General features: G+C 41.4%; 1 long non-coding RNA gene across 2 annotated transcripts; it reads left to right on the forward strand.

Moving 5' to 3' along the window:
- Positions 1-24,283: 24,283 nt before the first annotated feature.
- Positions 24,284-98,441, forward strand: LOC141986417 (uncharacterized). 2 transcript variants are annotated; one of them, XR_012639279.1, is made up of 4 exons: positions 24,284-24,532; positions 60,506-61,241; positions 95,270-95,325; positions 98,310-98,360. It is a non-coding gene; the product is annotated as an uncharacterized LOC141986417 (long non-coding RNA). The 2 variants fall into 2 exon arrangements; XR_012639278.1 differs by lacking the exon at positions 95,270-95,325 and having other exon boundaries at positions 98,310-98,441.
- The last annotated feature ends 45,738 nt before the right edge of the window (positions 98,442-144,179 follow it).

Raw genomic sequence — 144,179 nt, forward strand, 5'->3', positions numbered from 1 at the left:
GGAGAATAACTTTTAATGTCTAATGCTGAGAAAACTAACATTTTACATTTTCCCATCTTTATTTTTTCTTAACTTCTCCACAGGAATGTTCTGCATCTCTAGAGATGTGCTGTTGAGAGAGCAGCACAGAGTATTTGAAAGGAACTACAAGGCTTAAAGTTTCATTTTAACACAGGTTTATGTGGTATCAGTTTCTAATCCTTGGAAGTTCTCTACCTCCATTATGGTAGCTTTTTACAGGCAAAAAAGATACATTATTATTTCGATTGCAGTAATGTCCAAACACAAGGGAGACACCATCCTTTCCCTAAGGAACATACCATCTAAAATTAAAAAATAAATTAAAAGATCTCATTGTGTTCCAACCGGGGGAAGCCTTGCAGGAAAGAACAGGCAGTTTTAGTTGCCAAAAATTTTCCTACGTACAAGTTTGAGCACAACAACTCTGTCTGTTATGCCATCGTAGTATAAATGTAGGGATCCCGTAGGTTCTCTTCCTCTACTGCCTGATATTTCATCAGAAGGTCTGTGAAGTCATGTACACACTCCTCTCAGCCTGTCTTGGATTTTCTCCTCAAACTGAGACAGACAGACTCCCTTGTAGCTGCTCTTCAATGTCTAAAGGACACATCTGAGTATTAAAGATAGGAAAACCAACACTGTACAAAATAAGGATTCCCATTTCCTTACTCTCTTCTCCCCCTTCCTTCCCCCACACCCCAGTCTACAACAGGCACAAGTCTCCTGCTTTGAAGTCTATCATGAGACTCTGGGCTGGTTGCCAATTTCAAATCTGGGCGAGTAGGTGGAAGCAGTGAATGGGAGCAGCAGTGAGCAGCCACTTTCTGATCCAGGCAGATTTCCACCAGGAAATCCCATTTAGTTAAGCCATCACTGTGTCTTCCTACATAAGTGCAATATACCCATATGAATGGGAAGGGAGGGAGGTGAGTGGTTCTGGAACAACAACTAGAAGGGCTAGTTTTGGAACATAGTTCTTAAGTGAGCTATGATGCCATAGAAGCAGGTAGAGTGCAGAAAGCACAATAATAGTGACGGTCCTAGGCTTTTGCAAGTGCTGCTGCCTCCTGTGAGTGTCCTGACAGCCATGATTCATGGTCCAATATCTACTGGACCATCCAGGGGTTCATTTCATGGGGTTGCACATAGGAAAAGTAGCCTCAAGGATCAGCTAACATGCTCTAAAAAAAATCACAGACAACCCAGTCACCTACAATTGACAGTGATGGTGGCAACATTTATGGTTTGGCACCATGACAGCCCCATCTCAGCAAGAGACAAACTTTGAGGACAGGAAAACTCTGAATATTTTGTAACAATCAAATTACAGTTAAATGAAAATTGAAAACAGTTCAAACAAGCCTACTGAAATTAAACACTACGACAAACCATACAAGGAAAATCACCTAGGATCATTATAAAATGTAGAAGTGGCCTAATTTGTTAAGTAGCTATGTGCAATGGCTATTTATCCATTAGCAGAATTGTTCATTGCTTTATCAGTGAGTTTTTTATTGATTTACTTTTACACTATATTATTTTAAGAACTGCTGTAAAACTACAACCAAGCAAACGCAGCTGGTTAAACATCTATGTCTATGCAGAAGCTAGGAGATAAAATAATTCAAACATTAATCTCTCTCTTCAGGCTCTTGCTGCAAAACACAGCAGTAAATTGCTGGCAGTTCACCATCAGGCTGTCTAAGGTATAATGCTATAAAAACTTTGATAAAACTTCAGTACCACATTTAAATCCAGTGATAATCTCTATCACAAGGTCTTCATGCTCTGGCAAGAAATGGGTTTTGTTTAAGAGCAGCAACAAATCAATTAGAAGTTCCAATCAATAGCACAGCATCTTCCAACCATCACTGTTCATAGTAAAAGTGTGGTAATACTTCATATTAGAGGTAGCAATATCATGTGTATGCTTTACATTGGACTTCCAATGCTCCAAGCTTTAACTGGAAGGTGAAACATACCTATACAATCATTATAGATTATTTGGGCTCAAATTCCCTGCCCCTTCCAGAAATACACACAGACTCTGAGCTCCCTGGAGTTGGGTTTGGTATAGGGCTTGAGTGGGGAAGAATCTTTCAGGCTATTGGATTGGCAGTGAAGCCATTCTCCAGGAGCAAACCTTCAGTGTTCCCTAACATGCTGCTACATGCATCCACCATCTACTATCCACAGAATGAGGTGGACTGGTTTTGCTTCTGCAACCCTGAGCCTGTTCTGAAGCAATACTTTTGCTGTTCCATGAGCTAGGTAATGCTGGAAAGAATATCTCCCTCCAGCTCCTCTGGAACCAGCTATATGCTACTTTCATCTACTGTGGCTTGGTCCTGAGCTGGAGAAGGGGATAGAATATGAAATCAGGTAGTCTGGATATATAGTCATGTTATCTTTCAAATGAAACTAGGAGATCTCCCAGGTCAGTATAAATGGCAAACATGAAAAAATTATGATGTTACTACAGCAGATATTCTCAAGACCCTGTGGTATTTAAATACATGAGATCTCGGAGCATTCAGCATTTTGCAGAATCAGATATTGAGTTAGTCAGTAGCACACAGCTCACCTCCTATAGCATGTGCAATAAAACTGACTTTCCAAGGCCCATACCAAACGAGTGCACAATTGGAAGGAACAGGGGTGGTGGTGGTGGTGGTGGTGGTTGTTTTTTAAAGGGTACAGTAAATATACCTTCATCTATGGTCCCAAACTGTAGTACCAAAATTAACCCATTAATCTTACTTGCAACAGGTGAAACCAGGTCACACAGGGTATGTCTACACTGCAATTATATACATGTGACTGGCCCATGTCAGCTGACTCAGGCTAAGGGCCTCAAGCTAAGGGGCTGTTTAACTGAGGTGTAGACATTCAAACTCAGGCTTCAGCCCGAACTCTGGGACCCTCCCAGGCTCCATCCTGAGCCCAAATGTCTGCATCGCAATTAAACAGCCCCTTAGTCTGAGCCTGAGTCAGCTGACCTGGGCTAGCCATGGGTTTTTAATTGCAGTGAATGAGCAAGTCAACTTTGAAGTGGATTATATGCTCTTTCTTCACCCAGATTATGAAAATCTGTCTCCTGACTCATTAGAATAATGTGTCACAGCCATGCCATTTAGTAGAAGGCTGTCCCTGTCTCTATCTCACAGAAATAAGGCAGGAACAATAATTGATCGAGGCAACAACCTTAACCCCCATAGTAATGTGTCTCAACCCATAATGCTTCCCTTCTCTCTTGCATTATATATTTTATTTAATATAAAAAGAGAATTGTGTGTGTGTGTGTGTGTGTAGTAGACAAGGGTGTCCCAGATAGGGCCAGATCCAAAATGCACTAAAGTCTGGGGCAGCACGTCCACTGATTTCAATGGGCTTTGGATCAGGCCTGTAAAGCACAAGAAACACTGACCATTATACCAAAGTAATAAAAAGGATTTTTCCTTCCCCTTCTTTCCCCCCCAACTGTGATTTGATAATTGTGCAAGTGTAGGAAAGAGAAAATATAGTTACATTGTAATTACCATAGTACATCAGACCCAAGGTCCACCTAGTCCAGTATCCTGTCTCTGACAATGGCCAGCACCACATGCTTCAGAGGAAGGTGTAAGAACCCAGCAGTAGGCAAATGTGGAATAATCTTTCCCATCCCATTCAGGAGACCCCATTAGGTTACATGCTGATCTCCAATAGTTAGAGACTGGCATAAGCCATGAAGTGTGGAGCTTAATAACCCCTCCAGATTTTTTTGTCATTAATTATTTCATCTCTGGATATTCTTGTTGTCCTATACATGTCTAGTCCCTGGCTGAACCTTGCTAAGGTTCTAGCCTCAACAGCTACCTGTGACAATGAGTTCACAGTCTTGCTATGTGAGAAAGTATTTCCCTTTATCAGTTTTGGATGTACCACCATTTCAATGAATGTCCCCTTCTTGTGTCATGAGGCAAGCAGAACAGAAGCTCTCAATCTACCTTCTTTATCTCATTCATTATTTTATATTCTTTTAATAATATCCCCTTTTATGTCTCCTTTTTAAGATAAACAATCCCAATCTTAAAGCAGACAATTTTTTTATGAATAAAATGTTACATATATTACTCAAAATATCTGACTTTTTTTGGTTAAATATAGAACACGGCTAGCATTTTCAAATGTTACAGAGCTTACTCTTGGCTTCCAAGAAAACCTGAGAGGCAGATGTGCACAAAATAAAATCTTGAACAGCAAAGGAAAAATATAGGATCATTTTAAAAACATATCACACATACACCTATCTATAACCTCAAAATAACATGCTTTCCTAAGGATCCTGCTAAATATTTGGCAGCTACTCATCTCCAATATTTAGTCCTATTGAATTAATGTTGATTTTAAATTTTATTTTGATAATAGATAGTTTAACACCTCCACCCACCCACCTCCACAAAATGCAAGCATTTCAGCAGTACCATACTTTTGTATATGTTTGTACAGCACTTAGGACAATGGAGTTCCATTCTTAATTGGGGCCTTTCTCTGCTACTGTAATAAACATATTAAATAATAGTACTATCTTCTTTAGATACATATAGCAAAAAAACAGGTTAAAGGGTTTAGCTGTTGCAAAATTACGCCTTCTGACTAGAAAGATACAGCTACCAAGGATACTCTCCAAAGGCACCATGTTGAAGATTAAGCCATCTTAAAGGATTTTAATATAGAGGGCTAATTCATTTAAAGTAAGATTAAAAGATTCTGGTCCCCAGGATAATTGTGGCTGGATAAGATGGGATAAGAGTATGCATCAATTCCACAAGGTCAGTATTGTATGCTTGCTTGTTTTTATACAATAGTAGTCTTGTATAATGTTTATGCAATAAAAAATGCTCCCTGGCGCATGGGAGAATCAAACAATGAAAAAATGAAAAGCAGGAAAGATTCAAGGCAGGAAGGAAAAAACAAGTAAGGGGCATGGGAGACTAACTTTTTTTAAAAAGAAAAGAATTGACAAGCTGGTTGGACATTCATATGTTCTGAGGAGCTTGTCATGTAATACAGGGACATGATGCACTAGGGACATCCAACCACGCTAGGCAAATAAGTTTGTCGGACACATTTTAATGGACTTATTTATAATCTTCAAGATGTCAGTCTCTTTAGTTGATTCCATTTCCCAAATGCTTGGCCTCTGTTTCTCCATGCAATGCTAAGGATTTGGGATATCCTTTTGTACTTTGTTGTTCAGCCTGAGCTTCAGCAGCATCTCTTCAGTAATAAAAGCAGCAATAAATATCTTTCTCCTTCATATAATGCTTTCCTTCTGAAGGCTTCTAACACATTTTACAAGCTACCGTACACACACACACAGATCCACTGAAATGCAGCCACCTATGGGACAAAGCACAGCAAAAAACAAGCACTGTACAACAATGAGGAGAAGAGGACATTTTTACTGAGGAAACTGGGACAAGCCCCTAGTTTGATGGAAAATGTCATGGTATATTTTGTATCCTGAAGGAGCAGAGAAGACTTCAATTTTTTTAAAAATTTATATTTAATTGAAAAATATGACAAGAATAAGGGGAGGACAAAAGAACAAAAAGGGTAAACGAATCAGAAGGGAGGGAAAGGAAAGGAAGCAACAGGGGCAGAGAGAGGAAAGGAGAGTGATATTCCATATGATAGGGATTAATCAAAGGTTTCTAAAAATTTAGACCAGATCTTTTCAAAATTGTCTGGGATCCCTTTTCTCTAAAATGTTACCTCTTTAGCTGCCATGTCAGCCAAATTACTGAGCCAAGTGTCTATACTTGGAGGTAGCCCGCTCTTCCATTTAAGCAATGTGAGTCGTTTGGCTACGATCACCACTCTAAAGGATCAAGCTTTCCGTGAGCTGGAGAATTTCCAAGATGATGAGATATATCCCAAAACAGAGTTCTGAGTAGAAATGTTTAAAGGGGTATCCATACCATTTTAATCCTCTTGCCTCTTTCTAGACAAAAATTGATATCCTAGGACAATCCCAAAACATATGAACCCGGGTGTCTCTGGGAGATCCACATCTCCAGCAGCAAAGCAAGGCCCAAGCACTGTAACTTATGCAGGGACCACTGTGAACATAATACAATTTTCTGCATGACCTCTATTTTTAAATTCCAATCCAAACTACTTTAAGTTGCCTGGAACTGAGTTTACCTGTTCTCTGTTTGAAGATGTTCCACAAACAGAAAAGGAAGCAAAATTATTTTAATAAATTTTGTTTTGAATTCTTTGTTCATCTCTTGGAGTCACAAGTTACTATGGGCAATTTGTAAAGCTCTATAAAATAGGTTAATTGAGCAATAGCGCACAGCACAGATAAAGCCCTATATTCTGTGTGCAAACAAGAATGTGCTTAGCAAATCAGGTAACTTTTGCACACACAAGTACTATTTCTACCTGCAATTACACAGTCTGGCAAGTTTACATGTGTATTATGATTGATTCCCTTTTGTTTGTTAATGTATATTGCAATTACTGTATTTGTGTGGCACAATGTAATACTACAAAGGACTTAATGTTTTTATGTACTTCAGTCTGAAACTAATTCAAATTTGTATAGTCAAGTGCTTTAATATGTTAGAACTTTTCACATCGTAAGAGTACCACAGAGGTCAAAAGAGATCAGAGACCTAGAGAGAAATCTGTTATGGTCATTTAAAATTATTAGGATACTAATTTTAGAATCTCTCCAAGCACTCAGAAATTCACTCCAAGGTTATCAAAAGCACACTGAGAAACAAAGCAATAGTCTCCTTTTTTCATCTGCAAATGCCAAATTGCTACCTTTCTAAAAGTTGCCCTGTTCAAAAAAATCAAGGTAAATGAGGAGAAATTCATGTGTCTCACAGTTTCATTATCAAAACTGGCTTCTTAAGTTTGATAATTTGTCAGTTAGTCCACTACATGGAGATAATATCAGGCATGCACAGTAAAAGATCTTGAACTTTAATGCATCTACAGTGTTTTACTTTGAAACTTCATATAGACATCAGCAGTTGTATAATTCATGCCGCAAGGCTAAAATTCATATCTTTGTTTTTATTGCTGAAGCAAACCACAGAGATGGAAATGGATGGATCTGTTTCCATCAACACATCCTAAAATAAAACAAATAGAATACATATTATATTCTCCATAGTATTCTAAAGAGTAGACCCAAATCCTTTCAACACTCACGTAGTTCCTGTCAGTGGGACTACTCATGGCCTTAAAATTAAGCATATGCGTGTTTGCAGGAGCAGATCTAAAGCAGTGGTGGTCAACCAGGGATATGTGTACCCTTGGGGGTATGCAGAGGTCTTCCAAGGAATACATCAACTCATCTAGATATTTGCCTAGTTTTACAAGAGGCTACATAAAAAGCACTAGCAAAGTCAGTACAAACTCAAATTTCAGACAATGACTTGTTTATATGGCTCTATATACTATAATCTGAAATGTAAGTACAATATTTATATTCCAGTTGATTTATTTTATAATTATATGGTAAAAATGAGAAAGTAAGCAATTTTTCAGTAATAGTGTGCTCTGACACTTTTGTATTTTTATGTCTGATTTTGTAAGCAAGTAGTTTTTAAGTGAACTTGAGGGTATGCAAGACAAATCAGACTCCTGAAAGGGGTACAGAAGTCTGGAAAAGTTGAGAGCTATTTGTCTAAAGCTCTAAAACCTGATATTTATTTTGCCAGCTTAATTTGTTTTAAGGTGATTCAGAACTATAATAACCCTATAAAATGGTTATTTAGAGCTGTTACGTTTTATTGATATTTCTGGGTTCTTTGGATTATACAGTTAAATAACTGGAGAAAGCAACAGAATATAACAAAGTCTCCAGGATGTCCACTAGGCATCCTGGAAGTTGTGAACCTAGCAGCCCCCAGATCTTTGGTTTATTTAGGAAACTGACCACTGACAAGATTTTCATCAACTGTTAGCAACTATCTGCAGACCCAGTACAAATACCTGTCCTCTTTCTCTACAAGAGAGGAGGTTGGTGGTAGCCCAAAAAGCCCATACTTCTGTTGGATCATATTAAGGAAGTTAAAAGAAAAAAGAAAAGGAGTACTTGTGGCACCTTAGAGACTAACCAATTTATTTGAGCATGAGCTTTCGTGAGCTACAGCTCACTTCATCGGATGCATAGCATATCGTGGAAACTGCAGAAGACATTATATACACACAGAGACCATGAAACAAAACTTCCTCCCACCCCACTCTCCTGCTGGTAACAGCTTATCTAAAGTGATCATCAAGGAGGGCCATTTCCAGCACAAATCCAGGTTTTCTCACCCTTCCCCCCCCCCCCCCACAGACACACATACAAACTCACTCTCCTGCTGGTAATAGCCCATCCCTCTTTGAAACCTCTCTTTATAATGCGCATGATAATCAAGGTGGGTCATTTCCAGCACTAATCCAGGTGTTCTCACCCCCCCACACACACACACCCCTCCAAAAACCACACACACAAACTCACTCTCCTGCTGGCAATAGCTCATCTTACAATGTGCACAGCAATAATCCAAGTTTAACCAGAACGTCTTGGGGGAGGTTTGTAGGAAAAAAACAAGGGGAGATAGGCTACCTTGCATAATGACTTAGCCACTCCCAGTCTCTATTCAAGCCCAAATTAATAGTATCCAATTTGCAAATGAATTCCAATTCAGCAGTTTCTCGCTGGAGTCTGGATTTGAAGTTTTTTTGCTTTAAGATAGCGACCCTCATGTCTGTGATTGCGTGACCAGAGAGATTGAAGTGTTCTCCGACTGGTTTATGAATGTTATAATTCTTAACATCTGATTTGTGTCCATTTATTCTTTTACGTAGAGACTGTCCAGTTTGACCAATGTACATGGCAGAGGGGCATTGCTGGCACATGATGGCATATATCACATTGGTGGATGTGCAGGTGAACGAGCCTCTGATAGTGTGGCTGATGTTGTTAGGCCCTGTGATGGTGTCCCCTGAATAGATATGTGGGCACAGTTGGCAACGGGCTTTGTTGCAAGGATAGGTTCCTGGGTTAGTGGTTCTGTTGTGTGGTATGTGGTTGTTGGTGAGTATTCGCTTCAGGTTGGGGGGCTGTCTGTAGGCAAGGACTGGCCTTTCTCCCAAGATTTGTGAGAGTGTTGGGTCATCCTTCAGGATAGGTTGTAGATCCTTAATAATGCGTTGGAGGGGTTTTAGTTGGGGGCTGAAGGTGACGGCTAGTGGCGTTCTGTTATTTTCTTTGTTAGGCCTGTCCTGTGGGGGGGGGGTGAGAACACCTGGATTAGTGCTGGAAATGACCCACCTTGATTATCATGCGCATTATAAAGAGAGGTTTCAAAGAGGGATGGGCTATTACCAGCAGGAGAGTGAGTTTGTATGTGTGTCTGTGGGGGGGGGGGAAGGGTGAGAAAACCTGGATTTGTGCTGGAAATGGCCCTCCTTGATGATCACTTTAGATAAGCTGTTACCAGCAGGAGAGTGGGGTGGGAGGAAGTTTTGTTTCATGGTCTCTGTGTGTATATAATGTCTTCTGCAGTTTCCACGATATGCTATGCATCCGATGAAGTGAGCTGTAGCTCACGAAAGCTCATGCTCAAATAAATTGGTTAGTCTCTAAGGTGCCACAAGTACTCCTTTTCTTCTTTTTACGAATACAGACTAACACGGCTGTTACTCTGAAACCTGTCATTAAGGAAGTTCTGTATTAAAATCACAAATGAGTTTGATTCCCCATAGTTTAAATTCCAGGATATTACTAATTAAGAGGTCTCTTTGGTTTTTGGTACTGTTTCTCTCCCTCTATGTGTGAAACTTGCAAGCTGCTAATTGCGTTAGTACATTCTAAGACAGAGTCTGTTCTCAAAGCAATTCACACAGAGAGAGACTCAAAGCAATACTCTGTAACAACAGAAACAGCACCCAGAGACTCCCGCCCTTTTGTTGTATTAACAATTGTGATTAAAATAGAGATGGAGGATGTATGTGGATGGATGCTTGGTGTGGATAATAACTGAATGATCAGGGAGGTGCCAGCCTAAGAATCCAGTGTCCATCGGCTGAAGAAGGCGTCAAGTGGAAATAATGAGAGGACCCCCCGGAGGGCAGACTGGAATCCACCCAACAGCCTCAAGAATGGGAGAACCAAAGAACAAGATAACATCTAGCAGCACGGAGCCGTCAGGAATGTGCCATCTGCTGATTGATTCAGCAACAGCATGATGAAGCAATTCCCACAGACTGGCCTTGGAAGAAATTCCTATAAAAAGAGACTCTAAAAAGTGAGAACTTTGGGGTCTGATTCTGCAAAGCAACTTCCAGGAGCATCAGATGAGCATCTGACAAGGCCCTGCTCCCTCCTCATGTCCAGACCACCTGGCCAGTGGCTTGGCATGAGCAACTCTAAGGCTGGTAACTATGATAACAACCTTGCAGAACCTCTGTGTGTGTGTGTGTGTGTGTGTGTGTGTGTGTGTGTGTGTGTGTGAATGAATGTGTGAATAAATATGAGATTGAATGGAATGTTATAGCTGTAACTAACTGCTTACTACGATTCTTTCTGTATTCACAATAAATGTGGTATTTTGCCTTTTTCCCTTTAATAAGATCCTGCTGGTTTTTAATTTATTGGTATAACATTTTGGTGGAGAAATGCGAAAGGGGGAATATTGGTAAAAAACCTCAGTTATTGTAAATATTGGTGTGCACACCGCCAGCTCTAGTGAGCTAGGCATTTCTATTAGGTTAACCAGACCAGATGGCCTCCGAGAAGGTAGCAGGGGACCTGCTGGCCTCCGAGAAGGTAGCAGGAAAAACAGATTAAACCAGACCTGCTGGCCTCCGAGAAGGTAGCAGGGGACCTGCTGGCCTCCGAGAAGGTAGCAGGGAAAACAGATTAAACCAGACCTGCTGGCCTCCGAGAAGGTAGCAGGGGACCTGCTGGCCTCCGAGAAGGCAGCAGGGAAAACAGATTAAACTAGACCTGCTGGCCTCCGAGAAGGTAGCAGGGACAAATAGGTTAACCAGACCTGCTGGCCTCCGAGAAGGTAGCAGGGGACCTGCTGGCCTCTGCGAAGGTAGCAGGGGAAAAACGCATAGATTAAGCTATGATTTCAGAATCTAGGCTGTGTCACTTGCTAAGTAATACCATCAGTGACAAAGAGATTGAAATATCCATGTTAAGACGTTTAAAAGAAAACAGGGTAAGCCAGTACCAGAGGGAGGAATGGAGTCAGAAGGAACTCCAACCTCACCTTTTGTTAAAGAAATTACACCTTTTAAACAAATCCTTCAAAAATTTGGGCACAGTCCTTGGACTAAACAATCCCTAGCTGATGTCTGCACTATTTCGGACCTAGAGGATAGATTGGCTCAGTATATCCTCATATACAAACCTTCTAGTGCTGCCAAAAGAGATGCAGCAGCAATTTGGTTGTTGTGGGAGGCATGTAAGGATTCTTCCCTCCGCTTGTCTTCATGTAAAGAGGAAAAGGCACAAACGGAAAAGGGAGCAGACAATTGGAAGGTGCTGGCTACAAATACCCAAAGCCAGCTGAAAATAGTGAAAGAGGCACTCCAGGAATACAAAAAGAGTGAAAAAGTTAACTCTGCAGAGGCTGGAGGGAGGCAGGTAAAGGGGGAGAAGGTCCTATTTACGGCACCCCCAGGCATAATTACAAAGAGAAAAGAGAGTAAAAAAAAAAGTTAACTCTGCAGAGGCTGGAGGGAATTAAGCAGCTAAACTTTGTGAAAATGTTAAAAAGGAAAAAAGTGTTAGAGAAAGAGCATTCTTGGTTTCTTTGCAGCCATTCTGAAAGAAAAATGGGCCCTTTTCCAAAGGAATGTCTGTAAATTAGCCAGGCAAAAATAAACTATCTGATTAAAATCATTTGACTGGACAATTTAGTCAAATTTGCTAAAAGAACATAAGGGGGTTCTATTGGAACTTAACTGCCTCAAATGTATAAAGGGAATGTAAGATGTAAAAAACAGAGCAGTGTGGAAGGGATGTTAAGGAAAATAAAATGTGTATGTATCTGTCTGTGTGTGTGTAAATATGTAAAGTTCTAAGGACCAGTTGGTTTTGTTTTTGTTTTAAATAATGCCACTAAAAATCCATTTGACTCTTTAATTCAAAGTTGCAAAACTGACAGACCTTTTTGCTAGACACAGGTAATTAGTGTTGTTTGGCTTTGGGATTTGGCATTTAACCCTTAAAAGGTAACTCAATGCTTTACAAAAAATGTTTTTAAGTTGTGGCTGCAGCAGGGCAGTCAAAATCAGGAGAATATAAAAAAAAATTCTGGATTCTTTTTGTTTGTTTGTTTTTTGTTTGTTTTTGTAACAAAATAGCAGATGAGAGTTGTAGAAAAAAAATTAAAAAAAGACAGTTCCTCTCTGAAGCAACAGCAGGGGTGAGGTGCACAAAACAAAAAGAAGCAATGTGAGAAACACTGAGTCTTAAAATGGCTCTGAGTAATCAGACTGTCACTTTGATAAAGGTACATGAAACCTCTGTAAGCAAAAAAAGAAATAGTGACACCTTATGTAAAAATGGATCTGGGTAATGTTATAGAAGTTAAACTATGGAAGGAATGTGCATTTGCCCCAGAACATGTGCAGGGTATATTGTAGAAGGGGCAAAAGAAATGCAAACATACCATGCTACTTAATTAAAATGCTATTAGGGCTCCAAAGGGAGCCACAATAGGTTGGGTTTTCTTTTTCAGATTGCTGTGTGTTTTGGAAGCAGAAGTTAAAAGTAATCAAAACTCTGGTGAAAGATGATTGTGTCCCTTTTAAGATAGAGTCTCTGAGCTGCTGATGGCTTTAAATCCAAAAGCAGGAAGCTTCTGTGAAAATGCAAATTACCTAAATGATAAAGGAAGGAAAGAACTAGCAGCACAAAGGAGCTTCAGATAAAGGACATACCTGGTCAGCAAATTGTCTAAATAAAAGGCATGGGATAACAAGATAATTTTAATAAATTTAATGATAATAAGTATCCCTGTAACAGCGTATAGTGTGTATGATTTTTGGAAAACCCCTTTAAGGTCGTGTGGTAATGATGCTTCTCAGTTATTACCTGTAAATAAAACTTAAAGCTTAACACAGCAGGAAAAACATTATAAACTTGGTCTGCTGTATAAGAAGGAAAACTCAGGGATTTAATGACTAAACAGTGGGATAATTTCCCCATAACCCTTAAAAGATAAAAGCCATTGAAACCTGGCCTGCCTATAGAACAAAAACAGGAAAATGTGGGGGCAATTCCTCTGTTTTGCCTGCAATCAGCAAGGGTATTTGTAAAAGAAATATTTTAAGCAATAATCTGCCACCCCAAAAGGGGTAGAAACATGTTCTTTTTGTCTTTCAGAAAAATCAGGAAAAGCTGATGGCAGCTGAAAAGCAACCCCCCCATGAATCTACTGTCACAATAGAAATTGTGTTTTGTGTTCTATGTTTTGTCTTGTGTTTTGTCTTGTTGCTCGCACTGTTGTGTGTTTAAAAAAAAAAAATACTGAAGACCTGCAGGAACTTAAAAATAAATTAAGCTCTCTGTCCCAGCTACAGGACAGCCTGATACAAAAACAAGTACATGCCAATGTAGACTTGGTCCAAATTGGTCTGGGTAACCTAAAAGGCCGATGGAATCTTTAGTAATGGCTTAATACTACCACATGGCTTATGCATAAGAAAAAAAATATATATTAGAAATAGGAAACTACACAGCCATAGCTATGGGATGCACTGAAATGCAGATACTTGCACTAGCTACTTTGGAACACGAAATGTTCTGGGTCATATTGGGAAATATTAAGGGTTTGATGCATTTGTTAAAACAAAGAAAGAGATCATTGTTTGATACTTATCAATATGAATGGATGCAATATGTTTCCAGTATTGTAAACCAGACTTGTTAATGGGAGAAATTGTTGTCAAAATTGCACACCAACAGTCCCTGGAGGCAAAGGTATTGAAGGTTAGCCCACTCCCCATATTACACATGGGATCCTTCTGGCTACCCTGGACCTTGAGCCAGTAGGCTGGGGAGGGAGGGAAGCTATTGGACACTAGAGGTTGTACCGAATGGACTCCTCAAAAGTGGGTGTGCCTCCCTTGCCTATTGCCCCAGAACCTTGTAGTAAAGATACATCACTAGGATCATGTATGTGGCATGAATTGGAATCACAAACTCAAATTGCCTCACAGTACTTTCTTTTGAATAGGCTACATAGAAAGTGACACTGACGATTATAAATCTTAGTGTCAAAAGGGGGATTATGTTGATCATATTAAAGAAGTTCTGTATTAAAATCACAAATGAGTTTGATTCCCCATAGTTTAAATTCCAGGGTATTACTAATTAAGAGGTCTCTTGGTTTTTGGTACTGTTTCTCTCCCTCTATGTGTGAAACTTGCAAGCTGCTAATTGCGTTAGTACATTCTAAGACAGAGTCTGTTCTCAAAGCAATTCACACAGAGAGAGAGACTCAAAGCAATACTCTGTAACAACAGAAACAGCACCCAGAGACTCCCCGCCCTTTTGTTGTATTAACAATTGTGATTAAAATAGAGATAGAGGATGGATGCTTGGTGTGGATAATAACTGAATGATCAGGGAGGTGCCAGCCTAAGAATCCAGTGTCCATCGGCTGAAGAAGGCATCAAGTGGAAATAACGAGAGGACCCCCGGAGGGCAGACTGGAATCCACCCAACAGCCTCAAGAATGGGAGAACCAAAGAACAAGATAACATCTAGCAGCACGGAGCCGTCAGGAATGTGCCATCTGCTGATTGATTCAGCAACAGCATGATGAAGCAATTCCCACAGACTGGCCTTGGAAGAAATTCCTATAAAAAGAGACTCTAAAAAGTGAGAACTTTGGGGTCTGATTCTGCAAAGCAACTTCCAGGAGCATGAGATGAACATCTGACAAGGCCCTGCTCCCTCCTCATGTCCAGGCCACCTGGCCAGTGGCTTGGCATGAGCAACTCTAAGGCTGGTAACTATGATAACAACCTTGCAGAACCTCTCTGTGTGTGTGTGTGTGTGTGTGTGTGTGTGTGTGTGAATAAATATGAGATTGAATGGAATGTTATAGCTATAACTAACTGCTTACTATGATAACAACCTTGCAGAACCTGTGTGTGTGTGTGTGTGTGTGTGTGTGTGTGTGTGTGTGTGAATAAATATGAGATTGAATGGAATGTTATAGCTATAACTAACTGCTTACTATGATAACAACCTTGCAGAACCTGTGTGTGTGTGTGTGTGTGTGTGTGTGAATAAATATGAGATTGAATGGAATGTTATAGCTGTAACTAACTGCTTACTACGATTCTTTCTGTATTCACAATAAATGTGGTATTTTGCCTTTTTCCCTTCAATAAGATCCTGCTGGTTTTTAATTTATTGGTATAACACTTCCCCATCATTTTATTTAAAAAAACGGTGAGGAACACTCAAATGTAAAAGACTCCCATTTAAACATAACATATCAAGGCAAGCAACTAAATATTGACAAAATGCAAAAGTTCTTATATACAAATGCTAGACGTCTAAACACTAAGATGGGTAAAGAGTCCCCGGCATTAAATGAAGATATTTATATGATAGGCATTGTGGAAACTTGGTGGAATAAGTATAATCAATGGGACATGGTAATATCAGGGTACAAAATATATAGGAATGACAGACTAGGTCAGAGGAGGGCAAACTACTGCCCAGGGGACCATCCTGCCCAGCCCTTGAGCTCCCGGCCAGGGATGCTAGCCCCCAGCCCCTCCCCTGCTGTCCCGACTCCTCTGCAGCCTCAGCTCACTGTGCTGCCAGCACCCAGGGCGGCAGGGCTGTGAGCTCCTGCCGGGCAGCACGGCTGCGAGAGCCGCTGGCCTGCCCCGGTGCTCTAGACTGTGCTGCGGCGTGGCTGGCTCCAGCTGGGCAGTGTGGCTGCCAGTCTTGGTGCTCTGAGTGGCATGGTAAGGGGTCGAGGAGCAGGAGGGGTTGGATAAGGTTCCGGGGGGCAGTCAGGGGACAGGGAGCAGGGGGCAGTTGGATAGGCGTGGGAGTCCCGGGGGGCCTGTCGGGGGCGGGGTGTGGTTAGGGGCCGGGGTAGTCAGGGGACAGGGAGCAAGGGGGTTGGATAGGGGGTGAGGTTCCAGGGGGGTGGTTGGGGCAGGGGGTCCCGGGAAGGGGCGGTCACAGGACAAGGAGCAGGGGGGGTTGGATGGGTTAGCGATTGTGAGGGGGGAAGTTGGGGGCGGGTAGTGGGAGGGGACAGATAGGGGGAAGGGGCCAGGCTGTTTGGGGAGGCACAGCCTTCCCTATCTGGCCCTCCATACAGTTTCGGAACCCCGATGTGGCCCTCATGCCAAAAATGTTTGTCCACCCCTGGACTAGGTCATGCTGGTGGCAGAATTGCACTATATTATAAAAGCATAGAGTCAAAGATGGTCAAAATCTTAAATACTTTAACTGTACAATAGAATCTTTACAGATAGAAATTCCATGCTTGAATAATAAAAGTATAAGAGTAGAAATATTCTATCAATCACCTGACCAGAATGGTGACAGTAATTGTGAAATGCTAAGGGAGGTTGGAAAGGCTACAAAACAAGAAAATGCACTACTAATAGATGATTTCAACTATTCTCATATTAACTGGGTAGAAGTCAAGTAAGGGAATGATGCAGAGCTAAAATTTCTAGACACCATAAATGACTGCATCTTGGAGCCCATAAGAGGAGAGGCAATTCTTTATTTAATCCTAAGTGGCTCACAGGATCTGATCCAAGAGGCTAATATAGCTGAATTACTCAGTAATAGCAACCATAATGTTATTAAATTTAACATCCTTGGGGGGAGGGGGGAAATACAAAAAAAACTCCACCGCAATAACATTTAACTTTGAAAAGGAGAATTACGCAAGATATAGTTAGATGGAAATTAAAAAGAGATGTCACAAGGGTAAAATGCCTGCAAGCAGCATGGAGACTACTTGAACTTACCATAACAGAGACTCAGATTAAATATATACCCCAAATCAAAAAAAGACAGTAAGAGGATGAAAAGAATGCCACCCTGACTAGACAGCAGAGTAATGGAGGCAGTTAGATGCAAAAAGGCATCCTTTAATATTTGGAAATCAAATCCTAATGAGGAAAATAGGAAGGAGCATAAACTCTGGCAACTAAAATGTAGAAGTATAACCAGGCAGGCTAAGAGAATTTAAGAAGCAACCTGCTAAAGACGCAAAAGCTAACAGCAATTTTTCTTCAGTGCATCAGAAGCAGGAAGCCTGCCAAATAGACAGAGGGGTCATAGATGACAAAGGTGTTAAAGGAGCAATCAAGGAAGACAAGCTCATTGCAGAGAATCTGAATGAATTCTTTGTATTGGTCTTCACTGCAGAAGATGAGGGGGCCGAAACACACATCACAGCTATTCTTTTGGGGCAACAAATCTGAAGTTGTGTCCCACATCCACATATTAATAAAAGAGTTTTGAGAATAAACTAAACCTTAATAAGGTGCCAGGATCAGATGGTATTCACCCAAGAGTTCTGAAGGAACTCAAATTTGAAACTGCAGGACTACTAACTGTGGTATATAAACGATCACCGATGACTGGAAGGTAGCTAATGGAACACTGATTTTTTTTAAATTGGCTCCAGAGGAGATCCCGGCAATTACAGGCCTGTAAGACTAACTTTGATATGAAGCAAACTGGAAAGCATAGTAAAGAATAGAATTATCAGGCACATAGATAAGATGATTTGTTGGGGAAGAGTCAACATGGCTTTCTGTAAAAAGAAGCCATGCCTCACCTATCTATTAGAATTTTTTGATGGAGACAACAAGCAGGTGGGTAAGGATGATCCAGTTGATATAGTTAGTTGGATTTTCAGAAAGCCCTTGACAAGGTCTTTCACCAAAGGCTCATAAAAAACACTAAGTAGTCATGGGATAAGACGGAAGGGAAGGAATAAACTGTCATTTTTCAAAATGGAAAGAGGAGAACAGTGGAGTCCCCCAGGGATCTATATTGGAACCTGTGCTATTCAACATATTCATTAATGATCTGGAAAAGGAGGTGAACAGTGAGGTGGCAAAATTTGCAGACAATACAAAATTATTCAGGATAGTTAAGTCCAAAACAGACTATGAGGAGTTACAGAGTGATCTCACAAAACTGGTTGACTGGGCAACAAAATGACAAATGAAATGTAATGCACATTGGAACAGTAATGCACATTGGAAAAAATAATCCCAACTATACATATACAATGATGGGTACAATGATGGATACAAAATTAGCTATGACTATCCAAAAATCTTGGAATCACCATGAATAGTTCTCTGAAAACTTCTTCTCACTGCACAGCAGTGGTAAAAAAGGCTAACAGTATATTAGGAACTCTTAGGAAATGGATAGAAAATAAGACAGAAAATATAATGCCACTACGTAAATCCATGTTGCACCAACACCTTGAATACTGTGTCCAGGATTTCCCCTCCCCCACATCTCAAAAAGGATATTGTGGAACTGGAAAAAGTTTCAGAGAAGGGCAACATCAAGGGTATGGAATGGCTTTTACCATGGACAGCATTACCACTGTCTTATTGGGTTTAAGTTTCAGCTTTCATCCACTTACTGATCTCAGTCAGTCAGATGGCAACTGGGTGATACTGCCATCATTCCCAGAAGTGAATGAGATTTAAAACTAGGCATTGTCTGCATATTGTTGACATTTGAAACTACAGCTGGTTGGAAAATGGGAAAACATTTTGTGATTTCTCTTCTTTTCCTGCTCTGACCCCTCATTCTTCTTCAACATTTGAGAGACTCCTACCTGTACTTTACCAACTTTTTCCCCATTCTCTATACTAGGATACAGAATCCCCCCTTTAATAAATTCATCCCTAAAGCCCCATTGTGTAACAGCGATGCCTCATTGTGCAACAAGGGTGCCCCTCCCAGCATCAGCTCTTGACGCAGCCACAGAGATCAACACTCTTGAAACAGCCTGCCCAGCTTCCTGCAACTAAATCTTTTTGGGCATGAGTAAACCAACATTAAAAACAACCTCTAATGTACAACAGCCTGCCACCTAAGCAACGCCTGCTGTCAAAAGCACACCACCATAGTGCTCTGCTCACGACATTGGCTATCCATAGGACATCCGGTTAATCTCCAGATAGCAGACTGCTTCATAGCCCTCCATGGCATTGGATCAAGTTACCTAAAAGAGAACCCTTGGCAGTTGCATTCCACAGGAGCAACTGTCATCCCTAAGGGTTAAACTCATAAAAGTGGGAGTTGGAGTTTTCTCAGCAACTGGCCAAAGACTCTGCAACTCATTTCCAGAAGAGTTATGATTGACCCCAGGTCTCACCAACTTCAAGGCAAAACACAAGGCTTTTTTTTCCTCCCCCAAAATAAGGAGAGGACAAAAGAAAAAGCTTTCCCACAGTGATGATACCTTAAAAAGAGATGACAGAAGAGAATATAAAGGAGAACTGTTCACTCGCGCTCTCTCTCTCTCTCTCTCTCTCTCACACACACACACACAAATTCTAGCCATCTCCTAGTGAAAGAGAAGAATATAATCTACTTGTTGGATCCTGTCTTGCGTTAGTCATTTTTCTGGTGGCACTAAGATACTATAGCAAAGGGCATCTGAAGGAGGGAGAAAGAGAAACATGTCATGTACCTTTAGAAAACTGAGGATCTGAGGCTGTTTAAAATTTTTTTTTTCCCAAACAACTAGTGCCTATTCACACATTACTATTGTTATGGTTCAAGTATTGAGCCACATTAAGAATTGACTTTAGGGTTCCTCCTCCTTGTTTGTTGCTGGTAGAAATCAATGTATATATATATTACACAAGTTAAATTGCACCCTCCATTTTGTGAGGAAAATGGCCAGTAGCAAATACCTTCTTAATCAATTTCATCTTGTCTTTACTTTTTCATTTGTTACAAAACAAGGGCAGTTGCACATACCAGCACCTGAGAACATTATGGTTCCACAAGGATATAAGAATCATGTACAAGCAGTTTGAATCCCTAGACAACCTGAGTCTCCTTTCTGCTCAAGGAAAGGACAAGGAACTGATAAAATAAAATTAAAGAACATTATCTGATGGCTGGAATGTGGAGTGAGTGAAATTCACAGACAGTGACAGAAGAGCACTTTGGAAATTCCTTGCTTTCGTCAGTTTCATCTGAACTTTAGGCTTGTTTGTTTATATGCTCAGTGCATGAGAATGACTCCATGAAAAGTGTCTTAAATATTTGCATGTTAATAATTTCATTTTCTTTTCTTTAGTAGCAGCAGACTTTGAGTTGGATTCTCTCAGGCATTTTGTTCTCAGTCCAGCAAAGCATTTGAGGAGGTTGGGATGACTCAATACTTAAAGTTAGGCATGAACTTAAGCATTTTGCTGTGTTGGGGATTTTAACAACTCCACATATGTTTATGAAAAAGAGCCATATAGTATTAATTATTATTGGATTTTTGTGAAGAATCCAGGAAGACTTGGCAGATCTTTCACAGTCAGCAATAATTCAACAGAAAACAAGACAGACAAAAGTAGTGACGTTTAAGAGCATATAACTCTGCTAGCAGCAGACGTTCAGCTGGTGAAGGAGATTTTATAGCACCTTTCTCATGAAACATGCAGCCTTGGGAATTATCACAATTGATAATCAGAGGGAAAATGTCCATGCTCAGCAGTGTCCTGTTGGATGCTCCCCGGGCACCAAAATTGCCAGGGCTTTCATTTTATTTCATTTAGCTTGTTGGGAGGCAAGGTGGACTTGTATTTAAAATTGTTAAGTGATCCTGATTTCAGGTGACACTGAAAGGTGCCAGAATGGCAGCCTGGGCGACTAAAATCCTCTATTTCTATACAGAATAGGTGTAGCACAGGGAGTGTCAGCTTCCCCACATTGGTTTCTACTAATCTGGCTCATCCATGGTCTCAAGCGAGAGAGGAGTTTATCTTCCATAACCATTCAGAGCTCAGCCCCTTGGTTAAGATGACCTCCGAAGGGTGTCAATTAGTACCAGTTGTAGTGGTGTATTTGTATCCTGGATGGATACCTGGCCAACAGAAATTTGACTGAAAACAAACATTCACACCACAGCTGGGCAAAAGATTTTGGGTGAATAGTTTATTCACTGAAAAAATGCATTTGTGGTCAACCCACAACCATTTGTGAATTTGACACAAAATTACCAAATAGTTTTTTTGGGGGAAAAAGATTTTTCAAGACTTAGATGCCATTCACAAAATGGGCAGAGGATGAGTTGGTAGTGCCAGTGCCCTCCTTATGACCTTTAGCCTAGGGATTAGAGGACTCACCTGGACTGTGGAAAGCCAGGTTCAATTCCGACCCCTGCCAGATATGGTGATTAGGGCCAGGAACAATGGAAGTGCCCTAAAAATGGGGTGGCCACCGGCACCCAAACTGTGGCCCTGCCCCCCACACCACTCCTTTCCCACAAGCCCCTCGCCCTCGTGCCTCCCCTTCCCAAGGCCCCACCCCATGCCACCCCTTTCCTGCCCTCACGCTGTTCCTTCCCCCCCAAAGCCCCACTCTCACACCACCTCTTCTCCCCAAGACCCTGCCCCCCCACCATCACTCACCCTTATAGCTGGTAAAAAGTGGGATAGTATAGCCCCCTCACCCCCTCTGTTCTGGCACCCCTGATTAGGGCACTCACCTGGGATTTGGGAGCCCCAAGTTCAAGCTACTGCTCCAATGACTATGTATTTATAAAAAGTGGAACAGCTTCAAAGCGGGAGACAGAGAGGCCTAGCCCAGAATATCCCAAAGCACAGTGGTCAGGGCATTCTCCAACAGCGTGGGAGATCTAAGTTCAAATACCTTCTGCACTTCAAGCACAGAGCAGAATTGAGCCAAGGTCTCCGTCACATCTCAAGAGAGTGTCCTAAACACAGAGCCAAAGCTACTAAGGTGGGGAGCTGCAGCAGCACCAGCTCCACTTCCTCTCTCCACATACACCTACATTTTGTACCTTTAGCCCTTTAAAAAATGCCTGAAACAAAACATTTCATTTGAACCTCAATTTTCAGATTTGGTTTAACCCAATGTATATATCCCCCAACCCCTTTTTTTTTTGGTAGATTTTTCTCAACTGCCAGAGAACCAAAGTAAGTTATTCTCCCAGCTCTAATTCACAGAAACCCCCAAGTATTCTTTGCCAGTGGAAGAGACCTTTGGTTACTACTTAGTGCTGACCCAGACTAGTGGTCTGCCTTTGAATCAGTGAGCTCTGGAATAGAGAGACAGAAGGCTGCCTATTCCATTACAAATCACATACACAACCCCATTCCTCCTCCGGACTTTTACTGGGTATCAATGCACTGGGTATGCTATTACTGCTATGGTATTGTAACTGAAGCAGTTATGAACTTCGATCAAAGCCTCTCCGACATCCAGCAGTTGCTAACGGACTGATGTCACTGAATAAAACCTGTTCTAAACAAAGCTTGTGAGTGATGCACTGAAAGAGACAGCAAATGCCTCTTGATTTTATAAATTTATTCCCTTGGTCAACATCACTCCCTTTTCCATGGTGTTCTCTTCCAACTAAGATCATTCAAGAGCACTTTAATTTTATTTTATTTTTTAAAACTTACCATCACCACTGTTAATTCACTAATTTTTAACCATATGTATCTGATATGTCTTCCACAGAAACCCCCTAGTTGATAATACTTAGTCCTGCCATGTGTGCAGAGGACTGGACTAGATGACCTCTCAAGGACTCTTCCAGTCCTACGATTCTGTGATTGTTGAGAGGTTTGTAACTTGTATCAGGTTAAACTTGGCATAGAATGGAAGAGGGAGAAATCATCTTGTGAGCAGTTCAGGACAAGGTTCATGTCTTCCTGTATTTTTAATTATTTGAGTTATTGTAGCACCTAGGAAGTACAAACATGGACCAGAACCCCACTGTGCTAGGCACTGTACAAAACACAGAATGAAATATGCATGGACAGCACATATTACATTGTGGTCGATACTAGAATACAAACAATAGATGAGACAACTTTTTTCTATTAAAAAAAGTAATGTTACCAATTTGTTAATTGTATAGCAAAAAAAATTGTTAGTAGCTTTAGACACTTTTGGCCTTAATAGGAGAATGGTTTAATTTTAAAAATTGAAGGGTCTTTTTCTTGAAATAGGAATAAACTGTGCAAATGACCCTGGTATTTTCCGTATAGGCAGCACCCAAATGGAGAAAGGACTCACATTTCAGCTAGTGAATGGCTTTTATCAAGATGTTAATTCTTACTGAGATTCAGTATTTAAAATACAGCATTCTGTCACCGAAAGATGTCCAGCTAGAGTTCGATGAAAAAATGTGTTTACATTTTTTGAACAAAAAATAGCTGTTTTGTTAAAATGGGTATTTATGTTTGAAATGTCCATTTTCATTTAACTTTTTTTTAAAGATTTTTCATTAACTGAAAAATTTAGCCAGTCAGGTGTAACTTTTCAGTAAAACAAAATATCTTTGCCCAACCAAAAGGCGGGGGGGGGGGACAACTTACTTTTAGTAATTACATAGAAAAATTTCAATACATTTTTTCATTCACTTTGAAATTTTCACAGGCAGACATTTTCAACTCGTGTGTTCTTCAAAGTCCCTGAATTTTTACTTTTTTGTGAGTTTTTGAGGGCAGAGAAGTGTTTCAAGAGATTGGCTCCCAAAACCCAATTGTTGCTTTAAAATGTCATACATTTAAAAATTCACATGAAATGGCTATGACAGTTATCACTGACAATTCTGAACTGAGGAGAGAATACAGAGAGGACTAGAGCTAAACATATCCAGATGGTGTAGCCAGACAGCCAGCCCCCCCTTCTCAGACCAGCATTGCTGGAAACACACGGGAGCCAAAAACCACAGGGCACTTAACATGAATTCCAGCACAGCCTTTGAAGCTGAGAGAAGCACAGGTGTGCTGCTACAATGTGCCACTGGGAACATATACAACAATTGGGCTCACAGCAGGCAGAGGCGCTGTGACAGACATGGCTCTTAGCCCCTACTAAATAGCGTGATGCACACACACCAACATCCTAGGTGGGAAAATATTTACCCTAATAAAAGGAATGTCCAGTAGTTGACACTTATTGTTTCTCTCCCTTGCAAGTGTAAACTACTCTTGCGAGAGCTGGCGTCACCCAGATAGACCAGCCCCAATTTGGTAAAGAAAGGAGAAAGAGAATAAAGGAGTACAGAGGTATAAGTAGGGGACCTACAGCACCATGATTTTTGAGTGCTTTTCACTATCTATCTGCTGGTCAGATAAGTGACAGCCTCCCAAGGCTTCTGCAGCTAAGAGGGTCCCTAAGCCTTGTCCCTTATTCGTCTTTCCGCGGAATTGAGTGACCGATCCTGGCTTGGCACCGCTGGAATCGAGAGATGCAAGGAGGGTAAGAAGCACCCACACCTGATCTCCTATCTTTAGTGTACACATATTTTGAAATAGAGCTCTATACTTTGTTTTCTTTCTTTGGGATTGTAGCTTCAGTTTTGTAACTTGTTTGTGTGTGTAACATCTCTACATTTAAATAAGTAGGCACTAGCAATTTTGTAACCACATGATTAGAATCTAGTTTAATAAATTTTGGTAACCATTTGTGCATAAGCCTGACTTGTTTCTCTGGTTTACTGTAAAGCAGCCAACACAATTAAAGAACCTCAGCCGTTTTGGCTATAAAGCCTGGCCATTAGGTGAGAGTACTAAGAGCCTAGCGTTGAGTTGTGCCGCCTCCACGGGGCAAACTCTTGGGGCACCTGTCAGTCAATCCTGACTGCCCGCTGCGAAGGAGCTCTGAGCTCTAGCAGTTAAAGTCACGGGTGTGGAGAGGCTCTTAGTGCTGCCATTGGGGCACCTGTCAGTCAGTGTTGACTGCCCGCTGCGAAGGAGCTCTGAGCTCTAGCAGTTAAAGTCACGGGTGGTTAGGACCTTGGGGCATCCGTCAGCCTAGCCCGGGCTGCCCGCCGCGAAGGGACAGTGCGTCCTAGCGGTTAAAGTCACGGATGGTATAAACGGGCATAGCTGGCACCTCACCAAACATCCCTGGCCATCGGCTAACAGATGGCCACAGAAGAAACTAGACAGTGACATACCATTCCACCAAACACATGGAAAAGGTTGGCGGGGAGGGGAAGGACTGACCACTGGAATAGTAACTGAAACTACTTTAACTTTTTATTAATTATTATTATTATTATTATTAACTAGATTTCAAGTTGATCATTTTTATTCCAGTACAAGATTCTGGCTTTTCTAGAGAATGTGCAGAGGGGACTCAGTATAAATGAGTCTCAGAGAGGCTGCCACACAATCAAAATTCCTTTGAGGTCTGCTGGGATTTGTTTCCTTCAGGGGCACCTTAGCAGCTGCTGTGCTACAGCGTACACTCCCCTTTGCACACAGATAGCTCTGCATGTTGTTGTGGGGCAGGGGTAGGAGCATGCTTGGCCCCACAGATTGAGTCCAGTTTTCTTGCCCCCCACTCCAAATGCTCTCAGCTTTCATCAGAACAATTCCTTATTCTGTTTACACTGTGTATTGGGAATACCTGCCAGATTATTTGAGTTAGACGAAAGCATCTCCTCTCCTATCTAGTTTACAGCCTGCCTAACAAGTTCTGCCAGTTTTCAATAGAGGAGGCTAGTACCCCTGCTGCTTAAGCAATCAAACCCAAAGGAGGTTTCATCACTGAAGTTGCTCCAGTATTCTGTACCGCCCACATTGCTCCTCACCCAGGCACTACAAAGTTCAGTCCAAAAAGAAAACATGTATGAAATGTTAAAAAGTGATACACGCTCCAAAAGTACAGCATATCCTTAATGGGGTATTGTGTTAGGTCAGGTATTTTGGTCCTGGGCAAACCACTAATGACAAATTACATAGAGGAACAAAGTTACAGAAAGTGACACACCCTAAAGGCAATTTTTTCTTTTAGATCAGTCCAGAAATGAAAAGCTCTATCAGCCAGAATTCACTCAGATCTTATCCCTTCTGAGGTCTGAGGATCTGGTGCTCATGAGAAAAATATGCTTCCATTTTGTAGACCCAAGCCAAGACAATAAGAGTCGAGGCATGAGGGAACATGTTACTTGTCCTGCAGTGCAGAAGAGTTGATTTTCAAATGCTCTAAGATTTAGGCATTAATGAATTCAAGGATCCAGCAAGCAGAATGGAAATAAGAATGAATTAAAAAACAAACAAAAAAATCTGCACAGTTATGAGCATTTTCATGTGATTTATGAAAAGCCATATAAATTTATAATTAAGTAGTAATATGTGAACATTTAATGGCTCTTTTTCATTTATTGCCCCTTGTAGGTCTCCCAGTAATGCCCTGTTCAATGTTAATGTGTCAACCCTAATGATTTTGTTGTTTAAGAGCAGCTCCATGGTGCCAACTACCTAGGAAAGCCCATTCTCTAAAGAAGAAAACATATTAATAACCAGTCTATTTTGATCTCCCTGTTATTGACATGCAGAAAAAAGCACCACTCACTTTTGATAATAGGACTTCCTTTCATGCAAGATAGTGGAAGATTTCAAAGAATAAATAATTCCTGGTCCTCCAAGCTCTGAGAATAAATTTGTTGCTTTTCTGTTTTGCTTTCCTTCAAGATATGACACGTTAGGAAGGAGGGAGTGGGGGAACTATTTTGTGCTTCTGTGGGTAGAAACATGCTCAGTGTTTTATTCTCCATTGCAAGAAAATTGTAAGATCAATAGACAAGAGCTGAAAAGCTTGTCCCTCCTGACAGACACTATGCCATCTAAATGTTCCTTCAACAGATATAATCTCACAAACAGTAACAACAAAGGAACATTCAGCTGGCCCCTTTCTGAGCATGCTCAGAGTAATCTCACAAGGGGATAAAACCACAACAAGATCTGACATCAAATTAATTGAACTTGATCAAATCTCTGGCTGGCGACGTATAGTTCTGACTCCATTCTTATAAAGTTTAGATTAGCCAACTCCAAAGGGGGAAAGGGAAGTTGTTTTGCTTGTTGTGACAGTTTCAGTAAACAAGAAAAGAAAGTTGTAGTCCATGCTGAATAAGAATGCAGCACACACCTTCTGTTAACTGGACTTGATTTACATGAGCCTAAAGAAGTGTAAAAATTGCCAGGTGCAGTCACCAGTTTTGGTCAATGCCTGAGAATAACATGAGACCAGACTTTTGTTCCCACAAATCAGGATGGCTCCTGGATCTCTTACAAGCTCAGTTCAGTTTAGATAAACATCCAAAAATCAGATTGGGAAGGATTCATCAGAAACCTTTTGTCTTCAAATTGTGTTAGAAATATTCTTAAATCAGGTTCTCTAATGAGATTTATCACAGAATTTAGAACAACAAAGTATCCTGTCCATCCTCCTGCCAGTGTAGGATTGTTTCCTACAGCATAGGTATTAACGCTTTGGCCAGTTATATTTTAAATAAATTAAGTAATAGCATTTTCAACAAGCTTCCACAGTCTGTTACAGATCACTGTCAACAATCACAGATTACACACAGCCCTGCACATCATGGAGTAATACCCTTCAACATTATATTTTAAACAAGATATCTTTTTTCAGCACGACAGGACTGCATTACAAATAATGAGCTTCAGGCTAAAGAGTGATTACTGGATAAGAGTAGTTTGAAACGTTTAGCTGACCTATAGCAGGGTAATTTTAAGGCTCAAGGAAAAAAACTTAACAGATGAAACTTTTTATAAGTGATATCGTCATTAATTTACACCACACTGCTGCAGATAAATGATTTTCAGGAATACTGACAACTGAAGCCAAAAGAAATCATTGCCAATAATTTTTTTAATGACTACTATTGTCAGTACTACTAATCCCTCTGAAGATTCCACTGAGATCATTGATCAAACAACTGTAAGATAATGCCACTACGAATACAGTCCACCATATAAAACAGCTTTCTCTTTTAAGGCTTACTAAATCAAAAAGTGTGCTGGTACTCATAAAAGAGTGTTAAACTGCAGCATCTACAAACATCACATTAGGAAAAGAGAAAGTGAATAAAATAAAATGCGTTAGGCACAAATATTTTGACCGAGCGGATGCATACAGTTCATTCTATGACTGGGAGCTGAAAGGAGAGGGAAGAACAAGGAGTCATGGTCTCGAGTTGCAGTGGGGGAGGTTTAGGTTGGATATTAGGAAAAACTTTTTCACTAGAAGGGTGGTGAAGAACTTCAATGCATTACCTAGGGAGGTGGTGGAATCTCCTTCCTTTGAGGTTTTTAAGGTCAGGCTTGACAAAGCCCTGGCTGGGATGAGTTAGTTGGGGATTGGTCCTGCTTTGAGCAGGGGGTTGGACTTGATGACCTCCTGAGGTCCCTTCCAACCCTGATATTCTATGATTCTATGATTCTATGAACACAGGTCAGACGACTTACAGCAGCAGCATTATTGCTGTGGAAATCATTTGATCAGCAATGAGCACAAATTCAGATACATTAAGGGAAGGGTACTGAAAACACATTTGTTTCTTGTTTGCGCAAGAATGGCAACTACATAACAAAATGGGTTTGCTTGTTTTAAGAAGGTAATGTCACATTCATGTGTGGGTTTGTGTTTGGTAAGGGGGAGAATGATGAATGTTTTTGTTTGTAGGTTTTGTTTGGTTGCCTCTTTATTTCTTGTCTCTTTGCTATTTTTGCTGTTGACTGACCCGTGAGGGGAAAAAGCCAGCAAACATAATATTGAGCTTTTTTGGCTGAGTGCACTATACACATTATTGATTTGGTATCACAGTGTGCAGTCAGCAAAATTTTCTTCAGTAACTTCTAGCTATAACAAAAATAAAAAGATGGAAAAGTGAAGAGAGAAATGTACAATGGTGATTTTTTTAAAAATCTTTTCCCATTTTTTCTTTATCTTTACATTGTGACTTTGTATCAAACAAAATTATATCCCATCTAGAATTATCTTGATCTGTTTCAAAGGTAGCAAGACACGTATTGCAAGTACAGCTATGCACCGTATCACTGAATCGGAGAGAAGGCAGAACCAGTGCGAACAGCACCACCACACTAAAAGCCTTTTCTATCCGCCTTGTACAAACTCAAGAGGAAAACTTAAAAAACTAACAAGAAGCTCAGCCTCGCCCTTTATTTATTAAAGGCCCTGATTGTGCTCCTAATAAGTCCTGTCAGGGGAGTAAGGAGAAATGACATATACAGAGCCCTGCACAACCAGATTAGGGATGCCCATGATGCTAGTTTGGGGCACTGGAAGAAAGACATGGGCTAAGCACCGATACTCCCTCCCCCAGTACGTGGGTGAGGAAGGGCAGGGCATGGGAGGAGTTTTGGATTTGTCCCTCCAAGTGGAACAGTTACAGAAAGAAAAACCAGTAAATTACTCTGTACAAGGAGCAAAGGAGTCACATTTCCTCCCCAGAGCAACTTCTGGGACAATGCACCCAATACTGGCCCATATTCCGAGTATTTTGTATGCCCAAGATGCTGCACCAAGCATGATGTGGCTCCATCCACAACAATCAAAGGTTGTGCTGAAACAGCATAATTTAACCTTTAATGGTTTCATTTTACCCAGGAAAGAAATGAAGAAACTAAAGCACTGCCTTCATGGTCAGTACTATATACACTTCAAAGCAATTTGATATCAAAAGGCAATAATTCATAGTGAGAAAATATTGTGAGTAAAATTAACATGAACATGCACAATCTGTCTTAGCACATCACTGGAATGTGTGTTATTCATTGAAAAATTAAATTGTAGCCTCTCAACCCAGCTTCACATACTGAATGAGAATATATATGCAAGTTTTTAATTTAAAGACTAATGGGGGAAGGAGGAAGAGAGAGAGGGAAAAACAGGCTGATTCACTAGTTCCAACAGGAATCCATAATTTAAGACTGAGCTGCATGACAAATCAAGTCAGTCATTGTTTTCCTACTTGGCTTCTGAGGCCAGGGCTACATTACGAATTACATAGCTCATAAGTTGGGGTATGATGAGATGAGATTTGTGACCAACATAGCTGTGCTGGCAAAAGTAAATGCAGTTATACTTGCAAATCTGTGCTTTTGCTGGTATGGCTGATTTTGCTCCAACAAAGGAGTTCAGGGGAGAATAAACTATGCCAGCGAAAGCGCAATTTTGCCAGGATAGCTGCGTCCACAGTATGAGTGCTTTGCTGGTATAATATAGTAGTACAGCTACACCAGCAAAGCCTTCCAAGTGTAGACATGGCCTGAGAGGTAAAGCATAACTGAAGAAGCCTTTTCCTTCTAAAAGGATTGGGGTTTGGTAGGGGACTGAGTTGAAGTCTTCATGTTCAGTTTGGTGAGCTGACTACAGTGGTTTCCTTCCCTCCTGCACTTGAGCTTTCCAAAACTTAGATCTGGGTAGAAGGAACTTTTCCAGGAACTTTTCCCTTTCAGATATGCAGCTTGATCCTTTTTCCTTGCTTCCCCCAAAATAAGTTTCCTGTTCTGAATTCTAAGTATTCCCTCAATTTAAACAGCAGTTAAGAATTCTCAAATGGAAGTGCTACATGAAAGTGGAAAAATAAAGTCTACAATGGTCAACACTGGAAACTCTCCAACTGTTAGTGGATAACCTACAGCAACTCCTAGAGAGTCATTTTCCCTGAGTACCCAGGGGACTTTTCCAGGATCCATGACAGGAGACTCCTCAGCATCCCTGGTAGGAAATTCCTGCTCTCCTTTCAAAACTCTGTTCAAATAAAATGGGATTCTTGCCTTCTTCCCCTTCTAAATGCCAGTAATTGTATATTAGATCTCCTGCTCCTGTTTTCAAGATAGACTGACATTCCCTTGGGAAAAAAATATTTCCCCAAGATCAGAAATTTTTTGCCTCTTAAATTCTCTGTCTTCCACGTTACCCAACCTTTTCTCAGGGGCAGACATTTTTGTTCTGAATGTATCCACTGATGACCACAGTAGACTTCAGTTCTCCAACTTCAGGTAGTACTTCCATTTAAGATGTCTTAATTTCTTTTTTAGTATCTTTTAGACTGGGCCTCCGCATGTTACTCTCATAGGAAGCTGTCTGCAGTAGCAGTCAGTGGCTAGGCTCCAACTATGGGTCCAAAGACATTCCAAAGACATTCCCATTCCTCAGGTCTTTTCTTGAGTAAAAAATCCGTTAAAGTCTCATTCATTCTAGTGGCTTCGTTTTAGGACTGCACTTTAAAAAGGCACGTACAGAAAGGGTTCTGAAGTGAGTGTCTGAGGACCAGCATCTCTACTTTCCTAATTGCTACCATAGCTTTGAAAATGCCACTCCCCTGCTCATTCATATTTCTAAATATACTGCTGCAGCCACAATGTTCATATCACTTCTGCCAACGTTCACGGGTTCAAGTTTATTAGCAGAAATGTTTGTGGAAAGCTAAGTTTGAGTTTGCGGACTACTCGGGCAAAGCAAGTCTTCAGTGCACCTTCTGCAAGCCTGATTATAAAAATTATGTTCACTAGCCAATGAATAGAATAACATCACATGAGTTACATGACCAATCACAGCTAAGCAACACTATTCAAATAGTAAGCCATATAATAAGCATTTCTGGAAAAATGGATGAATAATTTCAAACAACAAATATACATGAGAAAACCACAATGTATTCATAGGAAATCAATGAACAAGGAGAGACCAAATTCAAATACATTATTAGTTGCATGTTATTTACTCAGCTGTACAGATATTTCCTTGTTCACTAGAAGTTCCATCAAATGCAGTCAATAGCCATTTTCCTCTTTCATATGGTGGTGCAGTCCCTCAAGACTTCAGTTCCTATGGGATGATCAATATTAAGGTACATATCAAGTTAATGAAAATCAAGTAAGCTATCCAGTGTATTATCCATGGGCCACACTTTCAATGGTTTAGGTGCAGGGGACTACCATCTCCTCCATTTTATACTCACTGTTCTGCTGGACTTTTCTAGTCAGGCTCTGTGTAACTCAATAAGATATTTACACACTATAGCTTTTCTGCACCAACACGTGGATGTGGATTCTTGGCCTGATGAAGTCAGAGAAATACTGCCATTAACTTCAGTGGGCTCAGGATCAGTCTATGCATTGTGTCTCTATTAGCCTAACTGCTTCTAGTTCAAGTCAGGGCAGGAAGGTGTTTGGTTCTTCTGTGTTGGAATGATTAAATAAGAAAAAAAGGGGGGGGGAGGGTATTCTGAATAACCTAGGAGAAGTTAAAGACTTACAAAAACCACCTTTTTTCCCTGCAGCTATCTGAAAAATTAAAGGAATAGTGCTGGCAATTTACCAGAGTCAAAAAAGAAATCCAGAGGATTTCTCCTGAATGATCTAAAACTGTAAACAGGAGTTGGTAAATCTCTTCTTTAGATAAGAATTAGTAATAATTTAGGATATTTGTCTAAAAGTATTTTGAAGAATTTTTCCTTTATTTACACAGAAAAGATGCTTCAAAATACTTTTATGTTTTCTGTTATAATTTCCAGCTCACCTTGCTTTTTTATTGTTATTTTTCTAAAGGAGAGCTGAGTGGAGCTAAACTTTTCTCTTTATAAATTTCTCACCTCTAATTTCTATGAATTCCTTGGGGGAGGGTTGTATGCACTTAAATTGTAGCGTTTTATGTTAGATTTAAGAATAAACTTGTTTCATAATTTCTTCTCATGTTCAGACCAATCCTTTAACTTCAGTGCAAGTTCTGGATGTGCAAGGAATTCATGCCTGGTCCTCTGACGCCTGCTCATTATTACTATAAGAAACCTTAATTAAAGAAGGAGGGAAGCAGTCTGACATGAGCACCCTTGAAACATGCTATTACAACACTTTACAGAGACAACCCTTACCCTCAAGCAGAGTATACAAACAAATCAGGGGTTACTTATGGCAGCAGCATTAATAATTAAATGTTCCTTCTAGAAGTAGAACAGGGAGACTTAGAGTTGCAGTTGGCTGGTAGGTCAGTAGCACCTGGCTGTTAGATGTTACCCTCAGGCTCCTGGGAAATTTCCAATGTGTCCTTCAGTTGCATAAAATGTGGGTGTGTCCATTTATTCCTGCTGTATGAAATTAGAAAATGGATGAACTGATGAGGATGATGATAATAGTAAGAGGAGTCACTGATTATCAACACACCCATATTAGATGGTCTGACTGATACAGGGAATGTTTCACAGCTCTTGTCTCTGTACATACAAGCTCAGATTGTCCCTGCTCATTGTGTAGTCAGAGGAGGGCCATCAAGACCCCTTGCCCAGTTCAGAAAACAGCCAGGACATTTGTAGTCCATTTGTTTCAGCGATCACTCTCTGGGGTGCAAACCACCCCAAAAGGGACAGATAAAGGAGCAAGGCATTCAACAGAGCTGGCTGCATATGGAGTGAGTAACAGGCAAAGAGGATGGTGTAGCTTTGGCACTCCTACCTTATATACCCAAGAGTTGGTGGGAATTGTAACTCACTGAGATGCAATCTTTCCCCGCACTATAACTTGGGCAGTGCAATGCCATACTGCAACCAATGCAGGCCACTGTTTTTAAAGCAAAATCTGTTCTATAGCCACAGTATCTTACAAATATTTCCACTGTAAAAGTGATCACATGTGCTCATTAAAATATTCCTGTACTTTGGGGTGCCTCTCTCTGGTTTTAGTTGGAAGCGTACATCCGGTGCACATTCCCAAAGGAAAAAAATCTACTCAGTGGAGATAGTTTCCATTAAATTTCTTCATTCACGTATGTACTCCAGTATAATCCTCTTAATTATTCTAGTCAGGATTCTATGCTTCAAAGCATATTTTGGACGGCAGGTGGTAGGTGTAGAATAGTAAGTGCCAACTGATCACCTAAATATCACTTCTGCAGAAGAATATGTTGCTTAACATTTAAAGTGTGAGAATTGAGACAGGCAAGCCAACTGTCTAGATAACACAGTTCAAACACCTGTACCAAACAATCTCTGTGTTTTCCTCTGAGCAACAGTATTGGAAACAAGAAACCTGCCAACAATTTCTTTTGCTGAATTCTTTACCTGATTTAATTCATTTTTTTCCACCCACTGCTGAATGTTTCTAATCTGAAACAAATCTAAACGAAGACACAGGCATAATGAGAAAGCCTCTCCAGAGGCTGGAACAGTTGCCATAGCAAGAGATCATTGATAAACTCACTCCACTGTTTCTATGTTCATTACCAATGGGGTTTTATCAATTTAAACTCTGAATTGGAGGATCTTCGGTTTCAAGATGGAAGAGACACTGGAGGAGTGACACTCTTCTCAGTAAAGCTGTGAGTATAACTGATTTTATTTTTATTTTTTTAGTTCACTGGCAGTTCCAAAAACTCAACAACAACAAAAAAATCAGTGGTTTGGGTCAAACCAAAGCCAAATTTTTTTAGAATTTTCAGCAAATCAAAAAGTAAAAAAAAATGATTTTTTGGACAAACAAAATGTTTTGTTCAACCTGAAACAAATCATTCCATCTCAGGCATTTTTATACAAAGGCAAAGGAAATGAAGGGCTAGATTCATAAAAACAACGGACAAGGGAGAGGTGGGAGCGTACCCCTTATACTCAATAGTCCAGTTGTTAGGGTATTCAGTCAGAATGTGGGAAACCCAGGTTCAAATCCCCGCTCTGGAGCAGGCTCTTGAACCAGGTCTACTCATGCCTAGGTGAGTGCCCTAGCCGCTAGGAGGAGGGCTCTCTGAATCTCTCCTCTTGAAGCTGTTGTACTTCATATAATTAATTAATTATTCATTGGAGCAGGACTGGAAACTGGGTCTCCCCCTTCCCAGCTAGCTATTGGACTATGGAATCATTCTTGCTGGCCAATGGCTATTCAAATATTTTATAGAAAGTGGAACAGCTTCAACAGGAGAGACTGAGAGAGACCCATGTCAGACTGCCCTATAGCCTGCTGCTTAGGACACTCACCTGGGAATGGGTAGACCTGGGTTCAAAGTCTCTGCTCCTAGGATTTCAAACTGGGTTTCCCTTAACACAGATGAGTGCTGTGGCAGATGGGGACATCAGCTCCACCTTCTCCTCCGCAGATTTGCCTAAATCCCCTTGTGAATCTAGCCCTCAAAATAGAAACGTTTCGTTCTGGAAATGTCAAAACGTTTCATTTCGACAGTTCTGAAAACTTTTCTCTTTTCATTTCAACCAAAACAGTTACACCAAAATCTACACAAATCCCCAAAACTTTTCGGTCGACCCAAATATGCATTTTTTTGGTGAAAAAAAAGTTTTGGATAAAAAATTTTGCCCAGCTCTACTCCTCATTTCTCCAAAAAGAACAAAATTTATAAAATGAGAAGGTAACATTAAGTCTAAGTGTTCTGTTGTTTCATTAGAAACACAGTGTGCATCTGGTGGCAGAAATTTACATGTCTATGTAACATCTACAGTGTGGAAGTTTTCAGCTATAGGCCAGAGCCACTCCACTGAAGTCAAGATTGAACCCTTAAAGAGTGATGGTGAATGCTAAAACTATAACATATCTTGGACAAAATAAGTCCATACAGTTCTCATTCTTTCACTGTTGCTCTTGCCTTGTTTATTCTCTAAGGTGCTAAAACACCCTCAATTCCCAATCCCAGTAGTCTCAAACCTTTGACCCTGTAGCCATGGCACACTTAATGAGGCGATTATAACCTTAAAATCATTCCCAATACTATAGTTTAGGATATCAAACAAAGGATAAAGGTTTCATTGCAGGTTTAACAGAAGGTGACACTGGATTGTAAAGAAGAGTGCTCTTAGTCAAACACAATATACCCCAAAATTACAAAAAGAATTATGAAAAATTGCTAAGAAAGAAAAGTTTGAGGGTTTTTTGTTTACCCCATTATGAAAACCATTATTTAACACAAAAAGAAAGGGAAAAAAGAGTAATCAACAAGAAACTTTGAATTATTATTTAGAAGATAGAGATGGAGAAATCTCTAAAAAGTTTTATTCAGATTGGCACTAAAAAGTTTGGATGCTTACCCAAACCTTTTCCCAACTATGACCATGAACCTGAAAACAAACATTTGGGTAACATTCTGTATGTGACTAGACCCATTCAGTTCAAAGGACAAGAGAGAGACTATGATTTAGCTGTATAGACTACATTAGTCAAACTGGACAGTCTCTATGTAAAAGAATAAATGGACAAAAATCAGACGTCAAGAATTATAACATTCAAAAACCAGTCGGAGAACACTTCAATCTCTTTGGTCACTCGATTACAGACCTAAAAGTGGCAATTCTTCAACAAAAAAAAACTCCAACGAGAGACTGCTGAATTGGAATTAATTTGCAAACTGGATACAATTAACTTAGGCTTGAATAAAGACTGGGAGTGGATGGGTCATTACACAAGGTAAAACTATTTCCCCATGTTTATTTCCCCCACCTCCACCCCCACCCGCACCCCCCACTGTTCCTAATTCTTGTCAACTGCTGGAAATGGCCCACCTTGATTATCACTACAAAAGTCCCCGCCCCCCACTCTCCTGCTGGTAATAGCTCAGCTTAAGTGATCACTCTGGTTACAGTGTGTAACACCCATTGTTTCATGTTCTCTATGTATATAAATCTCCCCACTGTACTTTCCACTGAATGCATCCAATGAATTGAGCTGTAGCTCACGAAAGCTTATGCTCAAATACATGTGTTAGTCTCTAAGGTGCCACAAGTACTCCCATTCATATGGAGTTATATAGTTGAGTTAGGTGCTCAGAAGCCAGTGATGGGTATTGTATGATCAATAGAGATTCAGAATAAATTCAGAATATCAGCTCTAACTATGGATACATAGTACCTTAATAGTATTCACAGTCTATGCACTGCCAGCAATTTTAGTTTTCTAAGATGTAGATTTGTGAACACATACTATTATGTGAGCAAGTTTCCCGAAGTCTGTAGAGAACCTGTATTATGTATCCATATGGATTTGTGCATGTATATTACAATCACTCCCCAACCCTTTGGTCTATATGGTGGGAGTGCCCAAGCCACACCATCCCTTAGGCCTGCTAGCCACTCCATGCTCAGCCAGCTCTGTTGCATGGCTCACTCCTTTCTCTGCCCTCTTTATAAGGAATGTCAGATGACAGATTTGCTGTAATAATAGGCAGATTGAGGGTGGGAAGGGTTGGCTTGTTTTTCATTACTCTGCTATTAGATATGTATCTAATGAACATTAGTCTCCACAATAGTGACTTTCTGTATGATGCAAGAGCAAGACATGTTACATTAGACAATACACCACTACAGTAATTACTAGAACATGAGTTGCCTCTGAGAATAGAAAGCTCAGAAAAAGAGAATTATACCAGAGGGCGGAAGTACTCATCTGCAATCTTTCTCCTTAAGACTTCAGCATATGCTGTAATGGATACAGTGGCCAGCGTACAGATTTTCAGCATAATATGGTATTATATTTATCAGAACTACAGTATATATGACTGATCATTCATTCATTTCCTATGTGACAATAAATATTCAAAGGCTAAATGTAAGGCCCCCCACTAATTATGCAGGAAGATGAATTATTTCATGTGTTAGTTGTATACAAACCAGTTTCACTATCTGTCAGAGATTAATAGGGAAAAGATGAATTTGTCACACCTATTAATGAAAAATGACTCAGGTGATGACAATTATTTTCTAAGGAATATAAATAATAAATATGAATGTTACCTTTTGAACTAGACCCAAAAGTTCAATTTTGAAATGAGAAAAGTGGCAGGGGTATGAATTTAGAGCTAAGGCAGTTTTCTTCCTTGTTTGTTAGTTAAGGAAAACAGCATATTAAAGCAGCTCCTTCTTGGACCTATGTGCATAGCCCTACGTTTTCTAATTTGAATCTAAGCCTGTTTTGGGTCCTTTTCTATGGGGTTTCTCTCTGCTCAGTCAAATATAATTTGAAATCCAGCAAAAGCTAATAGGTCAATATGTAAGAAAATGCTAAATTAGAATCACAGCTGCTCTTTACCATTCTTAAAGGGCCAGTGCATTGTTCTGTTTTGGTTTACAAAGGTAGTTTATGTTTTTCAAATCAGAGCAATCGTACATGGATCCACAACATCAAAAAAATATCAAACACAAAACTATACTCTAGCCCTTTAAAAAGGAAGAGCAACTTCCATCCAGAAAGCAGAGATAGGTAATTCTGCACTGAATTGATACCAAGATGCTAACTCTACTCTTTCCAAACAAGTCAGTCCTAAGCATTCCATTAGCTTTTAGATTTAGCTAATTATAAGATTATAAATTATTATTATTATTTGTATTACCATAGCACCTAAGGGACTCTGATTTGATGTCAGCTTTTCAGCAGAACTTTTTAGATCAGGCCTGTCAACTTCAAGGATTTTTTTTTTTTTAGATTCACATGTATTACCCCAATATTAAACTTAACTCCCCACACTCTCTTCCTCATACATAACAAGTCACTGACCAAGAGCACTTGTTTTTCCAATCATTTAGTGTAAAGTTTTAAAGTACCAGTGACATCTCTAACTTTTGAATTTGTTGCCTTCTGACACTAGGCATTCCTAAACTCTAATCTAGGCTCTGATTTAAGGACCTAGCATAATATCATGGAGACACATTCACCAGATTCCCAGGCATGACTCTCAGACAACAGAAGAACAGACTTTCCTCAGGTTTACATTGAGGCAGATGCATGCTAGAACAGGACTTGGGGAATTTAGTCAGCATTGATACTGTTCTAAGCACCTTTGACCAAGTCTGAAATACAAAACCTAGCTACAACATGACTGGACACATACACTGTACATAGTATATTAAGATAGCCATCAGATTCGATTTACAAAACTTGATATTGATTCCAATAAGATTTCCACAGCAGATCTATATCTGTCTTCATTTAGAATCGGAAGAAGCTCAACCTGAGTTATAGGAGTGCTAATAGTTTTCACATCTACCCTCATCACACCTACCCTTTCACACCCACACCACACCTATCCTCATCACCAAATACCAATTTGTATATTTAAAGTACTCTCACAACAAGCTATATATATATATATACACACACAATTTTTCTTCATGATCTGAAGGCCTTTCCCTAATGATTCCATTTCTTCAGATTCCTTGTACCATACTGGCCTAGTTAAGTAAAAGTGGTGGCACCATAACACTACAAAAAGACAAACAATGTCTACTTCACTGTTAGAAGGGGCAATTACAATACATTTTTACTGCATTTTGAAAACAAATTGATTGCCATTCTGGGCATAAGTGCAGAAAATGTAACTATAAAGCAGTTATTTGTAGTGTTAAGCTGCCATAACACTACAAATATTATGGCTCAACATAACTAACTCTACCTTCAGCTAGGCAAATAGTTAAATGTTCTCTGGAGATTTCCAGCGTGGGGTAATTTACACCATCAAAGATGAGAGAGTTTATACTGTGCCATTCTCAAAAAAAACCCTAGTGATACAGGTTGTATTAAGTAACTCGCATTCCATGATGAGAAACTAGAAGTAAAAATCATGTCTTTCTCTTCAGCTCATCCAATTATTTGATTTGATTCCAAATGTGGTTTGTATATTCCACAAGAAAATTAACAAACATAAAAATAGAATTGGAAAATTGAAACTGAGAAAGCCCAGTCAGCTTCTCTTGTGGGATAGGGCTGAATGGCTGCTAAGAGAAACCATGTATATCGTTAAATAAAGTTCCTACTAAAATTCATCTGACTCCTGGGCTGTGGAGAGAGTAGGGAAATAGTTCTGTCTCCTATAACAAAGGATAAATTACAGTGGCCAAAACACAACCCAGAGCAATAAACTATGAGGAAGCCATACACTCCCTGTGACTTGCGGTATAATGTGAACTCTAACTATCCAGGTCAAACAGCAAATACCTTAAATGCAAGAAACTAACAGCCCTCATTGTTCTCCTGTAACTAAGAAATCTGTCCAGTGTGAAACAATATTTTGTATTTATATAGCTGCTTTTCATCCCAGAAAGCATTACAAATAAGAAAGCATCACTGAAAGGCAGCCACCTCTGGGGCAGAGAATGGAAAACAATGGACAAACAAAACACTGTATACCAACATGGGGAAAGGAAATACTTCTCAAAGAAACAAAAGAAAAACTCCTGCCCTTTCAAAAAGTGATTTGTGGCCTTTAATGTCAGCAGGGTCAGGGTCTCAGCTTTTGAGGTCCCATTTGGAAGACCCACATGCAGTAATGTGTATGGAGTACCTTGACAAGTGAATCAACCTTGTCAGGATGCTAAGTTGTGACTTCAGGAAGTGTAGGTATTTCAAAGTTGAAGTAAGTGCACTATCCTCTCTGTGGACTGTCTCTCTCATTCTGTTCTAATTTAATAGCAAAAACCAAGCAGTAATTCCAGCCAGCTCCTGCTGTTCCATTTAAATCAATTTTCATCAAATTATCACCCCTAGCAGTGATAAAAATATTAACAATTTCTTGAAGGGAGTATTGTATTTAAATATTTCAAACCTATTGGTTTGTTGTGTGCCAATGAGAGGGAAACATATCGACTTGGAGCTACAGCTAATGCTGGCTTTTATAAATATTCTGTCAGACAAAGAATGGCTCTCAATAGATTCCAATATGATGTACAGTTCTAAAGCAAACACTATACTGCTATACTGCTGAGAGGCCCAAAGGAAACTGCCATCACAATACCATAGACTGAATAATGGGATTTTTTTTAAAGTTTATCTTGCCTACCACAGAAGCTGAGCAACAGAGTAGATGGCTCAGCATGCCCCAAGTAGAATGTAGATTGATTCATCAGAGTCACTGAAATGCCAGCACCTCTAAGTAAGAGCCTCTGCTACACAGAAGGACAACGTTTGCTGGTGATTCCATTAGACAACAGAGCAACAGAGAAAATGCTTTTAAAGACTGATCTTGCTGACAGGTGGAAACATACGTCCATGTGGCTCATAACAATAGCTGCTTAGCCTACATATGCAAACACTGTACTGGAAACTATACATTACACAGCACTATGTATTTATGTCTTTAAGACCTAAATACATGAATATGCTCTTTTCTGTCTTGACCCTTTACACCGAAAAGGCCCCAGCTACAGTTGGAAATATAAATGTAAAAACAGATTAGCATACTTCTATCATCTTTAAACTACCTGGCAATTAGAGATGGTTAGAGAATTCACAACAAATAATTTATTTGGTTAATTTACCCCCTTTTTCCGTTCATTGATTGTTCACAGACTGATTTTTATGAATATGTTCCCTAGTTGTAACTTTTCAACGAATATCATGTGATTATGTGTGAAAAAAATTCAGCCTATGCATCACTTATTAATTTTACAGCTATTCCTTGGAGTATTTGCACTTCACAATTCAAGCTATGTGATTGGTCAGCTAAGTCATATGACATTGTTTCTATTTCCTGATAGGCTGACAAAGTTTATAAATAAATTATTAGGGCTAGGATTATCTCAGGAGCCCAGGAGAGACCATTTAGAGAACAACAAGGAGTCCGGTGGCACCTTAAAGACTAACAGATTTATTTGGGCATAAGCTTCGTGGGTAAAAAACCACTTCTTAACATTTAGAGAATGTGGCATCTTGTCACTGAAGACAATGCTGCTGCTGCCTATGAAATTGTGTTATTCGGCTGACAGGCCTTCAAAGCAATATTCATTTCCATTGGCACCTACACATGATGTTTGTGTGATATTGCAACACTACTAGGGCTGCTTTTTTTTGCCTCTATGACTTGTTCCCAAGTTCTAGTTTTGAATTTCTGGATCTTACTTCACGAAACAAAATTTCTCCATGGATTTTAAACATGAAACAAAAACTAAAGATGATAAGGCTGCTTGGGTTGTTAAAGATTTGGCCAGGTGGCACTATGCTTTTGTAATGGGAAAGGGGGTGCTGAAGTATTATTATGATCACTGTCACACTGTCCTCCTTCTGCAAGTCTGCTTACCCCTCTGCTGAAGCATAGGCCAGAATTATATCTTTTCAGGAGTTTTCAAAATGGTATTACTCAGAGTTAATTTTCAGAACTATGAGATGCAAAACCCTGAAAGTAGTCATTAATACAGTTCCTAGCCAGCTTCAGAGAGAGAGAATTTCTTAGTAAACAAAACCAACACTTAATACATACAAAATTATAGTAAATAGTTTTTGAACTACTTAGAAATAGCTTTTAAACAAAAGGTATTAGGCAGTAAATCTATTGGCTGTACAGCCAATCTATACAGATTTCCCCTTTTAGTTGCTGTTACATATCGTTTTTATAAATATATCCACTTTTATACTTTGGTACACGCATACAGACACATTGTCTTATGACCTCGCAGAGATGATTTCTCAGTCTCCATGGGCTGGCCTCAAAATTTTTCTTTGAGCCTGAGGAAAATGGCATCCTCTCAGTCCCCTCCCTACACTCCAGAATCTCTTCAGCAAAAACAGTCCAAAGATCTTTGCAGCCAGTAGCAATTACTGTCCCAGAGCCAACAGCATCCTCAAATTCCAGCACGACTGGGAATGTACAGCCTGTATCCAAAAGAAATCCTGGTATTGGGATGCTGCTTCCATAGTCACACATCCTTTGGCTCTGCATCAATGAATCACTGAGTCCACATGACTGTCCACCTCCCGTATTTATAACCTCTTCTCTTTGAGTGCCAACTAGCACAATTTTCAGAAGGTGAATATGTGGAATCTCCAAGACTGCTTGCCTTCAATGAAAACCTTTTGAACAGCTTCAGAAACAGCTACTGAGCATGCCTAGTAACTGCCACACTCTACTTCTGTGTGTTTCTGGGCTCTTTTATTAACTAAGTTGCCCTGCCCTGGTCTCTGCATACATTAAAGACTCAACTAACATCCATATCTCCTCCCTACTGCTTCTCTCCCTTTCTTTGGGCTTAAAAAAATCAAATACTGCAGTATAAGGATGAGGGTTATGCATTCCTTTGGAAAACTAGTACAATCACACATACACCGTACAAACACCAACAGCAAGGAAGAATTTTGGCATGTTGTATTCCAACAAATGACCTTTTTCTGGAATTTATTCACTATTCCAAAATGATTTGCTATCTTCTTCAGGAGCAGTTGCTTGTGTCAAATACTCAGAAGTCAAGTTGTTTTGACTGGACACTGGTAGCCTGGTAGATTTCTACACACTGATGGGGTAACTCAGCTTTCTTATGCGGATATTCACACTTACACATTCAAAACTTACTTTTCATCAATATTCTATAATATTCACTTAAAATTCACTAATTTGGTGAGCATTCCTGCCAGTAAAATATGCTAATATATTCACAGAAAGCAAACTCAAAGAGAGCATGCAAACATCGTCGAAGCACATTTGTACAAAGTTATTTTTTTAACTATCCACCCAGGTCCACAATGATTAACTTACTAGCAAATATAGAGAATTCAGAGATCCACTTTTATATACAGCTGTAGCTGTCTTTGTTGGGGTGGAGAGGTAGCAGTGTGGAAAGATGACTTGATGGCCAGCTTAAGTGCACATAGTGCAGCAACCCAGAAATCCCAGGCAGATAAGGAGTGAGCGTCCAGAAATCTCTACAGCTTTCTAACTAAAAATGAGACACAGAAAAATGTACCAGAAAAATAACTTGGCTCAGGTTTTAAGGAAGCATCATTTTTAAAAAGAAAATGCTCTGCACAGGTTTCTCACTAATGCTTTCAGCACAGTAGCTACTCAGCTATGAGGGCACTTTCTGCAGATTAAAAAACCTCAGCCTCAGTTAAGGGTGCCTGATTTCCTAATGTATGATTTATCATCAGTTTATCGGAAGTAGAGGAATTGCCTCTAGTCCTCTTTTATTCTCATCTCCAGTTTTCTTTTTTGCTGCCTGCCCCCTTCCCATCATGCTGATGTCAGAAAAATGGCATTTTCTTTTAGCTAGAGCAGTATTTTAAACCTTCATAGCTTAAGTGACAGGAAGGAAGCATTGCGGAAAAAGAGAAGTTTCTTTCTTGCCTTTGCTGTCTTCCAAAAGTATAAATCTACCAAGGACTAGCCAATTTCTGGTTCTGAAATTGTGCACACTATTAAACATCTGCATGACATGCACCCTAAAGGCCCAATCTACTTCCCACTGAAATCAACAGGAGCTGGACCATTCCCTAATTCTGTATTGGGTTTATGTGAATTAAAAATATATTCCATTTTAACAGTGGTGGGGAAGGAATTAAGTAAGGCATTCCTCAAAGCATGAGAAAATCATAGTAGTTGGGGTAGGGTGTCCAGACGTCCCAGTATTATTGGGACTATTCCCACATTAGGGGCTTTGTCTTATATAGGCAACCATTCCTCCCCCTCCCCACATCCCAGTTTTTCACACTTGTTATCTGGCCACCCTAAGTTGGGAAAGAAATGTCCACCTAACAAGAGGAAAAATATTGAACTGCATTTTTGTACAGCACCTACCACAATGGGTCCCTGATCCCTCTTTGAGGCTTCTAGGCTCTCCTGGAATTTAAATAATAATAAAAATGACTACTGCGGCTAGCAATTGTGGTAAATCACAGCACTCCAAAAAGCTGCCAATTGTTAAATATTGAATGCTTCCCCATCAGTTAAAAAAATCGTAAGAAATTGGACAGCAAAAGATGTGGGAATGACCTTTCTCTCCCTCCCTACTGTTTTAACAGACGTTAAGCACAAGTACTTATATTAATTAAAAAGGGAGGGGAGCACAATCACTATATTTCTGGCCTCTGAAGCCAAAAGCATCACAGTGCTTAAATAATTGAACTGTCTCACCTTGTGCAGTCAAGCTAAATTCCAACAGGAGTAATTAATCTTCATGTGGGTCTTTATCCCCTGCCTTGTGTATACTTGTACTCATAACCAAAGAAAAGCAATTCCACGTGTTGCCTGTTTCTTTCTGAAAGAAAAAGTGGGGAAAGAATAACTTGTCGTTTAAATTAGATCACTGGATCACTTCAGGAAACGCATCATCACATTTATAAAACAGGTAATAAGGTATGGTGGGATGGAAGCTAATAGACTTACGTATCCCTGTATTTTTAATAATTTTGAAATCAAACAGCTCTCAATTTGTCCTTTTCTAGTATTATTCTGAATATTTCTTAGCACACATTTCTGCATTAGTGCTGCTTTACATCTACAAACCAAAATAAATAAAGAATACAGAATAATCTAAGTGCTTAACCCACCAGGAAAGCATTTGCTGCTGAGTGTGACAGCCATCAGGAAATCCACCACCCTATTGTTCTTGACTACTTGGCTTCTCACACTTCTCACAGCTCTAACCTGGCACAATAGGCTCCATTTTACTTTTACTTTCCCTGAGAAAATATGAATCATAAACTTTCATGAGTTAAGAGGCACCCAAAGTAGCACTACTTGTGAGGCTGGGGCAGGGAGAAGCAACAGCTTTTAAACTTGCCACTCCAGCCTTGAACCATACCTCCCACCGCTCCTCATAGCCAGCCTTCTTTCATTATTGTTATACTGTTATAAAAGTTAAATCTGGAGCACAGGACACTCCCAATTTAGCATTTTTAAGAACATCCCAGCTGCCTGTTTGGAGCTTCAAGAAACAGAAGAGGAAAGGGGGCAGCAGACTATAACAAGAGATCTACATGAGGAAGAGAAAAAAATATTAAATTTTCCACCACCCAAGGTGTATACTAATGAACCAGTAAAACATGCCCTGGAGTATCTTAATGCTTTAATATTAAACGCTATGTGCCATGAGCATCAAAGCCTGTACACTGTAACAAAGCCTCCTCCCCCCCCCCGCCCAGCCTGACCAATGCCCTGGTGCTTAGCTTTACTCATTTTTCATATTTTCCATTAAGGAAACTCTTGGAATACAGACCTTTTTCCAAAGTGCATTGCTGCCCTCTAGAGTTGTAATAAAGAAAAATCTTTTCCAACAAGCACACAAAAACAGTTGAGAATCATCCCTTGTATCCAGTAGCTCTGATCAGATTTCTGTAGTTTGTCTTGTATTAATTCTCTGGACTGAAAGACCCTTAACATAGCGCAGTTGTCTGGTTCAGCCGGGTTAACTGATAATCATTATGGCATCCTATCCAAATATATGACCTGCGCTTTGCTTACAAAACAAACAGGGATTTTTCTTGAGTGCGGGAAGCTTCCCCTTTATAAATTAAACCATCTCTCCCAGCAGACACCCAAAATAAGCAATGTTTCATATAACCTTTAAAATCCTATTTGGGAGGCTCACTCAAAAGACATTTACTGAAAAGCCAAGCTCAAGGAAATCAATGTTTGGGTCTGACAGCCATTCGTCTACCAGACAAATGTATTTGGTTTTACACCATCCTTTAATCTTGATCCTGGGAATAGACCTTACATGGACACCCCTGAAAATAATATTACTGGTGATGTGTCAGGTCCCTTTTCTTGCTGGATAAAATCTGGGCTATAGTTTGATGATAGTAAATTATTTGAGTAATTTTATGGGGAAAAAAAGAGCATAACTGGAGTGAGTATTGTTAAAACGCTGCCTGCTAGAGCTCCCTTGTTGATCAACTATAAAGACATAATGTACAATTTATAAAGGGCTTTCTTTTTCTATTGCAAAGGGTTCCTAGTCATCAGCTTTCCTCAGCTTAAAAGATGCAGCAACACAAATACAGCCAACTGCCTTTTACTTTTAAAAAATTAATATTAATAATAATAACAATATCTTCTAACAACCTCCAGGGGAAAAAACAATCCTGCGCTTTCCAAACTGTTTTCTTTCACCAGTGAAAGTCTGACCAAAAAAATCCCTACAGATGGATTCAGGCCACAAAATATAATACAGATGTGGATTTCAAAACCCCTTCCCTCTCTACAAAAGAGTGTCAGAGGTGATCAGATGTGGTATTTCTATTCATCCCAGTATAGATTTAGAGGCCAGGATCAAAATTCAGGTCTGGATTCAGTCTTGGATTCTACTCTAAACTCACCAGAGCTCAGGGTTATTCAGATTTGGTGGTTTGGTTCAGAGCCATCTCTCTTTTAAAAAAAAAAAAAAAAAGTCCACAAAAGTAAAAATTCCAGACAGACAGCACCTGACTCTTTTTCATTCTGACTGAATAGTATGTAACAGCCACCTCCCCATAACCGCATCTACCCTGGAGCTTATTGCTTAGTTTTTTCCTCATTCTGTAGACATTGTTAACTCCTTCCTGTCCCCCGTGGTAGTCTAAATATAACAGACCAGAGCCTCAGATGGTGTTAATAAATTGACTTCAGCGTAACTATGCCAGTTTACACAAGGTGGGAATCTGGCCCAGTTTCTCTTGCCAAAAAGAAGCTGCAATATCAAGGAAACAAAGCTCCCTAATATCCTGATCAGGGTGAGTACCTACGTCCCCTTTCACTAGTTCCTTATTTCTTTTCTATACCACTTTTGTTTGACATAGAAGTTGTGTATGTTTTTTGAGGAAGAAGACAATAATATGAAGGCTATAATTTTCTTTTGATACACAATCTCAGGTTTCCTTAATATTATTTACATAGCAACATAATTGGCTCTGCATTGGTGTCTGGGTTTTATCCAACACCCATCACCACAGCACCTGTGCACTTATCAAGCATTAAGTGAAGGATATAATGGATTCTCACTCCTTCAACATTGATTAGATTTTAGTAGGTACATTTGTGCCAAGACCATTAACAGTTCTCTTTCCCAAAGAGTTTATTGTCTAATTGCACAGCTGAGTATGATACAAACAGAAGTCAGTGTAAAGTTACTTCAGTGGGACTATTTACTATCTTTTTATGTCAAATGACAATTTATGATATATGATAGGCTAGACAAACCCCACACTGTACAGTGCAAGAAGAGGCTGATGGTCTGTTCAAGCGACTGGTGTTGAAGCCTGAATGCACAGCCCTTCACACTGAAGGAGTAGAAAGATAGGAGCTTCAGAGCTTGACTGCTATAGCAAAGGGATCTTGGGTCTGCAACAGAGAGGCCTGAGGGAGCGGGCTGAGCAGCACTGAATTAGGAGCCCTATCAGCTCATCCAAGATTGGGGATAATGCTTAGGCTCAACTTTATGTTGTCTTATTGTTAATTTACTTGTTCGTGTAGTGGGCCCTTCATGAAGAGGCTTCCTCCCAGCCTTTATAGCCCTGGCTAATAAGGCTGACACTTGCTGCCCATTACCAGGCAGACACAGGGCTATCCACCCAGCCCCAATCCATTCCCCTTGACTGGGGGCTAGAGTGGTAGGAGCTGATTAAGTGCTTCTCCCTCACTATGGCTTCCACACCCCATGAAATACAAGAATCTTGTCAAGAGGTGGTGAACACATGAGTTGATGTGATAGATCCTTGTCTGGTGGAAGTAGGGTGACCAGATGTCCCGATTTTACAGGGACAGTCCTGATTTTGGGAGATCTCTCTATTACCCCCCACCCCTGTCCCAATTTTTTACACTTGCTATCTGGTCACCCCAGGTGGAAGAGGTGATGTCTCCTTACAAGCTGAAGGGAGAAGAAAATAATTTTTTACCACTGGTGTTAATGATGCATCCAAAGTTAGTAATTATTTGAACTGGACCATCTGACTTCACACCATTTTGTTAAGTCAGGGTGGGTGTCTATGAAGGAAAGGGTGGACATTATTCTACTACTTTGAAGCATTTCCATCTTCTGATTAGCATCACTTCAGTCTTACACATGTTCAGTTTGAAGCAGCTGTACTTCATTCAGGAGTCAGACCCTAGGCACAGTATTTGTGGAAAGTGGAGTCTAACTTTCCAGGCTCAAAAGCTATCATTTGGCATGGGCAAATGACAGAATGGAAGGTCTAGCTGGGGCTATCTGAACATTTAGTCCTAAACATTATAGACCAGAGATTTTATTCTGCATATTACTACTTTTCAGCAGCTATAATTGACCAAAAATTGTGAATTTTTTTAAAACATTGAGTTCAATATATTTTAAGATATATCATATAGATATATATTACCTGTACAGTAGTAGCAATGGGACAAATATTGATTTGATAGCATTATGGACAGAAGCCTTTTTATAATTGTGATACTAAAGTATGCTCACTAATGGTCATTCACAGTACAGCTTTTTGTTCTCTTTACTTAATTTAAATTTTTGCTTGGTTAGTACAATTTTTACAATACTTAAATCTCTCCCTCCCCTTTTAAAGTTTTTATGAGATATATGACCTTTCATAGAAATACTGTACAGTTAAATTTGTCTTCAGCAGTACAACAAATCACAAGCAAAAAAAACAAGTATATCATGCTGAGCATACAAGGACTAAAATTCTTTGCCATACTTCAGCCTGGACTCCATTGAGAACAACTGTTGGAGTTGAAAAACAGAGGACAGGGTTTCTTTTAAATTATTCTTTTTTTAAAAAGGCCAATTTTCCCGATTGTCTCCAGATGGTGGAATTTTATAGCCAAATTACCTATTCCCTTGACTAGAGGATATTGCAGTGGGTTTTTTTCACAAAAGTCTGGTGTTTGCAAAATGCCAAACTGCATCTGAGGGGAATGGTCCAGTCAACAGAAATTCTTGTTTATTTAAGCTGGTATTATGCTAAAGAATTAAGGCCCAATGTATAAGTTGTTCCATGTCAGAAGACTCCAGTAGGGCAGCTTGTAGAATTCAGGCCTCAAATCCCCATCCACCCCTCGTTCCCTCTACCCATCCAATCTCTTCGTATTTACATCACTTCAAACCAGCAAAAATAAAGAGTTCTTTCTACTGGTACCTCTACAAAGATTCAAAATGTTTAGATAACTATTTTACATTAGCAAGTATGGTAGCACACTAACCCCACCAAAAAGAGGGAGCTATCAAGTAACGCCCAGGCCTTTTCAAAAAGCTAATAGTTAAATTTCTAAAAACACTCTTTCTCCAGAGCAACATCCTGTGTCTTGGACACTAAATGTCACTTGCAATAAGTTTTTCTTAGCATACAACATTCCATTTTGCATCGGAGGCTTCCACTGATTCTTTGGTGGTACAAAAGGATTTAGACATAGGTGAAGTGGGTAGGTACCTAGGGAACTATAACTAAGGAGATAATACTAAGAATGCTATGGTCACTCATCAATAGGTCACTTATAAGATACTTTAACCAGCTATGGAGTTTATGCTGCCTTAATCCTACTCCCAAAGGAAGCTTCATTTACTCCTTAGGTTTTGTCTCCACTTACTGTGGATCGATGCTGCGGCGATCGATCCACCAGGGGCGATTTTGCGGGTCTAGTGAAGGCTTGCTAAATAACTGCTGATTGCTCTCCCGTCAACTCTGCTACTCCACTTGAACTAGAAGCATAAGGTAAGTCAACGGAAGAGTTTCTCCCGTTAACACAGCGCAGTGCAGACACTGCAATAAGTCAACCTAAGGTACGTCAACTCCAGCTACGTTATTGCATAACTTAAGTCAACTTAGCCCCGTAGTGTAGACCTGCCCTTTGTCATATGCAAATGGAGATACCTTTAAGTCTCTAGAATTATTTGTTTTGAATACTACTGTAGAATCAGCACTAATGCTGCTGGACCAAAGCATTCTGAGAGGTGTTGGGAACTCAAGAGTGTAAAGGCTTCTATATATCATGTTACTGATAAGGAAATGATACAGCTAAAACAGGGTATTACCCAGGTTGGAAGAAAGAAGGCAGGGGAGCAATGGAATGGTCAGTGACTGCTTAACTGGGGCAGTCATAAATTTGTTACTTTAGCTTAGGGCAACAAAGTCACACTGCTGTTGCCTTGTAGTAGCTAGATGTAAGCATTCTCAGTTTTAATACAGATGTACTAGTGAAACACCCAACTACACAGATTACCATCAACAAGATTGCATGACAGGACAGAGAAATCAACCCCTTCTATGCCCAAAACAGAATAGGCTGTCTGGAATATAAAGAAAATACTGTACACAGTCAAATGATAAGGAGGAATGAAAAATGAAACGCTCTCATGCGTAACAGTTTCCTAATCGATTGGTGCATTGTACCACGTTCACTACTTTTATTTGTTATGAGTGGCACCTCACCAGCACAGGACACAATAATGATCTCTTTGAATTCAATGGAACCAAGAAGTAAAACTCCTATTGATGTGAATAGAAGCAGGATTGAGGCCACAAGTCATTTCAAATCATATAGTAAATATAGACTACAAAACTGAAAAAAATATTGCAAGAAGATGGAAGCAAGAGAGACTATAATGACAGTTTTGTATCCACACTGTCCATTCATCCAACAGGGATTTTTTTCATCTATTGTAGCCTGTAAATAGGATTTGCAGATAACTGGGCTCTTTAGAGATACTTCTGCACCTAAATGACCACCATAGTAGGAGAAAAGTTATAGAGGACTAAAATAGCACAACACAAGGACAATTAGACTCCTTCCCAGTGATTAAAAGTGATGAATGCTGTAGGAGGTAATGAAGTGGAGTTAACTATTAGCAAATTTCTCCTTCATTCATACAGTACCTCTAAGCCTACAAAGACTCTCATGGGTGACATTGTGCTTTTGTAATACGTGACAGGCACAAAAGGAGAAAAACACCACAGAAGAGCAAAGGAGACAGCTTGAAATGATGTGGGATTAATATATATTAATAAGTGTAAGGCTTTATATTGCCATCGTTTCAAGATTCAGCATTTCTAGTGTCCATAAATTACAGTAAGGCACAGTCAGAAAACAGCAGGCTGGTGAGTGACGAAAGTAAACATGGCCATCACAGAAGCAATATAGCTTGTAATTGAGTATGGCTGAGAGGTAAATCCTCATCCATTCACCCCATCTGGGGAAAAAAAATCACATTAAAAGAGCCCTCTTCCTTTTTACTGATACAATATCTGCCCTACCAATATGCACAGACATACTTTTGTAATCAGGAAAAAATCAGAAAAATTTTCAAGAGTCATTTCATCCTGTTTTAAAATCCCCTTAAAAATGCTGAAGGAAATGTTTGTTTACAGTATCTTAAATTTCTCTACCAGGAAAGGAGTTTAAGTTCAAGTATAACTGTGGGGGAGGGAATAGGGAAGATGATGGTGGGTGCGGGGGAGAGAAATGAAGGGAAGGCAATCATACAAACAAATCATCCATCTTTTTGGCTCTGCTTTCCCAGCAGCAATAAGGCAATGCAAAAGCCTTATGTCCTGTACAGCCTTCCAAGTACAGAATCAGTATAGCACATCCTCTCTGTCACTAAGATGCAGGAAAAGATCAATTTCTTGAATCTGTTGGAACAATAAATAGAGAACGTACTATCAATCCCATTAGGGATTAAAGAGAAAGAAATTACTTATAGTCATCACTAGTGTGTTGCCAATATTCATAGAAATATGTTTTTTTTAATTAACAGAGTATAAACATTAGTAACTGAAATCTTCATGATCTTCACAGAAAAGATCAGTACATCTTATGCTGAAGACTCTTGTTCATTAATAATCTGGGGCTGGCCCAACAATCTAATGGTAGCATCAGTGTCCATGCTGGGGATCCAAAAATGGTTATCAGACCCCAGGCCTGGCTGGGTCTGTTGGGATAAGCAGTTATGTTCTGCCTGGGGGAGAGGAACCGCACACAAACTCCATGCTGAAATAGGAACTTGCTGATGGGTTTACAGAAATCAAAGAAAAGATTAGATAGAAAATCACTCCTGTATTAGGTCTTCTAGTCTCCCCTCTTCCCCTGGCAATAGGGAAGAAAATGTACTCTAACATATATTTTCCACTGTTTTTTTGCAGTACAGTTTTAAATCGCTTGTGCAATATGGCACCTGTGACTTCCATCTCACTCTCAGTGATATTCCTGATATTCAGCCTTTTCTTAATTTCAACCCATAACTCCCAGCCTGAACACCATTTTCCCTGGTGTTTACACCCTTCCTGCATTTGTAGCCAGTTATCACATGCCCTTCCTTTGATTGAGCACTTAGCCGAAATTTGGCTCCCATTGTAAATCAGTCCCTGCAGCCCCTTAATCATTTTTGTTCCAGCAGGAGCTGCATACAGCCCTTCTCAGCTGAAACTAGTGTTGCCATGACATCATGCCCAGCTGTGAAGATGGAAACTTGAAAACTAAAAGGTGGTAATGGAGGGATGCCTGAGGACCCCTCAGAAAAATCATAATCTAAATAAAATCCAGGTGAAAAGACAGAGATTTTGAACTGCAGTCCCTCTCTTTCCTTCTCTTGATTAAAAAATGGGCCCATCATTTTTAAAAACTCCTTCTCCCACCCCCAAAAAAACTGGAGACCAGAAGAAGATATGAAAAGGCAGAGTATAAACTGCACCCTATGGTCCAGACAAATCCATACGCATTTGCCATGTGAACTTCAACCAGCATGTATAGTTTCAGTAAGGGCAGATGCTCTGTATAGGAAAGAGGCAATTATTTACCTACATTCTGTAAACACACTCTCCTTTGTGGCTCTTGAAGAGCAAATTGCCTATGACCAACATAACTGGCTTAGATGTGAAAGATTTCCATTATGTGTAGCACAGAGTTTGTGGCAGCTGGTGACATCAGCAGAATCAGGTAGACACCAGTAAAAATATGGTAACTAGCAGGCATTTGAGATGAAACTCTCCCCTAAGGGTTTGTCAACACACAAAGTTGTACCATTTTAAGTATACCAGTACAGTTAAAGCAGTTCAGCTCTCCTTCCCTGCCCGCATCCGCCCAAGTATGGATGGAGTTATACTAGTATGAAGGTGTTTATATAGGTATAACTCATTGTTGCGTGGAATATTTTGGGTTTAAAAAAATAATGACATCCCTAGCCAGAATACCTATACCTACATAAAAACTGCATATAGACCAGGTCTAATTCAGATGTGACTGTGTAGAGACAGATATTACTACTACATACCAGGCCATATGCATCACTTTATGCCCTCAATCCTACCCATGCTGCTATTGGGAACTTAGGAAAGCACCTTTTTTCATGAAACTTACACACAGTGGTCTCTAAAAGAGTGCAATTTATACCCCCTTTTAATGGTTTCAGCTAAAGCCAGTTGAAGTGCATTGAAAGACAACCAATGACTTCAGTCGGCTTTGACTCAGGCCCTAACTGTACACCACCCACCAGACGTGATGACTGGTCCTATATATGTCTCTGGGACAAACTTAAACTGAGACGAGGAAAGGGAAGACAAGAGCAAGCCTATGTAGATCACTGACTGTATGTTAAATGGGCTTCAATATATTTTAGAAGAAACACACATTCCAGTAGTTGTTTTCAATCAATAAATAACACAGAGGTTGAATTGTTCACCTGCAACCTCATTACTGCCCCCCAGCTGAGGTGGAATTATCATTTAGCCTCAAGGTTACTTGCAAACTAAAAGTTACATTTACAGAAACATCTATTTGCCAGCCTTTTATTTTTTCCTTTATTTCCATTACAGGCAGGAACAGAATTTGACACCCACAAGGACCCTTCTCAGCAGGGCATTATATATCACAGCATAGAAATCCATAAATGACAAATTATCCCTGATAGCACTGTGTCTCTGCTGACCTGCTCAAGGTTTAAAGGCGGCTGGCAATTAAATGTCATGGCTACAGATCTGTTAAAGGCTTAGGGTGGGCTGTATTTATATCAATCGAAGGGAATTGAACCAAATTGCATTTTGTAGGTGTATTTCTCAACTGAATTCAAATAGTACTCATTCTTTTATTTCTCTTATTGAAATGATCTTTCCAGTTCGCTCTTTATGTTTCATTGCTTAACAATTTGAGTTCTAACTTGCACTGGCAATTGCTTGCGTAAATTAAGTACATTACTTTAAAAAATGCAATCTGCCAGGGACTGAGAAAGTAGAATGATATTGCATGCCATGACTCTACAATATTTATGGATTTGTAAACACAACTGTGCTACAGTGTATTATAAGGAGCTGGTGACGGATTGAAAATAAATGCAACTGACCTTTAATATTGCTCTTTTTAAAACGTTGTGTACATTCAAAGATAATAGAGTTGCTTTTTCCACCTGTTCTTTTAGTTGTTACTTTGAAATATTGATTTTTAAAAGTTGTAATAAAACCACCACTCCAACTCCTTTTGATCAAGTGCACACCTGGCTACAGTATATGGAAAAATTCATATGCATAAAGTTGGACTATGTCCTCTCCCATCACCCCTTACTCCCCATGCAGCAGCCAGGCATAATTGCAGGCAATCCATTTCAAACACAAGAATTGCTCTCTTAGTGCTCATGTTTTCGGATGGCCAGGCCCTCTGCAACCAGCAATGGTTAGCAGGGCCAGCTGTGCAGAGGGAAGTATACCCTAATACAGGTGCAGCTGAGGGCCTACCCCTGGAGCTCTGGGATTGACTGTCTCTTCCTGAAGTGCAAAGCCCCCGGCTTTCACAGCAGGAACAGTCAGATGTACAAAATACAGTAAGGGACATCTGAACAGAGTTATCATTCAGCATACTGTATGCAAATAGTGCAGCAGCCTAGAGCCTGGAAGAGAAACAGTGAGATTTGGTGTACTCTCTTTGGGCAACACCTAAGGGCAGGGTTGAGGAGAGGATTGTTGTAAGATTACAAAAACAGTGAGAGGGAAGCAGAGGCCTGTTGTGGTCACAGAGACAGTGTGGGCAACCAGCAATAGAGACTGGGGAGAGGAGGAGAAAGACCTAAAATTTTAAATAGTTGGTTGGCTATGGATAAAACCCCAAACTTTAGAGGACCTATCAAACCAAGCCTCTGAGTTTACTAAGGTTCATTCCCTGTTAATGATATGGTTGGGTCTGTAGCATGCACAAGTGTGTATGAGAGACAAGGCTGAAAACTTTTCACTGGTTATCATCATCATCATGTTGTCAACCAGAATTTGTAGTCAGGTCCCAAGAAATGAAAGCCCAGTTCTCTAATTAACTGTCACCTAGCCCCTGTTTTAATACAGTCTTCTCTTGCCTAAATGTAATGGTTAGCTATAGAAAAGCAGCCCGTGTGAAAAAAATACATCAAACATTAAAACTGTGTAATCTTTTAATATAATTACCTTTGGGTTGTATTGTACCCTTCTCAAAATTGAGGTGCATTATGTCACAGCCACAGAATAAAACAGCACCATTGGTCTGGTGAAACTATAGCTTCCTGCACACACATGATTCATGTGTCTCTGCACTTTTAGAGTAAATAACCAATATCTTATGGTCCTTTATTTAACTTTCCACTGTCATAAAAAAAAATGCCCAGCCACATAAGTAAGTGAAGCAGTCTCAATATTAACTCTGACATTTCCTGGATTTTTTTCTCAGCACCCACATGCTGAGTATTAATAGTTGGATTTTCAAAAAGCACTCGATGGCCAATCTGTGCTCCTACTGACGTCAATAGAAGTTTCACTGTTGAGGTCAATGAACCTATGCACACAGTAAGCTAAAAAAAAGTTTAGACAAATCCTTTTTTTCAGTCCCTAAGACACCTGTAGCAAAGTTGCCACTCCAGCATACCTCTTTGTAGCCAGATGTAGTGATACTACTGCCTTAGTTTCTGCCACTGTCCTTAGAGCTATTCTGGCCATAGGAGCAACCTGGCCCTCCACCAGAGTCCAACCCCTTCCGGGACTTCAGAGTCTTTTATCAAAGTCCAACCAAAAATATGAAACAAACAAACCTTCAGTCCAGCCTGGCTCAGGGGGCTGACTGCCTCATAGTTGCACCTCACATGATAAGGTCTTTCCCCACACCTCCTCCCCGGCTCCTGTGCCTCCACAGTCCAGGGTGAGAACACTCCTCCCCTTACTCAGGGATGCAGGCAGGCTGAAGCTCATCAGTGTTCCTGCCTCCAGCTCATCCTGGAAGAAAACTCTCTCACGGTCTCAGCACGATTTGGAAATCTCAGATGAGTCAACAGCTCTCTTCATATTGTATGAGTTCTAGATTGCACCTTGCATTAAGAAAACAATTAATTTGAAGGCCTTGTGACCTAGGGAAGGACAAGAACTTGCATTATTTTTTAAATAGTCATGTAAAGCCCTGTAGAGAAAGTGAGAAATCTGCTGAGATATCTCTAAGTCCCAGATGCAACAGGATACCTGTCAGAAACATGGTTGGGAGCCAGGGGGTTGTTTTGCAAGCAGACAGAGCAGGGGAACCAAAAGTCCTGTTGGTTGATGTGTAAATGAAACTGGAGATTAAGGAGCCTGTGGTGGGCAAGATGCAGGAAGATGGAACAAGGGGGTGAACTTCAGAGAAAACAAGGGTAGGCTAAAGGAAAGGGTAGGAGGACAGGGTCTGATTGTAGAGTCATAGAGTTTAAGGCCAGAAGGGGCGACTAGATTATCTAGCGTGACCTTCTATAGATCACAGGCCAGCACCACCCCAAGCATCTGCCCATTAAACCCAACAACGGAAATGGGACCCACAGGAGACTAGACTACTATGTGCCACAGGCCAAGGTACTTCAGTGCCCAAGTTCCCTGGCCCCGCAGAGAAATGATTAAATGGGATATACCCAGATAACCCTGGCAAGTGACCTGCACCTATATGCTGCAGAGGACCCCTAAGGTCACTGCCAGTTGGAACTAGGAAAAAATTCCTTCCCTACCCCACATATGGCAATCAGACAGATGCTGAGCATTTACTAGTCAGCCATTGGGAGCTTGGGCGTATGGAACAGAAAACAAAGGGTATGTCTTCACTGGCTGAGTTACATCACCGTTCAGAGAGCACTGGAGGGAAACCGCTGTTGTATGTTCACACTGTCAGGTGTGTGCAATAGCGTGTTCACACTTGTGGCACTTGCATCAATATTCAGAGCGGTGCACTCGGGGCAGCTATCCCACATAGCATCTCTTCCTCTTCTGCTGCTAAGAGTTGTGGGAAGGCGGAGGGGCTCGCAGGGCATCCTGGGACCTGTCCCAATGCCCTGTGATGCATTGCTTCACATCCCAGCGATCCCTGTGCTTCCATCCACATTTGGCACCATCCTTCAGTGGTTTGTGTACTGCACGCTCTGCCTCTTCGCTCTGCATGGAATGGAATGGATCCCACACTGTTGACCAATATGCTGCTCGCTCTCACTAACGCGTCATGAGCGGCAGTGGAGTTATTCCTTAAACTACAAAGGCAAGAGGAGTGCAACATTGATCTTGCCACACGTAGTAGCTATGACACGAGATTGCTTCTGGCATTCACGGAGATGCTGACCACAGTGGAACGCCGCTTTTGGGCTCGGGAAACAAGCACTTTGTGGTGGGATCATATCGTGATGCACAACTGGGAGGATGAGCAGTGGCTGCAGAACTTTTGGATGAGGAAAGCCACATTCATGGGATGGTGTGATGAGCTCACCCCAGCCCTGCAGCGCAAGGACACGAGAATGAGAGCTACCCTGCTGTTGGAGAAGTGCATGGTGATTGCACTGTGGAAGCTGGGTACTCCAGACAGCTACCGATCAGTCACTAACCAGTTCGGAGTGGGAAAGTCGACCGTTTGACTAATTTTGACGGAAGTCTGCAGGGCCATTAATTGCATCCTGGTCTGAAAGACCATGACTCTGGGTAACGTGTGTGACATTATGGATGGCTTTGCACAAATGGGCTTCCCTCACAGCGGAGGGGTGATAGATGGGACACATATTCCAATTCTGGCACAAGATCACCTAGCCACCGAGTACATTAATCAGAAGGGGTATTTCTCTATGGTTCTCCGGGCGCTTGTGGATCACCGTGAGCATTTCACAGACATTTCAGGCTGGTCCTGAAAGGTGCATGACACACACATCTTTCGGAACGCTGGCCTGTTCAAGAAGCTGCAAGCAGGGACTTTCCTCCCGGACAGAAGATCACCATTGGGGAAGTCAAAATGCCTATTGTGATCCTGAGAGACCCTGCCTACCCCTTAATGCTGTGGCTTATGAAGCCATACATGGGGAACCTTGACAGCAGCAAGGAGCATTTCAACAACAGGCTGAGCAAGTGCAGAATGATTGCTGAGTGTGCTTTTGGCCGTTTAAAGGCCCACTGGTGCTGCCTGTATGTGAGGCTTGACCTGGCCAATGACAACGGCTTATAGCCATGTACTGTATGCTCCATAACATTTGTGAAGGAAAGGGTGAAAGCTTCACTCAGGGCTGGACCGCTGAGGCTCAGCACCTGGAGGCTTAATTTGAACAGCCAGAGACCAGGGCTATTAGAGGGGCGCAGTGCAGGGCCATAAGGATCAGGGATGCCTTGAGACATTAATCTGAAGCTGAAAGCCGCTAATATCTGTTGCTATGTTTGGGAGTGCAGTGCTTGTAATGCTAGGAGGTGATTGTGATTGGTGCAGACAATCCACTATGAAAGTTTAAGAAAACTGCCTGTTGCTTTGCAGGGCTCTGTTTGCTTTCAATGAATAGAATAAAGATCACTTTCAAACCAAAACAATTCTTTTATTAAAAAACAACCGGAGAAGAGAGAGAAACCAAAAAACGCATCAGCACTGTGGGTGGAATGGGGGAAGGGAGGCTCCCAGGACGAGGTGGGGTCCCATGATGGTTAAAGATTTGTGTATGTCCAGGTATCATATGCAAACTTCTCCTTTGGAGTAGAGTGCAGTGGGCACTGTACTTCAGCAGGGCTAAACTCCAGAGGGACGAGTGTTGAGTGCAGGGGGTACTGGGAGTCTGCAGGGCTGGACTGTGATGGGGCAGGAGTGGAATGCAGCGGGTACAGACTGGAGCCAGGAGGTTGATAAGAGTGTGTTCGCGGTGTCCGGGGGGTGCATGGGAAAAAGTTTTGCAACAGCGGCTGCAGGAGAGGGCGGGTGCAGAGCTGCTCGATTTGCATGTCCGCTTGGCGCTCCATAATGTTTAAGAGCCGCTCCGTGGCTTCGGTCTGGTGCACTATGTTCTCCTTTTGGTCTCTCTTCTCACTGTCCCGCCATGCCTCCAATTCTTGTTTTTCGGCCACAGAGTGCATCATGACATCACGCAGAAAGTCCTCTTTAGTTTTTCATGGCCGCTTTCTAATTCTGCGCAGCCGTTCAGCTGGCAATAACAAAGAGGGAGGCTGGGTTCCCAAGGTCATATCCATGAAGCCAAAATGCAACATTTTACAGAAGCAGTATTGTTTGCAACACAGAGACCACTGATTCAATAATTTAAAACACAGCTACTATTCACATACCTGTCACTAACTGGCTGACCCCAGGCAAGTACACATGAGCCATAAGACCCCCAAAATGGAGAGTAAGCACAGGGGCAAGGGTAATCGGTGTTCCAGGACAGTATGGTGTACTGGGCACATGGCTCTTGGGGAAGGCCACGTAGGCAGGGCACTGGGGAGGGCTCTTGGGGAGGGCATTGTAGGGTCAGCCTTATAATCATTACTGTTCCCGCATTTTCCACAGGCTGTGTTCACTATGGAAGATATCTCGTTGCTGAGGGTGAGCAGAAAATCAAGGGAGGATCTTCTCCAAGACTGCGGCTTCTGGCCTGGCCCTTATGCAGCTCACCTGTGTGCAGCAATGGTCCTGTCCCCGCCCTCCCAGAAGCGGCAGAATGGCGTGGGAAAGTTACCCTTAATGGGGCAAGAAACAAAGCAGCTCTGCCAAAGGACCTGCAATAGTGGATTGCCCAGTATCTCCAAGAGAGTTTCGTGGAGATCTCGGAGGCAGATTCCTGTGAAATGAGGGAGTCAATCAACACCCTGTTCCGCCACTCAGACTAGGCATGTGGTGGTACACACATCATACAGACACAAGCCTGCTTTCTGCAACCCTCCTGCCCCCAACAACTCGCTTCAGCGATTCTAAAATCAAAACCACTTACCGGGGCCTCCTCTCCTGTTTGTGCTTCGCCAAGCTCTGACAGCTGTGACTGGCTAGCCTCCCCCAGGGTAGAGAAGAGGTCCTGGCTACATGCATCTCTGACCCCAAGTCATCCTCTGCCTCTGGATCCCCCTCCCCATCCTCGTCCAAAATTTCCTTCTCCTGGCTCAGTCCACTCTCGTCTGGCACAGGAACCACCGAAGTATCCACAGTGGCCTTCACAGTGGAGGTGGGGTCTCCACCAAGTATCACGTCCAGCTCTTTGTAGAACCGGCAGCTCATGAGCACAGCACCGGTTTGCCTCCCGTGCTTTGTGGTAGGTGTTCCACAGCTCCTTCACTTTCACCGTGCACTGCAATGTGTTCCGGTCATGGCCCCTTTCTGTCATGCATCATGAAATCTGTCTGTAGGTATCATAATTCCTATGGCTGGAGTGCAGCTGGGACTGGAAAGCCTCCTCTCCCCACATGCTGATGAGGTCCAGCAGCTCGGCATTGCTCCAAGCGCGGGGATCACCTGGTGCGTGGAGTAGACATGGTCACCTGTAAAGATGCGCTGAGACCACTACACACATCACTGAGGAAACAGGAAGGGGACTCTCAAAATTCCCAAGGAATTTAACGGTGGGGCTCACGGTTGTTCACCTGAGGGCAGGGCAGTAGAGTTCAAACCAGAGAGGCAAGAAAAGGCATTGAGGGAGGCCGGAGGCCAACTGCAGTGCTGTAATCGACCAGGAGGCCAATCGCAGTGCTATAATCAACCAGGGTGTCTACACTGGCACCGTAGCACTGTAGCCCCAGTGCAGAAAGTTCTACACCTCTCGTCGGGGTGGTTTTTTTACAGCACTGCAACTGTGCAGTTTTTGTGCACTAAGTGGCTTGGCAGTGTGTACATCTCGGGAGTTACACCACAGAAAACTGCTTTCCTGCACAGAAACTTGCCAGTGTAAACAAAGACAAAGAAATTGAGAGGAAAAGAAGGTAAGAGAAAGAGAGCAAGTAAAATTTTCTGAAGTGGCTTTTGAAATTGGGACTTAGGAACCTGAGTCACTGAGGGTATGTCTCCTCTGCAGTTGGAAGCATTCCTCCCAGCCTGGATAGAGAGACACGAGCTAGCTCCACTCAAGCTAGCGCACTAAAAATATCAGTATGGTCACTGCAGCACTTGCGGAAACTTGGGCTAGACACCTGTCATAAAAATAAAGGGAAGGGTAACCACCTTTCTGTATACAGAATATGTATATGTAGTACTATAAAATCCCTCCTGGCCAGAGACAAAACCCTTTCACTTGAAAAGGGTTAAGAAGCTAAGATAACCTCACTGGCACCTGACCAAAATGACCAATGAGGAGACAAGATACTTTCAAATCGGGAAGGGGGGAAACAAAGGGTCTGTCTGTCTGTGTGATGCTTCTGCCGGGAACAGATCAGGAATGCAGCCTTACAACTGTTAGTAAGTAATCTAGCTAGAAATGCATTAGATTTCCTTTTGTTTAATGGCTGGTAAAATAAGATGTGCTGAATGGAATGTATATTCCTGTTTTTGTGTCTTTTTGTAAATTAAGGTTTTGCCTAGAGGGATTCTCTATGTTTTGAATCTGATTACCCTGTAAGGTATTTACCATCCTGATTTTTCAGAGGTGATTCTTTTACCTTTTCTTTAATTAAAATTCTTCTTTTAAGAACCTGATTGATTTTTCATAGTTCTTAAGATCCAAGGGTTTGGGTCACCTGTACCAATTGGTGAGGATTTTTATCAAGCCTTCCCCAGGAAAGGGGGTGTAGGTCTTAGGGAGATACTTTGGGGGAAGATGTCTCCAAGTGGGCTCTTTCCCTGTTCTTTGTTTAACACGCTTGGTGGTGGCAGCATAAGGTCCAAGGACAAAAGGTAAAAGTTTGTACCTTGGGGAAGTTTTTAACCTAAGCTGGTAAGAATAAGCTTAGGGGGTCTTTCATGCAGGTCCCCACATCTGTACCCTAGAGTTCAGAGTGGGGAAGGAACCTTGACAACACCCAAGCTCAGAGCCAGGAGTTAGGTGAGCTTGAGAGCCCAAGGTGGCACCTGAGCCGCAACATCCATACTCTTATTTTCAGCACAACTAGCTTGAACAGTGCTGAGCTAACACAAGTCTGTCTATCTGGACTGGGAGGCATGCTTCCACAGACATTTTTGACTTTAAGATGCTTACATGAGCCAAACCTCCAAAGATTTTAAGTTTACTCATCATTATTAGCGTCACTTGGAGTTAATCCTTTGAAAACTAAGTGCATGCCACTTGACAACTGTAATATCCAGAGCTAAGAGGTCACCACTGGAAAGGGCTGTGCAAGTGAGGAGAGAGGATTTCTGTCCAAAAACCCAGCTTGCCTTCACCTGTCAGGAAGTCTAGACCTTTGCATCTGCTTTGATTCATTTCCTGCCTCTGAAATGTGCAGACTTTTATTCAGATCCTCTGGGCCTGATCCTGAAGGCTGCTGAGAAACCACAACTCCCATTGAAGATAAATATCTGATTGGTCTCTGCTTAGTTGTGGATTTGAAATTAATGTCAGACTGGAGACTTGTTTCCATTACATGCTTATTATTCCAAGTAGATATGACATATAGGATATGTATCAAAGTGGTTGGACATGATCTAATTAAAATCTATCACCTGAGAGAGGAGATGGGACTTGCATGGTCAAGGACTGTCTACTGAGAACACCCTGCCACCAACCCTCAGAATCTTAAACCTAGAGCAGAGATGGGCAAACTATGGCCCATGGGCCACATCCGGCCCGCGGGACCATCCTACCCAGACCCTGAGCTCCTAGCCGGGGAGGCTAGCCCCTGGCCCCTCCCCCACGGTCCCCATCCCCCACAGTGACGCCGCTGCACGGGTAGCACAGCTTGCGCTCGCCCACCTCCCAGGCTTTCCAATAAGCCTGTCCTGCCGCTCTGAGCGGCATGGTAAGGGGGCGGGGGGAGGGGGGATTGGATAAGGGGCAGGTGGTCAGATGGGGGACAGTCAGGGGACAGGGGGCAGTTGGATGGGGTGGAGGTTCGGCGGGGCAGGTCAGGAGACAGGGAGCGGGGGGGTTGGATGGGGGATGGAGTCCTGGGGGGGACAGTTAGGGACAGGGGTCCCGGGAGGGGTGGTCAGGGGACAAGGAGTGGGGGTCCCGGGGGCCTGTCAGGGGACGGGGAGCGGGGGGGGGTGAATAGAGGGTAGGGTTCGGGGGGAGGGGGTGATTAGGGGCGGGGGGTCCCAGGAGGGGGCGGTCAGGGGACAATGAGCGGGGACGTTGGATGAGTCGGGAGTTCTAAGGGGGGGCAGTCAGGGGACAGGAAGTGGGAGGGGGTGGATAGGGGGCAGGGGCCAGGCTGTTTGCAGAGGCACAGCCTTCCCTACCTGGCCCTCCATACTCTTGGGCCAAAAAGTTTGCCCACTCCTGACCTAGAAGCTATTAGTTTTACTGCCCCAGCACATACAGCATTAGTAAAGGTAGCCCATTCCACAGCTAAGAAGAATTACCTTCATCTTTAGCATGAGATAAAGTCTATTTTTAAATAAAAATACGTCTAAGCTTTGTAACTAAAAAAATATACAAAGGACTAGATCTGGATAGCTTTATTCTGAATTATGGAAAGTTACAATGAAAACAGCATGGGAAGAAAGACTAAATATATGAAAGCAAATCTCACACAACTGTGATAAGAACATGGCCAAATATGGGTCTCTCTTCAATCAGCACTTTTTATTTCATTTTAAACAAGCCAAGTCCTAACTGAGCATAAGCCTCTACAAAGTTTTTGTATATATTTCATCTTCACTACTGCCCTGAAAGCCAGCTAGTAAAACAAGAGAAACTACTATCAGGAAGACGATAAGAATCTAGATGCTTTTAGCTACTTAAGGCTACCACACAGGATCCGTTTCCTCGCAAGGACATTTCATTTTATTCACACACTTTCCATCTCAATTGGTCAGCAGTAAAACACAAATGATGCTACTGCTAGCCCTCTTGTGTCAAAATGCCCCTTAAGTGAAGCCTATAGGTATTTCTTTCTGACACACACACACACAAACCCGATTCAATCTGTTCTTCCCACATAAAAATATGTGGGTGGCAATCATGTCTTGTCTCCTATGGGAGAGTATTATATATTATTAACTGCCTTTCCATTAGAGTAAGGCCTGTCAGAGATGAGCATCTTCTCCTCTGTATGAATAGTATGTGTATGCAGTACACAATTTCTTATACTGTCCATTAGCTAACTGAGAGTTGCATTTACCGTTATGGTAGTCTTTCTATTTTTTTTCCTTCTTCCATGGGTAATGGTGCGTGGAATGAATGTCTGAATCTTGAAATAGCATCTTAGACTAGTAATCTTTAAAAAAGTTTCCAGCATCAGAAAAAAAAACAAAACAAGAGAGCAACTCTTTGCTCTGTTTCCTTTATCAGAGAGAAGCCTTTGGTTTGATACCACTGAAAGGCAGAAAACGCAAGTACAACTGTAATAATTAGAGTGCAAAGCAAAATGCAAAGCGCCCTCATCAGAGAAAGTCAGCTAGGCACATTTGGTTTTGTTTGCTATACTGTATTCACGGCTTATCATTGGACTCGACTCTTTCCCAGCCCTTCAGTTTTGTTGATACTGTTGTCATACAGGTTGCAAAGTTTTCTGGTGATGGCTGGATGCTGCCCCTCAGTTCCATGATACTGTGTTATAAAAAGAAGGAAGTACTGGGCTGTGAATTAGCCACAACTGCATGCATGATAAGCTTACAACATCCCGCTGTTCACCATGTCAACATTCCAGGCATACTAGATGTGATTTATTTCTTAGATTCCATTTTCCTCCTTGATGGAACTTTAAAGCCCTTCTTATAGACAAAATTATATGCCTCATAGCTAAATGAGAAATATGAACAAATAGAGAACGATTTACTAATGAATTAATTTACTAATTAGTCACCAGCATGAATGTGAGAAATACAACATGTGGCCACTCCCTTGCCTGGTGTCATGTTCTTATTCCTTGGCTATATCTATGCTACCAACTAGTGGTGTGAGTCCCCTGATTGTGTACATATACTCACGTTAGCTCTCATCAAGCTAGCGTGAGTGTAAATAGCAGTATAGCCATGGTAGCATGGGTAATGGTAGCAGAGGCACAGCTGAACCGTGCCAAGTACAAAATGGCCTCAAAGTAGTGGGTAGGTATTCAGCACAGCTCAGCCATGCCTCCAATGCCACTATAGTGACACCACTTCTATACTTGGTACTTTTATACTTATACTAGCACAAGAATATGTACACGAGCAGGGGAGTCACAGCCCTAGCTCATAGTGTAGACGTAGCCAAGTGATAAGAATGTGACATCAGACACAGAAGTAACCCCATGTATTTTTCTGAAGCTATCACAGGGGGTTTTTTCTCTGATTTTGTTAGTGGATTGTGTGTTCATGAAAGGTGCTGGAACAGCAGCCCTGGAGATTAAAGCTCTCAGTCTATGGAACAGAATGATATAGCACAGAAAGCAGCAGTACTTCTCTATGCTGTGCTTCCAACGTGCTTTCGCTCCAAATGTGTATGGACCATATTTAGAGATGAAGGGGTCCTGCCCTCTACGTGCCCAGTCAGCCCTTGGCCTCTCTGGAAAGACTGACAGAAAATGTGCCAATAATCACAAATAGTAGTGGTGGTTTTCTGTGACGTGGACACTTGGTTGCTGGAACTGAACTTGGGGCTTATGTACACAGTCAGTTGGTGCGCAGCAAGCCAGGGTAGGGATGTACAGCACTCTAGCCTGCCATGCACTAACTGGTTGTGTGGACACTGCTTCTGTGCTCTGCAAGTTATATAGTGCACTTTGACATACTGTTGTAACTTGTAGTGCGCACCGGCATGGTCCACACAGCCAGTTAGTGCGTGATAAGCTAGCGAGCTGTACATTCACACCCTTGCTTGCTGCACACTAAGTGTCTGTGTGGACAAGCCCTAAGACAAAACTCCTATTACAAGGACATTCAAAAAAAAAACCCATCAGATAGTAACAACACCTCTCAGATGTGTCATGAGAATAAAAATATTACAGTCAAATTTTTCAAATGTAGATGCCTGGAATTGGGAGATGAAAGCAACATTTCACAGATGCTAGCACCTATCATGCCTTGAGGGATTTGTGAGTGAAAGTGGAGGCATTGTAGGTTACAAAAGACAATAAATTGGAACATTTAAAAATGGGTCCACTCCCACACACTTTTGCAGATCTTATATACATACAAAAATTCAGATAGATACAAACCCGTGATCAAATAACCCCGCGAGGAAATGGACTTGTGCCCCAGATCCCTAACACACAAGCTAGCACAGAGCTCTGACCACACCCTTCACTGCTCTGACCAAATAAGCACACACGCACACTTGATTAAATTGTTTCTTACAAGTAATTGGTGGATTGTAACAGGTGTAACAGAAGATGAAGAGCAGGACCTTTAGGGTGACCAGATAGCAAGTGTGAAAAATCAGGAAAGGAGGTAGGGGGCAATAGTTGCCTATATAAGACAAAGCCCTGAATACTGGGACTGTTCCTATAAAATCAGGACATCTGTTCACCCTAAGTACATTCTAAAAATGCACTTGATGGATGTATTGAGTACTTCCATATGCAAAGCAGGAGACTTAACAACGTATTTCCCATTCCTCTGGCTAGAGGCAGCGCACTGACGTTATTAATCAAATGAAACACACAAAGATATGTAACTGCTGCAACTATCCAGCATACGTGGTTATGAAATTGTTTCTATAGCAGAATGATTGTAGGGAAAGAAGTGGAAAACGGAAACCACTAAATTCAAGTTCAGGTAGCTATGCTGATATTGGGCAAAAAATTTCAGTCAATAGTAAATTCACCAAAAAAATGCAGTTTCAGGCTGACAAACTCTGCAAATTTGGGTCGAATTTGGTGAATGCTTTCAGCTGAATAAAAACTCAAAAAAATTGCAGCTGTTCATTTCGAAATATCGTTTTTGAAGTGACCCATCTCATTTTGAACATGTTTTTGAAATGACATTTGCAATACTTCATTTGACCCAAAACACAATTTTTCAGTTTTCCTTGTTGGCAAGAAATTGTGTTTGTTTGTTTGTTTGTTTGTTTGGCAACTGAACCAAAAAAATAAGTCAGTTATTAGCTCAGCTCTAGTTTACAGTATAGAATGGGGTAAGGACATTAAATGATACATTGCCGGGCCCAAAATGAGAAAGGTGATGGCACCCTTCACAAACTGACTACATCTGCACATGCAATTACTAAGACAATTAATTCAGCCCATGCACTTGTTCAATGTACTATATGAAATATCATTCTTTTTGAGATGAGGAATAGATAACAGTTCCGCCAACCACCTTGGCTGGGGTTCGGACACTGAGGCAATTCATTGAACATAGAAACCAGGGCCCATGACTGCACCCCTTGTAAATAAGACTTTATGTCCATATTAACTTACTTGTTTTTGTGTCTGTGACAGAGCAAATTGGATGTTCAGTTTGCTAAATAGATGGTGATAATTATCTTAAAATTCCCCAGGCCTGTTCCCTGCCAAGCTTTCCCTAAATACTCCTAACTATCACACTGAAAAAAATAAAAACCAAATGGTCATCCAATCAGAGAGCAGACATACCTGTATGTGACTTAGGTGATCCACACAGCTCAAAGAGTAAATTCCAAGTATCAAATTCACAATCAGTGTTCATTTGAGGGTAATAATCCACCAGCTAAAGATGGTCAAGCAGAAGATTTGAATAATTACAAAGACAGTGATCAAATCTGTAAAAATCATTATCTGTTTTTGGATAATTCAAGAACAGGAAAATGGACTGAATCTAAAGAATACATTTTTTCATGATGAAATGTTTCACCAAGCCTATGTATAAATATTTTTCCCCCCGTGATAGTTCATGTCCAGACAAAGCGTGTTACAAATAAAGAAAGTATAAAAATACAGGAAGGAAGGGAGGGGACACACAACTTTGTTGTGTTATACTTGGGAAATAATTTGAGTTTATCCTGATTTTAAAGGTGTCTTCTACAGAAAGCAACAAAAGTCCCTTTTTCTGTGGGAACTGCCCTTTTAGGGAAGGTGTGGCAAAGCCATCTGCTGCTTTATTGTAACTGTTTTCAGGCTCGTTTTGTGGTAAAGCAATTAAACCATACTAATCACAGAAACAGACTGTTCAGCCAGCAAACAGAGGATGCCAGATTCCACAGAATCCTAACCCGCATGTATTGAAATTACAGGCTTAGCTTGCAATTTTATGGGCGAGTGTTTTTGTGTTTATTGATCTGGACCAAGTTCAGGTCCTATAGGAGGAATATGACAGATTTCATCTGTTTGACAGCCAAATCTAATTGTATTTTCAGTATGAAATGACCAAAGACAAAAGTGCACGTCTAGGTACTTCACTGGAGTGCCATATGGAGGTTTAGATAATGGCTGTGTTGGTTGTTAGAGCTCCCTATAATAACTGGACATGGCCTGCATCCTGAACAACTAAAGCAAGGAAGTATTCATCTGAGCTTCCTTTTAAAGGGAGGATTAAAAGTGATCTGATTTTAATGCAAGATGTGGGTGTATGCGTGCTTGACTTTTCAAGAGAATTAGTACTCAAATACTTATATTTATCCCATTTATTGCTAGATAACATCATATAACCCTATATGGCACATAGCAATCCCATCTGTACAATGTTTCATACTAAAAGCAAAAAATGTGAAAGCAAAATAGCTTCCCCCACATTTGATCTATTTCTTCATATAAGATATTAAAACAAAAAGGGATATTCCCCAAAAAAGACATCACTCGAACTAATTTATAAACAGTGGATCAACTTCATGCTTTTTGTAGTTACATTCATTTTGGTGATTTTTCCTTTTTTTTTGTTCCAAATGTTTTCTATGTTGTTTTATGATTCTTGTGGTGACATTTTATCTCCCATTTTCTTCTCCTCTCCCAAATCTTAAACCCCCCTACACACACGCATTTTTCAATCAGTAGAACCTAATTTACTTGAAAAACAAAAACCAATTTAAATCTTTTCTCTCAGATACTTGTCCTCCCCTCCAAAAAAAACCCCTAACCAATTAACATATAGAAATATTTATATTATATATTGATTATCACAAGGAAATGCAACATCAGTAAGTTATTTCAAGACCTATACCAACTACCCCCTTCATGGCCATCAAATGTAAAGTCTGCAGAACTCCAGCTGAACATTGATTTAAGTTGTTCTTCCCATATTTTTAATTAGCACATTAAACTGGAAGTTAAACATAATCTTTGTGTCACAGTTGCCTGCTACTGGTATAATAGATATTAAAAGAGGTTAAAAACTTTTAATATGGGCATTGTTAGAAGAACCAGCTAAGGTTTTCAATATATCACGTTCATTGTTAAAAGAAAGGACTAATTTTGTGTAATAACTATATTATTAGTACAATCTTTGCAATGAAAACAAGTATCAGGACTTTTTTGCCTAATATATTTTGTGAACAGTAATGTATTCTAATACAATGACCTTTTTGATATTCTCTATTCTGATTGGTCGGCCTTTCACCCCTTTCCCTTGGGGTGGTGAGAGTGTAAACTGGTGTGAGGGGAGGATATAATGGAAGAATATTGAAGTGGTCAGGTTCTAAACAACACACATATATAATTCAAAGAATAAGTGAGGGATTAAAATATAGTTACCGTGTTAGTAGGAATGGCAACATAACATGGCATAACTGTAATCCACTGACATAATATTGTACCGAGTAGCCTCTGAGTCAGGTGGTGGATTCAAGTCCCATTGCATGACTTAGTGCTGACTCTAGACAGGCCACTAATATTAAAGGGACCATCCTTCAAGAGAGACACAGAACTAAGTTCCATTCAGCCAGTCTCTGGTGGCCTGTCCAGGCGAAAATTAAAGATACCATTGCAGTTTTCAAAAAGAAGAGCAGATAACCCAGTGTTTGTGTCCAAAGTTATATGAGCTACTGCTCAGTACGCAGTGATGGCTCTATTTGCCTACACAATCAGTGCACTACTAGTATCCAAGTCATTATCCTAACGTGCTTTTTGGATAGTTTGATTACAAAAGGCATTACCTAAATTTAAAAGCCACGTAATAGTAGTGTATTATAATTCTAGCCCACTATAATTATAGGCTTTGGAGTGTAAATTTGGAGTTTTCATTAGCTGCTGTTTAACTAAGGGCAGAATTTGGTCCACTGTACAGCATTCATACACGCACACATCCATACGCGAGCGCACTGCATTGCCGAATACAGGGGGCTGCCACGTGAGCACCAAAATCATTTTGCTTTTTTGTTCCTTATAAATTATGGAATATAACAAGTTACTCTTTTCTCAGACACTCAACAAATAGCAAGGCTGGTGATTGTTCTTTAGGGGGCCACCCAAAGAACCAAACACCTCAGCACACCAATTGGAGATTACTGGAGGTGGGGAAGAGAACAAGGAAAGAGAGGGGCAAAGAACAGACAGAACAGTCAGGTGTTAAGAGAGATGGGGTATCTTTGAGCGAAGGAAGCAAGAAATGTGGGGAACGGAAGAGAGAATTCCAAGAGGAGGAAAAGGGAAGTGAGGTGACAGAATATCAGAGCAGGTGAGTGAGTGGCAAGATGCCACTCACATATGCCAGGGAAGGCCTGCCCGATATCCACTCCCTTGAAGATGTCAGAGGGGAGGTGAAAACTTCTACTCTCGCTTCCAAAAATGCCAGACATGGGAAAACATGTCAAGATTTCTCCAAACATGACAGTAAGGGGAGCCAGGGACTGTTAGGCATGTTAACAACATAGGTATGTGCTGCTACGTTGGGCAGGCAAAAGGAGGTCAACAGCAGTCTGAAAAAAGATTCTCCATTTCAACCATATTCCAAAATTCTGCAGATACAGTGTACAAATGGCCCTCACATACCCTTCCTGGGGCCTAGTGGCCAACAACTCTCCTTCACACTCCAGCTTTCTTGCCTCTTGTTAAATATTGGTAACTCTGGGGAAGGTTTACTTCCTTGGGCTCAAATGGAAGCTACACACACCACTTGCCATTTGTCTGCAAATCACAGGGGCACACTGCAGTCCATGTCCATGTATTTGCAGAGAGGACATTTTAGTATCACTGTCAGGTCTTGTTTACGTTGAGAATTTGCACCAATTTTAGCCATTGTAGCTGCACTGGTGCAAACCCCTTGCATAGACAAGGCAAAGATGCAAGGGGCAAGCTTCACAGGTGCAAATACCTTTGTTTTGTTTGTAGTAGGGGTTTGCACCAGTGCAGTAACACTGGTGGCTGAAACCAGGGCAAATCCCCAATGAAGACAAATGGCCCACATGCTCATAGCCCTTTGAACTCCCCTACAATCGCTTTAGCTAAAGATCCAAAGGCGGCCCTAGTTGAAATCTTCAAGAACTTCAAATTGGGTCACCCAGAACAGAGAGAGAAAAGGAACGCCTCCGTCAGTCCGTATCCATTTGCTGTCTGTTGTCCTATCATTAGATTGTAAGTTTCTTGGGATAGGAACCATTTTTTGTTCTGTGCTTGTACAGCACCTAGCATAATGGGGATCTGATCCATGACTAGGGTTCCCAGCCACAACAGTAACATAAATAAAGAGAGTATTTTTTATTTTTGAAACGTATTTTTAGCTTTTAAGTGAGAAAAGTTTTATTTTAAAGAAGAGGAAAACAAGATTTAACAAACTTTAAAAAAAATTAGTGTGTTCCAAATATCTTCTTGGTAAAAATTGTCTTGTTTGGTTAAATGCACCATGGTTTCTCCTTCAGCATTCACATTTGATGTTTAAATAATACAAACATTAATAGTTTTGCAAATCACATGCAGACAACCCAAATCCTTCCCTACCTTGCGGGGGGTGGGTGGGGTGGGAATCTTGGTTCCACTAATTCTCAGCTAACACAGGGTCTGAATCTGCTCTCACGTGTATAGTATAAGTCACAAGCATCTCCTCTGAGGAAAGTGGGAGGAGATTTTGGTCTGATAGTCACAAAGAAATCTACCTATCACATGTCACCATGAGCATCTAGTGAATGACTCAGTCTAATTGAAGTCTGACCCTTGGGAAACACTGCCAGTAACTGGTTTATTTCTTATCTTTGCTTCTCAGCAGAGGACCAAGTTCTTCTGGTTTTTTACAAATAGCCATAAATTTTTCAATCAGTGAACAGACACTCTCATTCCATTTGGTTTCTATTCCTTTTTGTTTGGTATTTGGACGGAAAGGCAGGGGGATGTATCTCTATCAACAGTATACACTGTGTTTCTCACAAACGGTGCTGAAGCCCTATGGGATGGCACTAAAAAGAAGTTCATGGCTGTAAATAACTTGGATGAGTTTTCAAATTAAATGCAGCATTTTAGCCACATGGTTCCCATCTACATTAACTGCTTCGCTGCTGCCTCAAACATGTACGCCACACATAATGTGCTTTCAGTTCTACCCTACATAACCACCATATGCTCACATGCCAGCATATTTAAAAAGCTGAAGCTGCAATCAAGGCACTCCTGTATTCTGCCACAGCACAGCAGCTGGTGTGGAAGACCAGCAAACACATTGGTATAAGGCATGGCTAGGATAATAACTCACAACCTTATTCTGTTACCCTTCCTCATACTGTGTGGTACTTCAGTGGAACTGAACACCAACACCAACACCAAGATCAGGTCCAAAATCTTTACTATAAACATTATCAAACGTGTAACAGCTGAACTTCTTTTCACAAAGGGAGGGTTAATGGGAAGAATGCAACATTTCTGCACATTATTTCTGAAATGCTCTGTTAAATTACAACTGAATAGGAATTTTTTTAAAATCTATTTACCTACAGAATGGTGAACCACCATCTATATCATTCCACAAAATAGGCCAAATCTCACATTTATAAAATACCGTAATGGTGGGGGTGGAGGTGAAAGTCCACGTGTACAGACAGCACAGCTGGTAACTGGATAGAATCAAAACTTTTCAAGCATTTGTCATAGCTGCAAGCAGTGTAGGTCCTAACACAAGATATGTCTACACTTTGACCTGGAGATATAAATTCCAGCTTACAGAGACATATCTGCACTAGCTCTAATCTATCTAGCTCACTAAAAATAGAGCATAGCCATGGGGGCGCAAGGGATAGCTTCCCCGAGTACATACCTTTGAACGGGTACGTACTTGGGGTGGCCTACCACTTGCGCTGCCAGGGGTACACTATTTTTAATGCACTAGTTTGATCAGACCTAGCGCAGGCATGTCTCCTCAAGCTGGAATTTACACATCCAGCTCAAAGTGCAGACATACCCACAGAATCTTCTTTCGATCAGGTGGCAGGGGCCTGCTGTTTAGGAGCATGATGATCCAAGCTCTATCACACTGTGCCGCATAGCTAAAGCCCATGACTCCTAGGTGGCCAAGGATTGGTTGCAGCAACTGTAACACTAATGAAAAAGGAGCATGCTAGGAAACAGTAATGTGCTTGTAAGCCAGGGGCGGGCAAACTTTTGGCCCGAGGGCCACATCACGGTTGTGAAACGGTATGGAGGGCTGGGTAGGGAAGGCTGTGCCTCCGCAAACAGCCTGGCCCCTGCCCCCTGACTGCCCCTCTCAGAACCCCCAACTCATCCAACCCGCCCGCTCCTTGTCCCCTGACCGACCCCCCAGGACCCAACCACCATCCAACCCCTCCCTGCTCCCTGTCCTCTGACCGCTATCCACACCCCCGCCCCCTGGGACTCCCAACCCATCCAACCCCCCCCCACACTCCTTGTCCCCTGACTGCCCCCTCCCGGGATCCCCGTCCCTAACTGCCCTGGGACCCCACCCCCTATGCAACCCTCCCTGCTCCCTGTCTTCTGACCGCCCCACCCCCGCGAACCTCCACCTGTCCCCCGACTGACCCAGGGGACCTCTTGTCCCTTATCCAACCCTCCCTCCCCCTGCCCCCTTACCATGCCGCTCAGAGTGGCAGGCAGGCTTATTGGAAAGCCTGGAAGGTGAACAGGCACAAACTGTGCTACCCACACGGCAGCATCACTGCGGCGGAGAGGGGACAGCGGGGGAGGGGCTGGGGGCTAACCTCCCCAACCAGGAGCTCAGGGGCTGGGCAGGATGGTCCCGCGGGCCGTAGTTTGCCCCCCTCTGTTGTAAGCCCTATGTCATAAAGCCTTAGAAAGGAGGGAGCTCAATACTGCCTGCTATTGGTGAAATCGGAGAAGAGCAGCCCACAGCTTCTTAAGAACTGCAGTTGGCAAGAATTGCATTGGAGAGAGCTCTCTGCTGGCATCTGTTGGAGAACTGACTAATAGGGCAGGCCTCTCTTGCATTGCTACGTGACAGTCTGGGACATTTTCATTAACATATAATTATATTTGACATTTGGGGACAATAAAATATAATTGACCTTTTTGGGAGATACCAGGACAAGACATCAACATTGAATGTGCCTGACCTAGACTGCTGTTAGGAACAGTTGGGACCAGCTATTTTAGACTTGATTCTAACCACCAAGCAGAAATTGGTTGCAAATCTGAAGGTGGAAGGCAATTTGGGAGAAAGTGATCATGAAATACATTTTGTGATTCTAAGGAAAGAAAAGAGTGAGAGCAGCAGAATAAGGACAACAGACTTCAAAAAAGCAAACTCAGAGAACTGATAGGTAAGGTCCCAAGGAAAGAAAATCTAAGGGGAAAAGAAAATCTCAGGAGAACAGGCAATTTCTCAGCACAACAGCAAACTATCCCAGTGCAAAGGAAAGACGAGAAGAATAGTAAGAAGCCAATATGGCTCCATCGGGAGCTATTTAATGACTTGGAAATCAAAAAAGAATCCTATAAAAAGTGGAAACATGGATAAATTGCTAAGGAGAGATAACAAAAGAATAGCACATGCACATAGGAACAAAATCAGAAAGGGTAAGGCACACAGTGAGTCAGACCTAGCAAGGGACATAAAAGGCAATAAGAGGAGGTTTTTTAAAGACCATAGTGGCCAGAACCTTCAGCCACTCATAACAGCCAAAGAAGGACTGAGGTTGGCACTACAGTTAAGACAGCTGGGGGGAGTCTTAGGTCACAGAATGGAATTTCTGGGTATCCTAGATTCATTCTCTTCCTTTTAACTCCTCCCCAATACAATTTTCTTTGTTCTAACCCCTGCTCATAGTGCTTATGAGCGGGGAAGAATTGCCCATCAGGGTCATCCAGGATGGTGTATATAGTTTCCCAGGTTTCGTATGGGGGCTTGAGTCAGTGTTAGTTATGTCTTTAAGGACACCCCTAGAAAACAGAGCCTGGCCCCTTTTTGCTGCTGGCAGGAGGGTACTGTAGGACACAGACCTTAAATGGGCTAATTTTAGTTCACGAATCTTAGGAGTGAGGATTCAAACCAAATCCATGAAGGGGACTTTCTAGCCACTATATTTAAACAAAGTTTGAAGTTGCCACATGTACAGGAGGATGTTATGCAGTACAACACTTCCTGTTGACTCTCCCCCCTCTCTCTCACACACAGACACATACACGAACAAGTAACAGAGACCAAGCCTGGCAGTAGTAGATTGGCATAGTCATACTCAAGCCTGTACTCTACTGAGTTTACTTTATTTCAAGCCAAAAACTCACCCTTGAAATAGTACTCCCATTCTTTCCCCACATTAGTCTTCCCTTGAGGACCCACATCAAAGCCATATCTTTTGGGCAAAAAAATGATACGATTCTACTCAGAGTCCCTTCACAGCGTTCTTTGATCAGCCAGAAGAGTCACTGATGAACAATACCAGGCTCTCCCCCCTCTCGGTCCTGTATACACCAAGTTGTAAGGAATTGTATGGTAAAGTTGCTTTTAATGCCGACCCTGGCTTTTATATGCAGAAAAACAGTTATTGTGACCCAGGTGGGCCGTGCAACTTTTATAGCATGTTGTGGGGGGCCTCAGAAAGAAAAAGGTTGAGAACGCCTGTCCTACAGGACAGTTGTCCACATCAGTTGAAACCACCATCACAACTGGCATTCCCAGTGGCAGTCTCAGCAAGTGCCAAGGATTCACTGGGCACAGAGACTGGTTTCTCCCCCAGATCTGATGTCGCCCCAGGTCAGATTTAAGGCACACAGACATGTTAACATGGGGATGATTGCAGTAGTGCTGACTATGTCACATGTGCCCCAAAAAAGCTTCAATCTCCAGTGTTGTCAGTCTTGCAGCTTTCACAAGCCTTAAATTCACTGACATGAAAAAAAATAACCCAAGCAACATTTTCAAGCAATAAACAGATCATTTCTCTGAAAGGAAATGTAATTTCCTGGTAACTGTTGGAAATATTTTAAAAACCCACACATCTTTACAGCCAACTAGCTCATTTGAATATGGAAATTTCTCATCTTTTGTTTACAAAAGTTTCCAATTCACTTCTTGAAGCAGCTTTACCTCTCATCTTAAAAATCAATATCCCCAGTCAGTAAAACTGAATGTGGACCAATGTTCTGGTCCTGTTCTATCCTGCTTTCCTAATCACTGATTTGATATGTACAGGAAATTCATCTGCACTAGAATGTACAGACTTCTTCCCTCCAGAGGTCAGAGTGCTGTGGGAACAACCCACAGAACTACATCCATTGCCTGGAGGCAGAGTTTTATTTCTGTCTAATTTAAAATAAATCAACAGCTATTCTTTCCATTCAGTCCAGCATGGATAATTCCCTGAGGCAAAGGAAAATTGCCTTCATCATTGCATTGCCTGGTCCTGCTACAAGAATGCAATATTTTAAAGGGCTTGTTCTCATGAGAAAAATGCCATGAGCTATATTTATTTCTAGCTAATCCATTTCTATCTCTGCTCTAAGATTAAAGAATTAGGGACTGCTACAGATGCTGCCCTTATCATATTAATTACTGTAAATTGGCAGTAGTCTCAAAAAAAAAAAAAAACCACTTCCAGAGCGTGGGAGTGCCAGGTTCTATGCTTCAGGCATCAGAAAGAACATATTGAATGAATCCGTGTTATGCAATGCTAAACACATGAAGTATGCGTTACATAGGAATGATTGGCATGATCCATCAGTCCTTACTGTGTCAAAATTCCCATTGACTAAAGACTGTAGGACCTAACCTTGTGTGTGCTAAAGTTTCTTTGTAGTCAAATGATTTCCAGTTCTGCTTTTTCCTTTTTCAAAAGAACACTTTGGGCTACACGTTTAAAAAGTGGTACATACTAGGGGCCTAATCCAAAATCCAAAGACTCCCTTTGACTTCAACAGACATTGGATTATATCGTAGGTGATATTAGCCTTTTGCTTTCACTCTATGTAGGCCTGGTTGATTTTCATAGTTCAGAGAGGTAAGAGATCAATTGATACCATTCTGTATTGTTAGATAATGCATGTAGGACTAGGCAAAGTTTTTTCAGTGAATAATAAATTTGCCCAAAAATGCATTTTTGGAGTACCCAAAGTGTTCGTAAACTAGAATCAAATTCAGTGAATAATTTCAGCCAAAAAATGGATTTCTTTCCAAAAAAGTCAAAACAGTTCATTTCAGCCATTTCTAAACAAAATATTTTAACTTGGTTAAAACACTTTGTTCCAACTGTGATAGATTGGGCAACTTCCTGAAATGTTTTTGGGAGATCTTACTGCACGAAGTTTATGCATCATTGTGGGCCAGAGACTGTCTGTAATTCCATGGGAGAGGGTGACCCCCGCTTGTCCAGGAACTAAGAAGAGCAAGGAATGATCAGGAAAATTCATTCAGGTTTTAATACCTCTAGAGCAACGGTTCACAGCCCAATTAGCATACAGCTGGGGCCCAGCTCAGTTGGGTGCTAAAGGCCAGCTTGCGGTCCAGGGTCCTGCCCAGTTCCCAGCTGCCTGGCGTGGAGGGGTCTGGGCTGCCATGCTGCCCAGCACACTGGAGGCAGGGCTGCCACACAGTGGGGGTCCAGGGCAGGCAGCCAGATGGCCCCACACAGTGGGGGTCCAGGGTCGGCTTCCAGGCTGTCGCTGTCCTGCCACCTGGACCCTGCAGCTAGGGTTGCCAACTTTCTACTCGCACAAAACCAAATACCCTTGCCCCACCCCTTGCCTTGCCCCCTTCCCACCCCTTCTCTTAGGCCCAATCCCCATTCACTCCATCCCCTCTCCCCCCAGTCTCTTGCTCTCCCCACCCTCACTCACTCGCTCATTTTCACTGGGCTGTCTCAGGGGTTTGGGATGTGGGAGGGATTGAGGGCTCCTGCTGGGGGTGCGGGCTCCGGGGTAGGACCAGAAAGACGAGTTCAGGGTGTGGGAGGGGGCTCCGGGCTCAGGCAGTGGGTTGGGATGCGGGAGTGGGTGAGGGCTTTGTCTGGGGGTGAGGGCTTTGGGGTAGGGCCAGGGCTGAGAGGTTTGGGGTGCAGAAGGGGGCTCCCAGCTGAGGAGTGGAGCCGAGGGGTTTGGAGTGTGGGAGCGGGTTCCGGGCTGAGGCAGCGTGTTGGGGTGTGGGAGGGGGTACAGGCTCTGGGCAGGGGTGCGGTAGAGGGCTCCGGGCTGGGGGATTTGGAGTGCAGGAGTGTGCTCCAGGCTGCGGAGTTCAGAGAGTGGGAGGGAGATCAGGGCTGGGGTAGGGGGTTGGGGCATGGAAGGCGGTCAGGGGTGCAGGCTCTGAGCAGTGCTTACCTCAGGCAGCTCCCAGAAGCAGCAGCATGTTCCTTCTCCAGCTCCTATGCAGTGGCGCGGCCAGACAGCTCTGTGCGCTGCCCCGTTTGCAGGTGCCGCCCCAACAGCTCCCATTGGCCGTGGTTCCTGGCCAATGGGAGCTGAGGAACTGGCCCTTGAGGCGGGAGCAGTGCATGGAGCCCCTTGGCTGCCCCTACGTGTAGGAGCCAGAGGGGCGACATGCCGCTGTTTCCAGGAGCTATGCAGCAGGGAGCCTGCCTTAGCCCCGCTGCACCTCTGACCATACTTTTAATGGCCTGGTCAGCAGCTCTCATATACTAGTTCAGACTGAATTCTCTAGGGACCAACCACCAAAGACAGGACTTTTAGATAAACAGCCTGAATTTAAGCTGACTCAGGCTCTTCTTTCTGATCCATCAAATGGACAGGACCTGGGAAGGGCTGGAACGACTTCAGTCTACTGGGGCCTCATAAGACTGTTGAGACTGACCTCCAGTAAGCTCTTAACATAAATAATAAAAGTTCCTATGTGTGTCTTCTCAGTACTGCTTTCACCTTGTCATGGGGTCCACTCACCCCACTTGTCATGGGGTGCCTCCTACTGGCCATCCTGGGGATTAGCTCTGCCAGGTGCTGTGCCCCCCTACAGCAGTGTCTTTCCCTTTGTTCTCTTGTCCTGTGGACCCCTCTCACTCCAGGAACCGCAGCCTGCTCTTCGTGACTCATCCCTCTGGCCAGGTCACTTTGTGTTTCCCTTCCAGGACTCCCAGGCAGTCTACTATCTTCTGCCTGGCCTGTGCCACATCCCCAGTGGCTGGTAGGGAAGCCTGGGCCCACCATCTACTCCAGGTTCTAGCTCAGGGGCCTTCTGGTCAGCAGCCAAGGCCTGCACTGTCCTACCTGCTGCTTTTCCCAGAGACTTTTCCTACCTTCCTGGCTTTATCAGCCTCCCTGCTCTCAGAGAGTGACTGCAGCCTGTCTTTCTGCAGTGCCAGACACCCCTCGCTTCACCCAGGAGTGACTGAAGGTTCCTTCCCTCCAGTCCCTTCTGTTGCCAACTTCTTGACTTATATAGGCCCTGCCTCTTCCAGCTCAGCTGAACCTCTTCTAATTAAATCCCTGCTCCCTGTCTCCTTGTCCAGGTGCAGCCTGGGAAGTTAATTGGTCATCTTAACCCTTCCAGGCCTTCTGTAGGGTGAACACCCCATCACAAACCTCAAGAATAAATGTGCTTGCTTAGAAAGGGTCATGTGGTAATTTACAACAGCTGGCAATTACACTGTTCACAGCCTTTGAAGAAAAATTCAAGAGCAGACACTGACCTGTTCAGGCTGTCTGGCTTGCTGGGGATATCACAGTGTAGGCAGGGAACTGGGCAGCCTGGAAGAAAACTCGGTCAGGAGGGAGAGAGACATGGGTCTCTGCCCAAGAGAGGTGACAGCTAGGGAGCCAGAGGACTAAGAGCGGTTGATCATTGGCCATATGACAGAATCTTAGATCATCATCTGGACTCAGGTCAGAACTACAAAGTAGAAAGACTACATCAGAAGCAATAATCTGTACCTCAATGTCATGGTGAAGCACCAAGTGATTCTCTTGGATTCCAATATCATTTTTCGGATTTGTCCCCAAACCGAGAAAGAATGCACCATCCTCATATAGCCTACTTACCTACCCACCGTCCACCTAGAGGCTTGTTGAGAATACAGTAAACTCAACTGGCATTTCATATGCAAAGATCTAAATCTACCCAGAATTTCTTAATTAAAGAAAATATTAGCTCTTGCTGCTAGAAAAGAATATTGTCCATCCAGTGACCTTTTGCCTTCCCATGCCTACAAAATGAAAAGAAAAAGAAAAAAATCACAGAAGGAATGTTCTCAGTCTGAACTAACTCAGATGCTTTTGACACTCCAAAAATTGTCAGCTTTCATTTCTGAATCTGAAAATCAAGAAATATTACTTCTTTTTTTTATGAGAGATGTCATTCTATTAAACTTGCATTTATTTTTTGAGATGTCATAAACTGACTGAGGGAAATGTTAACTACATTAACTTTTTAATATTCTTTCAAATCCACTGTATTTCATAAAACAGCTACAAAACCCAGACCTAGTGTTCATATATCAACTCTTAAAAAATAAATCCACTCTGACATGTTTTATTGAATATCACCAAGTAATAAATCTAGACTCTCTCAAGCCCATATTCTTGTATCAGATGCATGGCATGCATCACTGTACAGCTCAAAATATTTCCTGTTCCACTGCCAATCAGATTAGAATCTGGCACAACAGATTCAACTGCCTTAGTTAAGTGAAAGGTGCTCATTGAGATTATAGAACTTTTAGTCTCACTTTTGCAAAACTATTAAATACGTAGAATCATAGAAATGTAGGGGGAGAAGTCTAGCCCCCTGTGCTGTGGCAGGACCAAGGAAACCTAGACCATCCCTGTTTCAGAGAAGGAAAGATTGAGGAAAATAAGGGGAAATTAAAAATAGAGGGGAAAAAAACTAACTTCTTATTAGCCAAGGCAATATTACAGGAACATCCCACTTGGAAGAGTGATTGAGCAAAGAACATATTCTGAAAAGCACTATTTATACTAAAAAGCTAACCAGTTAAAACAGTGAAATAAAGTATTTTATTATTTATGATAACATCTGTGAATTCCAAAATTCTTCTATATGATTCATCATTTAAATGCAATTTGAAAATCCGTTTGTCAATATAAAAATATGCCCCTAATTAAAAGTATGACACTAACAATTAAGCTATAAAAATCACTGAAGGGACTAATAGATGTGAATAAATATTCCAGTATTTTAAGAACTTTTCTTAGTTAGAATTTATTGCAAAGTGAATGGATGAATGAAAGTTATACAGTGAGTCGTTCAATGTATGTGCAATCCTTAACTGATCTTATTTTAAATTTTGTTCAGTTTCCTTTCTGTCCACTTGTGCAAAAGTAAAGGCTCATTCTGTTCCTTTGAAGACTATGGTAACTGTCAGGAACAGGCCTTTAAACAATAGAGGGGGAGAGATTGAAAATCAATATTATATTTCTGTATTTTATTATCACAAAATCTTATTGTAATAATTTTTAAAGCATTTCATGGGAAAATAAGTCAATTAGCAGGAGAGAAAATACTTTGCACCTCCATAAAATGGATATAATTATACCCATTTACAGCTAGGGAAACATAAGCACAGAGATGTCAAGTGACTTAAGCATGGACAGTCACATAGTGAATCCATGGCAGACTTGGTTAAGAGAATCCAGTTCTCTTGATTTTCTGACCCCTGCTCTAGCTACAAAACCATACTATTACTATTATAATATGCATCTCCATAGTATCTTAGCACTCATTACATAGATTCAAATGGGCACCAGTGAGCCTTCAGGAGGAGTCAGATTTCCTCATCAAGCCACTTGTATTTAAGGGTCAGAGTCCAGATGAATGCTGGGCTGCTTCATAACGTGGCTGTTAAGGAAATCCTGTCAGAACAGAAGGGTCTGTATTACAGTCTAAAGGTTCTAAGAGACTTGATCCCACAACAACAGCTTCCACCAGCAATGCCTTGTCACTGGCTCACAGCCTTCACTTTGCATCTGAGGTCTATTAACCATACTGTTTCTTTGGAATGCTGCTGTATGGAGAAAGGCAGAGACAAGCCATCTTTAATATATTTGCTCCTAGCCCATTCAGGACTTTCAAAGAAAGGTCAGGGAGAGATCCTTAGCTAGTGTAAACCAACATTGCTTCATTGAAATCAGAGTAGCATTGATTTATACCAGCTGAGGATCTGTCCACAAGATTGTAAACTTTATCCTGGCAGCCAACCAATGTAAAACACAGAACAATAGCTACGTGCTATTGTCACTTTGTTCCACTTAGCAGACAGGCAGGAGGCTGACCCCATCCGTCCGTAAGAGGAAGATAACCCTGCCTCAGTGTGGGCTGTGGGTTGAAATAGTTGATTCACTAGCGCAAACAGGGCAAAACTATTTTCAACATCTTGTCTACACAGAGAGTATACACACCACATGGAATACACACTATTTGTTTTTAATTCAGTGGCTTCTGCATATTTTCTTCATGTCTTCCTCTTTCTAAATGAACATGTGAATAGGCCACTTAAGGTTTGCTGCAGACAGAGTGTTCTACTATTCCACTCTCAAAGCCCATTGACGTTGCAATAAATGTGGTTAAACACAAATTGTGAAACATTTTGCTCTGATATAATTGTTTTCCCCTGGCTTGTGTGGACATTCCCACACTGCCACATCTGCAGTCAGCATAGGTGCTTGAGCTGGATCCCTCTCAATTTGAGAGAGAGGAGTTTGGGGATATAATGCATTCTGTAAAAGACCTTCAGCTCCAGAACAAGATCCTCCCCCTGACTGAAACAGCCTGGGCCTGCGGGCCTTTAGAGCATGCTGCAAAGTATATCTATTTTCATGGACTGCTGTAGGGAGCGAGGTTTGATAGGAGTAAGAGCTACACGGAGGAGGAGAGTTTCGTCTTAATGTTTTGTCAGAGGTTCAGCTCTGCGGGAGAGGGATAAGCCACTGTTTAATTGTATTTGTTTCTGTAACACTTAGCGCTCTGGATAGGCATCACTTTATAATTGTAGAAATCCAAATAAATAAAAATTAAATGTTGCAAATGTGGTAGAGAACAGTCGATATCCTGTCGATATCCTGGTCAAAATATTGGGTAGGATCTCAACCCCCTTGAAATCAATGGCAAAACTCCCATTAACTTCAGCTGGGCCAGGATTTCAACCTTGCTCCTTAACATTGCACTCTCTCCCCACCTGGGCAAGGAGAAGTCATGTTATAAAACAGCTGGGCTGCTGCTGTAGATAGTGACTAAATAGGACATTACTGATTCCATCATTCATTTGGTAGTAAGGCTACAGTTAATATTTTTATTTGCTCAGAACTTTAAAAAAAAAATCTCTTTTGGGGTCTAAAGTTTTCCATGGTTGGGTTCAGCTGTAAGGTAAACTTTTCTGGAATATTCCTGACACCCAGATATCAGAGATGTGAACAACAGAAATAGACAAAGAGAGTCTCCTTAACGATACAGATACAAGTGTATAAAGATGTTTTGTGAATGAGATGAATCTACTTATACAGTATAGTGCAACTGAAGGACAGCATTTATTTTCCAGTCCTCATACAAGTAAGCCATCATATCTCATCGTAAGTCTAACCTCTAGCAAATAAATGCACCTTCTCTAAATACATGTGTTGCTCTATGTTATCTGTAAAGTGACCATTTTAACTATAATATATGAAGTTGGATGCCCTGGTGCATAAACTATAGGGAATTGATCATGCTCTTGCTGAAGTCAATGGAAATTTTACCATTGGCTTCAATGGGAAAGAGGCCCAGTCCCTGAATTCCTTATATTTTGCCACCAAGGCCCATTATAAACTACATGCAAGATTTTTCAGAACTGCTCATCTCCCATTTAGGCACCTAAATCTGGCTCTACAGCTTCAGTAGCATAAAGGGACCTGATTTCAGTTAGTTCCATTCTGTACTGCAAACGGGCCCAAATGATGTTTTGACCATGCCCATAAACCACACAAAAGCCGCTGGTCACATCCAAGGCTTTAGCGCAGTTAGGGGACACAATTACTATCCCAGGCATGCTACAAAATGAAATTACATTATGATGGTTAAAGTTATTGTGTAGCTGGAACCTAAAAGTTTTAACTGCTTCTACACAAGCACAGCATGCTTTATAAATTAAAAGAGTTAACCACTGATATTTGTGTTATTTTCTGCCCCTTAAAGTAGAACAGGAAGCTACCTGTTCACATCAGTATGCTTATCTGACACCCAGTCCATTAAGAGTTTTGCAGCACCACACACCATCTGGTGTTCAGGCACAAGGGAAGTGACAATTCAATAGAGGCACAGCACACATGCTTCTTTGTCAAGGCTTCAGGATGCACCGTAATCTCCTGCCTCTCCTTTTGTATCTCTGCTTCATCTCTGGAGACGTGCAAGAAGGAACGGAAGCCAAAAAACAAAATAACTTTAGAACTCTCCATTTTAAGCTCTTTAACCGGCATTGAAGCGTCCCCATCTAATCAAGACAAATATTTCATACAGTAAATAAACTACAGCTCATCTTCAAGGGGAGAAAAACAAACATTGAGACAATTAGCTGACTAAGCCAAACAGCAGATTTCTACCTCCCCACCCCCCACCAAAAAAAGCAAACTTCCAAGTATTCCTGCAAGAGAGAACACTTCAAAGCTATAAGATAGAAAACAGAGCAGACTCTTAAATTAGAAATTATTTAAATTGAATTTTATATGAAAAATGCTCAGGAGTTGGCCTGCTTAAGACAAACTTCAGGTTCTCTGCATGGCTGGAATCACATTAGCAGAGAAAAGATAGCCTCATGTATTCACTAATCTATTACAGTCAGGTTAGAAATAGACTATTGCATTAGCATGCAAAAGGACGCAAGCCAGCACAACAGGGGAAAGTAGCATTTCTGGAGTAAGCACTGCAGAATGGCCATGTAGATTTCTATAAGTAATGAGTCCTAAGGAAAAAAGTGAACTTGCACAGTTGTAATGCTTATGCGCCTTGATTATAGTATTAATATTGCATTCATTTTCATGTGTTAACTGTTTGGAATAGCCTACAGAAGGCTGGTGTTTTACTTTGCACCACTGGGCCCCTCCTTTCCTTCTCTTTCATTTGCCTAAAAAAATAAAAAGAATTAAAGCTCAGATGTCCTGAAATCTTTCAGCCACTGATGACTGCCAACATTCAAATTAAATTCAAAGCATTTACTACAACCCTCAGTTTTAGCTGTATAATTTACGAAGCCTACCCAGAGCAGTTGCAATCTAATTTGCAGTTCAGCCGTGAATACCATTTACTAACTGAGCCTACCTGAAGTTTTTCTTTTGAAGATCAGAAAAAAAATTAAACTTTTGACACTGGTGTCTTTCCTCTGGGTAATGCTTGAAGGGACATTGCCAATAGGTAGCCTGGCACAAAGTTTCATACTGAGCTAGAGATGAAGGAAAGCATTTTGGAAACTGATGCTTGGTCATCCACGTTTGGAGAGGAGTCAGACAGGACCCCAAGATTTCACACTAATTTGAAGAATAGTAACTGCATGCCTTCGATGGAAGTTGGAGACATCTTGACCAGTTCTTCTAAGTATTTTCCCCTTTCCAACTAGCATCACTTTGGTCTTGCCTGGGTTCAGCCTGAGCCAGCTGCTCTTCATCAAAGAGCTGATTTCTTGTAGGCATGCTGACATTTTAGTAGCAGTGGTGGCTGCATTAGTTGAGAATGAGATATGTAGCTGAATGTCATTGGCATGCTGTGGGCAGTTAAACCCATGGCATCTCATGTAGATATTGAAGAGAAGCAGGAATAGTATGGATCTTTGTGTGATACCACAGGTGAGGACCTACAGAGAGGAGGAGCTGTTACCCATCACCACTCTGAGTTCTGCTGGTGAGGGATGATTGGAACCACTGTGGTGGCTGGATTATCTACTCCTGCTGGGTCATGTAACAGTTAGTAATACCTTGTGGTCCACTGGGTCAAAGGCTGTAGAGAAGTCCAGTAGTACAAGCATGCAGCTCTTTCCTCTGTGAATGGCCATGAGGAGATGCTAATCTTTGAGTGTCACTAGAGCTGTCTGTGTTGTGTCCTGGTCTGAAGCCTGATTGTGAGGCATCCAGGATGTTGGCGGATATCACATGTTGTTGCATGCAGACCTGAAGATGAGCTCTGTGTAGCTTGAAAGCTTCTCTCTCTCACCAACAGAAGTTTGTCCAAGAAAAAGGTTTTACCTCTCCATCTTGTCTATCACATGTTGTTGTAGTTTGGTGGTTATTACTTTTCTCAAGTATTTTGCCCGGAAACAGGAGATTGGAGATGTGACAGTAGCTGGAAAGATCTTCAGGGTAGAGGGTTGGCTTTTTGACATTAAGTGAACTATTGCATATTTCAAGGAATTTGATAAGTGTCAGAGTAACAGCCGTGTTAGTCTGTATTCGCAAAAAGAAAAGGAGTACTTGTGGCACCTTAGAGACTAACCAATTTATTTGAGCATAAGCTTTCGTGAGCTACAGCTCACTTCATCGGATGCATACTGTGGAAACTGCAGAAGACATTATATACACAGAGACCATTAAACAATACCTCCTCCCACCAGCAGGAGAGTGGGGTGGGAGGAGGTATTGTTTCATGGTCTCTGTGTATATAATGTCTTCTGCAGTTTCCACAGTATGCATCCGATGAAGTGAGCTGTAGCTCACGAAAGCTTATGCTCAAATAAATTGGTTAGTCTCTAAGGTGCCACAAGTACTCCTTTTCTTTTTGATAAGCGTGCTTCTCTGAAGAAAGCATTGACTATTTCCATTAATAGTGGGCACAGTTGTTCTTCGCTAAATCTGTTTCACAGGGAATGGCTGTATCATTTTCCAGAGTTTTTTGAGCTTCAACAGGTGTGAAAAGGCCAAACTCAGTCAGGGGTAATGGAGCAGATAATACAATCTGGCTATGGCGGAATTTTCTTTCCCTGTTGGTTCCATACATATTTGGTTGGTCTTACCAGAGAAGTATGCTGAATGCTCTTCCCAAAGGTCAATATTGGGTCGGGTGGCTTAGTTAATTACCCAGTGTGAAATATGGGAAATAGTTCTGCTGGCTGCGATTCTGCCACATTGGTTGAGGAATAAGAGGTGGCTCGTTTTGCCTCCTTAACTGCAGTGGCATAGTGTCAGAAGTGTTGTTTATGCAGGTGGTGGAGGGATTCATGATGTTTGTTGCACCACTGGCATTCTAACTTTCTGTCTGTGAACTTTATCTGCTGTAGCTCATCCGTGAAATCCAGACCTTATGTCAACAGAGCTGCACCCATTTATCACCAGGGCTGAATTTAGCCTTGTCAAGGTTCCTTCCCCACTCTGAACTCTAGGGTACAGATGTGGGGACCTGCATGAAAACCTCCTAAGCTTACTTTTACCAGCTTAGGTTAAAACTTCCCCATGGTTCAAAGTATTTTCCTTTTTCCCTTGGACTTTATTGCTGCCACCACCAAGCGTCTAACAGATATATAACCGGAAAGAGCCCGCTTGGAAATGTCTTTTCCCCCCAAAATCCTCCCCAAACCCTACACCCCCTTTTCTGGGGAAGGCTTGATAAAAATCCTCACCAATTGGTACAGGTGAACACAGACCCAAACCCTTAGATCTTAAGAACAATGAAAAATCAATCAGGTTCTTAAAAGAAGAATTTTAATAGAAGAAAAGGTAAAAGAATCACCTCTGTAAAATCAGGATGGTAAATACCTTACAGGGCAATTAGATTCAAAACATAGAGAATCCCTCTATGCAAAACCGTAAGTTACAAAAAAGACACAAAAACAGAAATATCCATTCCGTTCAGCACAGCTTATTTTCTCAGCCATTTAAACAAACAGAATCTAACGCATATCTAGCTAGATTACTTACTAAGTTCTAAGACTCCATTCCTTTCTGTTCCCCGCAAAAGCATCACACAGACACAGAGAGACTTTGTTTTCTCCCCCCCTCCAACTTTTGAAAGTATCTTGTCTCCTCATTGGTCATTTTGGTCAGGGGCCAGTGAGGTCATCCTAGCTTCTTAACCCTTTACAGGTGAAAGGGTTTTTCCTCTGGCCAGGAGGGATTTTAAAGGTGTTTACCCTTCCCTTTATATTTATGACAAGCCTTATCCTATTAGAACATGTGACAATGTTACAGGGTGGCTGGCCCTTTAAGGGGACTTGGGCCTAGACCCACTTGTGACCAGTCAGCTCCCTCACAGATGATGCTGTACGGCCAAGGACCAGGTGATAGCTTGCAGATCACCTGGTCCACCTAAAAACAGCAAGTAGCTCTGTTGGGTTGGAGAATTCTGCAAGGAATAGGTAGGCTCCTGTAGGAGTCCCTGGATGAAAGAGGCCTGTTTATATGTGAGTTTTCAGGCAGATGGTCTGTAGAATGTAACTGTGCAAGCAGGAGGCTGTGAAGGAGAAGGGAGCAAAGAGGCTCACCTTGACTACCAAGCAAATGGCCTCTAAATATAATCCTATAGGGAGTAGGTAGGCCCTTGCAGAAGACCCCAGCCCAGGGGGAAGGGACAAGACTGACATATTGAGCATATGTTATTTTGAAGAAATTAAACTGAAGCCCTGAAGAAAGGGGGACTGGAATCCTGTGGCTGAAGACTGTTCTTTGTAAGCCAGCAGGCTAACTCACTGGCCCATGCACCAGAACATCATCCATTTGACTTCACTCTAAGGTAGATCACTCATCTTCCAGTTTCTAGGGCTGAGAAGATAACACTGGGCTAGACTGTAATACCCTTACTCACGAAAAAGAGCAACTTATTCTACAGGTAAAACACTGTCAGCACTGAAGATCAACATCATTATCATCATCACTTCTCCCATAACTGCATTGGTCATTGGGGCACCATCGCTGATGAGCAATCAACCAATTGTCTCCACCCCAGATGATTGTGTCAGTGCTTGAGTCTCCGCGAAGTCCATTCCTGTCCATTCTTTTATGTTGTCAATCCATCTCTTCTTCTGTCTACCTCTCCTTCTCTTCCCCTGTACTGTTCCTTGGATGATGATCTTGGATAGGCCAGACGATCTTCTTACATGGCTGTACCACTCCAACTTGCGCTTCTTCACGGTCATCAGGAGCTCTTCATATGACCCAGCGCATCAGGTGATGTTGCTGCAGACCTCTTTATTAGTGACGTTGTAGAAGTAGGAGATACTTCCGTAAAACTCTGGGCATCTCATCTCTACTACCTGTATTCTCCATTCAAGTTCTGCCAAACGGAAAAATGGAGATGGCCAATGTATGCAGCAGTTTCAGTTTGGATTCCAGGGAGATGTTCTTATTCCTCCAAATTGGCTTTAGATTTGCCATGGCTGCTGTTTGCACAGTTCTTGTCAGAATTTCTGCCTTTGATCCTTCATCAGTGATGATTGCCCCCAAATACTTGAACTGTTTCACTGTCTCCTGCTCTTGTTCACTGACAGTGATATGTGAGCTGATCCCATCATGTTTGTTTGTCATCAGCTTGGTTTTCTCTGCACTGATTTCCATGCTGCATTTTGCAGAGGTTTCATCCAATCGTTTCACAAGATTGGCAAGTTCATCTTCGCTGCCTGCAGGCCATCAATGTCATCAGTGAACCGAAGATTTGAAATTGTTTGCCCCCCAATGCTGACTGTGCATATGTGATCTTCTAGGGCATCAATCATTATGCACTCCAAGTAGATGTTAAACAGTGTGGGCGAAAGAAGGCAGCCTTGCTGGACTCCAGTAGTGGTGCGAAACCATTCTCCTATTGTGCCACTGACGAGAACTGCACTGCTGGCTTTGGCATACAGTTGTTCAATGGTAAGAATAAGCTTATGACCAACGTTGTACTTCTTCATGGTTGCCCAGAGAGCTTCATGCCATACTCTGTCAAACGTCTTCTTGAAGTCAACTAAGACCTGGTAGATGTCCTGCTGGTGTTGTAAGTACTTCTCACATAGAACACGAAGGTTGAAAATCTGTTCTGTGGTCCTTCTTCCAGCGTGAAAGCCAGCCTGTTCTTCAGCGATGATATTCTCTGCTCGTGGCTTCAGTCTGTTCAATATGACTTTCAACATCACTTTGCTGGGATGGCTAATTAAGCTTATGGTTCGGTAAGTTTGACACAGTTGTGCGGGCCACTCACCAGTCTGCCAGATCTTGTTGCAGATCTTGGTGAGTATATCTATTACTATTTCTCCTCTGTATTTCATCAGTTCAGCTGGGATGTTGCCAATACTTGTAGCCTTTCCGTTCTTGAATGATTTCACAGCTGTCTCCACTTCAAGCAGTATTGGAAAGTCATCCTCCTCTCTTGAATCTGGGCTGTCTAGGACACTAGGATCCACATTTGTCTGGTGGTTGTATAGATCAGAGCAGTAGTTTGTCCACCTTTTTGATGAGGACCCTTTCTTCGGTAAAACTGTTCCCTTCTTTGTCTTGAATTGCATTAGCTTTGGTCCATCTTTCCTTCGTCAGATCTTTTACAACCTGGAAGGCTCATTTGCTATTTTTATTATTGATACACTCTTCAGTTTTAGAGCATTGTTTTAGATATTCAATTCATATCTCCTTGGCCACCTTCATTCCTTTCTTGATCTCTCTGCCAATCACTCTGTATTTATCAGCTCCCTCGGTGCTGTACTTGTCTCTCCTGAGTTCTCTTCTAATGTCACATATTTGTAGTATTTCATAATGAAGTTCAAAAAAAAAAAGAAGAGGGAAATTCCACTCAGCTGAGTTTTGAAAGTATAAAATTACATTCAGTAGTAGTAGTAGTGGTGACATTAGTGCTTATGACATTTGCCTACAAGGATTAAGGCCTGCTCTATACTACGTGGTTAGGTCAGTGTAAGCTGCCTGCATCGACCTAGCCATGGAAGTGTCTTCACTTAAATTTGGCTCCCACCAACTTAACTGCCCGTCTATGCCAATTTAGTAACACCAATTCCCTGAGCGGCATAGAATTACGGTCAATGTAATCAAGTCAACACAATATCAGTGTCGACATTGCATTGCTTATGTAGACGGTTACTGGATTTCAGGAGCTGTCCCACAATGCCCTACACTGACAATACAATTGATACAAGAGCTCCTGGTGAGTACATGCACCACCGACACAAGGAGCCAAGTGTGTGCATACATAAGTGATTTAATAACTGCAGTGGCCATACACCGACGTAAGTTAGGTCGACATAGTTTGGTGGTGTAGACATGGCCTAAGATTAGGTAGAATCAAATTCTATAGCCACAAGATACTTATTGCCATCCAAATTATTTAAAGTGTGTCGGACAGGATTAAAAATGTCAGGAGACAGTGTGGTTATCCTTGGCTGGGAAGCTGACTAGGAGTGAAAAGACCTGGGTTCTATTCCTTGCTCTGCCACTGTCTCCCTTGGTGACCTTGGGCAAGTCATGTCTCCTCTCTGTGCCTCAGTTTCCTCATCTGCAAAATGGAGATGATACTTATTATACTTACCATAGATCCATAAAACTAAAATCTATGGATGAAAAGTGCTACATTAGGTATTACATTACTATTATATGGATACTGAGGATCCCAAGTCACTTCCAGTCTAAAAATATATAAGATTTCTTGGACAAAGAATATAAGCAGCCAACATCTGCTAGTGTTCTGTTGCTTAGGATGCCCTGATTATTCACCATCTCAAAAAAACCCATGGTCTCTCGCATGACCTATACCTACTTGACCATCAAGCCTGTGCTTGTTAAACTTGGTTTCAACAAGGAAAGTAGTCACACTGTTCTCTGTGCTGTATGCAGCAAGTGCTTTGCTTTTTGGTTTATGCACATTACAAGTTTCTATTTATACTTCAATAGAACAGTAGCACATTCAAAGAAAATGCTCCACATGCACTTAATTAGCACGTTGCACATTGCTTGATTAAATACAATTAGACAAAATTAAGCGTCAGAAAGGTAACTGAAACTTGCATTGCTCTTGAAATATTACACAGAACTACCCATCTTCACACTGAGAACGGCAGTGAAAACAGTATTATTAATGGCTTTCTGCAACTGTCGGAGCCCTCTCCAAAGTGCATTGAAGTCAGCTGAAGATTCCCATTGACGTCAATGGCCTTTGGATCAGGCCCTTCTGCCCCAGTCCTCCAATTGATCCAAATGGACAGATTTCTGCACCCTCTAAGTATTCCAGTGAAATCAATGGGCTCCACCTATGCAATCATTAGCAGTAAATAGGCAAATAAAAGGCAAACTTCTGCCTTTCCAGTAATGAGATGGGGTCTTAAAAAAAGAAAAGTCTGTGACTTATATCCTTTAACGGGACAGTTTTTCCTTTATGTAACAATAGCTATAATCACAGAGAACTCTCGCTACAGAGGCCCTAATCATCGTTTTGCTGATTTCCATGCAGATTATGCAATCTTCATTGTAACCACTTTCCACTAAATATTCAAAAATATTTTCCCCATTCTGGGAACGGGCCAACCAGAGGATTAGGATTTAAAATAAAAAACAGGCATAGCTCAAGTACACAGTCATTAATTTCAACTTTAACATAAGAAATCCATTTGTCGTTGTGGGGCCAGCATAGCCGTTAAGTCCCAGTTCTCAAACACAAGTGGTTTCTGCCTGGATTGATTATTAAAGGGTTACTCAGTATCTTTAAAAGACAGATCTTCTATTAGGGTTAGGAGGGTAGAAAGAGACTGGATACACCATGTATGTCCTCCTTCTTGGAATCAACATAATCTATACAGAAAAAGTCACATTTTCTGGAATACAGTATCCAAATGGGGTATTATACCAGCATATAGACCATTATAGTTGTGTAGAAGATTCAGGCACTAGCTGGAGGCCCCATCATGGCAGCCTCTCTCTGCCTCTGTTGCCCCCCTACTGGCAGTGGTCTGTTCCTTCTTGTGACTCAGCCCTCCAGCTAGGCCACTTAGGGTATGTCTACACTGCAATTAAAAATCCATGGCTGGTTTGCACCAGCTGACTCACGGTAAGGGGATATTTAATTGCAGCATAGACATTGGAGGCTTGAGCCTGGGTGCTAGGACCCTGTGAGGTGGGAGGGTCGCAGTGCTCAGGCTGCAGCCTGAGCCCAGACATCTACCCTGCAATTAAACAGCCTCTTAGCCTGAGTCAGCTGGAATGGGCCAGCCACAGGGTTTTAATTGCAGTATTGACATACCCTTAGAACCTCACTCCTTCTGGAGTAACAAAAAAGTCCAATCTACAAACCTAAAGTTAATGAGCTTGTCTACAGAACAAGTTATTGGGCAGCAAGCCAGGGTGTGAATCTATAGCGCACCAACTTGCCATGCAGCAATTCCCCATGTGAACACAGCTACAGCACACGTGAAAGTTTAGTAAACCAAGTTACACTCCTAGACTGTCACTAGACTGCAGCAGTTCCTACACAGGACATTTCTGTGCGACAAGCTGGTGCAATGTAGATTCACAGCCAGGATTGCCAAGCAATAACATACCATGTATGCAACCCCTTACTGTCCACCTACCTGATCTGGGCTAAGTAGTCCTTGCTCTTTTTTTCCTGACGCTTACAGTGCCCCTCCTTTAGGGGGAAGGTAGGGAATCCAGACCAGCCTTCTCCTCTGTGTTCCAGCCCAGGGTTAGAGTAATAAGCATCTAGGTCTGTTTATGTTCCCTTGTTAGCTCCTTGGGCTGCTTTGTATCTTTACCTGCTTGCGAGCCCTTGTCTTGGAGCTGCATTCTCCAAGCCTCTCTCCCTGGAGCTTCCTCTTTCCATATGGCTTTTCCCAGTTTTTTGCTGAGAAGCTTTCCTTGGGGTGGCTCCTAGCCTCTCTGGCAGCCACCTGGAACCCCTTCCCCCTGCTGCCCTCCCCCTTTCAGGGTCAGTCCCAAAGTGTAAGCTCCCCGCTGCACCTCTCCTCTCTTAGTCCTCCCCTCTAGGCCCTGCATCCTTTCCCTTCTAGGAACCACAGAGTCTAGTTCTCTCCAGCTGGGTCTAATCCTTAATTACCTGTCTTCTCCCCAGGTGCCAGAGCATGGGCTAATTGGACTCTGCGGTGCCCCTTAACCCTGTCACTGCCAGTGAGTGTGAGTTTATACATATACACATGCCCCACATTTTACCAGTTAGTTTCCCCATGTAGAAAAATACACAGGCTACCTCTGGTAGAAATTGTACCACTTCCAATGCCACCAGCAAGGAGGGATCAACTAATATTTCCAAAAGGTCTTAGGGCAGAAGAACAGAAGTGAAAATCATGTGCAGGGATAAGCACTGATGGAGTTACCTTTTTCCAGTTTATTTCTTCACTTAGGGCCAATTTTTCAAAAGTTGGATGGAAATCAAAACCCATCCCTGAAAAGAAAAGCCAGGAAAAAGCCAGCACCAATTCTGAAGGCAGCCCTGCTCCCTCTCCTCAGCCCCTTCATCATATATTGCTTGGGTCCAAAAGAAAACACCACCTACAATGAAAAACTCTGCTGAATGAGGCAGGAACAGGGACTAGAACTTGGCTCTTCCAAATTTCATAATAGAACCCTAATGACTAGGCTATAAAGTGCTTGTGAAAACACACACACACACGTATATTTTGTGAAAATGCTCAAAAGGTTTTGTTCTGTTTTTTTCAAATGAGGAATGAAACCAAGTTTCAAAATCTCAAAAATTGCCACCAAATGGAATGGTTTTTCCTCCAGTCAGCTTTAGTTTTAAAACATTAATTCATTTCCACCTTTCTTCAAGGAGTACAGATTTCGGTATATAACGTCTGATCAGTGCTTACTAGATACCACAGTGATAGGTGCACTGAAGTTTTCCCACTAAATTTAGCTCAACAGCAAAACTTGAAACCAAAATTTCCTTAACTTCTTTTACCCACTGAAACAAGCTACAGTCATGCAAGTCACTATCTTGGTGTGTTAAAGACCTAATTGGTGGCAAAGACCTTTCGACGAAGAAGTTTTCTTTTTCTTTTTATTACTTATACTGCAGTAGCAGCTAGGAGCCCTAGTCATAGAGTGGTTCCACTGTGTGCTAGGCTAAGTACAGAACAAAAAGATGGCTCCTGTCCCAAAAAGCTTACAATCCAAGTCAATCTAATTCTATGAAGTGTGCTAGAGTGAAAGCCATAGTCCTCCGTACAGGGAACAGATCCAGGAGTAACAACAGTCAAACTCACCCTGCCATTCAGCCCTAGGACTCCCCACTAAGACTGCTAACAGCCAAAATGGCAATTAGCAGCAGCTGACTTGGTTTTGTAATATGAACAACTGCATTAACCCTTGACCACAAGCTCAAGGCATATTTCTTTTCATGTACCAATTTTATAGTAGTGTAACTCAACGGACTTTAATGGAGTCACTGTTGATTTGCATGGGTGTGAGGGGAGACTCAGTTCTAAAACCACTTCGCAGCTGTCTGATGGTAACAGATTTCACTATCTCAGTGAGATTCATACCACTGATCTAGTGGTAAAAATCTAGAGACACAATTTGAGCAATTAACTTACTAGAGTTTTTGGAGAAGTTTTGTTCCTTGAAAATTTCAAACAACCCCACTCTGAGGCTTGGGAGCATGACTACATTTAAAAAATATATATAGCTTTTCATATGCTGGCTGGTTTCTCATATTCATAGTGCCACTCCTTGTTCACATAATAGCAGCCTACAATGAATATTAGCTATATTAAAACCAATTAAATCGGAAGTTTGTGACCACCACAAACCCAGCATGCCACTCTCCTTACATCCTCATTTGTGAATTGAAAATGTAATCATCTACCTTCAGCCTTGTCTACTCAAGAAAGTTTTTTCAGTATAACCTAAGCCATGAATTTACACCAGAATAAGGGTATGTCTTCACTGGCAAGTTTTTGCGCCAAAAGTTATATCACTTTCATTAAAGCACATTAATTAAAAGCGCTGTTGTGTGTCTACACTGTCTTCCATGGTGCCATAGAGGGTCTACATTTGAAGTGCTTGCATCACCAATGAGAGCAGTGCACTGTGGGTAGCTATCCCACATTGCAGCTTTCCCCCTTCTACCACTAGGTCTTGTGGGAAGGTGGAGGGGATCGTGGCGCATCATGGGTCACGGGCACTGCAGCATGTCCTGGTCATATCCCTTTTCCTGTAAGCTGTGTGCTATCTGGCCGTAGGCATCAAAATTCCAACAGCTTGTGCACAGCTGGGACTGGACAGCCACCTCTCCCAAGTACTTATCAGACCAAGTAGCTCTGCAGTGGACCAAGCAGGAGATCGTTTACTGTGTGGAGTCGCCGTGGTCAGCTGGGAAGATGCAATGTGAGCTCTGCACACCGAGGAAAAAGGAAGGGGACTTTCAAAATTCCCGGGGCTTTAAAGGGAGAGGATGGTTGCTTACCTGGCGTCAGGGCAACAGAGTTGAAAGTGCTGACCAGAGTGGCCAGGATGAGCATTGTGGGACAGCGTCCGGAGACCAATAACAGCGCAAAATTCAAGAATGGTGTCCACACTACCACTGCGGTGCTAAACCCTCAGCACAAAAACCTTTATGACTCTCATCAGAGTTGTTTTATTGTAGCGCTAAAACTCAGGAGTTTTGGCACAAAAAGTTACTTGTCAGTGTAGACACCGTTGTTGTTTCAGCGAAAAAAGCTGACTTTTAACAAAAAAACTTGCAAGTGTAGACCAAAGAGTGTCCACACAGGGGTATACTGGTATAACTATACCTTTATAACTGTTAAAACTTTCCCATGTAGACAAGCCCTTAAGAATCTGTTCACTAGAGAGATAATTGTTACACTGCATATCAGATTGAATTGGGCAGGGAGGAAAGGAAATAGAATAAGGCACTTTAGACCTTAATTGTCTGACATACTCCCATATTCCCCCCTTATGACTCTTCAAGAAGTACAGCAACAGGGTTATATATCTGTTCGTTATTCAGCTTTGCAAATTATCATCTCCATGTGGACATTGCTGGTTACTAAGAACTGTGTACCCTACAGAGGTGTAATTAAGGAGGCTCTAAAATGTTTTCACCAAAAAGACAGTTCATTCATTGCAGCTGCTTTCTTTTTCTACAGGTTAACTACTTGGCAGTCCTTGCATGTCCTGGAGTCAATCTGTAACTAAAGAATGAAGGAGAGCAGGCAGTTCATCTTCTGTGTTCTCATTTATTACCACATTGCTCAGTAGCATAGCTGACCCTCATCGCATCAGAACCAGGGATCACACACCAGTGGGGCTGGCGGAATGAGAGGAAAACAAATTGTTTCCAAAAATCTACCTAATAAGTAATAGTAATAATGAAACAAAAATATCGGATCGTTTGAACGCCTTAATAGCAGCAGGCGCTGGGTTTATTTATTCCCTTTATTAGATCACCAGTGTGAATAAAACTATCTTTATTACATAAATACTGGTAATTATGCAATCCGCCCTATACTCACACACAGTACATTTTTTATATTCTGCCTACAGCTGAGGTATCAGATTCCGGTTTTGTTTTTTAAATAGGAAATGCCTGCTTATCAGCAATAGATGTCAGGCTCTGTCCCAGTCCTGACATAAGGTCTATCACACTTCGAAACCTTTCTGCATGATGATATATGACTAGAATGGCAAAGTCATCATGGACTGCACATGCTGTGTCACATGATTTATATCGCTACTATGTTCCCATCAAAAGCAGAGAGAGCTTGTGAGGAGGAAGGGATACTGGAGGATATTTTCAGTGGTTTAAATAGAACTGCTGTCAAGAAGTTTAAATTGAAATAACCTATTTATAATATAGTAATTTTTTCTGCTTAAATGTGCACATAAGAAACGCAAGAACCATCCCCCTATCCTGATCAAATCACTCTCTTCTCCAAATAGAAATAAAAATGCTCCCTATTACAAGAAGCCATCACCATATTCCTCCACCCCCACCCAAAAACTCATGGACCCTGCAAAATTCCAAAACCTACTGATGGAATAGTCTACCCAGCCAAGGAGTAGTAAGATTAGTGAAGTACTGCAACTACTCTCTGACCACTACTATAGACAGTATAGCACTGAACTATCCTTTCCCACCCCACCGCCCATATAGATCACCAAGGTATTCAGACAACCTGCAACAGAAAAGCAGAAGGGAAGAAAACTATCCTCAACTGGCAGAGGAAACAGTTTAATACAGACAGACTCAGACACAGAGTCCTACAAACCTATGCCACTGCTGTGAAGGAGGCAGAGACAACCAATGTCTCCTCCACCATAAAGGCATCTAAGGCACATCCTTCAGAGCTTTTCTACACCATAAAGGGTTGTGTAAAACCAGACTGCCTTCACTCAACCCCTGAACACAGAAACTTCTGCTGCAAGGAACTATCTTATTTTACAGAGATCATCCAAATCTGGGATGACCTCAGATTCACTAAGAGCAAGCTGAGAGCAGGACGAGAAGCACATCATCCTCCTTCCAAGTTATTCAGTCCATTCACCAGTGTAATGGTAATGGAATCACTGGCAGCAATTAGTCCCAGCATCTATGACAGGACCCTTGCCCTGGGTGGCAAGAAAGGAAAGAATACCTGGGTTCTCTTCTGATAATTGGGCCAACAAATGTATTCTGGTTGTGAGTTTAACTGTAAGAAGTATATTGAAATTTGTAAAATGTCACAATAACCGATAACAACAAATGCTGATGGGGAAAGGTACAAAAGCAAGACAGACTGAATTAGTCCGAACACAAAGGCCTATTGATACAACTCAGGGATTGTATTAAGATCATGTCAGGTAAATGAGAGAAGTGTGGGATGAAAAATCAGTGAACCAAAATTGGTGTGTTAGAAATTAGGCCTAATTGGTCACAAAATAATGAGGGGAGGGACTATTCCAACTATCACTCCCTTTTGGGGTCCTTAAAGAAAGAAACTTTGAGGAGAAAAATTAGCTACTAGAGCAAGCATCACAGCTGCCACCCCCACCATCTAGTGGGTCCTCAGGCCTTAGTCATCCTGATCCTGAGAGATATCCTGACCAGACTCACCCAGAAAGAGGGACCCAGATGACTTTGCCACCTCTACCAGCTCCAGCTGAATCCCAAATGCCATCTGGGATAAGAGACTTTGCCAAACCACCTCCCACTTGTATGTTCTTTTCCTTCCCCACTTTTTTCTTCCCTCTCCTTTTTCCTTCTGCCTAGTAAGAGTATGGCTTAGCTGGCCAAGACTGCATATTTTGCAACACAGCTATAAGCCTGTGAACAGAAAGAGCCAGCTAAAAGCAATGCCCTAAATAGCCTGATGTTGGTACAAGCTTGCCAGGTCTCCGAGTGGCTGAACGTGCTGTGCTTGTGTTTCTCCAGCAGGGAGGTTGCATGTGAGAGTCAACGTTAGAGACAGAAGTTGCATTGCCTATCTTTGCTGTTCTTTTCCCTCCCCTTTTGGATGTGTGTGTGTCTTGTTTTGTCTTCTAGGAAACAGGACTGGACTTTAACAGCAGCAGCAGCTCCAGCCCATCTCAGCTAACTTCTTCTCTTTGCCTCAAAAGGACAGTTATTACCATCTTCGATATCATCTCAATACTGTCAAACAAGGAGGTTTTTCTTTCTAAAAAACTCTCTCCAGTTAAAGGGAAAGAGAATAAAGGATGTTGTTAAAATTAAAGCCTTACTTAGCACATTTCAAATCCTTTTACTGTTTTTCCTTCTTTTCTGTATCTTTAATAAAAAAAAGTGAAGACTTTTAAATGGTGCATTTGTCAGGATACTAAGCAGGCTGAGGTCTCTGTATATCAAACCCTGAACCCTGTTTAAAATTGTTTAATGTTGGACAATGACTGGATTATGTTAACACCTTTGACTCTTTGGGTCTATTTATTCCATCTAAATTAATACAACAGTTCCCTATGAAAGAAGGTGTTGACAATCTCTGTTAAGGCGAGCCTACCACTCACTCTAAAACTATGCAATAGTCTAATCAGTACTAAAGAAATCATCACTCAGTGCTTGAGACCTCAGAAACGTGGTAATGTCTAGCCTCCTTTTTCTAAGCCAGCTCCTCAAGCAAGGAACAGTCTCCGGTGCCAGCGGTCAGTTTCCAATGTTCTTTGATCACTCTCACTCAGGTGTCAGGCCATGGTACAAACACAGCACTTGTTCCTCTGGTGGAGGAGCTCCTCTTTTTCACAGCCAACAGAAGTACACCCATACTCATCCTATTAGACCTCTCCATGACATTTGATACCAGTTTGAGCAACTACTCCGGTCCCACCTCCAAACAAGCGCAGGAGTGAATGTAAACAATCTGAATGGCTTGGGGCCTTCCTCACAGACTGAGCTCCTCCATAGTGCATCCTCTTCTGAGATTGCCACAACACCACTATAGGAGTGTGAAAAGATTAATCAGATGCAGACTGTGAATCTATATACCATTTGAGATTTAAAGTGCCTCTGTATTAAGAATTAGATAAATCTTAAGCAGGGGAATGAACTTGTCCCTTCTTGAGCAAGTTTAAACATGCTTAGATCTGTGATTGATAGATGTGAGTGACAGCTGCATACTCCAGGGTGACCCTGTTCATGCTGTCTCCTATGACAATGATTTCAGAATAAATTGCCCTGACTGACAAAGAAGAATAAAAATAAATGATTCTGAAAATCCGCTCACTTAACTTGTACCAACATGATTTTGCTCCAGTTAGATTTACCAGAATGCAGCCAAATTAATCTAGCAGGGCTGAATTTTGGTGACTTAATCAATTTCACTTTAATGAGGCAACAGTTGTGATAGATTGGAGTAAAGTCAGAAAGGACCATGTTGATTTTGAAGTGCAGTTATAATCTGAAAAATGACATGAAAATGGGGTCCTAGATTTATTGTCTCTGACTCCTGATCAAATATGCTTAGAAAGATTTTTTTCCTGAGGGGAGGGGGCTATGGAGACAGAGTTTTAGTTTGGATTTTTTGGGAATACTGGTTGTTTGTTTTGACTATGTGATAATGCCTAGAGGTCACCAGATCTGGCCCTGTTGCATTAGGCATGGTATTAACACATAGTAAATGACAATCCCTGCCCCCAGACAGCTTACAATCTAAAAGACAAGACACAATTGGTGGATGAGACAAGCAAGCGGGCCAGTGTGAGGGAGACAGGTGACAAAAAACAAGAAGATGTGTGCTATTCTTAGCAATCAAAAGCAGTAATCATGAGTCGAAACAGAGGCGGGGGTTGGTTCTGACTTCAACAAGAATAAAGATTCTGTAAATGGAACTTAGACCTAGATCATCAGAGGTACTTAGACACCTAACTCCCATTGAAATCAATTTAGGTGCCTAGCTCCCATCGATTTCCTTGGGAGTTAGGTGCCTAAATACCTCTGAGGATCTGGGCCTTAGTTAACAATTCTGTTAATGATCTGTGAACCAGAACACAGTCCAGTACTCACTTAACTGTGCTGTTTCTTCTGGACTAATGTCTTACTTTTTGTCCCTAAACTAAACAGATATGAGTCAGAATCCAACCAGTGAGCAGATCTATTGAGGAAGAAGGTGCCATATTTACATAGTCACTTTTATTACCCTAACAGCATTTTCAAGGAAATGGGCAATCCAAATTTAATATGTAGTGGGGAGTGCTGTTCAAACAGTTAACAGAGATGGTGATTACTCTTTGCTACTATTAGAAAGCCAAGAGAGAAGCAAGAAACTAAGGGAAAATGCAATACTCATAAAGCAGCCAAACAGGGAATGCAGAATTAAGATTCTCTTTCCTACCCGGTAATTTTGATTATTTCCATTAAATTATCTAGAACTGAAATGTCATGACCATTGCGCAAATTAGAACAGTGAGGTGTGATTCAATATACTTTGGAAAATATTTAGCATCAAGCTAAATTACTCAGATAAGTATCAGAGGGGTAGCCGTGTTCGTTTGGATCTGTAAAAGCGGCAAAGAGTGCTGTGGCACCTTATAGACAATTTGTTCAGAAAGGAACTAAATGTGGGAAAAGTACATAACACTTATAATTGGTTGCTGACAAAGAAAAGTTTGTTGGATAGACTACACAATAAAGGGAAAGAAATCTTAGTATTTTAATTAAAATTAAGGCTAATAGGTTCAGGGATGAGATCTGACCTATAAGGTGTTGCATGAAAAAAAGGCACAGTGAGCCAGATCCTCAGCTGGTAACAATCAGCATAGCCATTGACTTCACCAGAGCTGCAATGACTTACTCCTGCTGAAGATCCTGTCTATAGTCTCAAGTGGGAGAAGACAAACAGTATGTTTACACTTTATACTGGCACAGCTATATTGGGGGTTCTACACTAGGGGTTAGCTATGTCAGTCAGGGTGTAGGTTTTTCAGACCTCTGAATTGCATAGCTACTTTGACCTAACTTTTATGTGTAGACCAAGCCAAAGGAGGTGAGTGGGCAGAGTTAGGGTTAGCAGGAGATCAGAACTGCAATGTAAACAGTGGCAGAGTTGGTTAGACCTTTGAAAGTGATGATCAGGACTTTGAATTAGGCTTGTTCTACACTTGAAGTTAGGTTGACATACCTACATCGTTCAGCTACCATCATTCTGGGAAGCGTGTTCCTACACAGATGGAAAAATCTCTTCCATCAGCGTAGGTTGCAGCTACACTACACGGTTATGTCAGCATAGCTACGGCAATACAGATAGGGTGGTATAGTCCCCATAGTGTAGACATACCCTTTAGTTACCGAAAGAAGAGCCAGTGAAGGGACTTGTGGAGAGGGAAGGGGAGATGCGAGCAGAGTGTCATCTCATGCCGTAGCTCTATAAAAAAAATTTCTGATAATTTCTTCTACCCACTTAACAATTTACAAAGGTACATAATAAAGATACTACACTATCTGTTCACAGTATGCCTGTCTCTATCTATTCCTCTCACTCCCTGCCTTTTATCAGTACAAAAATCAATTGTAAATAATAACTGATTTCACTATTTTTAGATACATTCAGAAATTTAAACTATTATAAGCTGACACTAGTAGCAATATGCCAGTTCTACTCACTCTTTAAGCAAGCTGGTATACCTGGTTCAAATTATGCCTGGATTTATTCTCTATGCTCCCGTAATAACGGTTGAACAGGAAGGGAATTCAAGGAAGAATTTAGTCTCTTATATTCCAATATACCCAAATTACAGCACTAATAGATGGTACAATTTGAAAAATCTGTGGAAAAATTCTCCTGTTGGTGAACTCAGTTTACTTCAATTATCAGGCACACATTCTAAATAAATATTTATAAAGTTCTCATACTTTATTTGACTGCCAGACTAGCCTGCAAATGATACAGCCATCAATAGATACAGAAAGCACATAATCACCAGGTTGTTGCATGTTTTTTTCACTTCAAAAGCCTGTCTTCTGGCCAAGAATTTCTGTAGCACATTCCAGCTGTATTTGTCTGCCTTACAATTAAGGTGTGTAAAATCAATTAAATTACCCTTCACTCAAGAACAGACCCAGACAGGAACCTAGTTTTATGACCCTGTCTACGAACAAACCAAATTAAGTTAAACTGATATTAGTCACTCCTAAATCATTTTAAGAGTGTCCACACAAGAGGGTTGTATCACTAACTAAATCAATTTAGAAACCAATGTATTATTATTTATATTATTGTAGTGCTTGAGACTAGTTTGATTGGTGCCTTTTCTGTGAGAAAATAAGCTCTATGAGTTATCACCATTTTCTATTTATACTCCTATTGAGTTCTTCACCCAGTGTCCCCTTTCCTCCCCGACAAAAATAATGAATTGGACAGCACTTAGGGGAATCGTCTTGAGCCTCTTCTAATCCCAAAGTCAGTGGGAGCTGAGGGGACTCAGAACCAGTCTCTATATTTGTGGTGCTGAATGCTGGACAAGTCAAGATTCTGATCTCACTTCTTTTGCTCTAATAGCAGATTTTGGTCAGGTTTCCTGTTCAACAATAAAGACTGAGACACTTCAGGGACATAGCAGATGTAATGAAAAATAAGCGGTCTCTATAATTGTCCTTTAGATATTCAGAAAGGGCCAGTGTAATAGGTAAACACTATGTGCGTTTAATTCAGGGGTGCTGTAGATATGGTCAAAGCAAAATGGCCCTATTGCATATACCAAAGTTAATAAAGTTCAAAACATTGTACCTTATGGACTGACTATATTAGAGATCAAGGAAGGAAAGAATTGTGTCGAGAGTCATAAATAATAAGTGCACCTTACTGAATACTGTAATCTCACTTAAACTATTTGTTTTCCATATTACCAATGGAAATACCTGAAACAAAACTGTAGGATTTAATAAGCGCATATTTTGTTTCACATGGAGGAATCCAAGGCCAAAGGTACAGTTAAAATGTTAACCAAGCTTGTACCTTCCGGATGCTGTAACTACAGGTATAAAAGGTTAGGAATTATTGCCCGGGGGGCAGAAGGGGGCACAGTTTCGGGACCTCTGGCTTAGAATGTCTTCACCAGAAGCACTACAGCGGCACAGCTGCATCAGTACAGCTTGGCCAATGCAAGTTTGTAATGTAGACCTGCCCTTAGTTTTATCAGGAGGAAAATTACGTGAAGTCAGCCTTATAGTCCACCTATTTGACCTCTCAGTAAAACTAAAGTGCCTTGTCTTCATTGTGTTTTTACCTCAGGATAGCTGAAACATTGTTTACCCCCAAGGTAAAAAAAACCAAAAAAACAAAAACAAATTTTTTTTATAAGCAGTGAAGACAAACCCCACCATGACAGCACTTTATGGGAGTTAAATTGGACAGCACAAGTGAAGAAAATTAAAGGGTTGAGGAAAACTTGCTGACCACATTTTGATCAAACCAATATTTTGAGTCCCTAATTTTGAGAGGACCCTGTGTATGTGTGCCCCTTCTGCTGTGTTGTTTAAACTCTCAGAAAGCATGGAAATCAAAGTTCAGAAAACATACTTAGTCAAATGTTGAACTTCAGGCTGCACAAGATTAAGAAGTGGGATTTTGGTATAAATCCTTCTTATGTTCAAGATCACTAATGACAGCAGAGGGTTTGCTCTTAGAATTAACAAAGGCAGAATTACTACACAAATACGGTGCAGTGAAATCATTTTTAATTATTAGTTAAGAAGAACAGCCTTCTGAAGAGCAAAATTCTTTATTTCCTGCCAGTCCGATGCAGCAGGAAAAACCAGGTGATACTTTTTTATTCATAGGCCTTGTCTGTGCCAGAAAATTTTGCACCTATTTTCCAGCAACAGGGCGAGTGCACCAGTGCTAGGGCTGAGGGGAAACAAAGAAAGTTTAAGTCTTCATGAGAGAAAGAGAGAGAACAGAGAGACTCCCTTTTGAACATTCTGTATCTGAACAGAAACATACACCTTCTTGGACCAGTGGGCACTGTCTGGGTTTTCTACTCAGTGGCCCCTCCTGGTTCCATTTTACCATCCCTTTAGCCCTGCTTCCATCCTACACTCTCTCATTTGCCTGTGCATTTAGTAGACTTTTATGTTTTCGTGGACCCTCCGCATTGTTGGCATTTGTGTGGAACGGGGGCCTCACCTCCCTCCCAGAGGTCAAATAGACTGCACTGAAACACACATTGGCAGCTGCTCCTGCATCAGGCAGGGAGACTCCTGTCCATTTAAAGGTACCATATGCAGAAAAAACAAAACCAACCTTTCCTTCTATACATAGTGATACCACTGTAATAAATTAACATTTTCAAGGTAGGTTACTGCCATCCTTGGCAGTGCCCCTTTAAAAGGGGAGTAATAAACTAGGTCAGATATTATAACACCGTACAAAGCCAGAAACTAATTCAAATGGAAAGATGTGACATACCCAGGAAAGGGCCTAATCCAAAGACCACTGAATTTAATAGAAAGACTCCCATTAACATCAGTGAGCTTTGGATCAGGCTCTGAATCATCATGCGGAGAAGTGAACATTAATGTCACTAATAATTATTTGAAAGTTATGTTACAATCAGATGTAGCTTCACAGAGCACCCCCCAAGACAGGCAGTTTATTACCACACTGAAATGCTTGTTTTGGGGATCACTGGAGAGGCAATCACAGGATGGAAAGCCTTAAGCATTTCATAACCACAGAACTCAATTACAATTGAGGAATAATGTTAAACAAATGCTATTCTGGAGCCTATTCCCCTCCTGGCTCTTGCAAGTTAAACTGCCATGTACGGTTTCAAGTTACACTGCTCAGATTATATGATGAGGAGCTGCAAGCGTGACCTTGAGAGAGCAATAATTCTTCCACACACTGCTGGTTGCATCGAATCAACCAACATTCCTCTTTCCCCCTACCCTTGCCAGAGTACTGAGATTCATTAAAGATATTAATATAAAGTTCAGTGCAAAGGAAGGCAAGTCAAATTAGGGTATGTGGCAGGAAATGGAGTAATTATTAAATGTTAGCATTAAACTCAAAATGGAATTGCCAAGAAATAAAAACAATCAATCAAAAAAGCATCTTCTTGCCAAATATAAATGACTCGTTCAGCTGATTATAATCTGTGGATTGCAAGGGCCATAAATACTTCCCAGGGTTCTGGCAGTATCATAATAAACCACAAGAGCAAAAATTCATGTGGTTTATGATGTCATCATTACCATGAGATGTACTGATAGCCCTGCTCACTCTGTTCCCATCTATTACCTTAATACATGGATCCAACTACAAATTGTAATAGGAAAACGGTTTTATTTAGCAGAGAAATATAACCTGGAATTTGAGGGCTCTTTCCCAACACCACATACCTCAACTTTTACATTACTCAGAAAAGGGCTGGCTGTAAGACAATACATTTAGGACAAGGTCTGGTTGCGGGTATATAAAGCCCTTAATAATCTAGCCCTGAGGTAGCTGAGTTACGTTCTCTTGTCCTGTGTCAACATAACTGAGATTGGCTGGGTTGTCCTTGTTCTCTTTCCCAATGTTCCATCTGAATCTGTCTGGGTCCTTACTCCCCTCCTGTCTCTCTATAGCTGTCTCCATGACTTGATGTAGGGCCTTTCTATTCACAGCAGCATATCTAGAGCACATTTGGGCTCTTCCACCAGAAAGTTATTTTTTGGCCAATTTTCCTTCTTTTTTGTCAGAGGTTGATTTTCTGGGCCATAAGGTCCAGATTTATATTAATTATTCCTTCACATGTTTACAATATCCCAGATCCTTAACAATGGGCACTGCTAGAAAACAAACACCATGAAATAAGAGAGCTGCACTAACTTTATTTAGGTGATAACTCAAGGGGAGTCCCTGTTTATGATGTACTAAGAACATTCTTGGCTGAATAAACTCTGAGGCCAAGATATTAGTAGTCAAGGATACAGTTATCAGCTCACAAATAGGGAGTACCCTCAAGTTGTTATCCCAAAACATGCTCTCTCCCTAGGCAGGCCTACACTACAAATTTACATCAGCACAGCTGCATCAATGCAGCTGCACCACTGTAGCGCTTCTGGGGAAGATGCTCTAAGCCAATAGGAGAGAGCTCTCCCGTCAGCTTAATAACTCCATCTCTGGGAGAGGCGGTAGCTATGTCCGTGGGAGAAGTTCTCCTGCTGACCTAGCACTGTCTACATGGGGGGTTAAGGTCAGTATAACTATGTTGCTCAAGTCGCTCAGGGGTATGGATTTTTTTCAGGGGTATGGATTTTTCACAGCCCTGAGCGACGTAGTTAGACCGAAGTAAGTATGTAGTGTAGACCCTGTCTCACCCGTTCCCTCTCAACTTCCCTGCTACTTAGGAAGCCCTCCCCTCTAACCAAGGACTATGTTATTCTTAAAACTAACTGATATTTATTGTTAAAGCTCTCTCCTCCCCACTACCCTGCACCTCTTTCCCACCCCTCCTCACCATCTCTGCAAGAAGTCTTTTTGTTTTTTCTTCATTCAGCTCCATTCCAAAGCTGACCCATGGGGAGCACAAGACGCTGCATGAGCTCTGTTGGTCAGAAGCGGATGAAGGCAATGTCCAGGCCAGGTCTGTACCACTGCTCCAAGGTAGAGTAGGGAGACAGCACAAAAGCCTTGATTGGAGGTGATGGGAGCTTCGCCTTAGCAATGGCTATGATCAATGGCTTCACACACAAGCTACCCTGTTTCATTATTCAGTAACAGCTCTGATATTTGGGAGTCCATGTCTCCCTTTGCACCCTCACCCAGTCTCTCTTTTAAACTCTGATTAAACGGTTCACTTTTTGTGGACAGGGGGAGAAGAAAAGGGAGATGGGAGTCCATGAGAGGGTGGGAAAGGGGGTAAGCTGTTCCCAGGAACTGGAAAGGGAAATTACTGAGAGGATCAGATTGGATGAGGTGATGAAAAAGGGAGGTTGTAAGAAGTTGGAGGGACTACATTTGCTGTGGACATACAGATGGGGGTTTCTATGGACAATAGCAATTAATTCCAACACCGCCACTTCTAGAGGATATATACGTATTATTTATCCACCGGTATTACAAATGAATAAACAGACATAAACAGAGGTGAGGTGACCTGACCAGAAGATCGGGGCAAATCTGGAAACAGAACTCAAAAAGTCCTGACTCACAGTTACTTGCATGCCCCACTTTTAGTGGAAGAAGTGCAATCAGAGGAAGTTCAATATACTGCCTAACTCTCCCACTGGTGCAACTCTCATGGGAATGGTAATAGCAGGTGCACTCAGACCATCTGCTGGTGTTTTTACCACTATGTTGTCTAACTCATTTCTGAGCATCTCTAGAAACCACAGTAGCTAAAACGTGTCTGGCTGGCTGCATTACTGCTCCCACTGTTGCTACCATTGGTACAGTCGCACAGGTAGTAGATTTCACACATAGGCTAGTATAGACAACACCAAATACCCACCGTCACTGCTCCTCAACCTTCTGAGCTTCAGAATCTCTGAGTCACGCAAGTTTTGTAGTGCAAGACAACTTCCAAACAATAGGGCAGATATAGCAACATACCCAGCAAAATGAATTACAGAAATATAGAAATGTAATATTTACAGCTATTGTTCATGTTCTTCAGGAGTTGGTTTAGTTTCAACAAATAGAGTTTAACATTTCATTAAGTCAGGATTATCTCCCCATTCTCCCTTTGATAAAGCCAGACGTGTCTCTATTTATACCTTAGTTGTTGTTACTGTAGTTAATTTACACAGTACAGGCCATTAGTGTACTATGCTTATCCAATGGAAGTGCTTCTAATCATTTATATTTTATAAGGCTACTTTGTAGTGATTATTTTTGTCTAGCTGAACCTCAGTAGACTGTTATCTGGCTCTTTCTTCTGCTTTCACTGCCATAGCAGATCTACTTTTCATTGGTATATGTGTATACAGTAATTTTAAAAAAGTAAAATCTAATGTAGAAAGACTTTGTGCTTGCTCAGTTATCACCCACTCTAAAAGACAGGCTATAATGTTTCCTGACCTTCAGCACCATGAGCTCTACTTTCAGTAAGAAAGAGAAGGGTCTCCCTACATTTCCCCTTCCTCTGCATCCGAAACGGCAAAGATTGACCTAGCTCAGCAGCAGATTATAGGGAAACAGCAACATACCTGTTAGCACCCTTCTGTGTCTGCCTAAGTGCAGCTCTAGACTCACTCGACATGGGGACCAGATTAAATACAGCAAAGGTTTTGTTTCTTTTCCTTTTTCTCTCCTCTTTACTTTGTAATATGAGAATGGGTTCATCCTCTCTCAACATTTGCTATCTCCATTCTTCCATTGCTTGTTCTTTCTTCCCGTGTTCCCTTTCTCTTAGTTTAAACCTCACCTACTTCTGACTATTCTTTGCACTTCAGAATATGTTTGCTTGATCAATCCAAAATGAAGGTCTGGTTCCTTACAGGAACAGCCGCTCCCACAAATCGGATTATGTCCATTAAAGGGACAGAGATAGTGCCTAAGCACATTAATACACACACATGAATTGTTGCATAGCAGCTACAGTTACTACAAAAGCACACTTGATTCAAATCCACAAAAATAAGGAAAGGAAAAGTCACCTACCACTATTTGCCCTGCACTTCTCCACCCACAAACACACATCTTGCCACTACTACGTACTACAACCACACAACACAATCCGCAACTCTGGCTCACCTTCCAAAGTACTCAAGCTTTCCCCCCTTAACTACCCTTCACCAGATTATTTTCTCCAACACTCATAACACCTAGCACTTTTCATCAGGAGATCTCAACATGCATTACACAAGAGGTATCATTAGCAGTTGTGGATTTTTAGTGTAGTTGTTAATTACGTTTGTAGAGATAATTTGGTAAAGGATTGTGTGCAGAAGGGCAGTTAAAGGGGGTGATGGAAGGTGAGGGACTTGTCCAGCACATTATTACAAATAGAGGCCCTATGGGGATTTGAACTCAGGCCATCTGGATATAAAAGCATTGTTAACCTTCAGGAGCATAGAACACCTGTAGTGTTGAAGCCTAAAATAGGCACAAAGTTCTCTAAACTATAATTAACTCTTTCATTGCCTTTCATCTTAACACCAGCATTCCAAAGACTTCACATGCTTCTGACTTGCTTCCTGGTGCAATTTACAGCAATAATCAGTTTATGAAATCCTACATTTTGTGGGTACCATGTACCTGAGAAATTGGCTCCCCTGTATATCATTGCAGCAGATAACATCAGCTGATACGCTCTTGCTTACGTTTTCTATATGGATTTGAATAATCAAGGCAGATTTTCTGTGGAGATCTCTTAACTCTAAAGTTTGCTTTTCAGCTGTAGTGGCAGAGGAAGAGTCTGGTTGACCTTCAGCTCATGGGGCAAAGCTCATATGTTCACCCAGGATTTTGTCTGAGGGGATGATAACTTGGTTTGTTTACAGGCATATTCTGATATTTGGTTCTATCATAGGTAGTTTGCCTTTGGTCGACTAGTTTTGTATTGTTTGAGAAATTCTGTGTATATGCCCCAAGGCCAAGCATATTTGGAGAAATTTTTGTATTTTTTTTAAATTCTGTATAATTGAATGACTATAATCCAAAGAGTTTTGAACATGGCCAATGAAACCGATAATACGCACTGTAATTGGATGTCACACCCCTGAATTAAAAGATTTTTTATAACATCATAATCACAAATTATTATTTTTTCCCCTGGTGCCAATCAGTTTATTGAATGGGAGAGCTATATATTATAGCAATATATCATGACTATGTCATTTGTCTTGATTACTTCAGTGTCCTTGTTTAAAGCTCCATCACTGTAGCAGCTGGTAGAAATAGAACTATTCATTTAACAAAGTGATTGCAGGAGCCCCAAAGTAGGAATCTGTCTCCTTCGCCATCATACCCAATATTGTTTTTCAATGTTCTTTGTGGCTCTACCCATCACTTTTTCCTCTCAGATCCTCATTTGTCTCCAGCTTTCTCTGATCCTCATTTTTCTCCCTTTAACTCATGACCTTTCACAATGACTCTCATTGACACACTTTCGTTGTGCCACATAAAACTCCTGAAGTAATTTTTAATGCTATTTAGCACTAGTTGCATACGTATAAACAAGGGCTGGTCCTAAACCAAAACATGGGATTGGCACACTCCCAAACTTAGGCATTGTTCAAAATCTGGATCTGCATCTGAATTTGACACTTTTTTTTCTTTCTTTATAATGGGTCAAAACTCCAATTCCACCCCCTCCCCAAATGGAATGTTCTATTCATCTGAATTGTGATACTTAAATCCATCTATGCTATCAATCAGTACAAGTTTTGACTGTGAAAACCTTTACCTCCCCGGAAAACCCAAATACTATAGGAAGGGTACGGTTAGTGGCATTCTTGCCTCTGCATCAGCATTGAACCAATTAACCCAGCGTGACAGTGGGAGATACTGAGCTGTTGGAAGTGCCACCTTTCAGAAGGAATATAAAAAGAGAGGTTCTGACCAATTGTAATGAATAAAAACCCATGGTGCTTTTCTCATGAATAAAGGTCTTACCCGTCATGTGCTGACAAAATTCCAGTTTGGGTAATTGCATTCTGCCTCCTAAAAGTTTCCCTGTATTTTTACTTAGATAAATTATTCTTGCTCCCTTTGTCCCAGAGTGATTACCCAATATTCAGGGCTTTGCCAGGTTGTTCCAATTTTAGGAGGAGAATTTGATTATGAGAGTTATGCATATCTTTGGTAAATCCTGTTTACTTACAAAGAATGATCAAAAACTCCTTCTTTCTCTGAACATAGTAGAGGAAACAACTGGAGCAGTTTCCTTGTTCACAATTACCAAGTCTGCCCAGGAGCTCCATCTTTGCTCTCTCTCAGGGTCGCTCTCTTCATTCTTCTCTTGCTGTCTGCTAATTTTCTATTCCTCAGACGCACAGAGCTGCAACCAAGCAATTCCCTTGCCCTGCATTTGCAACTACAGGGAAACTCTTTAACCCACATATCTTAGTCTGGTCTACACTTGAAAATTAGGTCAACATAGCTATGGTTCTGAGGGGTGTGAAAAATTCACACCCCTGTGAGCCATAGTTAAGATGACCTAACCCCCAGTATAGATGCAGCTAGGTTGATGGGGAATTCATCTGTTGGCCTAGCTACTACCGCTTAGAGAGGTGAATTACCTACATCAAATGGAAAAACCCCTGCCCTTGCTGTAGGAAGCATCTATACCAAGGCACTATGGCAGCTGTGCTGTGCTGCAGCACTGTAGCTGTGCCTCTATAGCACCCATAGTGTACACATGCCCTTAGCATCTGATCAGCCTTGACATGAGGCCCATTGCCTTGGGTGGTGACTTCTTATTGTTTCCAGTTGTCACTGCATAAAGGGATATTTAATTGCTCCTCCCATCTAGCCTGAAAGAAAAGGTATTTAGCACACCCATCATCTTTAACAGGATCTTTGATTGTCTATAGATCAAAGACTCACACAGTGGCCGCCATTAATACCTTCCAGCATAACACTATGAATTAGTTCTTATACTAGTGATTAGTGATACTGGGTGCTATTAGTAGTTGCTGTGTTTCACCCTTGAGGGGGCTATTTTTCAGTGGTGCATTAGCTGATTCCCGCATAGAGCTTGTAAAAATCACTTTATAATGCACTTGGGATTCTCCTGGATGAAAGGTGCTATACTAATGTAAGGTTTCAGAGTAGCAGCCGTGTTAGTCTGTATCCGCAAAAAGAACAGGAGTACTTGTGGCACCTTAGAGACTAACAAATTTATTAGAGCATAAGCTTTTGTGGGCTACAGCTCACTTCATTGGCTCTAATAAATTTGTTAGTCTCTAAGGTGCCACAAGTACTCCTGTTCTTTACACTAATGTAAGATCGTTATCTTGTTCATTTCTTTTCAATCTTTAGCAAACACTTTGCCATGGGATTTCCTTTGCATACTGTTAGGGGAGGAAACATTTGATTGTAGTCTGGGCAAACACAATTTTTTATTGCCAAGCACAGTCAGTCTGTTTTATTCAGTCACCTCTGACTGCACTAAGGTGGTGCTACTTCCAGGATTTACAAAGATTTTGCTACTTCAAGAGAGTTTAGGACTGGAAAGCTTCAAAGCAGCAAGTTGAAAGAAAAACTCAGTGTATTGTATAATGCTATTCTTAACCCATACTTCTAACCACAAGAAGTGTATATTACTACTTATATTACATATTTTAAAATATTTGAAGAAGAAACTGATAGGAAGTTGCTGACCTGACAGTCTGATGCAGTGCTGGATTGAGTTTATGCTAAAATTATGCTCTTCTGCACTGGGAACCTCTCCTTATCTGCTGATGTCTTCAGGGGATGGAAAGTATGTCTACACGGCCAACGAAAGAGTGATTGCAGCACAGTAGGAATACATACCCACACTAGCTTTAATCTAGCTAGCACAGGTAACAACAGGAGTGAAGACATGGCCACATAGACTTCAGCATACATTAGCCACCCAAGTACAAGCCCGGTGGGGACCTTGGGGACCTCAGATTGCTAGCCCATACTGAGATCATTACCACCACATCTACACTGCTATTGTTACCCATGCTAGGTAGTCTTAAACTAACATGGATATGGCTAGCCAGGCTACAATCCCACTTTATTTTGAAAAAATAACTAGCCTATCCCACAGTCCTCTTGCTCAGCTCCTGGAGCCAGCTGGCCCCATATACAGTCCACCAGGTCTTCAGAGAGCACTGGATTAAAGCCATCCTCAGCACGGTTTTCTGCAACAGTCCAGTTGCAGGGCTTCTGCCTTCCCAGTTGATAAGGGATCACTAGGGCATTATTCCAACCCATGATATGGCAGCAGAAATACATATGTAGTGGACAGCTCTATATTGAATCAGTTGTAGAGCTGCCTTGTAAATGGTAAATAGGGCACACCCTACTGTACTGTAGTAAGGAGTATTGTCCAGATCAGGAGAAAGCCAGCTGGCACTGGGAGCAGGAGTAAAAACTGCTGAAGAGACAGGTATTCTTCAACATCTACAGAGGAAGCTGTGACTTGGATAAGTCAAGCTCATATGCATATAACAGTCAATTGGCAATTAGAGGAGAGTCAAACTTGGTCAGTACATTTTGACCCTAATAAAACCAGTAGCCCTGGTGGAGTCCTGTTTTCTGACTTATAAAGCAGTGCTCTCTGACATCAATCTGTCTCACCTCAGGCTGAAAAGACTCTTTACGTATTCCTACTCTAAAAGTTAATGCTATTGACTTCTGTCTTCACATCTGAGGGTTATCAACATCAGCCTGGCTCTTGTGGCCAGAAAGAATTCATTCTCCCATGGCACTTTGATTCCATATAAGCAGGATGTCTTTATCTCCCAGGCAGACTCATCTACTGTGATGCAGCTCACAGAGCCAGTGGCAAATTGATCCCATGTGTACAGACTGCAAAAGGCTAGGCATCATACTTACCGGCACAATTGCACAAAGAGGAATGGAGTTCAAATGCATGGAGCAGAACTGAAGAGAAAACAAGAGGCTACTTGTCAAATGAAGGGTCAAGAATGAACTATTTTTTAAAGTGTACATTTTTTGTAATGTCTCCTTATAATTGCAATATTTATTGTGAGACTGGAAAGAAAAGGTTCATAGCCAAAGCTGCCACGGTAGTAGTATATTAGAGGGAGTATACCTAGGATGACAGTTATAAACACACTGTCTCCAGAAAAACACTTCATTTACAAAATAGATTTGACAGCTCAGGTTTGTTTGCAATGCAGAGCAGCCCTCCTCAACCCCCACATGGCCCTGTGAGCTTCGATTACTTCTTTGACGCTGGCTCTTCCGCAGAGACCCCTAGAAGGGAAGTGATGAATGAGGTCCTGTCAGGCTCCATTCCCTAGGTGGCCTTGAATCTATCCTGTTATCTGTTACACTGCCAGGGCTGACAGTGATGAACACAAGCCAGGCAGTTGGTGACACCCCTATTCATTACCCAAAAAAGAGAGAAAAGGCAAGAGGTATGTCTGCCACCCTTCAAAGCTTCACTCACCTCTGTCCAGGCTCCCTCTAGAGGACCTGCCTGGGCAGGAGATGAGGTGGTCTGTTTATACAATTGTACGGAACAAGAAATCCAACATCCCTTAGACCTGCTAAAACTGGGAGGGAAATGGCCCAGATGCAGCACTTTTTTTAAATTAAGTTGCTAATAAATATGTAATACAGATTTACAATAGATGGACATGCTGGTGAATCTGTCATATACTGTATGTATATTGTATACTATAGAACACATTACTACATCTATATTTTACAAACCTAGGTTTTTAATTAATCAGTGAAGTGATTCAATAAGGGATTAAAGCTGGGAAGGAGATTATTCTTGCAGCAAAGATCTTTTTACCAGTGAAATGACTAACTATACTTGCTGTAATTATGACACTTCGATGTAGAAGTTTTGATTTCTGGAGAGCCCTGTAATTTGTGAGCAAAGATTCTTGCAGCTGACTTGTTCCTCTTGCTTTCTTTTGGTGCTTTAGCATGTTTAGTTCAGTCACTCATCTGTACCAGTTGGTACACCAGTGTTGGCTGCAATTCTTGTGACCTCCAGATTGACCCATATGAGCTCAAGCATAAGCTCTTTTACAGCTGAGGCTGTATGGAGTATCTTGGCTTGTATAACCCTTGCCCTCTTCTGAAGCTACAGACCCACAAAAGGATTAACAAGCATCAAATAAAAACATAATATTCAGAACCTGAGAAAGACAGAGAACTCACAAAGCTCGCCGCCCTTGTCTAGCTGCTGCCCATTGCCTTCCCTCTGTGGCTGTCTCTTTTCTTCTGATCTTTCAGTTAAACCGAGTTGGATGCTTAAGTATCTCTGCAGTTTACCAGTTAAAACAAAATGCATACATTCCTAAGCAGAGCTCCTTGGGCTTCATATTGTAGGGACACAAACTTGTTATCACTAGGGCTGGTTGACAATTTTGTCGAGACTGTCTTTCAACAGAAAATTAAGTTTTTAAACTTGATCATTTTTCTCAAAAGTGTCTGTTTAATGCAGAATTTACATATATATTTCATCAAAAAACAAATGGCCAAAACCAAAACATTTTATTTTGACATGCTGCCACAGTGCCTCACAGGAATTGTAGCTTGGTTGTCTAATGTCCCCATTTTCCTGTATGGGCCACAATTCCCAACCAGGTTTCAGAGTAGCAGCCGTGTTAGTCTGTATCCACAAAAAGAACAGGAGTACTTGTGGCACTGTAGAGACTAACAAATTTATCTGAGCATAAGCTTTTGTGGGCTACAGCCCACTTCATCAATGCATAGAATGGAACATATAGTAAGAATATATATATACACACACACACACACACACACACACACACACACACACACACACAGAGAGAGAGAACATGAAAAGGTGGAGTAAGAGGCTAATTAATTAAGATGAGCTATTATCAGCAGGAGAAAAAAACTTTTGTAGTGATAATCAAGATGGCCCATTTAGACAGTTGACAAAAGGGTGTGAGGATACTTAACATGGGGAAATAGATTCAATATGTGTAATGACCCCGCCACTCCCAGTCTCTATTCAAACCCAAGTTAATGGTATCTAGTTTGCATATTAATTCAAGCTCAGCAGTTTCTCGTTGGAGACTGGTTTTGAAGCTTTTCTGTTGCAAAATTGCCACCTTTAAATCGGTTACTGAGTGGCCAGAGAGGTTGAAGTGTTCTCCTACAGGTTTTTGAATGTTATGATTCCTGATGACAGATTTGTGTCCATTTATTCTTTTGCACAGAGACTGTCCGGTTTGGCCAATGTACATGGCAGAGGGGCATTGCTGGCACATGATGGCATATATCACATTGGTAGATGTGCAGGTGAATGAGCCCTTGATGGCGTGGCTAATGTGATTAGGTCCTATGATGGTGTCACTTGAATAAATACGTGGACAGAGTTGGCATCACGCTTTGTTGCAAAGATAGGTTCCTGGGTTAGTGTTTTTGTTGTGTGGTTGCTGGAGAGTATTTGCTTCAGGTTGGGGGGCTGTCTGTAAGCGAGGACTGGTCTGTCTCCCAAGATCTGTAAGAGTGAGGGATCATTTTTCAGGATAGGTTGTAGATCTTTGATGATGCCCTAGAGAGGTTTTAGTTGGGGGCTGAAGGTGACAGCAACCAGACTACATCTCTCATGATTCACCAAGAGAGTCCATGGATGTGGTGTATCACCTTCCCTGTCCAAGAGGGGCTATTGTGCTGCATTATTTGAGACTTAATCTGACAAAGGAGCCTGGCCTATAGAAAAGAGACTAGAACATATCCAGCAGCAACATTTCTGAAATGAAATCACTTGGATTTTAGCCAAAATATTTCAATTTTTGAATTTTCACTGAGAAATCAAAAATTTCCTGTGGAAAGTTTAAATGAAAAATATTGTTTGTTTTCATCAACATTTTCTGAGTGGGAAAAAAACTATTTTCTGACCAGCTCAAGTTATCACAATCTCCAGTGCCTTCTTTACATTAAGTGTTCAGCCTTAGCTAAGATATAAAAGTAAATCAGTAATATATTCAAAACTACTCCTTATTCCCCCACACAGGCGCACACACACACAAAAAGATCTAGAGCTGATTGAAAAAATAACACCTTTTTGTGAAAGTTCTCATGAAAAATTTGCCCCTTAATTATTTTTAAAAATGAAAAATTTTGACAAGCCCTATTAAAAAAATAAATAAAAGCAAGCCCTGAAGAACAGTCCTTACTTGGAAAACAACCTCTCTTCCATTCATCTTATTGTTCAAGAATAAGTCCCTAGACAAGCAGCTGAAAAAAGCAAAAATAAGGTATCATAAAGGGGACTAAATGCAAAAAGTACAATTTACAGTGGGACGTTATGAACACAACAAAAGAGCATAGGTGTTGGAACTATGGGTGCTGGGGTGCTGCTGCACCCCCTGGCTTGAAGTGGTTTCCATTATATCCAGGGTTTACCGTTTGGTTCAATGGCTGTCAGCACCCCCACTATACAAATTGTTCCAGCATCCCTGCATAAGAGCGTAACTTTTAATTCTAGCTCTATGCGTTCCAATTTAAATCTATTTATTTGTTTTTATTTCTCTTTAACACATAAAATGACACACCATGGCTCTGGTCACCCTGACAAGTAACTGGAGAAACAACCCACCCAAAGCAGCATTCACAAACTAGTGGCCACTGCTGTACAAAACATTCATCCTGATCTCTCCCCCTCCCACTACTTCCCCAAAGCACTAAATCCCATCAAATAACCCAAGTTCTGAATATATCAGTCCTTCCCAAACTCCTGTTCAAATCAATGGATTTCAAGACACATCCTAAAAGACAAAGTTGAAGACCCTTCATGGAGATCTGCCTCCCAGCAGCCCCCTCTTCCATAAACAAAGGAGGCTTCAACTCAAGCATGTCTGCTTATCACAACTTCAGCAGTATTATATAGAAAGGTACCTAGGCCTTCAGGTAGACAGGTCCCAAGCTATTTAGGATTTTCACAGCCTGATTAGATTCTGCAATGCTGGTGTCGTGCCCACAACTACATGCCCTATTTAATATGTATCTACATTTTGCACCAGCTTCAGTTTTCACATGGATTTAAGGTGAAGCCCTATGTAGAGCCCACTGTATCAGTTTAAAATGGGAATGACAAAGCCTTGGATTACAGGGGTGAAGTCCACATGATTTGTATCAGGTCTATGCTACAGACTGAATTCACCCTGGGGTTAAACAGATGCTGCTCCACTGAAGACTAGAATGTATTTGCTTGTGCCAGTAGTGATTTTGTCCCTTAGACTAGAAGCATAAGAAGTATGAAAGGAAGGAAAGTCTGACTTTTATGTTGAGCCAGAATCTAAGAAAGATGTCCTAATCTGCTGTGAGATATTTTACCAGGCTTTGGCAGGATTAGCAAAACCAATCCAATTCAAAGTCATTCTGTTTTCTCATTTTAAAGATACAAATGGTTAATAAATATTTATGTCTGAGTTTCCTGGAGATATTATTAAAGAAGAGAAAGTGTATTAACTGAATTACAACAGCAGCTCTTCATCTACTGAAGCAAGCATGCTACAGACTATCAGTAGTCTGGCCAGAAAAAGGCAGCAAATGAACAAAAGCACAAGGGACAGTGAAGGGTGGGTGGGGAAATGGACTATAAACATCAGAATCACAAAAATATTTTAAGGTGCAAAATTAATTATCTTAAAAAACAAATCCAGTTTGGCCATAGGTCTTCTTGAAAATTTCTAATGGCTCTTTTCAGGGGAATTGGCCTCATGCAGACCCATCAAGCCACTTGGATTCCCCATGGAGTAGCATGGCTAAATGTACATCTTTCTCACAATCTCTGCAACCAACTTTCCACCAAAAAGTATTTGCTTTGTTGATTTTGGCACAGGCATATACAGTGTTAGAATTGGACTCGGACTGGAAAGTTGGTAGCAGAGATTGTGAGATTTTGGCACAGGCATAGATGGTGTTAGAATTGGACTCGGGCTGAGCCCCAGAACCTCCACAGTGGTTGATTAGAATGAACACTAGACTTCCCTTGTTATGGCATCTGAAATCCAAACCATGGGCATGGGACAGGCAGATAAGGACTAGAATAGCGGCACAGCAGCAGCTTGAAGTGGTTACCAAAGTCAAATCATCTTCCTCCCCACTAGCCCCGTTTTTTATACTCGATGGAATTCATCCTCAGCCTACTGGACAGCTTGTGGGGTTGTTGTGGAACTGCATCTCCCCAAAAGGAGCTGTGGGTATGACTGACTCAGAGCATAGCCACTTCAACAAATCACCAATGCCTTTGAGGAGTGTGCATGCTGCATCAGCTCCAAAGAAGCCGGCTCCCACCAGTCTCTTCTACCCCAACCTCCTTTGAAGAGTTTTTGTGCCCTGAGAATAGTAGAAGGAAGCTATTCCTGTGCTCTTCTAAATACAGGGACTACATTTGTGCCTATCTGGGGAGAACATATGAGACAGGCGGCTCCTTTCACCCTCCTTCCCCTTCCTGCACCACCACGTTCCTGAGCGGGGTCAGTGCACAATCTAGTCCTCTTTGTCCAACCATACTGGTGAGCCCCATTCTTCTCTTGGCCAATTTCTATTTTGGATGTGACCAGATTGTTAGGAAGAACATCAAAATCTTGATAGTCTAACCTATTTTATGGGCTAAGATCAAGATCATTTCTTCACAAGAGCACAGGGCAACCAAGGTGTTATTTTAGGGATGATGGACCCAAAACTGTATTAACATTATTTAAAAAAAAAAAAAACACATAAAACATTGTCTGTACAATGAAACGCCCCATCACCTCTGATAAAACCTCGGGTATTCCTACAATTTAAAAAGTTCCATCTTGACAGCACCTGAGACTGGAGTCCTCGTTTAGACACAGAAGAGGCAGCACCTTCTGGAATATGTGTGGAATATTGCAGAGCAGTATGAACATGGATATGTGGTATACGGGATGCAATATGAGAAGAATACCAGCTTACCGCAACCAATGCTGGCAAGAAAAACATGCCTCTGCACAGTGTAGAGAAAAACTCTTTACCCAAACACATAAGACAGCCAACAAGTTCTCATCATACCAACCTGGATGTGGACCAAGGCCTACATCCACCCCTTCTACTCCATATGTAAGCCATTCTGGGGGCTTAACAAAAAAGAAAGAAAAAATACACAAACACAGTTTGTCCCCTCACTTTCCCTTACCTCAGCTATAATTGAGGCACTAGGCAAGAGAGAGAGACGGAGCTCACTTTACACACCCCTTCTTGTCCAGCTCAAAAGAACCTACACTGATTCCCAACCAAAAGAAGAATATGGTACAGTTCTAACCAAAGAAGTCACTGAGTTCTGGGCTCCCTATCTCAGCCACCTACATGGACCAAACAGTTGGATTTACTATACGGTACATTCAGCATTATCATTTAATATTTCTCAAGATCCTCCTAAAAAAGCAGTGGATCAAAAATGCATACATTTTCAGTTATTTGCATAAATTCAGGCACAAACAATTAGAAGTATGTGACTTCTTATTTAAAAATGAGAAAATGGGAGAGATAATTACATGCAGTTATGCAGAACCTAGAGTGATCGCATCATATACTGTACATAAATAAATGAATGCATTTCCATGACATATTTCCAATGTTGTTCTTTTTAATGATTTAGAGTATTTAGTACCTAAGTATTTAGAAAGTAGGAAATGGATGCCTGTGAAAACTATTCTATTGTAAATTATCAATAATTAACCCCCAAAATGTCAGAAGGAAATGCAAAAGTGTCAAACAATTTTTCGAGAACTCTGCTGCAATGCTTAGGAAAACTGGCAACAACATCATCTTTTATTTGTATACTAAAAAGTCATGGCTACAAACTTCATTCGCATTTTTTTCCCCACAAGGGTGTTAGTTCTTAGATCCCAGGGAACAACCTGAACAATTCCAAAGTAGCAGCAAGAAGTTTTCATAACAAATTTCAAACTTGAATGGGATGAAATGGGAATTCTAAGTAAAGTGAATATTAAAATAAAAAAGAACACAAAGAATAGTTATTTAGTTTTCTCTCTTGTGAAAGAGCACTGGGGATCTGGATTTGGATAATCTAAGATCTAGGATCTGTATGATACCAGTGAGCATTTTAGCATCAGGACTATTTAACACAGTATCTGATTTTATATTTGTAATCACCCCTGCACTGAACCCATATACTAACACCAGGAAAAGCAGTAGACTGCAACATCTGCCAATATTCTGCTTACTTCATAAACGGGCTTCCACCTGGGAAGTGATGCAGAGACAGCCATTATGCCCCTCATGCGAATATATAGAGGTTTAATGGGGTATACAAACCCAACACTGAGCCTGGAAATAAAGATGTTAGATGGTGACTTAAATCAGTCCTTCCTCCAAACTCAGCAATTGCAGTTCACAAGGGTTCATGAGAATCAGTCCAGTTTGAGTTCTGATGAGTTCACAAACCCGTTTTGAATTTCAAGTTTGAACAAATCCAGAATCTCAATAAAAAGTATTCTGTTTTACCTAGTTTGATTGCAAAATCATAATTCGTGCTTAAAACTGGGCTGGCTTAGCCTGAAATATTTGTGGACCTTCGCCTGACCTATTTTAGTATTTTCTCCAGCTGCCCTTCACCATGGTATCTGTATCCTCTCAGATACCATGGTGATGGGTGCAGTTTAAGCAGCTAAATAAATATGGCTATTTTGAATTTGTAAAGAAATAAACCTGGCAAGTTCTGCATTTATAGCTACTTTGGGTATTGTATAAAAGTTTTGCACAGCTTTAGTGCTGATACATCAAGAGCCAGGTGTCTTATATTATAGGCTAAATTAATCCCTGATGTAACTCCACAATGGAGTTACACCAGAGATTAATTTAACCCTATGAGTTAACTGTGGATGATTGGATTCTCCACCATCTGAAAATCAAATCTCTTACTCTCAATTTCTAAGAGTCAACTGTTGCACCTCCTGCTTTTTCCTACCTACTACTACTCAAGTCTAACTAATCTGGGCCCATTTCCATTCCCTTTCTATCCACTAGTGACAAATACACTTTTTTATTTGCAACTTATCTATAGAGCTTAGGATTGACGGACAAGACTGAACTGTCAGTGCTACTATTGGAGCAAAAGAATCCATCAATCCTGTTAACACTCTCTTATTCAAGAGAATCAAAAGAGCAGTAACATATTAAACTCCAAGAGACTAACTCAGAAGTTTCCAGAGCTTCTCAAGAAATGATTCTGATCAACGGACCAGACTAATCAAAAAAAGGGGAAAGTTTCACAGCCTGCAGCTCAATTACAAGGGTGAGTCACTCCTGAGGGTAAGAGGCCTTGAAATGGAAATAATCCAAGCAAAGGAAAGAAGGAGCAAATCAAAGCTTTTGGGGGAAGAATTTTATTAGTGCAGCAGCGAGAAGAGAGTTATTTTCACTTGCTCTTATCTCCCACCCTCTAAAAATTAAACTCTAATTGATACACTAATAAATAGGGGGGCAAAGTGTTTAACAAATGCCATATTGTATTACCTGCTAATAGAAGTGTTAAAGCAGCTCAATTAAATAGCTGCATTGCACTGAGAAAAATGCCCTGCCCAACTATAACGATATATAACAGCGAGGAGACCCAGGGCACTCGCACGCTGCACACAGTAAAGCTATGCTCCTAGAAAATGTACAGATTGAAGCTCCTTAACCTTTTTTGCCTCTTAAAGGCTCTGGGCCTGTTTCATCAGCAAGGCAATGAACTGCCTTTGTTACTGGACTCGCTGGGGGCTTTCAACGTTGAAATGTGTTTGGTTTTTTTTAAAATCTCAGTAAAGTAAGTTTTGGAGACTAATCGGAAATGCTAAACTAGCATCCTGCTTTGCTCCCCTCCAATTTCCTGGAGTTCTTCTGTATGAGAGTGTGTTCATCTCCACTCGTCTTCAAACCTCGCTCTCTTCTGGTTCTGACTGCCACTTTGCTTGAGAGAGATCTCTCTTGTGTGCTTAACTGGTGGGGCCCTGCTGAGGAAGTTCCCCCATACCCAAATAAAAAGGAAAGCTAGAGCCAGAGCAAAGCATTTGTTTAACTTGAAGCCAAAAGTACCTTTTTTTCCTCATATACTGTGCTATTGTTACCTTTTATCAGAGGAACAAATATTCCAGGAATGACTTGAAAGTTACCAACGTGATGATTGATGGCCAGTCAAAAGAAACATCCAGAAAGCAATAAGCTGTAAAAAGGGGAATGTGCTGAGCCTGGTTCAAGATTGCCTAACTGTGCCTTTCAAATTTCTTTCATCACATCTGTGACTGTAAGCACTATAGGGTGAGAACAAGCCAGGACTTTGTGGAGTATTTGGAGCTGCTGATATGTAAGCCGTATTGCCACTGGTAGCAACCTGAGGATAAAAGATTTAAAGAAATGAAAACAAAGAACTGGTTTTGTGAAAGAAAGAGAGAGAACAGTGAGATTTATGGAAACCCATTGGGAGTGCACTGGTAATCTCTTTGATGAAAGATTGAGATTGCTTTGAAATAGACTTTACTGAAGCAAAAAGTAAGTGTTGTGCACAGGGACTGAGGTTGGCTAGGTCACTTATCAGTCTTGCCTGACTTTCCCTTTCCTTTTTTCTTCTACATTTTTCACATGCTAAGTGAGTCCCTGGCACCTCAAATATTTCTCTGAGTTAAAACATCACATGGAAGAGGGAAGTTTTTGGAAAGTTAATGATTTGTGCTGCAGTTAGTGTTAAAACCCACAGTGGCACTTGTGAGCGACGGGGGGGGCAGGGAGAGAATAATATAACAAATCTGAATGAACCTATCTGGGGAATACACTCACAACAAAGATCTTGTGCTGAGGATGATTCCACTGATCTGGTTAGGTGACTGGGATGCTAGACGTGATCAAATTCCACTTGGATAACGTTTGGACTATAAAGTGCCCACGCCCCCGTCCATTTCGATTAAATACAGTATTCTTCATTTTCTATTCCGAACTCTTGTGCGATATTGCAGGGCTCTATTATACAGCGGTCTTATTCCGCCCAACAGGTGGCTGCATTTCAGTGGAAGTAATTTCTGATTTAATAGGGCTCTGCAGCTCAGACACACTAGGAGGAAATCTACCTCCCCCGTTGGTTTCCCGCACACCGTGACCCATGGGCAGCAATAATCCAACCCCAAGGACGGCATGATTGGAAACAAGAAGGCTAAGTCAATATAAGCCATTAGTATTATTTCTTTGTGAGCTATTCCACATAATAGATTTGGTCTCATGGGAAGAGACAGAAAACGTTCTCTACCACAGGTAATAGTGATTTTAAAATATGGTGCATAGGCCAAATTTTTTTAAAACAGCCTCTAATTTTGTGCATGGCATTTTTCAGTCTCAATCCATTAGGAGTGCAATCCGGCAGATTAAGTCAATCATAGATGCAAATTACAGGATTTAAATATCTAACTCTTGGATTTCTGACTACAAAGATTATTTGTGCCTGAAAACAAGACAGCGAGACAGCTATATTCTGTCACTTGTGCCTGAATTGATTACATTTGTGATCGATTGTGGAGCAGAATTACAGGTAAAAAATGTGGATGTCAGTTAAAGCCCCTTTTAAAATTTGGATACGAATACGAAGAAAGGATTTTGAACTACATTCCACCCTCAGTTACCCCTGAGTTACCCTCAGTAATCCCACTTATTAACAGAGGGAAAAATCTGATCCAATATCTGAATGTGTGAGGAATATTGCATTATATGTCATTTGTTTAGTTTAAATTGAGAATTAAGAAGCAGCATTTAATATACATAGTTGAAGGGAGTATACAAAGTACAATTTTATATTGACTACACCTAATACTGTTTGCCCTCTAGTAATTGATCATTTTATTTGTATTCTGCAACAACCTTCATCAAGAGCAATAGTGACAGTTATCATGCTAATACGATTAGTATTGTGTAGTTAATGCCAATTCTATGCATGGTGCTTTACAAATTATAAACACAGCCTAAGACAGCGTCTATTCCGAAGACCTTACAATCTAGATTATTTGCTTCGAGTTAGAAAAGAGATGAGCTGGGACTTCCCCCAGATACCAATCAGGTATGGAATAAGAAACTGATTTTTGTGAGTTTTTGTCTGTCCTCTTTTGGATGGGATGCCAGTCTCTTCTGAAGAGTGTGTCATGTATCCTTCGAATGGCAGCAGCCAACAGAATATATAAACTCCAATATCACTACCCCAGGCCAGCATGAATGTTTCACAGATTACTACTAGTAACTCATTATAGGCTACTAGTAGTAATGGCTAGTTCTGGTACATGCTAACTTTTTGGTTTGCTAATCAAGGTACTTGCTATAAGGAAGTAAAAGTGTTTTGAGTTTGCTTGCTTTTTTCAAGCACCAAGAATAAAGTTTTGATGCTGACAGCCTGGCATTTCTGAATCTGAACGTTGGAAGTACGCCTCCTGGAGACAATTACTCTTGACATTTTTGGTTTATTGTGGAAACAGGAGGAGAGTGAATTTTTGTTCCATTAGATTTCTTGTAATTGTGGGTCATTGGACCATGTAGGAGACCTGGGTCCATTTCTCTGTGCTAGTCTTTTACCTCTTGGTCGAGCAAGTATTGGGGGCACTGTGTTATGCAGTAATATTTTGATATCAAACCTTTGCCTTTTGCTGCCAGCAGTTTGGGGAATCTCTCCCTCTCAGTGCTACAGACCATGAGGCATCCCTACCCACACAGTACGTGATCTAGAAAAAAAAGTTACACCAATGTCAAAATTATGATCACAAAATTGTGATCAAAGTTACCTGGCACTCAGAGGAAAGGTGATCCCATAGTTGTACTGATATTTACTGCAATGGATTTTTTACCTTCAGTCCTTTTGGTAGGATGTCCAACTGTTTGCATTTGAAAAGGAAGATGATGTCTGTCTGTATCTGTACGAGTTTTTTCATGAAGTTGATAGATTTCCACTCCACACGGCTAAATGTAGTGCCTTGCATAATGACAGGTATCAGAGTAGCAGCCGTGTTAGTCTGTATTCGCAAAAAGAAAAGGAGTACTTGTGGCACCTTAGAGACTAACCAATTTATTTGAGCATAAGCTTTCGTGAGCTACAGCTCACTTCATCGGATGCAAAGCTTATGCTCAAATAAATTGGTTAGTCTCTAAGGTGCCACAAGTACTCCTTTTCTTTTTGCGAATACAGACTAACACGGCTGCTACTCTGAAACCTGATATTTACTGATAAGCCTAGGAAAGGAGAAGCTGCCCAGTGTCCTTCTTGCCTGCTGCGGTGAAACTTGCATTAGGTTTGTGTGGGTGAATTTCATGCTGAGCACATCTTAGAATATAGTACAGGTTGAAGGTAGTTCTTTCCATGGTGAGCACCAGAACCTGGTGCTTCAGGTACATTATGCCCAGAGGGGTGCATAGACCTGTAAGTCACACTGAGAAGTGGGTAATCTTTCAGCAAAACTTGATCACGATAATGAAGAACGTGCAGTTTCAGTTACTGATCATTATGACACTGAACAGGAGGGGGTGGCTTGCATTAAGGGTGGCTGTAGCCACATAGAATCATAGAATATCAGGGTTGGAAGGGACCTCAGGAGGTCATCTAGTCCAACCCCCTGCTCAAAGCAGGACCAATCCCCAATTAAATCATCCCAGCCAGGGCTTTGTCAAGCCTGACCTTAAAAACTTCTAAGGAAGGAGATTCTACCATCTCTCTAGGTAACGCATTCCAGTGTTTCACCACCCTCCTAGTGAAAAAGTTTTTCCTAATATCCAACCTAAACCTCCCCCACTGCAACTTGAGACCATTACTCCTTGTCCTGTCCTCTTCTACCACTGAGAATAGTCTAGAACCATCCTCTTTGGAACCACCTCTCAGGTAGTTGAAAGCAGCTATCAAATCCCCCCTCATTCTTCTCTTCTGCAGACTAAACAATCCCAGTTCCCTCAGCCTCTCCTCATAAGTCATGTGTTCCAGACCCCTAATCATTTTTGTTGCCCTTCGCTGGACTCTCTCCAATTTATCCACATCCTTCTTGTAGTGTGGGGCCCAAAACTGGACACAGTACTCCAGATGAGGCCTCACCAATGTCGAATAGAGGGGAACGATCACGTCCCTCGATCTGCTCGCTATGCCCCTACTTATACATCCCAAAATGCCATTGGCCTTCTTGGCAACAAGGGCACACTGCTGACTCATATCCAGCTTCTCGTCCACTGTAACCCCTAGCTCCTTTTCCGCAGAACTGCTGCCTAGCCATTCGGTCCCTAGTCTGTAGCTGTGCATTGGGTTCTTCCGTCCTAAGTGCAGGACCCTGCATTTATCCTTTTTGAACCTCATCAGGTTTCTTTTGGCCCAATCCTCCAATTTGTCCAGGTCCCTCTGTATCCTATCTCTGCCCTCCAACGTATCTACCACTCCTCCCAGTTTAGTATCATCCGTAAATTTGCTAAGAGTGCAATCCACACCATCCTCCAGATCATTTATGAAGATATTGAACAAAACCGGATATTGAAAAAACATAAAATAGCAAAGACTGAATTCAGCTGAAGTTTAAGCATCATATTTGTTAGAATGTGTCAACGGAAAGTAGAAGCCCACTTGTGTAAGACACAGCATATGATCATAATTTTTTCCCACACCGCTGAGAGAAGCTTGTCTGCACATCAGTAAGCCTGTATGTATGAGGGTATGTTTAAAAAAAGAATTATAACTTCTTTAAATAGAATTTGAGCGGCAGACAAGTGTTGCTAGCACTGAAGTTTGTTTCGCTGCTGTTTATGTAGAGTTATCTATTTTGTGATGAAACTGGACATATTTTCCTGCTGTTTACCTTCAGTCCCCACATCAGCCCCAGCCTGTTATAGGTCTAAGTCATCCACTGACTGTGCAATGCTGGAGGAAATCTTGGAAAGTTCTTGCTCACTGCCACATATCTCATTAAATATAATAAATGTAAAATATTCTTATGACTTACTGCAAAAGAAAATAAAAATATAAATAAAAAATAAAAAGGCCTCTTCTCATTGCATGGTCCCTTTAAATGTGTTAACTTCTTATGCTAAACAATCTGTTCCACCTTGAATTTAGCTGTGACATTTTGAGTAAGTTCCCAGACCTGAAGAAGAGTACTGTGTAAGCTCAAAAGCTTGTCTCTCTCACCAATACAAGTTGGTGCAATAAAAGATATTACCTAACCCACCTTTGTCTCTGCAAAATAAAAAACGGATACAAGAAACCTCCTGCTCTTAGCAGTTAGTCTGATAGGCCTATAAAAATGTCAAACAAGTTGTGACACTGCTTTTTAAGAAGTGCTGATCACAACTGGAATCCTGGTCTCACTGAAGTCAGTAGCAAGACTCAGTAGAAAGATAAAAGATATTGGTATTAGTAATAACATTCATAATGGGAAATATATGTGATATGGGTGAAATTTCTCATTTGCACCCTTGTGGCCCCACTGCAATCTAGTCAAGTCCCATTGAACAGATTTCAGTGGAGTTGCCCTTGTGCAACTGAAAGAAGAAGAATTTGCTGTATGACCTGAAAGAAGTGCTGTCACAAGAAACACACACACTAAGATCCTCATAAGAAAAAGTATTGTCCAAATGGTAACCCAAGGAGACAAATTAACTGAGCTGAAAATTCTCACACTGCTGTGAATTTCTTCACTTCAGTTCTGATGGGGGTTCCCTCCCACCCCCCGGCCCTCTACCTGATGCAGGCAAAAAAGTTAGAGATGTGCCCACTGCTAGGCCCAGATCACATGCTTTCTGACCGAGCCCCCTTCCTGCATGCAGAAGCAGGAAACCCCCTGACAATTTAAAATGGACATCACCATTTAACACAGTTTTCAAACACATCACAGTAGGCTGTTTGTCCCCTCCTTCCCTGCAGTAGGGAGTGAACAACCTGCTCTGCCTGTCCAAATGGAAGAAGAAGATTGCTTGCCAGCTGTGCACAAGGAGCAGCCCTGGCAAACAGTGCTTCTCTGAGAAACTATCGCTTTGGTGTGCCTCCTGGACAGCACTCTGCAGCCTCCTTTATGCAGCAGTGGCTGAAAAGCAACAATCCAGCCCTTAGCGTATTATGCGAAGTGGCATCAAAAGATGATTTGATCACAGACACTTATATGCAAAATTCAAACACTGGCTTAGAGAGTCTTATTTGTTTGTCTGAGCTTATGTATGTTGTCTGATAAATAAGAAGATCTGCCTGTGACTTATTCATCATGAGGAGGTGAGACTGATTAGCATCAGGATGAAACAAGTTGGATCAAATTCTAACCACTGAAGTCTTTGCACTTGGGACTTGAAAGGAGAACAGAGAGAGGGAGAGAGAATATCTTAAAGGGACAGTCTGAAGATTGACAGGCGCATATTTGAATATGCTCAAAAAACAAACTTTTTTAAAATCCCTCCTGATCCTGAAGTATCTCTCAGCCATTCAAAACAAGGGCTTTCTGTGCAAAAAAGCTAGGTGATAGGTTCCCACCACTTCCTGGGTTTGTTTGAAGTCACAAGCACATAAAAGCTCTTAATGTAGCAACTGGCATTCACATCACACCATACCTTTCTGCTTGGTTGGTTTGAATGGAATGTTATATTGAAAAATATATTAGCCTGCTCTCTGAGGGTGAATTTCTGGAACTGCACATAAAAAGAGAGTAATTGGTCTTTGAGGTGTCCTCTACAGGCCACTGAGGAGGAAAATCCACCTCTCTGACCCCGAGTGAGGCCATGGTAGTTGTTACTCATACCTATTGGCTGTTGTAGTGACCACTACACCCTATACGCTTTCTACAAGTGTGCCCAGCTCTCAGCCTAGATATAGAGCACATTCTCCAGCTCACTCTCAGTTCTCCTCTTCTTGCCTATTCAGAACTGGCACGGGCCTCTACATCCCCTGTTCACTGAAGAAGCTGGACTCCTTCTGCCCAGTTGTTCACTCCCCTCTCCCGCCTTACAAAGGTACTACATGCCATTGGCTACCCAGAGGGCCTTATACAGGTCAGGTCATCCAAAAGAAAAAAAAAGGGGATGAATTCTACCCTGGCAGGCAGTTCTAAAGCCAAACAGCCTGGAGAGTACTCCTAGATGAGGTCCAAAGTTTGAAGGTAGCCTGAACATTACTAACTTTTAAGGCTTGCACAATAAAAATGTAAAAGTTTCTCTCCTGATTTTCAGAGGTGCTGAGCACCTGTAACTGCCATTGGCTTCATCTGGAATTGTGGGGGCTTAGTACTACTGAGAAATCAGGCCTACGTGGAAACTGTTGCTTTAATGTTAGTGATGTCTGTCTATGAAAACAGCAGAAGAGCTATGGTATGTGAGTGAAGTGACACAATAAATGCAATGCAAGAGCAACATATTTGCCTTTGCTATGTCATGGTTCCTGATATTTCCAACATGCAGTTCATCTTTTTCTTCATTCACATAGCTCTTTCCCAGACAGATACCATTAACTTTTCAAGGGATTCACAATAAAAGGGCAAGCCTCTGAACTTGGATCAGTTCAGAGGTCTGGGCAATGTCACAGTGGGAATACTCAGAATAGCATGCATTGAGGCAGAGCCTCAGCTGGTTTAAATTGTCCTACTTCCACTGAAGTCAAGTCATTGAAGTCAACTGGTTTATGACAATATAGACCAACTGATTATTTGCACCTATGTCCTCGAGTGTTTTAACATCTGATCCCAATCCTGAAAACACTTATGCATATGCTGAACTTTATACATGAGACATCTAAGTGCTTGCAGAATTGGGCCTGTGGTAAATGAAAAGTTTCTCAGAAATCAGAAAAAAAAAAAAACCTTACTATCACTTTTTAAAACCTTCCCCCTCTTCAACTGGTTTTTATTCTGGGTTTGGTTTGGTTTGGGTTTTTGCATGAAAATGTCAGCACTTCCTCCTGAAAATGACAATGTTTTATATTGCTAAAAAGTAGAAATTGTCAGCATTTTTTGAATTTTCAAAATTCTGATAATGTTTGTTAACATTTTTTGCAGTTTTCAAACCAGCTTACAAAGAAGTTAGAATTGTCCAAAAGTTTGAAGTTGTGATAAAAAAATTTCCAAAAAAAAAAATCACAAAAGATTCTGCATTTTTTTCAACCAGCTCTGTTGAAAATACGAGTTTCACAATTTGCCAAGGTAGCATAATAAAGGGAGGGTGACAAATCAAATTGCTGTTAAAGATGGCAAAAGTCAATACTGGCATGTAACAATTCAGTATCTACTGATTACAATGGTTAATGGCTCAGTTTAATCCACCTGTGACAATCTATAAATTCTCAGACAGTTTTAACTTAAAGATGAATTGCTATGCTAAAATAAAATAAGAATTAAGCTCAGAAATTCCTGCCAGATATCTTGACAAACCAGGTTATGAGGCAAGTCAGCATAGAAACAGTTTAAGCTCATTTTTTCCAGGACTTTTTTCCCCTCCTTTGCCATTTGATAAAATTCTCACACTTCCAACTTCCCTAAAAACATCTAAAAATGTGTCATGCATAGACTCCATTTATCAATCCTGTTCACCCCATTCCCTCAGAACCATGCTTGAGCACTATTTTCAAGCCCAGCTGTAACTAATATAGTTTGTGCTCTGGTGTGCAAAGGGCCTTGTAAACCCTTGAAAGGGTCTGAATCTATTTCTCAGGGAGAGCACTGTTCAGCAGTGCCCTTTTCCCCAGCAGTAATAATAACCCTTCATAGCTTTTCAACTTGTCATCTATGCAACTGTTTGCAAAATGTTAAGGCTAATGATATAACAGACTCTGATAATTACATTGCAGATGCAGAAGTACATCCCGGCATGAATAAAATATAGGTCTCCAAGTAAGCTGAAACTGAAGGGGTAGCAATCTCATGTAAGCATAGATCTTGTTGGACATGAGTAAATGTGCATATAGCTTGATTTGAGTGGAAGGTCAAACTGTAAACAAGGGTGGACAGGCTGTGTGCTGGAGACGTTGTTACCAGACTAGTTGAGGTAAGTGACAACACCTTGATAAGCTTCAAATGTACATAAGGTGAGGATATAAGTGATTGGTCCTTACACAATCTGCAAAGCAACTGGTCCTTGCATGATCTGTACAATGTCCAGACCAATTTGGATTCAAGAAGTATAAATGTTAGTAGCTAGGAAAAATGTATCTAACCTGTGTAGTGATGACATGGTTTGGAATTGTGGTATCACCCTGTACCTAAAACTGGCCAACGTGGGCAAAGAGCTGTTAAATGCCTAATAAATTAAGCTGAGTGACCAACTGGAAGCAAACTGAGTTTCTGGAGTCCAGAGAACTCAATGAAGTGTTCTCTCAGAACTGAACACGGTGTTTGGATAAGCCTAGTGGAAAAGATCTTGGAGGGAATCTCGACACCTGAGACTTGAAAACGAAATATTGTTCCCAGTCTGAATAGCCCTGATCTGGTCTAATTTTTAAAAATAAGGAGGTCTGAACTTAGTTAGTACATAGATGAGTAACCCGCACTGACAGTGTTCTAGGCATACAGCTTCCCAATGATTTTATATTTTATAAGATTCTATCTTGAAAAAGATTGTACATTTGATGCCCTGCCTCATGACCTCATGGTGATGCTCTGAAGTGCTATGAAGGAGACTTGGTTTTGAGTCCTACTGCTCAACTTATTCCCCCGGCTTCCAAGTATAAATCAAAGGAAAAATCACTATACTGAAAAGGTGTGTGATCTTGTCAGCTAATCAAGGCTGGGACTGACCAGTACTTAGATGGGAGATTTCTGAAAAGAACTCTGTAGAATATGTATCATTCAGAATGCTCTGCAGATCTGTGTTCTCTTACAGAAACTCCTTTCATTTGTTGTTTCATTTTCTTCCTCTCCTTTTTACCCCTTTTGGGGGGGGAGGGAGGGGAGGAGAGTAAACTATATGCCTAACATTATGTAAGTGCAAAGCAAAAGGTCAAGATTTGCAGTCTTTACTAACCAAAATTCCCAGTAAGGATTGCAGGATTGAAAAACACACCTTAGGTGTAAAAGGAGAGGAAAAGTATACAATAAAAAAATTGAGGGGGATATTATGTAGAAGAAAGAGTTGCACACAGGTGGAACGGGCTTCCGGTCAAGGTGATGGAGCCAAGTAGTATTAATATCTTAGGGGTTTATACCGACCTCACTATAGTACCTGAGTGTTTATTTTTTTAATTTATGTAAGCAAAAGAAAGTAAAGACAATTGAATACATTAAAGTGATTTTTAGTCAGTTTCCTGTTTTGTAGTAGCTAGCTGTTCTTTGCAGCATTAGGAGGGCATTTACATTCTTGGGAGGATATTTTACATTGATCCTGTGGGGTGGTTTTTGTTTGGTTGGTTTTTTACACTAGATTGGCTGAGTGTTTTTGCCTTCCTCTGGCACGTAGTTTAACCATATATAACATAGAGATGGTAGAGCTGTCAAACATTATAGACTCAAAGGGCCAGATTCTCAGCTGATCTCCAAAGAAGCTATGCCAGTTACATCACCTGAGGATCAGGCCCCAAATGCCTGATTTTTGGACTGCATGTTTATACAACTATATAAGGTCTCTGGTTCTGCAGAAAAGGTAGGGTTTTCCCTGTACTGAAAACAAAGACAAAAAAAGTTCATTTTTTTTCCAAATTAATTCAAGGGACTCTGAGCATTACTGAAGATTGTGCCGTTCTCTGTGGTAGGATGAGTGACACATGATGACTCTACACATTGTGTTTGGAGGACAGGGTCACTTGCATTATTTACAGTGTCTCTAGTTTACATTTTTCAATTAAGAGATAATCAGTGTGCCATTATAAGTTAAAATTGTTGGACTGACCTTTTGACTGTACTTTTTTATCTGGTGAATCCTCAGGGATGGCTTGATTGAAAGCACGACAGCAGAATGAGCCAAGCTAGACTGATGATAAATAAGAACAAATTATCACACTTATTATCTGATAAATAATTTATTAAGATTTGCCATTAATCCATCACAAAATGCCTTCTTCAAAAAAGAGCCTGAAGCCTGGCTTCCTTTTGTGTCTCCACTTTGTTTCAGATACTGGTGTTAAAGGGACATAAAAGGAGTGTTTATTCAGTAACAGTAAGCTGCCTCTGCATACCTGATCATTTCAAATCAGTGAGGATAAATTACAGCCTTCGTACAACAAATTGGCTCTTCTGGTTTATTTTTGTATAAAAAGGAAACAGAGTCTGTTGCATGTTTAAATATCTCAAGGCCCATCACAGAAATAGGTACTAACACACTTTGGGTACCCCTACACTGCAGTACAAGACCTGTGACACAGCCGCAGCTGGCCTGAGTCAGCTGACTCAGGCTCTTTGAGCTCCAGCTGCGGGGCTATAAAATTGCTGTATTATACATTAAGGCTCAAGCTGGAGCCTGGGCTCTAAGAGAGGGCAAGGTCTCAAAGCCCAGGCTCTAGCCCGAGCATCCACATGGCAATTTTATAGCCCGAGACCCATGAGCCCAAGTCAGCTGACCTGGGCTCTGAGACTCAGTGCCACACATTTATTGCAGTGCAGACATACCTTTTGACTTCTAGAGCACCAAAAATCTCAAAGCACTTCACCAATTGTAATTAGTATTAGTACATGGTATTATCCCCATTTCAACAGATAAGCATGCCGAGGCACAGAGAAGGTCAGGCCAACATTTTCTAACTAGGGTGCCCTAAACTTATGTCTCTAGAGCCCTATTTAAGCACTTAAATAGATAATCTAATTTCCAGAGGTAATGAGAAGCTATAGTTCTCATTAGCTTTAGGTACCCACTTTTAAAAATGATGATGTAAGAGGCTTGACCAAGGTCACAGAGGAAATCAATGGCAGAGCCAGGCACAGAAACCAGAAGTCCTGACTTTCTGCCTCTTGCTCATTAGATTACAAGCACTCTTCGTGTGGAATTCCCTTTGATTGGGTTCAGTCAGTACCTGAAGAATAGAAAGCTTATGCTCAAATAAATTTGTTAGTCTTTAAGGTGCCACAAGTACTCCTTTTCTTTTTTCTAAAATAAATCAGCACTCTCTGCCTCAATAAGAATGCACTATATGTGGAATAATATTGGCTGAACATTTGTATGCTATTCAGCACTGAGTAAATTCAATTACTGGAGACATGTAGAATACACAAAAATTATTCTAAATACTGGAAGCAAAGGAAAAAAACATTGTTTCCCCTACTGTGCTTTACTTGATGATAGTAATTTCAATAGGCAGGAATGTATTTTAGCCACTAGTAATTGATACGTAATTTGGACCTTTTGGAAATGCAGTACCTATTTCCCAGCAAATTTCATTTATTGATCCATTGTTGCTTTTAATTTTTTCCTTTGGTCTTGCTTTTTATTTTATTTCCTTTTATCTGGTCCCCTTGGCAATTCTTGCTTAAAAGTTTTAAGTTTAAGAAATTACACATTTGTTTGGGCTTTATCCAAAAATATTGCGTCCTGCAAGTGACTGCACTTAATTCAAAGACCCTTTTCATACATTTCAGCCACTCATTTCCACTGAGTATGCATTAGCTTGGATGTTCACATTCCTTATGTAACCCCATCTGATAACACACTATCCAAACAAGAGTGTTTCTATCCATAAGCCCCTAACTATTAGGGCTGTGCAACATAATTCTCACCATAACATAAATTGCTAAAACACAAATCACTATTGCACAGTTTTGCACTACATTTTCTGACGTGATGAAAAAGGCATACTTGTATAGTACTCAGAGGCACCAGCTCTGGCCCTACTGGAAACTTCTATAAGGTCTGGGTCTTATAGGCCTCTAAGGCCAAGCACAAAGATAATGCTAATAAAAGAAAGAAAAACCCTTTTCTTTAAGCCCTACGCTGCCTCTTTATGTCCCATGTTGCTCTTTAGCAGACCCCAACAATCTTGTATACTAGCTTGGTGTTAAATGGCATCTTTTTGGCCAATGGTCTGCTTGAGGTTCAAGTTTACTTTAATGAATTATATCAGCCAGCACCAGGGTCCTCTGCAGCCTCAGTCATTTCTTTAAAACAAGTATTATTTAATACAGCACCATGAAATGTACATAACCAATTGTACAAGTCAAAGAAAGACCCTGACCCAAACAGCTGTCCATTGAACATTAAGGGCCCTAACTTGCACCTCCCCAAAAGTACTAAGGACCCTCAACTCTTAGAGGGTAGAAGATTTCTAAGCAGCAGAGAACCAAACTAATCAATGTCACAAAGAGCTACTGTGGTGGGAGAAGCTTAGGTGATTAGTGGGAGCTTAGGGTGCTCAGCACTTTGCCCAGCAGCAATCAGTACAATGTCAATCACTAGAGCAAACTTCCATCCGAGCAAGATGACAGTCCAGACTAAGATACACAGCACTATCCCACTAGAGAACTCAGCCTCAGTAACACATGATAACAATCAGCAGTGACACATGAAGCTCCCACCACCCTGAACGGACAATGCATTTGGAGGGGAATATTTTTTCTGGGCTCAGGTTTATTACCCATTAGGCTTGGGCTTCATTTTTCCACAAGGTCGGTGGTGTCAGGAGCAAATCATTTCACTCTTAGCTAAATTCACTAAAATGTTTTCATTCTGGTAAATTCCTAAGGCACAAATGGAGATCTTTGCCAAGACTTACTGAAAGTATGAGGTCTTCCAATACATAGCCCTATAGAACGTCCTAGCCACAACCCCAATGCAGAAATACTGTTTGTGAGATAAGTCAAATAATTATACCAGGAGGGGCAGTGACTGCTACAGTTAAGGTTAAACAATGATTTCTATTCTAACCCCTTGCTTTCAGCTGCTCCTAAAATTCCAAAAACTTTCAGCTTTGATGCTGCAGTTTTCTAAGCATGATTTTTTTTAATAAATCTGAGCAAAAATAATTAAGTAATATGGGAGTAAAAAAAGTGGGAGAAATATTTGAAAGCATTTGTTGTTTTGACCAGCTGTTAGCACCAAACCACTTGGAGGTAAAAAGTAGCAATTTGGCAGGGAAATGGCCCTTCTATGAGAATTGTCTTTGAGGGCCAAATTCTCCAGTCTAACAAGTGCATGAAAGTGAACTTTAAAGTGGCTGGAGATTTGCGCTAGAGAAGTCTCTCTGTGTCGGGGAAACGTCCAGCAGTGTAAAGCTGCCACAGGCAGCTCTGTCTCTCCCTGTGCCAGAACGGTCCTGCTCCTGGTGTAAGGGGAGGGAATGAGTGGGTCAGTGGTTTGGCGGCGGCGTGACAGGAGGCCACTGCTATGTCTGATTCTCCATAGGTGCAAGTTCCTGAGGGACCTTTCATGAGTAGCATAAGTTAAAGCTTTCCCTACAACTTTAATTTGACCGGAGCTGGGGAGCTGAGAATTGATGAGCTGTGGGCGGCTCCCAAGCAGAGCACAGGCACAGCCGAGAATTGAGCCCTGAGCATTCTAGTGAAAAATGGTTTTGACTTGACTGATTTGTGAACCTTTGGAAATTGCACTCCAAGCCTGCCTGGTAAATTTTGACCAGTGCTAGAGCTGAGCTCCAAGTGCACAGCTAAGGAAGGCATAGTATATGTTTCCTGACTAACTTAGCTGTGCATTTTACAATGTATTGCATTGCGTGATGAAAGGGCTTCACTGCTGAAAAAATGAAACATTAAGAGTTAAAAAGCTCATCTATGCCACATTTCTGCCCACCTTCTATAGAGTAATATGCAAAGAGCTGCCATGCAGCAGAATTTAGTGTATTACAAGGAGCACACACACCCTGTTACAAGGGTGCTCTACATAGGTATACACATAAATTGTAAGGTTTCGGAGTAGCAGCCATGTTAGTCTGTATTCGCAAAAAGAAAAGGAGTACTAGTGGCACCTTAGAGACTAACCAATTTATTTGAGCATAAGCTTTCGTGAGCTACAGCATCCGATGAAGTGAGCTGTAGCTCACGAAAGCTTATGCTCAAATAAATTGGTTAGTCTCTAAGGTGCCACTAGTACTCCTTTTCTTTTTGTAAATTGTAAGTTAATAGATAAATTGCCTGTAGATGGTGCTCAGGAATATATAGCATAGTCCAATGGTTTTCTCTGTGGAGTTGTTAGCATAGTGTCTGTAGGAAAAACAGATTTTAGCGCTTTAATTGTTTATTCTGAGTGAGCAGGGGCACTTCAGCACTCTTCCCTACATTGTTCAGCCGAACCATCCCACTCTCAAAGGCCCTCTGTGGCTGTGGAGGCAGGAGGCAAGGGTGAGGTTTTGCCCCTATGTGTGAGACCAGGTTTGCCCATTACAATGGTTACTTATGTGTTTTGTGCTGCTCACTTACCACATAGGCCTTTAAATAGTTGATGTAAGGCATCTAAATGATTAAGTGATCCAAACACATTGACAAATTACTATAGAGGCAAATATCAAAGATGACAAGATCACAAGACTTAGTACTCAAGGGAGAGTTTAATTACCCACACACTTCCTGGAAGAAACTTGCTGTTTTCTGTTTCCCTGTATACAAGATCCTGGACTGGATTGATATTAACCTCTTGTCCCTTTGTAGAAAAAGCAGCTGAAGGTATGGCAGTGTAGGCCTGGTACTGACCAATAGGGAAGAAATAATCAGGAATTTGAAGATGACAGGTATCGTTGAAGCCAATGACCATGACATGAACTCATTATGTTGAGAAAGGCTGTTGCTTATTTATACTAGTGTTACTATAAAATACCTATAAAGTCGTGTAAGAAAAAGTCATGAGGCAGAATGGAAGAGACTTGCTAAAGGGCATAAAGCAAATGCAAATGAAAAGTTTTACAAAGAAACGTGGATAAGGGGATCACTCAGGAATGGGTAGCTCTCGTTTACGGTTCAAGCCTGCGGAGCCTCTGGAGATATGCTTAGCATCCTTAAAGATCATTGTCATGAGCAGTTGATAATATCAGTGGGATTTGAGGGTGCTCTGCACTTCTCAGGAAGCACTCAGCCCCAAGTCCTAAATGAGCTGGGAACAATATAACAGAGCACTTAAAATAGCTGACCCTTTCAGTCTCAGTCAGCAACAGAAAAATGAAGAGCAGAAGAGCATTAAGAGTTGAAGGCTAAAGAAAGATAGTGGAAGGACTGATAAAGAGGCTGGTGAAAGAAAAAAAAAACTTAGATAAACTAAATGTAGAAATCAGAGAGACTGGGTGACATGCATGTGAGGTTTGAAAAAACTAGCAGGAGAAACTGCCTCAAGCAGTGACTTCTTAAAACTCTTTGAGAAAAGCAAAGTCCCAGAAGGTTGGAGAAGAGCAAATATACTACCCATCTTTAAGAAGGGAAAGAAAACCCTAAGCAGTATAAAAGGCTATCAGCTAGTAGCAACATTCTGGTAGCTGACAGAAGTGGGACAGCACAAGTTTGAAGAGTGCAAGGTGAAAAAGAAAAAAAAAAACAGGCCTATCATCTCGATGTATGTCTACACTGCAGTTAAAAACCCATGGCTGGCCCACACCAGCTGACTCAGGCTCATAGGGGTCAGGCTAAGGGACTGTTTAATTGAGGTGTAGATGTTTGGACTCAGACTGGAGCCCATTCTTTGGGACCCTCCTGGACTCCAGTCCAAGCCCGAACGTCTACACCTAGCCACAGATGTCCAATTGCAGTGTAGACATAACCCTTGGAAAACAAAAATGTGGGCCACTCTAGTTTTTGAAGAGAACCACCTACTAGAAGGAATGCACAAAACAGAAAACATTTAGCAGTGAGGGAGACCATTCTGGAACATGATGAAAAAAGACTTCCCGTCTATGAAGAGCTGAAAAAGTGGAGACTTTTTTCTTTACAGAAGACCAAGGTCCTGATTCCACTAATAATAATCCTCATTGTTCAAGTCAATGGAATTACACAGTGTGATGAGACTGGGGTCAGACCTATTCTCTTTGTTTTCATTTCCCCTAGTTATAACATTTAAGATTAGCTCACACCAAAACCTGGGATCTGAACACTCCCAATTGTATGAATGTTCAAAATCCAAATGCAAAGATCTCCTCTCCCCCTGCTCCCATGTGAGCTCCCCTTAACCACATGCCCCTGTGCAGCAGAACTATCCTGCTTATGCCTCGTGCTCCCTATAGTGGAGGAGAAGGGCGCCCCTTTGAACATTAGTTCTCCCACTTGCTGTCACTAAAACACTGACCATCTGCAGAATGTCCAGTTCTATCAAAGAGCCCTATAGTCAGCATCTTGGGAACAGCTTAATGCACCGTATTGATTCGAACATGTGAATTTTGTTTATTTGAAATAAGACTCAAGGATTGAGAGCACACTTAGGGCAGACAGGAGCCAAGACTTTTCCCACAGCCAGCAGAGCCCAAACACCTCCCCCATCTGGACACAAAAGGTAACCAGGGAAGCGTGGTATTTAATGCATTTGCAGTCCCCTAAGATTAGTTCCTGTTTTGACATAAATAATATCCAGACACTAAAGAATTCAGAGTGTACCATAGTACAGTTAATCGGGCTCTTAGACATGCAGTCTGTGCTGCTGCAGCCTCTACTTTGCAAAATGAAAGACTCTTTAAGGAAAGGCATTAGAGCAGGTTCTCGTCATGTGACGCCCTGAGTAAATGAATGGTGTGCATTTAAATCCTGTGGTTAACAAGCAGCAGACTCTTGTCCCTGTGCACTCATTTTCCATTCTTTGTCCTCAAGAGATACATTTCAGGCCTATTTGGTCCTCTACCAAAAGCAATGTTACATTGGGTCTAATTGCTATTTTCCATAGTTAAGCTTTTTTCTGTAACACCTGCACTATTAACAGTATGTATCCTCATTATAACCAAACACTCATTCAAGTCAATAGTCTGTTCAGGTTCTTATAACACCCTCATCACTGCAGTGTTCTTGTTGCAACACAATGCGCTTCTGGAATTTGTCACGTGTGATTCTATCTCCCTACAACTCTCCAAGTGGAAAATTATATAATTTCTTTTTAAATTGATTTTTTAATGTCTGCTGCAGCACGTGCATTTGTTACAGAAGGCAAGGACTGTGCATGTGGAGCAGCTGCAGAATCAAACCCTCACTGGGAAAGCTCCAGTGTGCTATTTGATGTAATATCCAACATTCCAAACCTCTTGCTTCTGATTTAACAGCCTTTCCAGGATTTGTGTAGAATTCCTTCAGAAATTAATAATAAAATGTTAAGAATGATTGATAAACTTTAGAACAGAGGATTTACATAATGTTAAAAAAAAATCAAATAAGTCACGGACATTTTTATTAAAAGGAATAACAGTGACCCAAGAGACTGGTTTTACAAAACCGGCAATCAGCAAAGAAGTTAAGGATCAGTTGTTTCAAAGGGATTTCAAACCAAACACTAAAATTTCACGCACAAATCTGCATGTTAAAGATTTCATACCCAAAATGTGCAAAAAATTTTGGCTGAGATTCTCAGCTCTTATAAATTGCTATCGCTCCACTGACTTCAATAATATAGATTTAGATTTGTGTGTGTGCGTGCGCACAGGCAAACTGCGTTTGTGTGCACAAAGAAGTTGGCTACACACCTGCCAACTGAACTTGCATATGCAAATGCAGTTTGCATGCACAGATTCAAATTTCTTGTGCATGACAAAATGCATGTGCAAAAATCTGACTATGCCAAATTGTTCCCGTGGTTTTAGAGGTGGCTTTTGAAAACTTGGTTTTTAACCTTCTCCAAGTAATGCAGGGGGATGACAGTTTTAAGAAAACTGGAGAAAGCTGTTTTCTATCTATCTGGGAAAGGAAGACTAAAGAGAAGTAGTCACAATTCTTAAAAACATACAGTGGGAACAGATGCTGTTCCCATCCTGCTCCAATACAGTCAGAGCACACAGTGTGAGTTAAAAACTCACCCCTCACTAAGGTTCAGCTTTACTACGGTAATAACAAACTTCAGCCTTCTCCCAGGCTTGGCTGTTCCAGTCTTATAACCAGAGAGCCACTCCCATCTTCCTTATATCCA

Source organism: Natator depressus, chromosome 4, assembly GCF_965152275.1.
Source record: "Natator depressus isolate rNatDep1 chromosome 4, rNatDep2.hap1, whole genome shotgun sequence".
In the NCBI taxonomy this organism is placed as follows: Eukaryota; Metazoa; Chordata; order Testudines; family Cheloniidae; genus Natator; species Natator depressus.